The 144179-nt window shown below is 37.4% G+C and overlaps 1 protein-coding gene across 1 annotated transcript; it reads left to right on the plus strand.

Annotated features, from left to right (window-relative positions):
• The first annotated feature begins 14543 nt into the window (after window positions 1–14543).
• On the plus strand, window positions 14544–75235 carry PRKX (protein kinase cAMP-dependent X-linked catalytic subunit). Its single transcript, XM_038173110.2, has 9 exons — window positions 14544–14870; window positions 45602–45770; window positions 49281–49544; window positions 54454–54573; window positions 60552–60647; window positions 64918–64975; window positions 67391–67468; window positions 70757–70905; window positions 71436–75235. The coding sequence occupies exons 1-8, from the start codon at window positions 14684–14686 to the stop codon at window positions 70880–70882; spliced, it is 1098 nt and encodes a 365-aa protein (XP_038029038.1). The 5' UTR covers window positions 14544–14683; the 3' UTR covers window positions 70883–70905; window positions 71436–75235.
• Window positions 75236–144179: the final 68944 nt, after the last annotated feature.

A 144179-nucleotide genomic window follows, 5' to 3' on the forward strand; every position in this document is an offset into this window, starting at 1 on the left:
GCTGTGAGAGCTGATGTGGAGAGCATTTAGAGAATCAGGACATGTATGATTTGTATGATTTGATATGTGAATCTTCCATTGTTTGAGGCATCAATTAAACAATTATTTCTGAAACCAAAGAACTGTTTTTTTGTTTGTTTGATTGTTTGTTTTTGTTTTTTTTTTTTTTTTGCTTTTTTTTTTGAGAGTCAGCTTGAGAGATCTGGCATGTACAGCTCTTCCCCCTGCAGCACAAAAGACTGGCTTGGTTGCCCCTCTGGAACCATCCAACCTCCTTAAGCCACTACAAAAATATTGAGTAGCCAATTTTCCAGAGCTAGTGATGTAGGGATTAAAACCAGAGGGTTGTTCTCAGACTCATAAAGATTAGGAAGCCTGAGGCTATTTCTTTGATTTTGTACTGATATTTTACACCTTTTTCGTGGAGCTTTTCTCCAGGGCCTTTTGCCGGAGAAAGCTTAGCCTTGAAATGACTTCAGTATTTCTGTGAAGAGCACAGCAAGGCTAGAGGTGGAAACAGATACCCTGGACTGCAAGAAACAATTAAAACAGCAGACTCTATAATGACTTATATGGCTTACATGATTCTCAGCACAGTTTTCCTCTTCAGCTGAATTTTTATTTCCACTTAGTCCTTGCTGTTATTCTCTTAAAAACGTTCCCACATTAAGGTTGCCACTGCACAGCCTACCAGAGTTAATATATTCACCTGGTACAACCTAGAAGCAGCATTGCTGCATTAGCCATCTGTGCACCTGAGTTAAAAAGCCATGTGATCAGGGTACTTGCTTGAATTCAGTGTCTCCAAAATCCATAGTGAATATAACTACTGACTGTAATCTACTTTCCCTCCACCATGAAAACAAATTCTAAGTTTTTCCTGATTTGCTATCCTTTTTTTTTTTTAAAAGGAAATCCAACTGCTATATTTACCATATTCCTTTTTATCAACAATTTTAATTAATCACTCACACAGAAGTTTTGCCAAACAGATTTTGGAAAATCAAACAAAAAAAGAAAAAACATATATATAATAATAATGAGGGGTTCAGGTGGTAAAATAAATATATGTGAAATAATGACAAGGAAAGAGAAGAATAATGGCATTAAAAATCTGCTAAATATTTATGTTCCTGCAAAATAACTAAAAAAAAAATGAATCATTAGGGATCAATAGTTTTAACGACACATACACAAGATTGAACTGCTGCTACAAGAGCTGAAATAAATCTAAAACAGCAGAAGGCAAGACAGTAGTGAGGCAGAATGAGCAAAATAGGCCAAAACCAGTCATATTTTCTACAGAAATTAAAAGTAGATAGGACATAGGGTAAGTTCGTAGTCAACTGAAATACAAATAGTGGAGAGAGATCTGAAGACTGTTTGTATTCTAGAAGTATGAAGCAGATGAAATATAGGGAGAAATACAAATGCACTAGGAAGAACAAAACCTAATACAGGCAAATTCAGATGTGTTTTATAGTAGTGCAGGGTCTAGTCTTCAAATTAACAATCATGTCAGATTTAACATATTTTACATTACAAATACTGAGGTGCAATTACAGAAGGAAAGAGATTATTAAAGGAAAGGAAAAACCAACATGTGAAACAATGGAAAAAGAATGAAAAAAATCACAAACCAAAAAAGATAATATCTCTATGATAATAACTGTTGAGAAAATCATACAGAGACCTGTCTAATATTTGTGGGAATATGTTTCAGAAGAAGATGGTAAAGAACCATGAATGATAAAAGGAAGTCAACATTGGCAAGATCTTGGGTCTCTTTTAAACTGCATGAAGATTGGTTCTTTTTGTGAGGTTAAGGCCAAAAGAAGAATAGGGAAAAAAATACACGTATATATATATAATCTGTGTTGTAAAAGGAAGATATCTCACTGCAGGAATACAAAAGAAATCACTTGGAATCAAGTCATGGACTGTATTGTCATGGACTACGGTTTGAGTCAACTATGAATGCAATCCAAAAAATGTAAAAAGTCACTCAAGACAAGATTTACTGTGTATGTACCTTTTCTGATTATTCTCATCAATTTTGATGAACCAAATTACATCTAGGTAAAATATTCAATTTCATAAGTAAAGGTATATAAGTAAAGGTATTTTTTTTCTTGTGAATGCATTCTGTAGTGAGCCAATAGCAAGAAATAATTTAACAAAAACATATCTATGAGTTCATCATTTTTTGTGGGTTTCTTCAGCTACAGCAGCCTCATATATGGGCCACGCGCATTCTCTCTTCCTGACTTGACCACCTCTTCCACTTTTCTGGGAGATCTATTTTTGCAGCTGTTTGTGACTCAAACCAAGGAAACAATTCGGCAGAAAAAAAAAAAAAAAAAAAAAAAACTTTTTTTTTTTTTACTTTTTTTTTTTATGTCAGTTTGCAGCCTGATGACTTTGCTAGGACAGTTTACTGGGTAGTTTTACAACTAAGGTAGCAAATTGAAGAGGCTGAAGGAAAAAGAAACAACCAGCTGAGGGTTGTTTAAGTTGGTCTGAATCCCATTTTAATCCAGTTGCTGTGGATAATGTACCTGTATTTCCATCTTGATGTTGAATATTCCTAATCTGCTCATCAAAGGTAAAGTTGTGGCTTTGCCCACACCCCGCTTCCTCTCCACTCACCCACAGGTGTTCCTCACAGTGGCCTCTACAACTCTAGTTTTGGTATTGCACTTGGTTCTTATTTCTCTATCACGGAAATAATCTAGACTTCAAGGGAAAAAAAAAAAAAAAAAAAAGGAAAAATTTGCAGTGTGAAAATAAAACAAGTAAGTTTCCTGATATGACAGAGATGAAATTCTGTCCAAAAAGAAATGTGATAAATTGAATAAATATGCTTTGTTTGTTTGTTTGTTTTTTCCAAAATTTAAACAGCGAAAAAACTCTCTTTTAGATAAGATTAAAAGAGAAACATAGATACTGTTCAGCATTTTACACTGTATGTGTTTCAGAAAGTGCAAAGCATAACTTTCATGAAGGCACTCAAACAATTATTAAATGTCTCTAGAAGAAAGATGTTGGACCCTTAAGTGAAACTTGGCTTAAACTTGAAATATCTTGTTTCAAACTGGAATATGGCAATATAAATTCTGATCCTAACACTTATGCAGTTTTAAAGTTCCTCATGTCAGATAAATGAGCCACTCAAAAAATGTCTATCATTAGCTAGATTAAACCCAGATTAAAAAAAAAGAAAAGGGGGGAAAAAAAAAAAAAAAGCTGAAATAGACAGAAATAAGTGCCAGAGTACTTTATGTTCATGTTTACATATTACAGAAGCAAATAATGAAGAATAGTGACTTAAGAAGTTGATTTTGGAAGCAACACATAAAACTTCACTGGGTAAGGACAAAGAGACACCAATAGAAATCCTTTTCTGGTATTGCAGGAGGTCTCAAAGGGCTCTGGAGCTCATAGTTTTTCCCACTTTAAAATAGTTCCCTATTTAAACCTTACCAAGCTCCACTCCAGAAGAGATATTCTCCTATTCTGGAATGATTATCACAGCTTCAGCAGGAACATTTTTCAGAACAGGGACAAATGTTTATGCAAGGAATAGTCTTTTCAGGGTATTTGTATCATTGCAATTTTATTTTCAGATATTAAATGCACAATCATTTCTCATGATAACTTAAAGTATTTTGGCATTACAGGGGACCATTCTTTAGATACTATTAACACGTGTAGATTATTAGATGATATTTTAATTCTTTGGAATGCCTTAGCACAGGGATTTGCATGAGTCAATAACATATCATTTGCTAGTCTTTTATTTGTGCAATATATTGTAGAATTCATTTGGTAAGACATGATTTCATATTTTCAGCAAATGCATAAACATATATGTCTAATATATTTCTTTTGAATAAGTAGTTCCACTTTGATACTTTTACTTCTCCGTGAACCTTGAATTTTAGTGAAATTTAGTGTAACCTTGGAAAAGGAAAAAATAGGGTGCTAAAGACATACCTGAAAGTGAATTTTCCAGCGAATCTACATCATGAGTGCACCTTTTCCCTCTGTCAAATCATTATCTGCCATCAGCAAATATCAGTATAGTACTTCATTTTTATAAGGTATTCTTTTCTGTGTGCTTATTTCATGCTTTTGGATTTAAGAAAACAATTTCACACCCAGTGAAAATGGTGTTACCTGTAATAAGAACATGTAGTTTGAAGCTTCATTCTGCTGAATTGGCCTGATTTGTTACAAATGCTTCTTACAGATCCCAGCCTATAATTTACATGCTTCAGTGAGATCAAAGGTAATTTTTTCTCTTCTTATTTCAGTGTACTCTCACCTCAACTGGATAAAATGTTTAAATTATATGAGTTTCAATCTAGTAAAGCACTTACTGTTTTGTATGTGCTTAGGTTTTTGTTAGTCAACAAAGCACTTACACATTTTTTATTCCTACAGACTTCAAATCTTATATAAGCTTAAACTTAAACACACTCATACTTGCTTTCAAGAGACAAAGCCAAACTGAGAAATATATTTTAATGGACTTATCAAAAAAAATATATATATCAAACTGTCATCTGATTCCATTAAAAATCATTAAAGATTTTATCCTGCTCAGAAAACCTGAGAATAGCTGGGAAGATTAAATTGTTAACCTTAGAAGCCTTCTCTAAAGCTTAAACCTTCACACCAAAAAACTTTAAGTATCAGAGTTGTCATGTTATGTTCAGCCTGTAACTACTGATTTTTAAGAAATAAAAATAATCTATTCTGTAATTAGATTGATATGCAATATTTATAATATCACCATATATATGCTAGCGGTGCTTTTCAAATTAGCTAGTGATAACCACTTCTCGCTGAACTCAGAAATAATGTCACCAATTATTCTTGCATCTCATCTCAAATGTCCGAATTATCCTTGTGCTATTTTTTCCCATCAAATATTAATAATGAAATGATTTAGACAGAACAACAAATTATGCTGTTGAAGTTCTTGAATATTTATAGAGAAAGGGATCTCTATCAATGGTCAGGTAAGTTATTCCACCCCACATAACAGAGTAGAACAGGGTACTGAATTAACCTGAAGAGGCATTTGGTGTCTTCATCTTTCAACTTTGCTGTGCCTTTTAATTCTGTTGTCTGTAACACCATCACAATATGATTTCCATATATTCAACTCTTGATTTCCTAACTCTTGAAAACCTGCCTGCCTTGTCCTTTTGCTAAAATTCTGACTCATCCTATGTGACATCCACCGCAGGCACAGGCTGGCACAGCCAGGTACTACCGCTAACACAAAAAAAAAAAAGAAAAAAAAAAAAGAAAAAAAAAAAAGAGAGATGGTCAGCAAACTGTCCAGATGATTTTGACTCCAACCTAAAGAGCATGTGTTCAGTCAGAAACAAGTGACTAGGGTAATATCTTTTCAGGTATTAATGTCCTCAAAATTTTATTTCTGTATTTTTAGGGAAGCATTTCAGTCTCTTCACCTCTGTTTCTTTGTGAAATTCCCATATCCATTTACCTATACTTCTTTCTCAATGAAGGTAATTTTATTTTTGATATTCCCCAAGTTCTAGCTATTCAGATTCTGATTCTGAAAACAACTGACGAACCCAGTTAATTCATCCCAAAAGAATGTCATAATTCTCCAATTAATTTTAGAATCAGATTTATATTTGAAGTCTAAAGCAACCAAAGCTTAAATAAACTAGGCAGCACAGATGCCTTGATTAAAAAAAGTTGCATGCTACCATGTGTGCATTTATTGCCCACTCCACCTATGAGATTTAAAATGGATGGAGCTGGCTGGGAAAGTTATGCAATTAGCCATGGTATGTTCTGATCCAATTTCTCTCTTCAGCAGTTACCATAGGCTGTGCTTCTAAGTCCCCAGTGACTTTTCAGTCTGTCGTTCCCCATTAGAAGGTCTGAAGGAAGCTGAAAAGGGAGTCCTGCCAACACCCTCCTTGGAGAGGCTGACGCCAGGGCTCAGTAATCCCCTGCAGCCCCTCTCCTCCACAATGCTGCCTGAAAGTGTCGTCCTTATTCCCACCACACTACCAACCTTTCATCTTGCTCCAGGTTTCAAGGAGGAATAGGCCAATTCTTTATTATAGGTGAATAGGCCAATGTTCTATTATACACCAATGTTTTATTATAGGCCAAGGTTCTACTATTTATTATTTACATTTGTCATTTCTCACACAGCACGTTTTCCTGGAATGAATTTAGCTATACTTTTCAGTGGAGTGGGTATTAAAAATAAAAAAATAAAAATAAAAATAAGCCATCTGTCACAGTTTACTATCCATTTTATGTAATAACCTTTTCAGCTGTGCATCTGTCTTTGGGAGATATGAACCTTGTTCCATGCAAGGAGACTGCTTGGCACTCTGATGAAAGGGTGTGTAAAAACAGAAGCAGATAAGAAACCCACAGTATATAAACATGAGGAGAACAGCTTCTTATAACATGAAAGCAGCACCACTGATAAAGTGGTCAAGGCAGTAAAGTATCTGAAGAGTAACGGTCACAAAAAAGGAGTAACCAAAAAAGATTAAAGCCGTATCCCCATACTGCAGGACCTACCAACTAGTTAAATGCAGCCCAGGTTAAAAATAGAGTTTATATAGTTTACATATATATATATATATATATATGTACCTAGGGTTTTAACAAAAAATATATATATGTATTATTTTAAAAATGTGTTTTTTAGTAAAATAGATTATATAAATTTGTGTGGATTCCATGACACATATAACAAAGAGGGAAGAGAAAAAATGGAAAATGCAACTGTTCAAAATGAAAACAATTTAACTACATGCAAAACCACTTATTTCTGAAATCAGAACAGAAAGAATGTTATTATTTTCATTCTTCCCAATCCAAATCCATTTTTTTTTCCTTTCAGTTTCTAACTAATAGGTTGGAGAAACACTCAGGAACATCCAAGAGCAGAATAGCAAAAATGTAAGGGTGCACAGATAAAAGAAATGTCATGCAGCCATCACCTTAATCTCCTGTATGCTTTCATGCATCACAGCTTGAGATCACAAGGAAGTGGTGCTCTGAGGGACTGCTGTGTCTCCTTCCCAAGGAAGGACAGACATGGACAAGCAGCACATTCAGTGGAGGCTCTGAGTACTTGTAAAACTCTGCTGGGGTAGCCACAGGCTGTGAAGAGACAAATCATGGCTGAAAACAAAACCTCATGGTTCATTCCCAATAGAAATTAATGAGAGCTCTCTCTTGCTGTGTGGTGTACTGGTTAGCGGTCAGCTCCACACCCCAAATTGTGAAGCCAGTGAAATCGCTGACAAAACTCCTCTCATTTACAACATGAGCAAGACTGCTCATCACATTTATAAGGGATAACAGCAGCTACAAACAGTTACCTGCAGTCCCAGCACATTCTCCAAGCATTTTTTCTTCCAGCATTTTCCATTACCTACAAATATACCAACACGGGAACAAAGTCAGAGCCAGGCAGAGCCTCCTGCACAAGAGCAATGTCCACATGCATGTAAAGAGACATCTGCATCGTTTCAGACTAACTTAACTTAAAAAGTGTTACAGGAATTGCCTATACTAATGGTGAGGAATAGACTTGGTACATTTAAATAGTAATGTTTCAAATTGGGTTCCAAGTTAACAAAAGCTAAGTAACTTTTAATGCAACATAATGTTGTCATAAATCATATATATACATATCATAGATTAAGCACATAATACCTTTGAAGAAATTTACTAAGAATTGAGAGAGGGGAACATCAGAACTAAAGACCCATTTCCTGTATGGAGAAAGTCACAAAACCAGTTTCTTCTTTTCCAAAATCATATTATCTATTCACTTTGGACATCAGTAAGTGCAAAATCCACATTAATTTCCACTAGATTTGAATCAGTGTCTAAAGATCCATCTTTTAATGCTCAGAGTGTGTCCTTATTAACTAATCCCAGCAAAAGGAAACAAAAACAAATAAAATGTGTCTGTAGGTTATACCTGCTACAAAAACTCTGTCATCACAATACCCCTGTGCCTATGAGGAAGAGGTGAGTGGATAAAGAAAAATATCATCACAAAAGGAGACAAACATGTTGAGAAACTTTCGAGAATACTGGGTATAAGCCTTTACAAACTGAATTTGTTAACGATTATAACATGATGCTTCCCTGCTTAATGTTGGATGTGACATATATTCCTAGACATATAATGCTCAAAGAGTATGCTTCTATTTAGTTTTAGCTGAATAAATGATGTCTTCTTCCTAAATTACTTTTTCCTCTAATTCAAACCACCATGTGCTTCATTCTTTTTGAACATGCAGGGAATTGCACTGAGAGTGCATCAGTTAAATGTAGTTAGCTATGTCCTGAGAGGCTGGTAGCTTCAATTCCAGCTGTCAGATATTACATTTAATTAAGTAATCCTAATTACATCTGTCTAAAGTTTGTAAAATTGCATCAGTCTAAAACCTGGATAGCAGAATGGCTGTGCACAACACCTTGGTTTTCTAAAAGTTTGTTTTTATCAGAGCTATGACTGAATGATCCTCTCCAGCTGTCCAGAAAAATGATCCACTGCTTTCCAACAAACACAAAGACTGGAAACATGATCAGCTCAAATGCCATAAATCATCTGATAAATATAGTAGGAGAGTTACGTAATTAGGTATTTTGCAAGATAAACTTCTTGACAGCTTATATGTTGCTGAACTCTCATCTACATTCATATTTTTTGCTTTGCCCAACATTCATTGTACTATGATTTGTCATGTTGACTATTTTGTAGATTTAATACTATACAAAAGGGGAAATTAAAATGCACCATAAAGCCCTGCATGGTTAATTGTCTTTCTTCAGGGATGAATGTGACCAGCTACACATAGTATGTATAGATTATGCTTGGACATAATCTAGGGTTTACAATTTATTTATTTATTTATTTTTTCTAAAATTCAATGGACAAAATGCCTGAGTAGAATATATTTACATTTTGTATTTGAAAATGGTTTCATTCTCAGTTCCATTGTTTGAACACTTTCATGCTTTTTGTTTATGTTCCCATTCTTAAAAGCACCATAAAATTCCACCATTTCCAATTCCATTGGTTTTAATAGAATTTAGGCACTTGTTTAAAACTAATAGAAATTAGGTAGGCACTGGAATATTTTGCTTAATGAGTCTACAATGACTAATGTAGTGAACAGTTCATAAACTGAACTGTAAACAGAAGGATGAATCACAGTTATATCATTTACATTTGTTTGGCTAAGTATATATTTGACTAGTAGGAAAAAAATTAAAAATAGCACATTTTATTTCATACATAAGATTATAACAATGAATTGTAAGAAATCTAAAATCTATTTCTTCACTTTCGGCAGTGATTAGATGGTAATAGTGTCAGCAGAAATATTTTTGAAGGTTTTTCTATCTGTTTTAGCTCGTTTCTGTAAGGAAATTAACTGGCAGTGTAGATAAATCAGTTCAGTTTGGAATCTTAAAGTGATGCATCATTACAGAATGAATTTACAGAATTTAAAATATTTTAATTAAAATAAAGTAATGAATTACTGAATGCAAAAGAACAGATTAAGAAAATAATATATTATTTCATGGCAGAAGAGATCAGTTATGGATGACAATAAAGCCATAATTTTTGTTGCTGGAGGACTGAGTCCTCTCTTTTCACTGTTCCATCCCATTTTTAAAGACGCAGCTTTCAAGCATTTTGCTTTCAAAACATAAATACATAGACTCCCCTACATTTACCCATGAAAAGAAAAACTTACAGTATGTTTGTATGGCATTTATAAGACTTTAGAGACTGTGGTGTCACCTTCATTTTTCAGACGCTCCACAGATTTGTAGAGATTTGCCTAAGTGATTCACTGAAACTTGCAGAAAGTTAGGGTCAGAGTTTGCTTAGCTGACTTGAATTACTACAGAACTGAGAGATAATGCTAGCCTCTTGCCTGGAGCTAGCCTGACTTTGTATTTCCTGACGGAGATGGGCAGAGACCTCCAGAACACAAGAAATTTTGATAACAGAAATTAGATGCCCAGCTCTATGGCCAGCCTCAATGCCACTGTGATTTATACAATTAATATCTATCTCAAGTCATTCATGAGAAACACTAACCTCAGCTGCAGCTGTGCATATTCAAAGTGCTGATTTCTCTTTAGAGGGGCAAAGGGGGGAGACATGACAAGAAACAGAAGAAAGTGGAGGAAAAAAAGCAAAGCAGCTTGATGGAAATGCAGCCTGTTACAAATTCCCCACCACTCACTGATTGAGGCACTGAGTGCCCTAAAAGCCTGTGCATGACAATGATCTGGCTAAAAAAAATAGTAACTTTATTTCATAAGTAAATCTCTGAACCAATTCCTGAACTGGCTCGCCAGGGAGCTGCCTAAATGTTGAATGCACAAGCAAGGGCGTGGGTGAGACTGCAGAGCTGAGAGAGGGAGGAGGAGAGAATCGTGGCAGCCTGCATTTGGATCAGCTCATTGTGCACCACGCCTTTCCAAGCCTGAAGCCTGTGTAAATTGTGACAGGGGGAGAATCTGACACTAAATCAATGAGGATCTACAATGGATTCCCATACCTGGTATCTTTCTCACTTTGATGCCTGTGAGTAGAGGGAGATTTCAGCTCTGTTTTCCCTCGCACAAGCCCTTAGTCTTGAATATGAAGATACCATCATGAAACTGAACACTATTTCAAAAAAAACGCTGAATTAAAAGATTTACTCTGTTCATGCATTAGATGTATGAGCCTTAGAAAAGACAATTAAAATTTCACTTTAGAAGTCCTTTATCTATTACTTCTCATATAGAGGGGTGGGGGAAAAAAAAAGAAAAAAGAAAAAAAAAAGTTTGGCACAGAAATTTTACATTTATCTGCCTGAAGAGATGGCTTAGTTCCCTGAGGCTGGTACCAACAGGTGTGTTTTATTATTCTGTTTGACACCCCTGAGTGTTACAAAGTTTATGCAATGTTTGTCTTGCTGAACCTCATACTACTTAATCATTTTTGAAATTTATTAATTCTACAGTAATCTTTGTAGGACCTTGATAAAATTTGTAAAAATATACCACATTTATTTACCATAAGTTGTATACATAAATGTCACTTGTACTACATTTAATTTCTAAGACTTCTGCATCCTTCTACAGAGCAGTGAACTGACAGCTTCATCTCATGAGCATAGCAAAGAAATGAATGATTTTGAAGTTGGGATGCACACTATGGGAAAACATATCTTGCAGTTGCCCTCGGTAATTTAAGGGAAGGAGGTTGGAATGAGAACCCTTTTCATACCACCAAGATCAAAAACAGCAGGTATTCCATTTGCTGAGTGACTGCTATAACCAGCATGCTATCCTGAGTATTCAAAATGAGGTGTACTGGTATGAACGTGCATAACTAGTTCTTTGGGGAAACAAACAAACAAAAAGATATCCTGGTGCACTGCTGTCTTATTCTGTCTCCCGTTTGAAGAAAATATCACTGACTGTCTCTGATAGTTTGTCCAGCACACTGGTATTTCTATGTCTCTTATTACATAAAACTGCATTTTTTTAAAAAAAAGGTTCACCCCAACTTCATCTGGAGAAGGGAGCAGTTTTGCATATATGTGAGATATGCATTCAGAATGCTGAACACAACAGGTTCCTCAGCAAACGTAGGCAAAGCAATGTCTTGTTTCCAGATCACAATCTAGTTCTGCCTGGCAGAAACTAGGCACAAACTTGCTCAGACTGGGCAGAAGTCTAGACACCCCGGTAACAGCACTTCCACAAGCGGAAAAGTTGATGCACTTCTGAAGCTAGGCATCAGTTCAGAAAGGTGCTACAAAATCACAGTTTGGGATGTAGACATCTGCATGACTATTTTTATTTTCGGTGCTTAAATTCTCATTTGGACTTAGACACTCTATATAACCATTTTAAACACTTAAAAATAAACATAATCATATTAAAATACTAGTGTGATAGTTGCTTTACAAATCCATAGATATATTCTCATAATGTGTGATTGTTCATTATACAAATGGTCTGATTTTCATACATTGAAGGAACTGCTTCAGATGGGTGGAACAATTTTCCCCTTTCTTTGTCCCAGGTAGGGATTTCTTGTATGAAATCCCTGCTTGTTTACTTCACAGAACTTGCCCGATCATGAGCTTCTTTAGCAAAACAAAACAAATGAAAAACACATAGCAGTACTAATGATCTTTACTAGTTATTCTTCTTCCTCAGATCAGTCCCTGGCTTTCAGGCACTGTACTTAACGTGACAAGAGGAGAAGATACAGGACTATTTATTAATAATAACCATCATTGAAGGACTTATTCACTTCCTCCCTACAGGTTTGGACAGGTTTTCTAACAAACTTGTTGTAGTAGTTTTACTGTGATGGTGATGGTAGAGATATGCTTTTAACAAGATTTGTGAGGAAAATTATATACTTGTGGGGAGGAAAAAAAACACATGCTTTCAGGTAGACAAATGCAGGAGACAGGAGAGACTCTTTTGTCAGCAGTCACAGAGACATTTAAATGACTGCTTCCCTTCATAAACCAAGAGTTGAGTGCCTAAATCATATCCATTTGTTTGATATGCACATCACAATGTTCCCTCTAAACGACAGAGCAATGATCTCTGTTATCAACTCATGGATAGTCAGGTAGGAAGTTTGGAATCCTTTCTATAGTTTAACCAAACGTTTCCTGAAAATGAGAAATAAAATAAAATAAAATAAAATAAAATAAAATAAAATAAAATAAAATAAAATAATGGAAAGTAAGTAGCTTATCACCCAAGGAATCACTGTACTACCATTATGTCTGTATGTGGCGCAAAATGACGTTTGGCAAACATATGTACAAGAAATGAGAACAGGGCTGGAAACCTTCCTATAAAGTCTGGCCACATTGGGCAAGAAAGTATCATATCCACTACTGTAATTCAGCGGGCAGCTCTACTTCCAGGTGTAATTTGCAGTTACGACTTTTGATTCTCAATCTTGTTGTGTTTAGAAGGAACAGCATGTTATTCCCCTGAAATATTGTGAGTAATAATCATCATCAGCAAGATAAATTCTAAGTAGGTTACACAGAGGTGGTAAAGAACATTAATAATATGTTGACGGTCTAAATATAAACATTGCAATTATATTGTTACAACTACAGCCAGCAAATGCTTCGGATACCAGGCTAGCAAGGCAGTAAGCACAAAGCTAACTTCCATCACAAGGAAAGGGACACTGAATTAAATGGAGCTAACCCTATGTTTGCCAACCTAGCTGAATCACAGACTTTTTGAATGTATCCTGCTATACACACCGTGTGACAGGCCACCAACTATTAAAGCTTATCAGTAGAAGATTTTAAAGAAGTTTTAAGGTCTCAAATGCAAGCAATTTAATCACCAAGTAAAGTTCATGGCATATATTGAAATATCATCAGCTGAAAGTAATCAATACCTTATAAAAGGTTTTTGTTTGTCCTCTAACATCTGAGCAGTGAATGATTTTTATTTTATTTTTTAGGAAAAACTGGTTTCAAGAAGATCATGTATTGATCTTGGACAGACTGACTGAAGTTAAGGTACTCCTTTGTGAAAATTATCACAGTTAGCTCACATCTTTTATTAAAAATCATCTCAATTTCCAATTATCTGGCTAAAATAACAAAGTTATATTTGTATATAGCCTCAGCTTGAAAAATAATCATTCATCTGTTGAAGAAACCTGTTTTAGACAAGATGTCTCTGTTGTTGTTAAGAGAGACTTGTTGGCTTGTTCATCTTTTGACCAAACTAAACTTACAGCCTGCCAGAACATTTACAACTCACAATTTAAGGAATCTTTCAAATACGCCATTCAAGGCATGAATCACGGTGATTTTTGTATAAAAAACTTACAGGTCATGATATGAGTTGAAATAATAAAAATGGTAAAGCAAAAGAGAAGTCTGAAGCTTGCATTCTGGAGAGGGCACTACTGAAATCTGAAATTTCAGAGCGAAAACCGTGTCACCCTCCGTGAGCGGCGACCCCTCTCACAGGCTGACAGGAAGCAGAGATGACCTAGCGTTTTTCCAAATTAGCCACCACCCTGCGAGTCAACACGCCAAAAGATAAAAAAAAAAAAAAAAAGACACACACGAGGCGTTCCCCGAGTACCACGACTACAGACGAGGCCGTGGCGTCCCCCACGACCCCAGGTACAGACGATGCAACAGTTACAAGTTTGTGCACACGCCGGGGCTCCGTTCCGTGCTCAGCCCCCACCGGGCTCCCACCGCCCCCAGCCCCGGGCACCGGGGCAGCCCCGGGCACGGCCGCCCCGCCCCGCCGCCTCCCCGCGGGACCGTGCCGCAGCGCCGGGCGGGCAGACCCCGCCCCTGCCGCCCCGCCCGCAGCACGGCTCGGCACGGCTCGGCTCGGCGCGGCACGGCCCGGGCTGTCCCTGCCTCGCCATTGTGTGTGCCCGCCCGGCGGCTCGCCGCGGGGCCGCGATGCTCCAGGGCTCCGCGCCCCCAGCCAGGCGGCAGCGGGCGAGGAGCGGCCGCGCCGCCTGCTGAGGGCTGAAAGTTCGGCTCGCTCCCGCCCAGCCCGGCTCGGCTCGGCTCGGCCCGGCCCGGCTCCCTCCATGCGCTGAGCGAGCCCCATGGACGCCTTCAGCGCCGCCAAGGCCAAAATGGGGGCGAAGAGCGGCGGCGAGGCGGCGGCGGCGGCGGCGGTGGGGCTGGCCGCGCCTCAGCCCGCCGCCCCGGCCCCCGGCCCCGCCGGCCCCGGCTCGCCCTGCGAGCCCGCCGCCTACAAGCTGGAGGACCTGGAGACCCTGGCCACCGTGGGTGAGTGCGGCCGGGCGGGCGGCGCGGCGGCGGCGAACAAAGGAGCTGCCCAGGTGCCTGCCTGCCTGCGGCCGTGCCGCCGGCACCGCTCCCCGCTGCCCCCCCGCGGGGCGCTCCGGGGCGGCGGGGTTCGGGTTGCGGCCGTTGGGTGGCCGGCAGGTGCCTTGGGGACACCCCCTCGCCCTCTGAGCGACGCGGGGAGCCGCGGCTGCAGGCGCCCGTGCCGGGGTGTGCGGCTGCCTGGCGCTGGGTTTGGGGGAAAAGGGAGGCTGCAGCCCGCATCTGCCAGCCTCAGTGAAGCTGCCCGGGGTCGGCAGCAGGGCGGGGTGAATGCGTGCGGGAATACACGGGCGTTCAGGCAGCCGCGGTGGTGCTCGGTGCGCTACCTCCCGCAGCATCTGCCCGGTGTGCCGGGGTTTGTACGGCTCCGCACCTGGTCTGAGGGGCTGCCTGCTCAGGAGGGCGCCTCGCGTAGGGAACTGCGCGGAAGGGCTGTGTTCAGCCATACAGGAGGTCTCTTTCTTTAGAGGACCGTGAAACGGTTTTGAATAGATTTATTCCAGCAAGCGCTCTAAACTTAAACATCGCTTAAGCTCTCAAAAGCCAGAAAGTGCGGTTTAAAGCCTTTCGTAGTGAAGTTGATGGCGTAAAAGGGTCTTTAAAAATGGAGTTGGGAGGGCCTAGGAGCATCACGGTTGGTGACGACCTTGTTATCTTCTCTTGAAGCGTGTTGTTCTGTGAGGTAATAGCTCCAAGTTGGAATGTCAACAGGCATTTTATTGAGAAGTTAATTGAGATTACTAAGAGTCTGCCGGAAAGGTTTGCGATGCTTTTCCTCCACCAGAAGTGGTTAATCTTGTTTGTTACATCACAACCAGTTGCTGTGGATACAAGTTGTCATCACTGAGGATTATGACTTGAAGCGAAGCACAGGCTGCAGGAAAATAATAATTTTTAAGAACGCATAATAGTCATGGAAATGTTCCTGGGGCCAATGAAGACATTTAGAAATAATCCTGGTGTCGATTTTTAACAGCGTATCTTCTTTGAGTGTTCTTTAAAGTGCTCCTTTGAGTTTGAGGAAGCAGAAAGGCATTGTTCCATGGGAAACAAGGAGAAACTGCTTGCTGTAAAGACACAGAGAAGGAAAAAAAATATTAAGTAAAAGGATCAGATAGCTGCTCATCAGGACACTGAAGGAATACCAGAACAACAGCCTTCCTTCCTGCTGTGGCTTCCCCAGCTTGATTTCTTCTTTTCCCCTCCATATTTTTGAAACTCTTTCTCTTCTGAGAAGACAACCATTCCTTGTATCTCCATGAACTGTGGCATTGGTTGCTTGGTAGTGAGACAAACCATACAACTTGAAGGATATAAATGTGTCACGGGTACATGCATAAGGCCTTACCTTAACAAAGAAGCTGAGCTGGTCAGTTTCGAGTTGGTTTTGAAACCAAAAGGCATGCCAGCCCTGCTCATTAGGAGGCTGTGAGGAGTGAAGGGATCTAGCTCCTGACCAGGAAGCAACATAGCAGCCTCAAAGTGATACTGAAAGTGAACACATCTGTGCCTGCCTCTGAGTGGCAGAGTTTATGAATATCAAAGATGAAGTGCCCTCCCCACGTGGCTGTAGTGCCCCTGCGATATGAGCGATATGAGCCATTAACTGCTCCGTGAGGTTGGGCTGCTCTGTCCCTTGCTTATATGTGCTGCAGGCTAAAGCCGTGCAGAGTACTGTCTAGATTGGTATTTTAGCTTGAGAAATTCACTTTTGCTTGGCTTAAACATCTTTCTTGTTAAGCTAGTTAAGTACAGTTTAGGTTTATATCACATGTATGGAAAGAGTACTTTTTTTTGTTGTTTGTTTAGCAATGGTTTAACTTAGTATTACCCTATCCTCCCTTTTCTGATCTCCTTGCACAAGTAGGTGAGATTAATGTACTGTCATCAGTTTCACTGCAGCAGTTCAGAGTCTTGTGTGCAGCTTGACTGCTGTGATAAGAATAGCCGTTGTATTTCTGCTGATGCTCTCAAAAGCAGCGTGCGTGCTGTCCGAGATACTTGGCAGATTTGTGGAAGGGAGGGGGATACCCAGAAATGGCAGGGCAGGAAGTTCTGGTATCTTCTCTACTAGAATCATTGTTGCTTATGGACATATGCAGGGTTAGAGACATGATGGCCTTGGGAACCATCTGTGAGAAAGTAGCAAAAGAGGAAGAGGGAGGTAAGTTCCATGCTCCTACAGCTGTGTGTGGTTAGTGTGTAAGCTAAGTAAAGGATGTTAGTGTCTGTGAGGTTGTGCTCTTCCTTGGGTTTAGGCAGCTTCTCTTGGAGGATGGAATGGATCTCAGAGGATTCTGAGCCAGGAACCAGATTTTGTTTCTCAGAGGGTTCCTGGTTCAGAGGATTAAAATCAGTGTTAGCCTGACCCCTGTAATGCAAGTTAACTTGAAAGTGCTGCTGATTTCTATTGGAAGTTATGACTGATTTAGAAAAGAACTCACTATGAAGGAGGAAATGGAGCAAAATAAGTTTAGCACAATGATTGTGAGGGCATTTTTCTCCCCCGGCTTTGTTTCAGTGTTTGTGGGCTATTTGGCAAGAGGGAGCAGAGACTAGAGGGTGTGTTTTTTTTTTTTTTTTTTTTTTTTTTTTTGTGGCAGCACCCTAATATTGCTCTATAAAGTGAAGTTACAGGTTTGCAGGTTTGGGGTGGGCACAGGGGTGGGGTGTATACTGGTTTCTGGCACTCAGAGGACTTGAACAGGAAGAACATTTGTTTAAGGTTGCTTCCGGAGAGGCTGAAGATGTGGCTTTGAACCTCTGAGGAACATGGTGTGTGTGTGTTTTTTTTTTTTTTTTTAAACGTCTTATCTAAGAGGATAGATGTTCTCACTTTGGAGCTATTGAAGATGCCTTGACCACTTCTGTTTTTTAATTAATTTGCCTTTCAAAGGAGGTCAAACTACGAGTGTTTGCTCAGCATGCTCAGAAACTGCTGCTCAGAAGAGGCTGAGGTATTTGTGAATCTCAGCTGAACTTAAGTAGTAAATACTCATCCGTGCCAAGGCTGTGGTGGCACTGTGCTGCACAGAAGCAAAAATTTAGATGTCATGGCCATGTTCAGTGGAACTTAACTGCTTCAAGTTCATGGCCCAGACATGACTAAATTTTATCTGAGCACATTTCAAACCATTTGTTGGTCTGGGCTTTGAAGGATTGTGAAAACTAGTGAATCATCCTTGGTTTTGACGCACATTTAACAAGGGCATCCTTCCTAATTCAGTAGCCAGTGTCCGCAGCTGGACAGCTTACATGTACCCTGGAGTGGGGATACTACATTTTTAGTTATGTCGTAGTGAAGAAATAATTAAGGTAAACCAGAATAATAAGTACAAGTAGAATAAATCTAGAAGATATTTGGGTAAGTGAAAGTGGGAGGAGAAATCCTATGTTTCCTAATAAAATGCAGGGTAAGGGGGCACCTCTGGGGTGGAGAAAGGTGACAAACTTATACTTGTCCTTTCTCCTGTGAGGTAGTTTCCTGCCTGTTTTTTTGAAGCGCAGTGAATTCCATAGCGTACATTACAAATGTAAATCAGTTTCTATAAATCTATTAAATTGATTGAAATATTTTAATAACAACATTTTCATTTGAGAAGATTCTTTTAAACAACTGTTCCCATGAAGTGCTTCAAACTAAACAAATGCGGAATAAAGAATTGGGCAAACCAGTATTTCAGTTTTTCTGAGCATGGGAAAAACTTAAAATGTACATGGGAAAAGTCAGAAGCAACATATTTTTAAATACTTAATTTCAATGTGTTCGCACACAAAATATGCTAGCCAAATGTATTTTAAATGACATTATATCAGAGGGACAACAGGTACAGAACAGCAGTCTAATGCTGGAACCTGCTTGTTTATTTTCCCTCTGTGTAGTCTAAGTAAAATATTCTACACCAGAATAAGTTCTTCTTTTGTAGCTAAGCTAAGAACACTGCTGGCTTTTTTTTTTTTTTTTTTTTTTTTTTTTTTAAATGAGGGGACTTGCACGTCTTTTGTTTCTGGTTCTGACTAAGCCTTAGTTCTGGTTTCACTGCCGAGGGCACCTATTTAAAGTACTGCGCTGTGGGATGTCTGAGCATTTTTTCCTGTTTTGTCACCTTTATTTGATACAGCCGTGATAAACAATGATCGAGGATTTTACTTGGCATGTCCTTAAATACCACAAGTTTTGAAAGAAAACATGGTCTGAATGTTGTGACTGTAATGGTGACCCGAATTCACCATTACATCTGAACGTCTTTGAGACTTTAGTCATCAAGCTAAATGACTTGGATTTTATTTTCGCTCTCCTGTGGAATGTGCTTCATTTTCCCCTGCCACAAGATCATACTTGTCCCAAAATAAATCTTTAGTATTGTTGTAGCTGATGCTCTGCAGGGAGAGCGAGCAGGTGTGACTCAGCTTCCTTCTGTAGCCTGTCCCAGTAGTGTGATGCTTATGTGGAGTGGGCAGCAGTGGGTCCTTCCTTCCTCATAAGGTTCTTGTTCCCTTTTTAGGCGGGGAAAAGTGGATTGAAACAAATATTTTTTGTCTTTCACAAAGAAAGCTCAGAAAAGAGAGAGTATATAAAAAGTCTGAGCATGTGAAATCTGAAAGATAACATTTCTGCTTTTCTGTCTTCTGTGTTTAAAATCAAGGTGGAGGTAAATGGCTTTGTGTTTTCCTGCCTGTCACCTGTTTCTTTTGCTGTTATCTGTGTGTTTTGGTATGTAACTGATTGTAGATAGAAACTCAGAATTCTTTCTCTGATGTTGTGAACGTGGTATGTATTAGAATAAGCTTCGACACTCAAATGAAATTCTTAAAGATAAATAATCTAAGTCCTATAATTAGCCCAGAGGGACCCGAAAGTGCCTGCTGCAATGCAAATAATCTGAAATCAAACTAGTACTAATATTTCAGGAATAAGAAGTATGCAAAACTCCTCTCCTACAAAATCAAGAGCACCTAATGCTCCCTCCCTACAAAAAGTTTATGCTTAAATAAAATTAACATTCCTGGTGAAGGTCCTGTTGAAAAAATCGTTCATTAAAAGTGTTGTGCATCAGTCCAAGCTGGTAAAAGACAAAATGTAAACAGAAATAGAGAGTCAATTCCTCCTACCCTCCCCCTTCTTCAAAGGCAGGAAATGTGAACTTAAAATACTGGAGGTTGGCATCATACGGGCTGTTAGGGCTTGACTCAGCTTTTCTCTGCTTAGGTTCCTGAGTTTGTGTGTCTGGGCTCTTTGTAGTGGACAGAGAGGATAACCATTTGGAGATGGACCTCTTGCTGTTTGGGCTACTACACTGTGAGAAGTTAGGGAAGTGAATCCCAGGCTGAAACACATTTAAGCCTGGTTTGGTCCACTTCAAAGGTGATATGCAATATATAAGTATCTAAAGTAAGGAAAGGGTGTTGGAGTTTATGTAGTGCTTTTGTTTGTTATGAGGGGTGTAGACACGCAGACAAAATGACGAAGGGTGAATTTTCGTGAAGCGAGATGGGAACTTTATGTTTACCTTGCAAGGACTTGTCTGGGCATAAGCTGTATTTAACTAAATTAGTTTAGGTTAAACAATACAGTTCCTTACTGTTGATGCTTATCAACATAAAACATCTTTAGCATTAGCTTTTTCTACTCAGGAGTAATTTCATACAATGTCTTCTCTTGTTAAAACATAATATGCATCCTCCCATGTCTACATGATTTTTGAGGTGTTTTTAGTGGCTTCAGGGATGTTGGTAAGCAAAATTCTGCTGAATGCTATGTGTTAGCATGCAACTGGGATGTTCCAGTGACAGGGCATAGCACAGTTTTTTTTAATTCTCAAAATTGCAATTTATTTCTTTTTTTCCCCCCCAAGGGAAAACTCTTTCAAATGAATGAACAAATGCATTCTTTTTTTAAAAAAAGTTATTTTCACCATTGTTCACTGTTTGCACTTCACATTAGAGCAATAGTTCTATTCTGATTTCAAATGCATACTGATTTATTATTATTCTTTTTTAATACTGAGGGCAAATCAGAAATTTTCCTGGTCTTAATAGAGCTCTTCTTTTCTCTAAAGGCTGTAAGTGTAGGCTGCTAATGAAATTACCTGGACATCAGGTAAATTGTGAAAGTAGTTAATAAAATAAAATATGTTGGAAAGTGAGTGGAATATTTCAGGACAGGAGAAAATTCTCAAAGCAGGTCAGCTCCATTACTGCATTTCTGGGGATGATTGTAGTTTTGCTTTATTAATTCTATTAATACAGATATTCACGTTTTTGCTCATTGTTTACTCTTTCACTTTAGGTAAATAGTGTGTTTCAAGGGTTTTGAATTAATTTCTACTGTGGTCGTAGGATGGTATGTTGGCAAATAGAAGGCTCTGTTCTTGAGGGATTTCAGGGAAGGGTGTTTGAAAGGACCTAATCTCTGCAACAATGAATGCTCCCAACCTTCTTCTTTCCATCTCAACATGGAAAAACTATTAAATATTGAGAAGAATATTGCAAAATATATATGTGTGTGTGTATATATATATATAAAGGAAAGGAAACTTAGAAGCTTATGTACAGAGCAATGCCAGGGCTAGTAAAACAAATACTAGCCCTCGATTACTTGCTGATTTATTTTCCTTTTTTTTTTCTAAAGGAATTAAATGCATAAAAAAAAAAAAAGTTTTATAAACCTAAGGGAAAAAGAATTTTCAGCACAATAAAAATAAAAATTCAGCACTTCTTTTGACTGGGACAGGCAGGGTATAAAATAAAGGCAGTGTTCCTGTGAGCAGTTTTGTCCAGCACCCACTGCTAATCTCAAAAGATAAAATTTTAGAGTCTAATACAGATTTATCATTCTGAATAGCTTATTTGAACAAGAAGAATATGTCTTGTTCTATGCTGAAGAGTGCTCTGAAAATATTAAAATATCAGTCTCATGAGGATTAAGCTCCCTTTTTGTTTTTATGCAGTTTAAGGGCCCCAGTTTTAGTGAACTTTAAGTTATTTGTGTTTACAATTCAATTTAAGCAGTTTAACTGTATCTGTGTAAATACACAAGCTCATTCTCTGAAAGGCCGACAGATGACCTAAGCAGGGAGAACAGTGCTGAACCTCTAAGTCTAGCATGCTGGAATTATTCAAAATACGCTCTTTTGGACATACCTGCATTGTAGAATATGTTATTGCAGTTCTCCTTTTTGGACATACCTAAACTAGGTTTAAGCTGTTTACTTCGTTGTGTTTGTGGTTTTGTATTAATAAAACAAGCTTACCTGAACTTCAGCTCATGCTGAATGATTGGTATTAATAATATCTCTACTTGTTTCACAAGTAGTTTGAAGATGTTTGCAGAGTTGCTTTTCAGATGTGCATAGTCTAAAATTCTCTCTTGCTAAGTTCTGACAGCTGCCCTGCCCAGTCTTAAACTGTAGTGATCTGTGACATTTGTTCCTGAAAACTTTCCTCTAGGTTGCCTTTTTTCTGCACTCCTGACCCAACCTGGAGCAGTTGATAGCTGGGCTATTAATTGAGTGGCAGCAAATCTTGTGTAAATGAGTTGTGATTTTTGCCCCAGGGGATCAATCAGTCTGCTTTGATACACTTCACCAGACAAATGGCTAGTGTGTGTGTTTCAGTAATATATTTATAACTGAAATACATTAAAAATAATGAAGGAAGCATTGTTTCCACGTGACTAAACTATGAACTCGAGCATCTTTCTGTGTATGACCCATGGTAGTGGAACGTTAGGTCGGACTGCGGGGCTGAGTGTTGGTCTGATCCTTGGCACCGTTCCGTGGACTTCTCTGTGCTACCCTACACTTCACTGGTGTGTTGAGGGAGCAGGGAGCATGTTCACTTCCATTTGGCCTACAATACAGTTAAGTAAACCCGAACTGCATCCCTCAAGCAATTCAAATGCTTTGAGAAGTATCCAGTTTTCTAATCTTAAGACTATTTACTGGAGACTCTTTATTTAATGCCAAAATCAAAGTAAATTGGTTATATGGTTTTGTTTGCTTTGCAATGTATATCATAGCCTTTATGACAAAAGGCTGTAGTGTTTAAACAGACTAATTTTTATCTAAAATCATCTTTGCTCTTGTTTCTGGATATTCAGTTTGGGCAACTACAGCTTTCTCCATCAGGTTAGAAATAAACTTCTACATTTATGTGCATAAGTAGTTAAATTTATATAAACCTAATACATTCTATAATCCTACAGGTTGATACAGAAAGAAGGAGTATATGGGAAAGTCTTCTGCTTGTTTTTTTTTGTCACAGTATATACAGGGCTTCCTAATTGGCTACCTATAACAGCAGTTCTTAATTTCTACAAAGTACAAATACAGTATCTGCAGTGTGTAATAAATAGCTGTTCTTATTTAGGATACTTTTAGCTTCCTTAAAGGAGACTGTGAGTGACCTTTTCATGAAAGGTCACATCTACTATCTGTGGTGTTTTATTCTAGTATGCAATTTGCAAGAATTGAGGAGGTGTAGTGATCTATATTTTGTATTGAGTGTACTACTTGGGAAAAGCAATTCAAGAAAGAAGACCTATGTAACTCAAATAGTTGTAGCCTGTGATTTAAACTTGTGCTTGTTTCTCTTGTGTATGCCTGGTGCTGCCTTGTGTATATGTTTAAAAAGCACTAAAGCTTGCAATGTATTTTTACTTGGAAAATGTGAATATATAATCTCTTACATAGTCTAGTAACAGAGGAAAATGTGTGGCTGCTAATTTTATTTATTTACATGATGCTTTCAAAGGAGGTAATGCTCTGTTGAAAAAAATCACCTAAAGTGTCCGTTTAGGGTGCCCATTGTGCAGTATTTAAGTCTTGGAATGGTTCATTAAGAGAAGCCTTCTTACACAGAGTTCTTGGCATTTGCTTAAATGTTGTTCTGATTGTGCTGGGGACTCTGAGGAACCTGAAATATTTGTGGTAATGACACCGCCATTATTCGTAAAGGTTCAGGGAGCTCTGGATTAAAGCAAAATGTCTTGTTTGTGTTGCTTTTTATGCCTCTCAGGTAGTGTCCCAGTCAGTAAATTAAATGCTTCAAAACTGTTTAGGTAGATGTTGAGAGGGCTATGCCTCTGTAGACTCTTCAAAAACAAGCTAAACTGGGTGTAAGATTTTTACCTTGCTGATCCAGTAATTAGGATGAACTGTAATAGTTATATAGATGATGAATATAAAAATAAGAGGCTGGATGCTTGACTGTATTTATGTAAAACTTGGCGGTACTCTAATAGCAGACTCCTCTAGCCACCTGCCCCAAAACTGCTGATGCTTCCAGCCTCGGCCTCTTCTCTTCAGCTTGGTATTGGCTCCTGTAGCTCCGTGAGTGCAAGAGATGATAGCCTGTACAGCTTTAATTCTTCAGGGCCTTCCAGAAATAACTTCAGAGTATGCATTTTAAAATTTAAGCTTGTTTTCAGGAAGATTAATGGGTAACTCCTTCCCGGTTCACAGAGAACTAACAAACAATGAGGACAGGTGCTGGTCATCTGGGATTCTAAACTGGGATCCTTGTTGCCTCTTTCAGCAAAATGTGTCAGGTTGCACTTCAGCGTCCTGATTTTTTTTTTTTTGATGCCACTAAACTCTCCCTGATTTTTGTGAAAAAAAGTTGCACTGAATCAACAGCATCGATCATCCTTCTTTTTTTAGTGACTAGCATATCCTAAGCCACTTAAATTAATGTCAGCAGCCATAACTGTAGCAATTGCTCACTTAATATCTTTTGAAATAATGTAATCTGGTATATAATTTAAAAATACTTCTATGAGTTTCCCAGTATTGCAACTTACTTGAAATAATTATGTTTAAAAGATCCCTGCATCTTTTCTAGTTATTTCACACTGAGCAGCAGTGATGCCTTGGGTCTCTTTCTGGAAAGTTTTCCTTGCTTACTGTTGGATTTTGTTACATTTTTTGTCAGAAGGCATGGCTGAGAGGCAGTGTGTCCCACAAGACAGAACCATTAGAAGGAAAGCAAAGTAATTTAGAATTAGGAAGAAGCTGGAAAAAAAAAATAACACCAAGGTTAATGCAAAATATTTTAAATTTAATTGAAATATATTTCTGCTGGGAAAAAATGTATTTTTTTTAGTTAATTTTGTGGATGTCAGTTATATACGTTCCATCCTTCATTGGTGGGAGAGCAGAAACAAACTGGGGCACATCCATTCTCGATGACTTAAAGCCTGTGAAAGCTTTCCCCATAAGTTTTAAATGTGTCTAAGTGGAGGAAGTTTCTAGAATTATCTCAGCTATTGGTGTCTGCAACACTTCACACAAGCTAAGAGATGATTTTGATGGAGGTGGGTATGATTACTTGCCTTCATTGCTGTTTTCTTTGCTGTTAGGTAGGTGTTGTAAGGCTTTTCCTTAGCTCCTACTGGTGTCAGTTGAGGCTCAGGCAGAGTACAGCACTGTGACTTGTTTGGGGTAATCCTAGGCAAACACTGCTCTGGAAATTCATAATAGGACGATTTTGGCGGGTCATGTGCATTCTGTGGAACAGCAGTATTTAACATCCGAAGTCAAAAAGGCATTTTGAAATGTCATCTTCCCTTGCACCCCCAAGAAGTGCAACATGCCATAATTCTGCAAGCAGGAGTTGAGCATGAGATATGCAAGTGGCTAGGCTGTAATTCTATAAACATTCAACCTGACCGACACTGGAGGCAAATTGCGATGTAGACTTCAAAATCCTGTTTTGAAGTTTTTTTTTTTTTTTTTTTTTAATATTCCTTTAAAATGAAATATGTATGATTTATACTGTAGGTGATGTTACTTATTAGTGAATTCTTTATCTGTTGAGAGGATCTTGCATTAAATGGTAATAATAAGTAGAGAAACAAAATTATGAAATGGGAAGCTTGAAAGACAACTGGCTGAGTTGATAATTAGCCAGGCTCTCAGCAATCTTACATTTTTCCTGACATGTCTCCAGGTAAATGCATCTAATGTTAAAGCAGGAAATGGTTGTGCAGTCCATGATTTAATAGCTTGGAGTGTGCCTGCTTTATCTTGCTTTTAAGAATTTCCTAGGACACGTTCTGTGGTGATAAATCCTGCAATACAAAGAGTTCTGGCTTTGAGTCTTGATCTCAAATGTTTAATTGCAAATGAAATGCTTTGAAATAATACGTTCGGAGACAATGGTTTGCACCTGTATATAATTTTAAATATTCTTTTCAAATGTTATTTTTTTTCTTGGTGACTATTTATATTCTAATAAAAAGGCCACTTAGTGAAAAGGGGACTACCAAAGCAGATGAAAAGTTAGAGAAGGTTGGCAGACAGTAACAGTGATGAATGCATAGGTAAGCCTATATGTACAACTTTGGTTGAAAATGTTGGATTTACTAGTCTTTTTATTTTTTTAAGATGTTGGAACAAGCAAGTAGAATAAGGGGACTTAAGCTGTTCTGAGAAACTCATTTTGTTTAGGCAGGTTCAATACTGTTTCTTTTCAGAGAAAAAGTTCACAGGCTAAAGTTGCACCGGGGTGTTTTAGGTTGGATATTAGGAAGAACTTCTTTACCGAGAGGGTTGTGAGGCATTGGAATGGGCTGCCCAGGGAAGTGGTGGAGTCACCATCCCTGGAAGTCTTTTAAAGACGTTTAGATGTTGAACTTAGCGATATGGTTTAGTGGAGGACTTGTTAGGTCAGAGGTTGGACTTGATAATCTTGAGGTCTCTTCCAACCTAGACAATTCTGTGAAAACAAATAGAACGGCAAAAAAGAACCATGGGCTAGGAGCATGGCTGGTTATTTTAAATGATTACATAGGAAGAAACAGATCTCATAAGTGCTTGCTTTGGAATATCTGAACTTGTATTTGTTGTTAGTTAATAATGAGTGTGCGACATCAGCAACTTCACAGTAGTGCTTCATCTGGAAATAAGCCAGCTGGGGATTCACTGAAAACCTGAAGTTGGTCACTCTTGCCTAAAGTATTGCCAGTTTATCTCCTGTAATGAAATACATTGATAAACCTCTCTCTAATCTTCATGTGTTTGGCATTTAAATTATCTGTAGGAGGGGAAAATGTTCCTGCTTGCAATTGGATATAACAGCTAGGGAAAGATACAGAACTCCAGATACTTCCAGTCTAGTTGTGATTTCTAGCTTAATTGGTTTTCATTTTTGATAGTGATACTGGCAGAAGCATTATCTGAGAACAAACACAACCTTGTTGCATGGCATCCTCTGGTTCTTTGAAATATAGTGCTTGCAATAAGAAAACTAAATGGTGACTGTGGTAATAGTGGAGGGGAAAAAAAAAAAGATGCTTGAACATTTGGCGGGGGAGAAGATCAGAAATTTTAAATTAAAAAAGCAAACTACTATTTGATTGTTAGGCTTTGGAGACCATTCTGTAGCACAGTCATTTAGTTTTATAAGAAAGCCAAGTCCTTTTCTGTGCAAACTTTTGAATAATTTACCATGCAGTATAGTCATCTCTTAGTAGTTATGCACATCGAACACAGCTCTCATTTTAAATGCTAAGGAACCTGGTAAACTTGACTTGACTAAAAACAGCAGTGTAGTTGTTTAGGACTCTTTAAACACTGATACTACTTCATAGGATTGCCACTGGTGGTACACAAATTACCAATAATATTCAATTTTTATGTCAAGATTTTTCTCTAGGTACTTCATGAGTGTATTTTGGATAGTGTAATGCTAGTTTCCTCTTCCATCAGTGATCTAGGAGGACCTTTTGCTCATGAAATAATAATTTCGTCCTGTTTTCTGAGACTGTTTCTTGTTCCTAGGAAACATGCAGGCATCTGAAACAAACTCCAGTTCACTTCGTAGGCCAGTAAATATCTAATATGCCTAATAGTGTTTCTTCTTTGGGGTATCTCATGTCTGTTTAGGGCAGAGGTATGCCATTTTTGGCATATGCCCAATTTTCCATTTGGCCATTTCCATTTGCCATATGCCAAATTGGGCATTTATGCCCAATTTTCAAGAAGGGTAAGAAAGAAGACCCTAGAAATTGCAGACCTGTCAGTCTCATGTCAGTGCCTGGTAAAATTATGGAGAAGATGATTCTTGAAGTTATTGAGGTGCACCTGGGGGACAATGCAGTCATTGGTTCTAGCCAGCATGGGTTCATGAGGGGTAGGTCCCACCTAGCAAATTTGATTTCCTTCTATGATAAGATCACCCATCTAGTTGATCAAGGGAAACCAGCTGATGTGATCTTTTTGGACTTCAGCAAGGCTTTTGACACAGTTTCCCACAGGATCCTACTGGACAAAATGTCCAGCGTACAACTTAACAAAAACATCATACAATGGGTCAGCAATTGTAATTAGGCAGGGCTCAAAGGGTTGTGGTTAATGAGGCCACATCTGGCTGGTGGATGGTCACTAGTGGGGTCCCTCAAGGCTCCATTTTAGGGCCAGTCCCTTTCTATGTCCTTATAAATAATTTGGATGTAGGACTAGAAGGTGTTTTGAGCAACTTTGCCGACAACACTAATCTTGGAGGAGTTGTGGACAAAATAAAGAAGGTGGAAAGGCCTTGCAGAGAGACCTGGACAGATTGAAGAACTGGGCGATCACCGACCACATGAAGTTTAGCAAAGGAAAGTGCTTGGTCCTGCACTTGGGACGCGGCAACCCTGGCTATATGTGCAGACTGGGCGATGAAACGCTGGAGAGCAGCCCCGCAGAGAGAGATCAGAGGGTTGTGATTGACAGCAAGTTGAATATGAGCCAGCAGTGTGCCCTGGCAGCCAGGAGGGCCAACCATATCCTGGGGTGCGTCAAGTACAGCATCGCTAGTCGGTCGAGGGAGGTGATTGTCCCTCTCTGCCCTGGTCCTGCCTCACCTCGAGTACTGTGTGCAGTTCTGGGCACCACAGTACAAAAAGGACATTAAACTGTTGGAGAGTGTCCAGAGGAGGGCGACAAAGATGGTGGAGGGCCTAGGGGGAAGACATATGAGGAGCATCTGAGGGCACTGGGCCTGTTCAGCCTGGAGAAGAGGAGGCTGAGGGGGGGACCTCATCGCGGTCTACAACTTCCTCGTGAGGAGGAGCGGAGAGTCAGGTGACCTATTCTCTGTAAACACCAGTGATAGGACCCGTGGGAACGGGGTTAAGCTGAGGCAGGGGAAGTTTAGGCTGGACATCAGGAAGAGGTTCTTCACCGAGAGGGTGGTTGCACACTGGAACAGGCTCCCCAGGGAAGTGGTCACTGCACCGAGCCTGTCTGAATTTAAGAAGCGATTGGACTGTGCGCTTAGTCACGTGGTCTAAACTTTTGGGCAGACCTGTGTGGTGCCAGGAGTTGGACTTGATGATCCTTATGGGTCCCTTCCAACTCGGGATATTCTATGATTTATCTTTGCTGTTGAAAACTTAACATGCTTCAGCTTCTGTAGGAAGTGTTAATAGATGATAAACTAATTAACGATCAGATACCAGTGACTCAGTTAAAACTGATTTGGGTTGTGTTTGAACCAGTGACCCTTACTACATAGATAGACTTGGTGTTCATTTCTGATCCTAGTATTTTCCAATTTTAGCACACTGTGTACTATTTCTTTATGTCATTCCTGAATAATAAATTTTATTAAAATGCTCATTTTTGTAGAATAACTAACTTATCGCACTTCTCAAAAGAAAATATTTATGTCAACTGTAATAGCAAATGAACCTCTTAGTAAGCAATTATGCTACATTTTTTGAGAAGCAGTCTACAAGGGCATGTTAAGTACTGCCATGTGAACTACAGCTCATGAATTCAATGAGCTGCAATTTCATCCATCCCATGAAGGTGGTTTTGGATTTGCTATTTGTTGTTCTCTACTGCAGACTGATCCTAGTCTATCAAATTAGGTTCAGTTAACTAATTATGAGATTTGATGGGATTAGAATGGGAACAAGAAGTGAGAAGCAGCCCTGGCAATAAGCAACAAAATAAAGTTGAAAAACATTGCCAAGAAATTTGATGTATGAAGATGTTCATAGGATAGCAGAATGAAATAACTGAAAATCTAAATGGAAATACTAATTCTTAATGGAAAAAAAAAAAACAAGTTGGTTTTATTTTCAGCTGTTTGACTATTAATGAATGTAACTGCTCTTAGAGAGTAGAAAGTGAGAGCACTGAAGAAGGGCTGTTTACAGCTGACTAGCTTAACACTGTAACTGATACAACTGGAAATTGTGTTTCTATTAATAAGATATATGTAACAGTCTTCACTATTATTACTGTTAGAAAGTATAGTTGATATTCTTTATGATCATACAGAGTATTGTGAGTTAACTTCTCATGGTCTGGGGCAGAGCCCAGCAGGTAAGTCTCAAGTGCTGATAATTGATTGCCATTAAGTATTCTAAATACATTAAATGTAGATGTTACACTTCTGCATCTAGAGTGGAGATTTGTGAGAAGGGCAACAGTAGTCATGAACTGATCAGTTTTAGGTTTCAGTGCTGGGCCCTGTGTCTGGTCTGATGTTTTTAGCTGTCACAGATAATGGAGAGGGGCTTTTCTGTTCGAGACATACTTTAAGTTAGACACTCCACTTAGGATATAGAGCTATCTGTGTGTACTGAGTCAGTGGAGTCAGTGTATTTGTCCAAACAATTGTCATGAAATGTGGTTTTAACGCTTCAGCTTTTCTTGTGTCCCCATCAGTGATTTGCCTCTGCGTTGCTTTGAGCAACTTTGTGCTTAAGTTACCATTGGGTTGGTGGCTGGATCCAATCTATCGTTAGGCTGAGATTCTGCAAGTTGAGGTGGGTCTTGAACACTGGGTCGTTGCATGTCACTGGGCTGATGAAATTTCATCCTTATATCTTTCAAACTTGCTGTATGTGAAAGGAGATAAATGGTCTTTTCTTCCCAGTGCATTTAAAAGCTGAACCGAATTACTTTGGCAAAGCTCTGAAGTGCTTCATGGTTTATGGCAATTTGTCCATTTTATGGAAAGATCTGTGTCAGGGTACATGCTTATGAATTGTTCCCCAATAATGTGATTTTTCTTTCTTTTGAATTTATGCGGAGTTTTGTTTATGCTGTTCTTTAAAACCTACAACATGAATTTATAGGCTTTTTTTTTTTTTTAACAGAGCCAAGCCTTGAATTGACAGATGATATTTAAGAAAGGCCTACTAGTTAACAATATAGAAATCATTGACAATTTTGTTCAAATTTGTCTTTGTAAATTACACTTGAGATCTGTAGTTTCAAAAATTATATGCAATTTAAAGAAGCATGTACAATGGTGTTAGTGGGATTTAGTAGTGTTCTGTAACAGCTGCAATACAGGTTTTGATTTTCTTAAATGTATGCCTTCTCATACTACTTGTATTGTTATATATGGGGTAGGTTGGTCGTTATATAAAACTAGCTATCAAACGGTATGAAGTGGGTTGGAAATCACTTTTATGATAGAAATATTACAGGAAGTAAAGAGCTTAGATTTACTGAACTTTTACTGAGGTGGTTATAGTAGCTTGAAAATTTTGGAGTGCATGTTGCCACTTAGTAAAGTGTAAATTGTGGTAAACTAAATTGTGTGCATCTGTCCCAAAAAAAAGCTGCGTTTCATGAATCTTGAGAACATTTGCCTAAATGTGATTGAGCTATATGCAACATAAGGTATTTTATTTACATGTATCACTGGTGTTTGATTTTGAACCTTATCCTGTCTCTTATTTCCTTATGTGTCTATCTGAACAATTCTGTTTCATATTGTGACTCATGAATAATTTCAAACCTAACCAATTATATATTATACATAAAATCTTACATGTCAATTTTGCTTTTGGGTGAGGAAAAATTTATTGTTGGGGTAGTTCATAAATGTTCATGACATATTGCATCTTCCCACCGTGTTTTTAAGATGTATGAAACTAGTGAACTGTGTTTAATGCTAATAGTATTAAAATGCATACTGTACCCTTACAGGATCTACATTTGAAGAAACAAGGGGGGGCGGGGAAGCCATACAGAAACAATGTCCAGCACAAAAACACAAACTGACTGGGAAATGAGCCAGAAAGTCTATCCGTAATATTGCAAAATAGATCACGTAATTATTCTTTAGCTTCTAAATGTTACTGAAGTATGGACTGTAGTAGCCCATTAACTTCTTGATTTCTATTTTCTTATACAGTTTTTTTCAGAGTTTTGAAGATCAAGATATTTTCACGAAAGGAGTTGATTTGTGGGTGGTTTGGGTATGTTCTTTAATAAATGCTCAAAGTAAAAATACGTATATAAAACTGAGGACAACAATTGGCTTCTGACTGTGGAAAGTTGGTAGTGGCTTTTCTTCCTATTTAGAAAACGTATAGTAAAAATAGAAGAAAAATAAAAAAGGTTGACTGTTGCAGTCATGGTAGGCTTCAGGGATATCAGAAAACGAGAATTTTTAATAAGGTTAAATTTATGTTTCCACACCAGGGAGGAAAAAAAAGTGCATAGTGGTACATACAGTCCCAAATAGCATGACAAATTTAAGCCAACAGTGCTGTTCAGCCATGGCATTGAAGTGTTTCCACTAAACATATCTGTTACATTAATACTGGCATGTCTTCAGTATCATTAGATATTAATACTAAGAATGTTTTCACTCTTTACTTGCATCAATAATAATGCACTTCTTAGAGGCTTATTGAGATGTTCTTCTGAAATATTTAATTGCTATTTGAGAATGGATTTTGGAGACCGATGTTTTGAAACTTAATATTTGCATTAGTGCATTTGTTCCAGTTGCATATCAGATAGAACTTTATTTGGATATTCTAGGCTTATTTCCTCTTTCTTGCATAATAGCTCTTTATGTGGAGAATATTATGTCCATTCTAGTGCCAAACAACAGTGATTTCATCTCCTTCCCTTGGACAATGTTACATTATTTTCTGTATGGTATGGTATGAGTGAACGTGGAAAGGTAAGCTAATGACTATGTGAAACAAATTCTAGATACGTAATGCATCTTTCTGTAGTCTCTTAGGAATATCGGTTGATACTGTCCTAGGAATATAAACAAAACCTTCCCTTTGAGGAAGGCTTTGTTCCATTTGTGATTTGTCAGTGATCCTGTTAACCCTTACCTAAAATTTAAATCCATTTGCAATGAGTGTTCCAGACTGAAATAGTCTTTCAGGAGATTATTATTGTTGTGTAAAACTTAATGTACAGAAGATAGAATGCAGAGTCTTAGTTGCCTAGCGTGCTGATCATACTTCTGGATGCAAAGAAATTATTTAAGTCATTTTCATAAGGGTATTCATTTTGCTGTAGTTGCAACATTGAGTCCTTTGTACATATTATAATAAAATCTTTCGTACATCCTATTCAAAACAAAGATCAAGCTAAATAAAATTCTCAGAAAAGAGCTTAGTTGCATCAGAAATCCTTTTCTATTTTTGTCTGTGTAACAGCTCAAGAGTAAGGTAAACATAAAAAAAAGTTTAAAGTACATTCTAAGACTCTTCTGTGCTGCATAAACTTTAATAGCTTATGCAAAATTATAGATTATATCAGTGAATGCAAGCTTGCAAATTAGATGTGGTTTCAGCTGTGATTATTTGTAAAAACAGCATTTTTTTCTTGCATGTAATATCTGCTTATTAACAACATTGTTATTAAAAAAAAATTGGTGGGTGAATGAGTTGTCTTTTTTCTTTTTAATAGCACATTCATGAGATTGTACTAGTAAATTTTATTTTCTTGACACTGCTGAAAGTTATGGAGTCATAGGATGGTTTGGGTTGAAAGGGACCTTTAAAGATCATCTGGCCCAAAGCCCAGCCATGAGCAGGGGCATCTTTCACTAGGACAGGTTGCCCAAAGCCTGATCCATGATCCAGCCTGGCATTGAACACTTCTGAATTTCTTACTTAGGTTCGATGTAAATCTACCCTATCTCAGTGTAAAACTGTTGCCCTTTTTCCTGTCACTAGAAATGAAAAGTTTTGCCCTGTCTTTCTTGAAAGTCTCTTTTAGGTATTAGAAGGCCCCCATAAGGTCTCCCTGAAGCCTTCTCTTCTCCAGGCTGAACAACCCCAACTCCCTCAGCCTGTCTTCATAGGAGAGGTGCGCCAGCCCTCTGATCATCTCTGTGGTGCTTCTCTGGACTCACGCTGATAGGTCCATGTTCTTCTTGTGCTGGGGGTCCCAGAGCTGAATGCTGTGCTCCGGGGGGTCTCACAAGAGCAGAGTAGAGGTTGGGAATCACCCCCCTTACCTTGCTGACCACACTACTTTTGATGCAGCCCAGGATACAGTTGGCTTTTTGGGCTGCAGGAGCACATTGCTGGCTTGTGCCCAGTTTTTCATCTACTGATATCCCCAATTTCTTCTCCATGTGACTGAAAAAAAAAGTTGTATAGGTATCATTTGGTGTAGTTTTGGTGACATGTATGAAGAATTTAGTGGGCTAGTAATGGTTTTCTGTTAAACCTTACAGATGTGTACTTTCTTAAACAAAACAGCATATTCTGTGTCAGTAGTTTCCCTGTGATGAAATGCTGTACGTGCATATCAGACTGTTTAACTCTGAAGCTGATAATGAAATGAGTTTGTTTCATCTGAGTGTAACCTATGTATTGTGACTGTCAAACCTACACATGTAGAATCATTTTACAGTTCACAGAGGAAAAATAAGTACTTCTGAGTCTGTGAAGTGCATGTGTAAAACTGCTTGACTCAATACAGAAGTGCTTGTTTTCCCTGCCTGGCTGGTTAAAAGGTAGATTCTGTAATTGGGTGAGGTAGCTCCTGCCTAAGGTGTCTGGGAGACTGTTGATTGCCTAAAAGATCACAGAATTACAGAACATCTCGAGTTGGAAGGGACCCACAAGGATCATCGATTCCAACTCCTGGCACCACACAAGTCTACCCAAAAATTAAGTCCATATGACTAAGAGCACAGTCCAAATGCTTCTTAAACTCCAACAGGCTTGGTGCTGTGACTATGTCCCTGGGAAGCCTGTTCCAGTATGCAACCACCCTCTTGGTGAAGAACCTCTTCCTGATATCCAGCCTGAACCTCCTCTGTCTCAGCTTGACACCACTCCCTCAGGTCCTATCACTGGGCACTAAAGAGAATAGATTGGTGCCTTCCCCTCCACTCTCTCTCACGAGGAAGCTGTAGGCTACAATGAGGTCTCCCCTCAGCCTTTTCTAGGCTGAACAAACTAAGTGACCTCAGCCATTCCTCGTGTATCTTCCCGTTTAGGCCCTTCACCATCCTAGTAGCCCTTCTCTGGACACTCTACAATAGTTTCATGTCCTTTTTGTACTGTGGTGCCCAGAACTGCACGCAGTATTCGAGGTGAGGCTGCAAGATGGAGAAAGTCTCTCTCAATTTGTGTTTGGGCTACAAACAGGCTGGTCAGTTGCTGCTTGTACAAGGATAGCCTGCAACTTTGCTGCTTCTGTCTCTGCGTGTTGTTGAAAGACTTCTACTAAGATCCTACCGTGAGTTGCTACGGGACAAGAACTCTGGCAACCTTTGAGGACACACATCCATTGTATCTTGTGATGTCCAACCATAAAGAGATGATATGGGGCTGCGTGTTCCACTGTGGTGATCTTTGAAAGGAAGAAAAAGTCCAGTTTGTCATTGTTGAAAGCTATCAGTTGTAAGGTGAAGGTCTAGCATGAAGAACAAACTTTCTGATGTTTCAAGGTCTTCAACTACTACTCAGTGGCCAGGCTTTGTCTTCAATTTGTGTGCCTGTACTTCATCTATTTTGTTATCATGAATTAGCTCCAGGTCGGGGAAATTTTACAAATGGAAGTAAAAAGACCAAGAGAAAAAGGTTAAATTTATAAAGTGTGTTTCAGGTTGGTACTGGCTCTCACTAAACTTTACTTTCACTGCTGATTTGATAGGGTTTGCTTTCTGAATATTAGCATATCTGGATTTCAATCTGGCCTTTTTAGTTAAGTCCAAGTTTTGCTGGTACACATGTTTAAATATCAGCAATTGTGTTTCTGGACTAGGACCAGCTATACCTGACTAATGCTAATGCACAAAATAGCAGGGATTGGATAATTGAACATTCCTCGTCTATTTGCTTGTTCAGCTATTTCCTGAAATATACAGGGAGAGAACTAATAACTCAGAAGTACATTTAAATTAGGGCAGAGTCTCTGATCTGTCTACATGAGATGTTCAACATAATTTATTCTCTAATCTTATACTTTAAAAACATTCTAGAAATACTGGATTAAGTAATGAATAGATCATTTGTTTCATAAGTCTTTTAAAATACAATTTTTGCATACTGTGCAAAATTTCCTCCTTGATTTCTTTCTCCTTTAGCACTACTTTAGATGAAGATGGAAGTAAAATGTAGTTGAAGTGACTGTATTGTAAGGGGTGCCAGTCCCTCAAAGGCTTCTGTCCAGTGCTGGTGAAGGAGGAAATCGGTCAAGTACAAACAATGTAGCTTTTATTACACTCAGCCAGCAATAATAAACCTTTGTGCTTCACCAAGATTTTTTCCGTTTGCTTTTTAAAAAGACGCAGACAAGGAATATCCTGATCCTTTCCTTGCATTAATGTGGGGCTGACTTGCATCAAGTAGTTCTTTCGGGGGAAAAAAACAAAACAGAAGAAGAAATCTGGAAGATGAGTTACAGGACAGACCAAAATATGCTGCTAATGTAAAAATAGCCTTGAATGTTTTAAAGGCATATATTTCAGGGTTGAAAAGAAAAGTGGCTGCGCAGGTGTTAGATGCAACACCAGTGTATCTAACACCTGCTTAGCCATTTTATTTTTCAGTGGTTAAGTACCCCTTTTTAGCCTCACATAGTTTGTAGGGGACTGCTGTTAAGTTTGAACATAGGGTGCTTCATGCATCTCTGATATTCGTCAGACTCCATGCAACTTTAACTTCTGTAGGATGAAGTGACTCTTCACATCATTCCAGGATTATTGCATTTGTAAGCATTTTATTTGTTCTTAGTCAATCATTAGTTTTTATGAGGTGAAAACATGTTTTGGGGCACAACCATTTTATGTAGTTTTATGGTTGGTCAGCTTTATTTGTTTTCCTTTTTTTCTGGGGGTACAATTACACTTCTGTTCATACAGTAAGTTGTCAGGAACATACAAGACCTAGTATGTTCAACTGCAGCAATTGAAAGAACAAAAGCTACTGGAACAATCTGTTGTGTACCTGGCCTGTTATCTGTCTTTTACAGAGGTGCTATAGTAAACCTTCAAGCCCTTTTTTAAAGTTCCCGTTAGTCAGAGGTGCTTGGAAAGGTCTAAATCTGCCATTGACCTAGTGACATAGGAAATTGTTAAAACTTTAACTCCTGTGGGAAACTAAACTAAATATCTCTGTGCTGAATTTAAGTGAAGTAATTTGCCTGTAGTGGTTTTACCAGGGCTGGCAACTAAGCACCACACAGCCATTCACTCACCCTCCCCCCTCCCTCCTCCCTCTCTGGAATGGGGGAGGGAATTGGAGAAAAAAAAAAAAAGGCCCATGGGGATAGAGACAGTTTATTAGGATAGAAAATAAAGGAAAATAATAATAGTACTACTACTACTACTAATATGTGCAAAACAAGTGGTGCACAGTGCAATTGCTGACCAATGCCCAGACTATCTCCAAGCAGCTGCCCCCCCACCCCATCCAGCCCCCCATATTAATTGCTCAGCATGACGTCAGATGGTATGGAATACCCCTTTGGCCAGTTGAGGTCAGCTATCCTGGGTCTGTTCCCTCCCCCCCCCCCCCGAGCTCCTACTTCACCTCCAGCCTGCCCGCTGGCAGGACAGAGCGAGAAGCTGAAAAGTCCTTGGCTTGGTGTAAGCACTGCTCTGCAATAATTAAAACATCAGCGTGATATCAACATTATTCTCATCCTAAACCCCAAACACAGCACCATACCATCTACTAGGAAGAAAACTAATTCTATCCCAGCTGAAACCAGGATGTAGCCAAATTGTATATGCTTCCAGTTAAAGGAGAAACAAACAAATGATGAAAGAAAGCTTTAATGTCCTTTTACATGTAGATAAAGATTTGATTATGTGAATTAGACTTAAACACAGCTTTGTAGCTTTGTGGCTTTTTTTTTGCAATTATATTTGTTTGTTCCTGCTTAGTTTTATTCACTACCTTTCCTTTTACCTTCATTGTGAGGGGAAAAAAATCACAGTGAAAAGCACTTTTCATCATCAGAGTAAGTGGAAAACAGTGTATTAATGATTTACCTGAGCTCATTCGTTATGTACTACTAGAGGCAAATTGCAACTTTTTTTTTTCCCCTATAGCAAGTTAGGGGTCAATCCCTTTTGGTTTAGACTGTACCTCAGACATCCAGTTCAAAGTTTTAATTTTAGTACTGATCACGGATCAGGGAGTAGGAGGCATGTATTCACAACAGCAGATAAGAAATGAAGCAATACCTGGAGAGAGATTAGGATTCATTATTTGGGGTTGTAATATAAATATGGCTTTACTCTTCACTGTGATGAAGATTCATAAAATCATAGTGAGCATCCAAAGGAGGGCAATAAAGATGGTGAAGTGTCTAGAGGAGAAGACATGAGGCGCAGCTGAGGCCTGCAGCTCCCTCACGAGGGGAGCGGAGGGGCAGGCGCTGAGCTCTGCTCTCTGGGGACAGCGACAGGACCCGAGGGAACGGCATGGAGCTGGGGCAGGGGAGGGTCAGGCTGGGGGTTAGGGAAAGGGTCTGCACCCAGAGGATGGTCAGGCACTGGGACAGGCTCCCCAGGGCAGTGGTCACAGCACCAAGCCTGCTGGAGTTTAGGAAACGTTTGGACAGCGCTCTCAGACATCATAGGGTCTGATTTTTGTGTGGGCCTTTGTGGAACCAGGGGTTGGGCTTGATGATCCTTGTGGGTCCCTTCCAACTCGGGATATTCTGTGATTCTATTCTGAAATACCAGGGGTCCATAAAGTATGCAGAGAAGCTGATAATTTTGCTTAATGGCACCCTGATATTTATAGTACTTTAATAGAGACCCAAATGATTGGGAGCCAAAAACAATTTATCTGGAATTAGAAAGGAACTCCCGCCATGGGTGTTTTGTTGAATTGCTCTTTTTGGAAATCATGAACCTGTCCCTGAAGTATGTGAAAAACAGGAAGTTTGACTGGCGTGTCTTAATTAGCTAGCGTGGTGATTCTGTGTTTCTAATTCTTAAGGGTTGTAATTCAAAAAGAATTAAGTGGGTGGTTCAACACCAGGACTTAAGTGTTTGGTATTCTCTGGTGTATTAAATCTTAAGGGAAGTTGAACAAGGACTATATTCCAAATTGTTAAATTTTGTTTTAGTGGTGTGTCTCTATTGACTTCCTGTATAATAAGTAATTAAATAAGAAAGAAGTAATGCGTTTTCAGGATCTTTGAAGTCTGGAAACTGCAAAGAGGTGGACATTTCTTACAGAGCAAGTTGGAGATGAATCTTTGAGTCAAGGGCTAGCCTGTACTTAGAACATGCAATGCGAGTTCCTTTATAACTTCAGCTGAGCAATAAAGAATTGGTGATATTGATATTTTAGTTCAAAAAAATAGGTTGACAAGGGGCGAGACCAGAATCCAAAATAGAAGAAAGAAAAGATCACTGTGGCATGCCACTGGCAATAATATTTCTTGTGTAATTAGCCCTATATCCCCGAGAACTGATCATCTCACTTGAAGCGTAGTGGGTATATATATATTTTTTGCTGTCTAGTGTCCTACGTCGTTGCTAAGTAGAAAGATGTTTTCTCTATCCAAGTGATTCCTAGTGTAAACTAGGAAATAGAACAGCAGATGAATGAACAAAGTCATGGAAGCAAGATACTCTGGCAAAGCTGTATATGGTGAACGCTGTAGGAGGCATTTTGGTCCCGTTTTCTATGCGGTTAAGCACTCTTTATCAGGCTGTGTCCTCAGATACATGATCACTGAAGGATATAAAAAGGCTTTGCAAAAGAAATTGCATAATATTTACTTATTGTGTTCCATAATACAAGATACACAATTTTAGAACAATGTGGCATCCCATGAAACCTCTAAATTTATTTGTTTCTGTCTTGTGATTTTTATGTGTAGATCAGAACTCTCTAGGGTGGTGGAGGTATAGAAGCAGTGGTCTAAAGAGTTATGAACAGCAGCCCACAGCTGGCTTGGAACAGTGTGAAGACGCTGGGAAGGTTGAACAGTAGTCCACAAGGCGTTTGGAGCTGATGCTGGTCTGTGGCTTGGAAAAACAAAAAAAAACTGAACAATGCCACTTTGATGTCTAAAACCTTCCTCCTCCTCCTCCTGTGTTGCCTTGCTCATCTGTTGTAGAAGCCCACAGCTGTTTGTGTCATCTGATTTCTCCTTCTCTCTCTCAAATGTTAATCTTCTGGTTACTTGGGCAGGCTCCTTTCCTTTGATGTGTCGCTTCTTCCCTTTTTTCAAGAATTGTTGATGGCCCTCTCCACCTTTTAAGATATGTATTGCTAGTCTGTTCAAGTTCTATCACAAGACAAGCCATAGATTAAAGAGCAGAGAAATCCGACATTCAGCAGCGAGATTGTAATCTGCTACAATTTACCTGAATTATCTCTAACACTCAGCAGAATTGCCTGTCCTATTTGTGGCTACCAACAAAGACCGTCACATGGCCCAGTGGGAAATGCTTCTCCTAACTGTAAATAATAGCAAATACATCTGATGCTTTCTGTAGGCATCTGTGGAAATCACGACCATCCCCTATGGGGCTCAGAAAGCAGCCCTCAGGGTCGTGGATCTCACTTGACCTAGTTTATTCTTTGTTAAAACAGATGGTATCTATCTGAGCAGGGCAAACTTAGTTTTAAGAAAGAACTGGGGATTAAAATGATGGGAAGTTGGAACAGCTGGGCCTAATTAATGGGAGCAAGCAAAGAGGCAAACTGAACATTAAGTTCAGTCACCTACATCAATAGCAAAATAGTCAGTACATGACTAGTCACTAAATTATTTTAGCTGATTATTTTAGTTGCAGGATTGGTTTTCCTAGCATCAAAAGTATCTTAAGTTGCATCAGAAATATTCCCACATTCGTTATTCTTTTCTACCAGGCTTCAAAGAGCGAAATCCTGGAAGCTGGATACGGTATTTTGGCATGGTGTAAGGGAATCCAGCTTGTTTTATATGACTGAGAATGCCCTTCTTGTGTTTGATACCCAGCCTAAGCTGGTCCTCCACAGTATTTGTCCTCCTCCCTGTTGTGTGTTTAACACGAGAAGGTTACCTAATTGAGAAGATTGTTGGCATTCCTTCAAGTTCTGCAACCGCACTGAATTTGCAAAGGGATCCAAAAAAATTATTGTTTCTGTTGTAAACAGATTATACTGGATTAGTGGTTAGCATTTTGCATGCTTGTTCTGTTTGCCCCCTTAGTCCTGAAAATCTTGGAATTGTGTTCATGTTGCAAATGGCACGAGCACTCTTCATTGCTTTTGTTACTGGTAGCAAGAAACCTTCATTTGCTAGATGCATTTGAGGGGAGATGGGGACTCATCCAAAATGGTATGTAATTCCTGAAGTGTCTTGTTTTTAACTTAAAATAAATGTCAGTAGAATATTGTGCAAATCTGCAAACACCATATTTCCTTTGATTACTAGATGTAAGATGTGCAAGGGCAAAATATTTCTATTCTAAGGTAATACTAAGGTTTGTTTACCTATGTCAGTGAGGGGCAAATCTTGCCAGTTTCAAACAGCTGAGCTTTGAGGAGATCGGGGCACAGAAATTGCACAGGGTTTAGCAGAAGTTGTTCCATGACCTTAGTGTCACTTCTGTGGAGGATGAGAGGCAGCGGTGCTTTGACAGAAGACCAGTAACCCTGCCTCTTTCCGCTTCAAAGAGCGGTCTCTCAATTTTATGGGAGCGGTGCCTCTGTCTTACAGCAGCCACTTCACTGCCTCAATTTGTTAGGCTTCTTGCCATGAACGTGGGGGCAGAGTTCCAGCTAGCCCCAGTGGTAAGGCAGGCGTGTGTAAAGCAGCTAGATATTCCTGACTGTGCTACAGAACCGTAACAACTCTTTTGTAGCCTGCCCACCCTTTCCAGATGTCTGCAGAAAGGTGAATGTGAGCAGGAGATCTAGAACAAAGTGAGGTATTTGAATTGTACTTGTTTTTGTGTCCAAACATCATCTGGTTGTCCAAAGACTGGGTAAGCATTAAAACAAACAAACAAATGCCACAGTTAGTCCTGCATGTGGCTGTGCGAAACCATAAATTAAACCACACTTGTGTGCATTTATACAGCTGCTGTTTTTAAGTTTCAGCAAGTTCCCTGCTGTCCAGTTCTTGTTAACAGCCCCACAATATTAAAGAGTTTTTTCTATGTTGGAAAAAAAAACTGGTACTCCTGTGTTTGCTCTTTAGTTCTCTTTGCCATAGGAGGAGTTTAAACGACTTAAACAGTACAAGCAAACCTCTGTGTAAATTGCAGAGCATTCCTATTTTTCTTTGTGACTTTGAGAGTGTGTATTGTTTGTCAAAAGTGCTGGAAGGGTGGTGGTTGTACGTCTGGGTACTGTCACTGCCAACAGATGTAGGCCTAATGGATTTTCTGAGAAGATTTGAAAGGGAGACAATTCATATCGTGAGAAAGAGACATCTGCAAACAAATGTTGGAGGATTTCTTGGTCTGCAGAGTTAGAGGGATTCAGGATTGTCAGCTTGATTTCCGTAGCTGCTTGAAATTAGGCTGGAGATGTTTGAAGAAAGTCTGCGTGCAACCAGGCAAACAATAAAACTGGTTCGGGAGGTTGTAGGTTCTCGTCCGTCTGTGTGGTCTCTGGCTTTTCCCGGAGGCTCCCTGGATGAGGTCTTGCCACCCTTCTGGAACAGCCTGCCAGGCGCTGCAGCTCCCGGCAGGAAGGTTTTTAAAGAGGCCGTGTTTCCAAATTTAGAGCCATTGCTAAAGAAGTCCCTGACGGGTCCTGCTGTGAACGTGGTGGAACGTGGCGTTGCTATTATTATTTCTGAGCACCGCTGCTCGTACTGCTGGAAAAAATAAAACGTTCTAAAACGAGAATTTCTGGGACAAGTGGGACGATTCATGAAACATGAGGGCGTTAAAGACCCAGGAAACAATTAGTTATGTGTTCACCTCCTACTTCCCTCATGAATGTGTCTGTGGGAGTACTTTATTTCATGCAAGTATCAAAATGCATATGAAAACAGCATTTACTTGCGGAGCTGGTACTGTTAATTTCCCTGAGTCAGCATTTGTAAGACTTAGAGTTTTTAAGACGCTTTTTAGTGTTGATGTATGATAAGACTAGTTTTCTGCATTCAAAATGTTTTTCCAGGTACTTGAACTTGCATTTCAGCTCCTAATTCTGAAACGAGCAAAGTTATTTTTTTCATGTATGCATCCAATAAAGTTCTAAATAAATATTTTAGTCTGAACAGGTGGCTCTCCTCGGATGTTCTGTTTTAATGTATTTTTTTTTTTTAAACTTAATAAGCTCTTGTCCATGAAAACAAGATTATTTACAGGTATAGTCATGTATTGTGACTGCATAGCTAAGGGATTTAATTGCATGATAAATTTTCCAGGGTAACGTGGTGGCTTACTTCAATACAACAGCAAGCTTTATCTGAGACCTGTTTACAGTTTTCGTGGTTAAAGAACTGTAATTCAGGACGGGTGGGAATATGTGTTGGTTTTTTATGCTTTGATATAATCTTTGGGATGACTGTAATCCTTGGTGGGTTTGTGTGGTGAGAAATTTTATCTCGAAAGCTGGTTTTGAAAGCTATATTGGTAGCGGAGCTGCAACTTTTATAGAACTGGATTGCTGAAGTTGTTAGTTCCTGGTTTGTAGTGTGAATATCTTGTTCTGTTTTTACTAAATGACATGCTCTTAAACAATATTACAAGTGACTTGAAAGAATAACTGGTAAATAAAATATAAATGTTTAAAGTGTAAATACATATAGTGGGGAGGAAAAAAAAAGAAAACATTTGGACATGGGGTGGGAAAAAAAAAACAAAACACAACAACAAACCTTAAGTTTCCTGAATCTGCTAGAGACAAAATCTCCATTTTGTTTATTTGTTTATTTATTGCCACTCCAATGCAGTTTTGGAACATCTTTTATTTTTTTTTCTCCTTCCACCCTTTCCATGTACTTAGTCATCCCCTTCACCTGCTACACATCTTAGAAAGTTGTCTTGTGGTGTTGGTTGATCATAACCAATCAACCCAACCTGAAATCAGCTAACACGTTTGCTAATAATACTGCATCAGGTTAATGGGCTGCCTTCCGATGGTACGTGCAAGGCAGTAATTGTGAGTGTGAGTATAAAAGTTTGACTTTTTTTTTTTTGGAAAGCACTCCTGCGCAAGAGAGTGACCTCTTCTAAATCAGGCAATTGGTTTAAATGCCACTTTATAGTGGGACATGTTTCTGTCAGAGAATAGGATTAAAAATCTCTTCTGTACTGTTCAGTGGAACCTACATAACATTGTTTAAAGAACAAAAAAAGAAGAATGAGGAACCACCCAGAGAGCTGAAGTAGTTCATCTTGAAATGTGTAATACTGTGCTGCTCACAAATGGAACTGTGGCTAAACATAATAGTTTTAATTTTCCTTTCAAACTCAAAAATAATTCTCGGTTCACTTATGTATAATTGTCTTGAGTGCAAGGCATTTAAAAGGAAATTTAATGATTACTGTATTGAATGAAGATAAATGCATAATGCATTATTCAAAAGACAATACTTTTTTTGACTGTTTTTTATTTGCCTTTTATATTTTTAAGAGTGAATTGAAAAAGGAGTGCATTAACTACAAAAAAAAAAAGTGCCTGAAATGTACTCTTACCATGCAATGTAACAATTCAGCACTACAAGGAGATATTTTTTTGTTTATATACCAGTCAGCACTTTTAAGCATTTTTTTCCAATCACTCCCTTTCCCTGTTGAATCACTTCACTGCTCTGTACACATTTTAAGGGAATAATCTCCTCACCTGAATATTTGCAGACAGCTGTTTTCAGTCGCTGAAGTCTTGGTAGATTATTTTTTTTTGCTGTTGATCTTTTTTTACGTTCCGTGTTCTAGTTATGAGTTCCTATTATTTCAAACACTACTGGATTTAGCTACGTTGTTTTTAATAAATAATATATGAAAAGTTTTTGTTTATAATGAGTAAATATTAACTTAAGTCTATTACAATTGAATGTTAATTTCTTGCTCAGTGATGATTTTTTTCCCTTTATGCCATGTGCTGTGTATATATAGGATAAGTTGAATGCTATTTCTGAATCTCTGTTGAGATTATGCTCCTACCTAAATTGAAAGTGATCTTTGAAATGGTGATCTTTCCCAGCCTTTCTTCTATACTTGAGAACAGTTTTAGGTTTCATTTATTTTGGTTACATTTGAGTCTTCTCTGTTACTGACTTGTGTTTTAGATCTTCCTCTCTTGTCAAGAAATGCTTCCAGTATCTATCCAAAGAATGGTAGTATCACAGTATTGTTATTTTTATTACACCATTATCACTAAAACTTGACAAATTCCAAAGGAAAAAAAGTGTGGGAGCAACTAAAAAAAAAAAATATCGACTAGGAAAATATATGAGGTCCTGTAGGTTTTAAACTAGCAAATTGCTTTTTTAAATAATACATTGATGTTTTCTTCAACTTTTCAGGCACAGGTACATTTGGGCGTGTTCATCTTGTGAAGGAAAAAATGGCCAAACGTTACTTTGCACTGAAAGTAATGAGCATTCCAGATGTCATTCGACTGAAGCAAGAGCAACATGTGCACAATGAAAAGTCAGTCTTGAAAGAGGTCAATCACCCATTTTTGATCAGATTGTAAGTTGCTGTTTTTTTATTAAAGTAGTATATGAAGTGCAGTTAAAACTAAGCATTCCAGACTCTTATTGCAAGTTCTTATGTACGTAACCAACAACAAATGCTTAATTTCTGATAAGTAATCTAGTCTAAATTAGACTTCAAAGTAAAATATTTATTATGGAAGAACTAAAAATATAAATACAAAAATCACAATTTAAGCATTTAAGCAATAATTTATTACAAGCTTTTTATGCTCTCTCTCTAGTTTTTCATTATTTTTTTTCAGACAGCATTATAGATTTTCTTAAGTGAGGGAAAAACAAAGAAATGTTCATATTAGTTTATCAGAATGAGCCCTAGAATAATTCTTGAGGAGGACGCTTTTGCCCTTGCATGCTGTTGCGTTTTCCAGCATGTGGCTTAATATTAGTAAGATGAGGCTTAATATTAGTAAGATGAGTTCTAAGGAATGTGAAGTTTGAGATGCATGCAGGAAAGCAAGATGAGAATACATCTGGTTAGACTGGTTAAAATATGGGCAGAACAGGAGGAACAGGATTTTATTTGTATACTTACGTACGTAAATTCTATTTTAAGAAAAGAGAGAGGGGAAAAAATACATCCATGCATCTAGAGCAGTGCAGCAAGTGTGGGAACTAAGAAACTTATGTGAGAAGTGAGACTGGGTTATGAGGATTGGTGTCCATACAGAAGCAGGGGTCAAAAAATCCAAACTGATTAAGTTTTCTTGTTTTTTCTTTTTTTTTTTTGTTCTTGCCTTGTTTCCAAAATGTCAGATTTTGATGTTGGCAACAGAAAGACACAATTCAAATGCAAGTTCATTTGTGTGCAAAGGAACTGTTCTTGTCTTCTAGCTCTCTTCCTCTTCTGTTGACATGCTCCATGTGATGCTGCATCAGCTGTGCTCTTAAAATTGTCTGTGTCCCTTGGCAAAGGAGACTCAAAGGAACCTAGCTGGAATGAGCTATTTAAAGTTTAAGTCATGTTCATATTTGTGTGCTTTATGTTAAACAAACGTTCATGGACAGTTACCACTGACTTGATGACAAATGAGGGTTTTTCCAGCCTGCTTCTCTCCTACTCAATACATGTGTTTTTATCATTAAATTTTTGTCTGTAGTTGATCAGCAAACAGAAAAAAATGTTTTCCTTCTTCAGTGCCTTTAAACCGTGCTATTTACACTCTGGTTTTTGTGTTCCCATCACCACCTGAAACATGGATAGTATCATCCTCTGGCTGCAAATTCAAGGAATTTGTTTCAGTGCAGCATAATACTGTATTTTGCAGCACTTCATGATGGGAATTTAAGTAGTGCTGTACATCATCTAGTTCAGACCTTCACCATTCCCGTACCTTAACTTTACATTGTTAGTTTGGTTTTTTTTTTTCTTTTCCTGTTACGTTTAAGAAGTATTGTATAGGGAGTTTCTGAATCAGTTTTTCTGTAAACAGAGAAGTTATTTAACTATTTCTCTCTTGAACTGTTTCTTGGAAATGTTTTATGCTCTTGTAACAGATGGTCATTGAAGACTCCTATACAATCTTTACTGACAAGTTTGAATGAAGTATCATAACTCTGTGAGTGTAGCAGTTCACATGGCACTGTAATTTTTAACCTCTATCTGTAATTTTTCAAGAAAATCTGAATTAATAAAAATCATGTTTTATAACTCTGTAAGCTACAACATGTTATTAGACTGAAAGAGTTCACAATAGCTTCCACAGTTCATATAGAGAAGCCAGATTTTAAAATTACATGAAACCATGTATGTTATTCTAATCTCAGCTTCTGTAGTATTTGCCTTTTATATATAAAAATACAATGCAAAGCAATCTGTATTACAAATAAAGCTATTTTTTATCCATTTTTCATACATAATAAATAATACATCAATTTTTGTGTATAGACAATCCTTTAAGAGTCAGTGCTTGAATAAGTGACTTCCAGTACAAATACTGTGATATAATGCCTAGTTTTTTTATGCCTTTTTTTTCTCGTATTCTTTTTCAGATTTTGCCCTTTCTCTCCCTTGTATATCATTTTTTTTATATTCATGGTTTGCTTCATTTTACCTGTTCCTGTCCCTCTTTCTTCATTTCTTGTAGCTGTAACTTTGCCTAACTCCTTAAAAACATCTAAAGAAAGTTTTTTTTTGTAGTTCAGAAACATACTGTGAATGTCATCAGTAGCCAATTAGTGATGTTGAGGACTCTGTAACAGGAAATAGAAAAGCCTGTGCCTCACTCTGTTTCTGTTCAAACCCATGCAGGAGCTGTAGCTGGTGTCTGATAGTCTGTCTTGTTTGGTTGCCCTTAGTTCCAGCATCAAGAAAGAAAATCTTTCTCACTTGGGTTTGGAAGCTGAGTTTGCCCTGCTTATCTTTCTTGAGACTCACTATCTTGTTTAGGAACTAGCTAATGAAGCCAAAAAAAAAAAAAAAAAAAAAAAGATATTTGATCTGTACATTTTTGTGATACTACAGGGACATTTATTAGAAGCTGAAATAACTTCCATTCTTCTATAAATAAAGTAGATGAAGATACTTTTTTTTTTTTTTTTTGACTGACATAGTAATAATTAGATGTTTGTTTTAAAATAGTAAAATATTCTTCCAGGCTTTATCAAATACTGGTTTTCTTCTGAATTGTTAAGTTACATTTGGAAGTGTGGTGTATGGCTTGGTTAATGTGGGTAGAAAGAAGAATAGCTTAGTTCTAAGAATGTGGGAGAGAAGGTTCCCGTATTCTGTAATGAAGCATTTGAAAGCCATGTGGAGTGATTTTTTTTTTCCTTGGCTGTTCTTTACTCCACTTTAGGAAAGAAGGTACCACAGTATTTCTTAAAAGAAAGGCAATACTCTGAGCAACAGAAGGTAACTTTCATTATGTTAGTTCTGAGGTAGAGACCCTGCTTTGTTTTTCTATTGATTTGTTAAAGATATCGTAGAAAAGCAAGCATTGTGATCTGACATTTATCTAGTAAACTACTCACTTCAGTTGGGGTTATATATTACTATGTAGGAAGCGTACAAGAAGGGAAGGAGAGCTCTCTGGTGTCCTCTTTGTGAACATACTGTCATAAACATCTTTACAAATGCAGATTCTGCTCATCCTACCCTTTACTTTGGCAATATTTGATTAAGTAAAATATAATGTATGTGAGAATCATCTGATCCTAGCAGACTAGCAGCAAACAAAGTCAGTTACAAGTTGCCTAGCAGATGCTTGTTTGGTACAAAGCAAAGGAGTCTGTCAGTTATTTTTTTCATTCTAAGCCAGTGCTGTTCACGTTCTTTACTCTGTGTTTTTACTTTTCAAGTTAAGTCAGCTACTTGAACAGCTCTTACATAATCTTGCTATATTCTTGGGTTTTTAATATTTGCACAATAGGAACCATAAACATATTCTGTACATGCTTGGGTAATAGAGATTAGTTTACAGAAATTTACTTCTGAAGCAAATCAGAGATAATTTGTTTATTCAATAAAACAATATTTTTATTACAGATTCTGGACCTACCATGATGAGCGTTTTTTATACATGTTAATGGAATATGTGCCAGGGGGAGAACTTTTTAGTTACCTGCGCAACATGGGGCGTTTCAACAACAGCACAGGACTGTTTTACTCTACGGAAATTATTTGTGCAATAGAATACCTGCACTCCAAAGAAATAGTTTACAGAGACTTAAAACCTGAAAATATATTACTAGACAAAGAAGGACACATCAAGCTTACTGATTTTGGATTTGCTAAAAAACTGGTGGATAGGTAAGTAAATTTTTGTTATGGTTTAATACAGAAAACATAATTATGGTTGGAAGAAAAAAAAATGTATTTCAGAGCTCCGATTTTCCTTTCATTCCCAATGTTGTTGATACATGTCAAATCCTGTAATATAAAGGAGATGGGTTTTATTGAAATAAGTATGACACCTTAGGTATAATTAGGAGCAGTATTTTTGAGAAGCTACTGTAGAAAAATGTTTTTATGTGAGTAGAGTTGTGCGTTTGGGTTTATAGCAGTCCTTTTTTTTTTTAATGTTAAAGTAAAATGAGGAAAAAAATGAGATGTATATATCAATATATTAAATGGGACATAATATTCTATACAAGTTGAATTGCTATATATTTTGTAACTGCTATGTCCTTCAAATTTCCTTTTAGATAAATTTTGGAAATGCAGTAATAACATTTTACAACTGGATACTATTTTTTCACTGACATGTTGCTAAAATGAAATTTCAATAAACAGATTGAAACAAATAAGGTCAGCTTCAGCACCTCCACACACACACACGAGAAAAATGCTGAGCATATTTTAGAAATCAGTTTATGCCTATTTTATTTTATGTAAGCTTTTGGGTAATGCAGAGCTTTTTCTCCTTCATTTCTTTCTCTGTTCTCTCGATTTGAACTACTCTTCTAGGATTGTTGTGTTACTAAAAGGAAGCAAGAAGTTTCCTTACATTGAAAATAAGGGAAAATAAACTAGTCTGTCATGTTAGAAAAGTGCTGTGACAAGGTATGGTGTTATGCCCCAGCACCCTCTAAGGAGAGAGACCAAATCCAATTGTTTTAGTTGAGATAAATAGATGACTATTTGAATCAAATAGATGCTCATCCTCTTTGCTTGCCTACATGTATTTTACCTGTTTGATGCTGCTTTTGCTCAGTTCAGCATATGGGGGAAATTGACAGGCTCAAATTGAAATGAAGGTGGATCTGAGAGACTTATTCTTACTGGATCCCCTATGAAGCAAAAATCAGGTGGGACAGATCAATGCATGGTATGGTGGTCATAAAAATTGCATCGCTGTGTGTTACACGCTCGCAGTACTTACTGCATTGCAACAGCATAGAAGAGTGACAGGCACAAATAAATATGCTGGTTCTGCTTACCATTAAGTCTAACATTCTATTTTAAATTCACGATGTTTTAGTATCTGTACATTTGCTTGAATTCAGTTCCTACTGAGCAAGCAGATTGATTTATAAAAATTGGCTTTTTTTTTTTATAGTTTGCTTTTAAATCAAAATGACTTTTTACAGGAAAGGGTAAGGCAGCTCTGTTGTAAGAAAGTAGGAGGGTCTCTTTATAAGACATTTTTGTACTGATTTTTATAACTTCCTACTTCTGCTAGATGTAGATGCTGCCACTTACTGGTTATTCTTAATTCACATTTCTGTGGATTTAAGCAGGAGTAATTTATACAGGGTGATAGTTTACATAAAAGTGTATTTTTCAATCTGGAAGATAAATCCGTATAAAATTCAATTTGTTCAAACACAATTCAGGACATCAAATCAATGGTAGTTATCACTACCATTTCTTTATTCTTTTGCATCCCATCTTTGTGTGTCTGTGTGTCAGGTAGGCATGCTAGTCATTTTGTGTTGAACTGAAACGTAGAATGCTACAGTAGTTTTATATTTGTAGCTGCTTTACCTGTAAATGTACAACAGGTAACATAAAATGCTGAATACAGGGTTGGAAGCAACAAGGATTTATCAGTCAGAGCATTGATAACTCAAGTAACTCGAGTATAGTATAACTGAAATGATCTTTCAGAGGAAAGCACAAAAGTGAAGTTCATAGAATTTTACATTTTTCATGCACAGATTGCACTCAGAGTGTTTTGAAAGTTTTAAGTAAAGTTATGACTTTCATGTTTTTGTTTTTTTTCTCTCTTTTTTTTTTGGGGGGGGGTGGGTGGGTGGGTAATGTTGTTCACTGTTAATTTTAGATTATTTAAATTCCATCCCCACCAGTCCCCTCCAAAACAAACAAAATAATAATAAAAAAAAAAAAAAAACTATTAACTTGAGACATGCTTAAGCTTAAAGATTTTTGAGACACTTGTTTACTCCTTCTTAAACTGGATGTGCCTCATGACAATTCTGCACAAAAGACTTGAATATGGAAAACAAGACTCAGCAAGTCTTGTTTTTATGTAACTGCCCTGTGTGTCACTGTAGAAGCAAGAATATCTTGCAGAACAAACTTTTGAGGGCTGGAAACAAAGTAATTTCCATTGAGTATAATTACGAAGAAACCTCCAGAAAAGAACACCAGAAAGGACACGGTAACCATCCAGACTTTTAACTTTGTCAGGTAGTGCTATTAACAAGTCCAACAAATGTTATTTGATAGCTTATATTTATGACCAGAATAGATTCTTTTGTTTCATTTCCTTGTTTTAAAATTACATGCTCAACCTTATTAATTATTGCTACCTGGATTTCAGCTCTTAAGCTGAAAACCCAGAGCAGTGAAATTTTTGTAGCAGCTCAAGGAACTGCAAAGGAAACAGTATATTTTTCTGCTTCATGATTTATCTGCAAAAGGATGATCTGCAAAAAGATGAATATGCAACAGTCATGAAATGCTGCTAATAAAAGTAATACTTAAGACAATTTGATCTTTTTTATAGCATTTACTTTGCATTTTTCAAATGCTAAGTAGTTTGTTTCTTAACCAACAAAACAGGAAATAAAAGCTCTGATCAAATGGTACAGATCCAGAGCTTGACAAAGAATGTGGTCTTCCTCCAAGTTTTTGTGCATTTAGTAAACTTTTTTTTTTTTTTTTTGGTTAAATTTAAGGGGAGTAGGTGACCTGCTGGTGGTAATAACTTTGTTTTCCTGGTGCAGCTTCAGGTTATGTTGTCTTTACCTCAATTTATAGTTTTCCTTTAATTAAAAGATCTTGTGTACCTGTAACAGAGGTTCATTTTAGTTATATTGTCACCAGCCAGTTATATGGGTCCTAAGAGTCATAGTCAAGTATTAAGTAAGATTTCTGTATCTAAATGACTGATAAAAGGATTAAAATCACCACACATTTCACTTTTGCTGAATTTATGCCTTCATACTAATTTTGGGGAAGCAAAGGATGACTGTTGTGGGGCATTGTGCTGCCAAGGGCCTGGCTTATTTACTAAAACAAACGTGCCTGCTTTACTTGCTGTATTTGTGCAGCCTTGCTTCCCAAATATAAGAGTAAAGCTGGCAGCTGTTTTGTTTGCAGGGCAGGCTTTGTCAGCATGAATAACAGTTTGTATCATGAATTGTAATAGTGCGTAATGCTGAAACACTGAATACTTGTAATACTGAAAACTGGGGGAAGGAAGCGTTTGTCATAGTTTTGTTTTAAAAGGTACCAAAGCTTTTCTGCTGGTTTTCTTAATTATCTAGTCATGATCTAAGCAACTGCTAGATGGCAGTAGCGTGTAAAGCAGCTCTGTACATAAGAATTTTCTTGAATATGCTCCATTTGGAAAAGGAGTTTGTTTTCTAGCAATATAAATTATGCCACCCTTTCATGACAAAAAATGAAGATTCATTCATTACACCAGTGAGTGTAGTTTAAAGAGCTATGGAGCATTTGAACGCACAGTATGTCAGTAACACAGACAATATAGCTGGAGTAATTTTGTTGTTGCCATGGTAAAACCACACCTAAATAAATTCAACTCCATGAATCATAAGTCTTTAAGATTCGACTGACTATACAGATCCTCTTCCCTAAACTTCTGTGCATGAATAAAGGCTGAGGGGAGAAAAAGGCTCTGATCAAATCTTTAAAAAAAAAAAAAAAAAAAAAAAAAAAATAGTTCATAGTTTGATATGCCATAAATATGGATCTTGAATATGAACATATGGTTGGGAATTAGGTGGTTTAAGTTGAGCAGAACAGTAGAAGGAAAAACTGGAAGATGAAAAGCATGTGTATTTGTGTATTACTTGTTAAAGGTGATTACCATTCATGTTAATGCATTTGTTCAGGACCATGTTACCAGTTTGATGCCTTGGGTATATTTGCATTGCACTCACAAATAAAACAATCAGTTTCTCTTCTTTCTCTGGAGCCTGTATTTAAAAATAAGTCAAGATCATGAAGCCAGACTAATCCCTCACAGGTATTCTTACAAAGACAGGTTCACATTTCTGAAAAAAGTAGTCTCAGAATATTTTATTTCAGATTATAATTTGTTTTTTGTAAGCATTAACTGCTTAGTTTCAATTTGTTTCATTAATGTGTAGGATATGAAATAAACATTTCAATTAAGTAGCAATAAAACTTCTTTTATTATGGTATTTTAATAAGAAACCTATGAGTAAAAACATGACATTAAACAATATCAAAAATAAAAGGTAAAATAACAAATATATCTCACAATTGCTTATCAACACTTTGTAAATTCTTTAAACAATTGAAAATAGAAAACATTTAATTTATAATGGTTATTCTGAAAGTGATAATAGGTTACATCTCCATACTATTTGGAAAACATCTTACTTAATAAAGGACTTTAAAAGGAATCTTACTATTTACTGATTTAAGCTACTACTCTTTTATTCCCCCCTTCTCCCTTTTCTAAACAAAAATCTTTCCTGGTGGCCAATAATCTTGCAGTCTTCTGGGCCTGTCAGAAGTAGTCCCAGGGGTCTGTTGTTTCCAGGGTACAAACTACTGTTTATAATTTCAAAGCAACATATAACCGAATATATAGAGGTTAGAGCAGTCAGGAAACTTCAGCGCACTGATGTCTCCTGCAGCCAAGAAGTTTTTAATTTCCATATTTCACCTTCTCCACCAGGAGAACTGGACAGCATCACAACAGTCTTTTCAGATCTTGTTAGAGATCTTGTTTTGTTTTGTTTTTTTCCTCCCCCAGGACATGGACACTTTGTGGCACTCCTGAGTACCTTGCACCAGAAGTCATCCAAAGCAAAGGTCATGGAAGAGCTGTGGATTGGTGGGCCCTGGGAATTCTTATATTTGAGATGTTGTCAGGGTAAGTGGTAACGATTGCTATATGACAAGAAAACTGTGTAGAAGTGTCTGTGTACTGGTTATGATTCTTTACTAGCTCTATTTGTGATACTCTACAGAGAAAATTTCAGTGAAATTTATTATTAATATTATCAGTTTCATTTCTGTCTCTTATGGAAGGAATCAGGAAGCTGTTAAAAAACAGCTTTTTTGTTTAAAAACAAAAACCAAACCACCACATATCAGCATTACTACTGGGATAACTGATGGGGAGAATGTTATTTCTGTTGTTTTTGAAATTTGTTTCATAGCAGTAATAACAGAAGATACAAAATAAAACTAAAGAGATTTTTCTGTCATTAATATACTTAACTGTTTTGGACTTGTAAGTGCGGGTGAAAGCAAGGTTTTCACAGCTTCCATAGAAAATGTGTATTTTCAATTTGTTACATAGTTTCTAGAACTTCTTGCAGTGTCAGGGTACTGATCCCTGTGTGCTTGGTGCCATCTCACACGCTGGCTGTATGTCATTTTGTCATTATGACCTTTCATTCTGGAACACAAGTCCTATGAGGAGCAGCTGAATGAACGGGGGTTGTTTAGCCTGGAGAAGAAGAGGCTCATGAGAGATCTCATTGCTCTCTACAACTACCTGAAAGGAGGGTGTGGGGGGCTGGGGTTCGGCTTGTTCTCACAGGTAACTACAGATAGGACTAGAGGGAATGGTCTCAAGTTGTGCCAGGGGAGGTTTAGGTTAGAAATTAGGAGAAATTTATTCTTCGAATGAGCAGTCAGGCATTGGAACAGGTTGCCCAGGGAAGTGGTGGAGTCACCGTCCCAGGGGGTGTTCAGTGTGTGATATTGGTGGTAGGGTGATGGTTGGACCAGATGATCTTGAAGGTCTTTTCCAACCTTAGTGATTCTATGGCTCTATATTCTCTAGTCCTATAGAACGAAGTCAGAACGAAAGCATCCCTCCATGGACTTGTTCTTCCTTTTCTATATGCAGTGGTGTCAGTTCAGGGTTGTGGTGGTTGGGCAAGCAAGTCCAGCAGTTTCCAATGAATGATTGCCTCAGAGCTCACAGCATAGATTTGGTGTGAAGGAACCCACCTAACACCATCAAAATTGTATCCCACGGCAGCACTGCTGCCTGCTGCTTGCTTTCTTAAAGTCCTGAAGGTTTGCACTTATGTTTGCTTTGAATCTCAAGGCCACTTCTGATCAGAAAAAGCATAGAAAGCTATTATGGCAGAGATGGCTGACTGATCTAATAAAAAGTTGGTACTTTGTGTAGGCTGATCTGTGCAGTGTCCAGGCTTCACCTTTCTTCCACAGCGACCTGTAAGGGTAGGAGTCTCTTGTTCCCTCCTCTGCGGGATGAAGGGAATGTGAGATTCCCAGCAGCCTTTTTGCCACTAATCTTGGTCCTAGACAGCAGGAAGATAAGTGTCTGAGGCTGTAACATTAGTGCAGGAGTTAATCTGCCACCTGAAGTCAGCGATTTCGCTTCCTGCCACAGGATTTGGTGGGACCCCTGAATATCAGCTTTCTATGCTGTCTGTGCAGACCCAGAGTAAGTGCAAATTGGGCGTTTTTCCTTTATGTGCCTTACTGAGGTTGGTTGGATTCTCTCTACTACAGTAGTAATAGAAACACATTTTCCAAAGTTAACATACTGAATACAGTTGATACTCAAGTTCTTATTTCTGATGAGTCAGTGAGACCTCAAAACTGCACAGCACTGAAGTATGATGGGCATATACTTTACTAAAAAAAATAAATGAAGAAGGGGAGAGCAGCTGCAGTCATTTCCAAGTGTAGGATCTTCTGTGTCCTGACATGGTGTGATGAGATCTAAGTTGCCCCAACTTAATGCGAATACTTTGGCTATTGAGATTCTGAACTGATAGAGGTAAATTATACATTTCTAAAAGACAACTGAGATCTTATATTGGCTGATTGACAGAGCAGCCGTCTGCTGCAAGTAGTTTTGTAACGGCCTGCATACCATTACAGTATTTCTGCTTTAATAAATGTGTGTTGGGTGGAGTCTCTGTCTAAATCTGGTTGTTCTTAAGATATTGGTGTTTCACGGACTGAGGCTGAGAGGAGCAGAGACTGTATTACCCATCTTTTCTTTAAGAGGGCAGGGTATCATACAAGGGTTTTTCTTTTAGCATTTTACAAGCTTTTCACGGCTGTTGTCAGCAGCAATGTTTTAAAGCACTTTTCCTTAACAACTCAAGATGTGGCTTGGTATTTACTATCAAGACTTTTAATGCAAAAACAGTCATAAGTGTTTCTTTATGGCTTTTCTTCTGTTTTTTTTTTTTTTTTTTTTGTTTTGTTTTGTTTTGTTTTTAATCCCTTCAAACTAAGGAAAGATTTAAGAAATGGGTATCTTGGTTTCATCTGGGATAGAGTTAATTTTCTTCCTAGTAGCTGTTACAGTACTGCATTTTGGATTTAGGATGACAATAATGCTGATAACACACCAATGTAGTTGTTGCAGAGCAGTGCTTACACAGAGCCAAGGACTTCTCAGCTTCACATGTTGCCCTGCCAGTGAGGAGACTGGGGTGCACCAGGAGCTGGGAGGGGACACAACTGGGACAGCTGACCCAGACTGGCCAGAGGGGTATCCTATACTCTGTGGCATCATGCTGGACAATAAAACTGGGGGGAGTTGGCTGGGGGTGGCAACTTCTCAGGGACTGCCTGGGCATCAGTCAGTGGGTGGCGAGCAATTGCAGTGGTGCCTCACTTGTTTTGTGTATTCCTTTATCATAATTACTCTTTTCCTTTCCACTTCTGTCTTATTAAGCTCTTCTCAAGCTATGAGTTTGTTTTATTTCCTCAATTCTCTCCCCCATTCCACTGGGTGGGAGCAGGAGGAGTGAGTATATGACTGTGTGGCACTTAGCTGCCTGCCAGGTTAAACCTCAACAACAGGAAAATTATTTGAAGATGAATAAAACCTGACTTCAAGACTAAGTTACTGACTGCAAATAAATAACTTAAAACATTTGGTAGTTATTTCCTTAAGTTACTCTCTGAACCCCAAAAGCAATTGAAAAGAATAGGGAGATATGTGTGTAAGGAAATAGTCTCTTCAAAAATAAACAAACAAAATAAAACCACACTTTCCTGTTCTGCAGTGTAATATTTCTCTAACTTAATCCCTAGAGACCCATGGAATTCAAGTTCTGCACATTCTAGATTTAGGGCAAGCTCTCATTTAGGTTTAAGATAGCAAATATGGGAAGGGGAAAGAACAGGGAAAAATGAGGGTGAGAAGAAATCTTTCCAAAACAGATAATAACATCAATTCTTTATTGAGTTAATCTAAACAAAATAAACAAACTGTCAATAGAAAGAGTTGAAAAATCTATATATCTTGATTGATTTTGTTCTGTTACACTCTGCCGTAGATTAAAATGTACATGTTAACATGCTAAATGTGTTGGATTCTGATTGTACTGTTACCAGAAACATAGCTAACTGAATTTTCTTATTTAGTGAGGACTTTGTTTTGATTTTGCTTCTGTAGTTTTATATAAGAGATATTCTGGTCTATTGTTTATGGGTAGATAATGGTTTGTGCCTATAGTTTCATAGTTTCAGACCTGTATGGTTTTCCCTTGAGGTTTTGCAGCATCTCTTCTTCAGTGCTAAAAGTATCTATTAACTTTGAGACCAATGTCATTGTTATGCATCAGTTAGCAAAAGGAATGGTTTGCAGCTGTTGTCCAATATACAGAGAATTCTTAGCTTCTTTTTAGTTGGTGGAAAAAAGGCAGCTGTTTGTATTTGCCTTGTGGTGTGAAGACAGTCTGAAAATCAAGGGTTTTTTTGTTGATTTATAGGGTAGCTTCCAGCACAACATTTGCACTGTTTTGTCAGAAATCTGTGCAATGTGTTGCAGACTGATCATTTGCACATTATCTAAGTCAAGTTTGTTCGTTTTTGAGTTTGAAAACCACCTAATCTTACTAAGCTAACATCATTTTGCATACAGGTCAAATACACTTTAAGCAGTATTGACATTAAATTTTTGCATGTTTAAGTGTGATTTGCTTTCTTTAAATAATTCATTACACAATAATTTATGATTTTCAATGAGAAAATTTTAATATATAAAAATATATAAAAGCATATTTAAGTTCCTTATTCTTCTTGATTGTATGTATCAATAGTATATAATACATTTGGAGATAGGAGGAAAAAAAAATCTGCATTTCACATCAATCTGCTTACTGAAACTGTCACCTTCATGCTATGTAGTTACAAGATCTTACTCTAATTGACTTATGCAATTAGATTTGCTAATATGCAATACCAGATACAAAATAGGAAATTGAGTCTACTATTTTTCAGTGCTTTGGAGAATGCAAAGGACATAGATGTTGCATGACTAACAGAGAAATTTCACATGATAGTCTCTGGTGTGCAAAAATTTTACCCATTTTAAAAATCTATCATGTTTTCCTTGTTCTGTTCTGTCAAAGCAAGAATTTATAAACACATTTTTCCTGAGACTCTTATATTATCCAGTTTCCTTCCAGCTGAGACTATTCAGTTTTTCTTAATGAAACTCAGCTTTCTGAACAATAATAAAAAACAAAACAAAACAAAAAAAAACCACTTATTCAGCCTTTTCTTAACCAGATAATTTGGTAGTTACAATTTTCTGTGCTTTGAAGTATAACCTTCTCTCTGTGAGTATATAAAAGGAAATGCTAATCCACTTGACCATCAGCTAAACAAAGAAGCACTTGGTACTTCTGAAAACATTTACATGGTAGGAATAAAGTATAGTACTTGTTGAGGAATAAGCTACTTTGAGCAACATAAAATCATGGAAAGAATATGAAATTAAGAAATGTGTTCACCCTTGTTTGTGGTACCAGTGATTCTAAAGCACTGTACTTGTGCATGTGCACACAGTTTAGTTGTCTTAGAAAGTATTTATAAAATGTTTTCACATCTCCCTAACATTTTAAGTGTTGGACAATAGTAGTGTTTGGACCTAATTAATATAGATAATATTCAAAATCCCATTTTCTAGTTCATAAAGGTTTTGAGACAGAAGCATACAAGGGATACTTTGGTCATGTTATGGAAGTCAAGGTGGGACTGAGATTGGTTAGTTATTCCATTCCCCTAAAATATTTTCTATGGTAACTTCTAAAATGGTAATTCTGAAAACCTCTTGGCACTTGGTCTAAGCTGATGTACACTCCGAGACTCTTGCAGGAATCAGAAATTTATCTCAATTCTTACTGTAGGTGTGAGACAAGAAGCAGTGTTATTTGTTACCTCGTAACTTTATGGAAAACTCTTTAGAAAATAAGAAGTGTAGAATTCTAATTGCATCTTGATGTGATAATCATTCTAGAGAGCTTGTGAAATAAGTATTTTATCTGGCCCAACACAAAAAAAACAGCTACACTTTGATAGACTTTCAGGTTCTGGACAGTTTGTCTCCTTTAAACCTTCTCTAACAAAACCTGTACTTGAATTAAAAAAGTACAATAAATAACTGCATTGGACAGTCCATTCATATGTGGGGCCTTTGACACTTTGGATGGAGGCTAGTTAATAAGGGTATGTCTGTGGTTACAGTGCAAGATTAAAAAAAAAAAAAAATGATGATGCTGTTTTGGAAAGTATAGCCTTGAATTTTATAGGTAAACGCAGACATGTTTTTTAATTAAACACTGAAAGTTTCTTTCATTTTTTTTAAAGTTATTAATGTAACAAATAGCTCTCTTGTAATTCTTCATTCTTACTTATATGTTGAACGTGTGCAAAAATGTATATTTTGTTATAGCAGCCTCAGTATGGTTTGATAATTTGTCAAGTTAGTATATGATTGAAGCCTTACAAAACTATGTAATCAATTATTTCTGAGGAAAATTACTCTAACATCATAACGTTTGTAGGATTCTTGCAAATTCTTTTTCTAACTTCTAAAAATTTTTTGTATTAAAATAGGTTTCCTCCATTTTTTGATGATAATCCATTTGGTATATATCAGAAGATTCTTGCTGGCAAAATAGATTTCCCGAGGCATTTGGATTTATATGTAAAGTAAGTCTGAGACTCTCAACACTGTCTTTTATGCTTTGAATACTTCCTGAGCATTATTTCTAAAGGATCTTCATAGATCAGATACCAGATTCTGATTTTCTGGAACACCATGTTAAAAAATGTTTTAGATCATATTTGCTTTTGCAGTTGAAGTAAAATTATGTCTGATAGATTTCAGGTTGGAGATATAATTCACGCTGGTTGTATCTGTCTCATACTTTTCTGTTTGAATATTAAATACTTTTCCACCTTGCATAAAGCTCTTTGATGCTAGGTTTATGCGTGGGAGGAAAAAAGGAGGAGGTAATTTAGCATGAATAAAAATTAAATGGGCAGGAGGAGGACACGAAACTGTTCCTTTGTACGTATAAGTACCAGTTAAATAACTTCTGACACAACTATTTGAAGTCTTTGATACTTCTAAATTTCAAGTGTAAAACTGCTCTTCCAATAGAAGGACCTCGGTTTGATAAGAAGTTTTAAAAATGAATAAAAAACAGACACACATAATATTTTTCAATCATTACAAGTGTGTTGCAGATAAAATGGTTTTTTCCCCTATTTAAAAATCCCCTAATTGAAGGTTTCATAATAGAAGTAATCACTAGTATATAATAGAGGCTCTGAAGTGCAGTGAAGCACTTCATGAAGTTTCTTCTCAGAAGCAGAGATGACTCAAATGAGTGAAGGCTGGAAGCTGTTCTTACATACCCAGCTTAATCTTTTTGAAGTGGCCTATAGAGATGGTGTTTGCTTAATAGGTTGATTTATAAAATGTTGTATGGCAAATCTAATTAAATCTGTCCTATATCCTCTAAACTTTCAGGTATTCTTTTGCAAAACTAACAGTCTGGGGAAGATTATTTAAGCCTCCACTGAATAATCAGGGTCACTGAATCAAGACTATTTGCATCAGATTATGCTGATTAGCATCTGTCATTCGTGTGTGTTCTTAAAAGAGTTTTTTCTTACTATCTCTATCACTTTTCCAATAAGGATAGTCTTGTCTGGTCTTCATAACTCAGTCTGACTTAGGAAAAAGACTGCATCTCCAGTCATACTGTGTCAGTCTTTAATAAGTGTAAGAGCATGACCAGAAGATGAAGAGCTCAAATTAGGGTCTTATCACTACCAGCTTGTGAAAGCATTTAAAAGTAGAGATGTTGTTAGTTTCTGCCTGGACTCAGCATTCACAGACCAACACTTAGCTCTACTATCCAGAGGACACCTTGATGCCATGAAAATTCCTAGTTATGATAGTAGGCATGTATATTCAGGCTTTGCTCTTCAGACTAGACATGACCATCAATGAATTGTAGGATACATTAATCAACGTAATTGTTGATATACCTCTTTGCTAGTTTTTCTTATCCAGATGTTCTTTCAACTTGTGCTTGGCAGTTCATTCCCATTACACTCCTGCCTTTAAGGGGTCTCATGGGATTCTGGCTTGGACTTTCTTCTTTTAACACTTCAGTTTTGGGTGATCTCATCCATTGGCTTCACCTGCTTTCCTGCTGTGAGTTGTGAGCACAATTTATCTCTCTTGTTCCAGCAACCGTTCTTCAACCATTTTTGTGATTTAAAAGTTCTTTTAAATCACAATATGGAGAACTGAATAGTCTAACATCTTTGCATCATTAGCTTAAAGTACTTGCTAAGATTATTTTCTCCTAATAAGGCAGTCTACTTTTTACCTTAAAACCCTTTTCCTTTCATTCTCTTCTTCCTAACGGTTGGTATCTCAGCAAGTATGAGGACTGTCTTGTGTCCCATCTGTCATATCCATGCTATGTTCAAAGTATTAATGCTATACAGTGTTTATAACAATTGAACTTAAACTCTCTGCTTTTAGGCAGCAAAACTATCTGTCTTGTTGCTGAACCCTGGGAAGCTTCCCTACCTCAATATACTACAGAAATTTACTTGTTAACATTTTTCTATCTCCCTTTTCTTCCCCATTGCCCCTCCATGTGCATATTTTACATTTCAAATTTGTACCACTTCTGCTTTCCCTCTTGCTGCGTGATCACTGTCTCTTGCAGTGTTGTAAGATCTGCTGTTTCTTCTGGCCTGAGATAGTCTCTTTTCAAATTGCTTTCTACCATGTCTCTTTTGCTAACCTTCCTGCTATTTGATCAGATGTTTTATGTAAGTCCTTTGCCCCATATATAAGTCCTTAACACACTGGGCCACTAGTGCAGATCTCTGCTGAGAGCAGTTTCTGTTATGAAGATGATGATAAATTAATGAACTAGAAATTCTGAAATTAGCAGAGTTTTGCATTACATCACTTCCGATAAAGCTTAAGTATTAATTATGCTCCACCTAATTCTTTGTCCACTAGTGAGTTTATGAATATTTCTTTATATTTTTCTTTTCTGCTTTTGTAAGCTTCTCTTTGCAAAGACAGATTTTAAAAATGCCAAATGAAACGTCAGTGCTACAGCAGTTTAATGATTGCTAGCCTGGAAGGGCTTTGATGTAGAATCATTCCCCACAAATATACAGCAACATATTTATTCAACTGATTCTAATGTAACAGTTTCAAAATTGTTATGGGGAAACTACAAACTAAAGAAGCACTCAACTATCTCTTTATTCAAGTTAATAGATATTTGTTTTATTGAATGCAGCAGATGTGTTTATCTTTAGTGACGACACACATCACTGAGTTTAGCTTTGCTTTTCCAAGATGAATATCTGAAGTAAGCCAAGAAAGATCCATTGAATGTTTTCTAGTTATGCTGGAAAAGCTCCATGATTAAGCTTTGGTCATATAGGCTGTGAATCTAGTTTTGGGTTTCTGGATTCATTTTCAGTCCTACTTCAGTTGAAAAGACTGTTTATAGCCATTTTTATAGCCTTTCCCCTAAGAAATAGTACTCTTAATGAAGAACTAGAAGGAGGTATTTCCCAGAAGGTTAATATTAAAGAAGTCAGTCACATGATTTAACCTAATCCAAACATTGATTGTCTGAAATGATGGTGAAGGTTTAAAAAATGCTTTCTGTCTTGATTTCTTTATTCTCCTTGTATCTGTCAATTGAATATTTCTCTAGTTGAGTTTTAGAACTATATCGCTGCCAAATACAACAGCTTTTGAAACAGTTCAACACATTTTCTGTGAGCTCATATGTTCGTCATGCATACAACTTGAGCGATATCTAGGATACAAGACATAATACTGTTTTTGTTTGGGGATAGTAGGTATTACAACCAAGGGTGGAGAGGGAGAGGTGTGCCATTAATGCTTGCCTTTTTTTTTTTTTTTTTTCTGCAAATATGCATATTTAACCTTCTGCAGAGTTAAAAACCCGAATTGGACATACTTTCTAGATCTGCAGCATGTCGTGCAGTATTTCATCTTTCAGGTCTATTTGAAGCTGTAGAAACAATAGTAGCAGTTATGTTTTTTTTTATCTCATTGGTAGTTTAAGAAAGCAGAATGATACTGTGCTAAAATATATAGCAAAATAATAATTGATACAGAAAATAAATATCTGAGAAATACAAAAATGCATTTTCTCCCAACTCATAAGTAATCAAGCTCACTCAGAAAATTGTGATGCTCATTTTGATTTGTGTTGGAGTTACTTGGTGCTTAAAGTACTTTGCTCTTAAAATGGAAGTCTTTGTGTTTATAAACTTAATTTCAACTTTTAAAAGGTTGACTTAGGTTTATGTAGAATTGTTCAATGACCTAGAAGCTCAGAGGAAGATTCTTGTTTTCAGTGAAATGAAAACTTACGATCTTACTAATTGAGACAGATGACCAGCTCTTCCATGTTTTCTCTGAATATTTAACTGCTGCAGAATTTAGATTTGAATGTATAAAGTTGAGGGTGTGACTTTATCTATTTTATCTATTTATATATATATATGTATAAAAATGCATGTATGTATTAGAGTTGTGTCTGCCAAATAGATTTGAGATCCATTTTGAGATTTGGAATGCCCAGCAAAATACAAAAATACAAAGAAAGATATGGTACTACTTGGGGAAGAAGAAATAGGAAAACGTTTTTTTTGTTGTTTTTGTTTTTGTTTTAAAAAAAAGCTTGAGATAACGTTGCAAGTTCCTTTTAGAACACTTTACTCCTTTTTATGATTGACTCTTATCTGTTCTGAAATACAAAAGAAATGAATGCATAAATTATACGCGGTATTAACTAGCCAAAGTGAAGCGTGCTTATGTTATGTAACATCCATATGACATTCAAATACATATTACTTTTGTTTAACAGAGGACATGTTTTCTTTACTACAGAGACCTTATTAAGAAGCTGCTTGTGGTTGACAGGACAAGACGGTTAGGAAACATGAAGGTAAGCATAAAATGTTCGATGTAATACACAAGATACACAAGGTTGAAAGAATTCTATAGGAAAGATTTAGAATAGCTTTAGTTTTTATAAGCATGAAGTTGACATACATTTTCCCATACATGACTTCATTTTTGCAATCCTAAATGCAAACGTTAACTCTGCACTTCTGGAATCTGTACTCATAATGTTGGATTAATTCTGTTTTTCGTGATAGTCTTCTCTGCCTTTACTCCCCTTCCCCCCCAACCAACTGTTTTTGTACATTTGAAGACTTGCAGTAGTCTAGAAGCACGGTGCTATGTCCCATTTGTCCCCTGGAGAGCCAGATAACTTCATTCTTTCTTTGGAGTTGTTTAATCCCAGAAAGAACACTAAACAAATTAGAGGCTTGATTATTTTAAGATTATAGAAATTGTTTCTGCACCATGATGTATAGTTATAATAACTCTTATATAATAACTCTTCCTGTTACGATTTGACTTCTGGAAGAAATCGCTTAAAAGGCAAAGCTATGCCCACACGTCTCAGGTAGCATCCCAATGTACCTTAGAAGTACATCTCTACCTGTGATATGCCAAGGTGACACAGAAAGCAATACTGTGAATTCTGTGAGGTGACCTGTTGTAATACTGCTTCTAATGTCAAGAAGACAAAGAGTTTACTTGATTTTGCAGCTATGTGGCAGTGATGGTGGGTTGTGATGTGAGAAATTACCTGTGTGTGAACTACCTTGGGTACATTAACAGACCAGACAAAGCACCTCAAAACTTACTGTAGGTTAATACACCCTTCTAGCAGCATACGTTAGTCCTGTATTTGTTGGTTGCTGTGGTCACAATGTTATGGATACCTAAATTGGCTTTTGTAAACTTCTAGTTGTTTAGAGACAGATAAAATTTCCATTCCTCTGGCCAGGATTGGTCAGAAGTTTGATTTTTATTGCAAAGCATGTTTTATGTTGCACATAACTGAAGAAGGTAAAAGATGCAGTCACCCAGGTTCCTTGAACATGCAAGTGCAGACCCTAGGACCCACTGTCCATAAGTTCCTTTTCAGAACCTTTTTTACAGCACAAACTTAAACTAATAGGAAAAGCTGGAAAATAAGTACTTTCCTTACCTTTCCAAACTTAAACTTTTTGCAGTATTTTTCTATTGGGAGGACGAAGATTAACATCAGACCATCACAAGCTCAAAATTTAGGAAGTTATTGGCTGATGAAAATTCCTATCTTTTGATAGTTTCAAAGGAAAACAAACACAAAAGCAAACCTTGGTTTAATCAAATGTTCTGGGGGGCGGAGGGGGGAGAGGAATGTGGTTGATGGTTTTTGTGTTTTTAGTCTGTGGTTATTTAAGGTATTTTTAGCTTGTTTACTATAAATGGCTAAAATGTCAAAATCAAAACTTCTTTTAATTAGAAGTGGGGTTTTGGGGCTGGGTGGCAGTGGGCCAGTATTAAGCCTGATCCTTTTCTGTAACCAAAGTTGGTTTAGAAAAAATTATATCTGGTTGGACATTTTCTGGTGAAACATTTGATGAGAGAGAAATTACTCTCCTTATTGCCTTTTTGGATAGGTGCATGGGTACCAACCAAAGTAAAACTGAAAAATAAAATAAAAATAATCAACAGCAAGAAAAAGTACAATATTTTTTGTTCCATGGGGCTGGATGTGGTGGTAGCTTGAGTGTTGTGTGATAAAACTGTGACCAGGTCTGATATGGAGAACCTGCTGTTTTTCCCTAGTGCTTAGATCTTTGAGAATGAGTATGTGCTTGAACGATGTTTTATCTTGAAAAATAAATGATGTTTTTGCTCTTTTTGTACAAAATCAAGTCAGCAAAGAGAAAGTAATCGTTACAAGACAATAAGGCCTTTAACTGTTCATCTAAAATGAAAACAAATAGCTTTATATGTGTTCTTTTACAGCAGTATTTAGAACCTCTTGTTTTCAACACTAAACATCAGTAATATTTGACAGAAGTATTTCCTGGTCTTTACGTTTACTTTACACACCATCAACCCACAGTTATTTTCTTAATTAATGTAAAAAATAATTCTTACTCTAGAAAATGTGTCTGAATAAAAGGCATTGTCTAAAACTCAGGAGAAAACAAGTAAATAGAACTGCAGTGAATGGTTTTGTAGGTATTTAAAGGCTAATCTTCATCACCCTTGTGTCAGAAAAATGCTGAAAGAAAAAAAAAAAGACTATATTGCTGGAACTTAGGATCTATTAGGGAAGTAACACTATAAATTTATCCTGTAGAATCTTTTTATTATCACCTGATAAAAAAAGAGATAAGGTTAAATGAACCGTTAGCCTGTTTTGATGCCACTGTTCTTAGGATGAAATGCATGTCTTGGCATACATATATCTTATTAAATGGTTGGGATGTTTGTTTTTTTCTTAAAGAATGGAGCAGATGATGTGAAGAGACATCGATGGTTCAGGTCTATAGACTGGGATGCTGTACCTCAAAGGAGACTAAAGGTACATCCTGCAAAATGCTGCACAGGGCATGATAACCAGAAATTGTTCGTTTAAACTATTCTGTTGAGGACTTGATGCTGTGTGTGTGTGAGCAGTATATGCCTGTATCAATAATAATATGCATTTTTGTTCTTTTACACTACAGAATTAAATTATTTGATTGTTTATTTGCAATCGAATACTCTTACAGATAGCAAGGTAGAAAAGCCGTAGTTTGTTCTGCTCAAGTAAGTTGATTAGCATTACATGCAATGAGTTTTAATTTTCAGTTGTAGGTTTTTGTATGTAATTACTGTTGTAGGGATGAAGGGTTGTTGTTTCTTCAATGTATATATGTGGAAATATTTTACTGAGTTTTATTTTTTTCTGCCAAGTTCAACTCAGGTAAATGCTTTAATAAAATGTAAAGCATATGGGAATAGGATGAAGAGAGAAGGTGAGAGAGAAGGATTTATGAATGTAATTCTAACATACTTTTTAACAGCACTGAGTTCTAGTGTTATATGAGGGCAGATGTTTGCAAAAGCTATCAACGCTGTAAAAATGCTTTTAAAGACCTTTGGAAGTAAAACTGCCTTCCTTCTTTCCTTCCTCAAATTTCTGACTAGTACGGTTTCTTATAGCAGTGATTTTTAGTAATATAGGTTGCCATATACAGTCAGTCCAGTACTGATTACGTTTGGTTTTACTTTTCTTTGCATTAATTTCTTAGAATTAATTTCTGGGTAGCTATCTTAAATTGTGTTTGTGGACAGTAGTTGAGAGGTGAAAATGTTCTTGATGTATTCTTGTAGACAACATCCTAAAGTAACACTGTAGCTGATTTTTCTTTTTTATGTTGGAATTGCTATATCCAGTTAATGTTTTACCTAGTGGCATTGTAATTAAGACACAATTTTCAAATTATTTACTGTAAATTCTGGTCATGAAAAAGTGCAAGGAACACAAATCGTGAGATCATATGATTATAAGTATTTCAACCCTGAAGTTTACAACAATCTACTCTATTACTAAATAGGTAGCAAACAAATAGTATTAAAAAACAGACTGTTAGTCTTGGATCCAAACACCCGTTGTGTAAAATTTTTATTTTTAAAAAGTCACTGTAGCATTTGGATTATGAATTCAAAATGTTGTTTCTTATTCTTAGTGATGATTGAATTAAACTGTTAGAAGTTGAGATGCTGTTGAATTATACTTCAGATCAAAGACATAAATTGGCTCAGAAATTTACTTTGTTATTGTTAGAGGCAGAATCAGTTTTCAAAATCTTAGTCTATTACATACTGATGAAAAGATGTAAAATATGAAATAATGGATACAGTGCTCCATTTTCTTTCTAAAAAGTCTGAATTGACCTATTGTACAGATGAAACATTGATTCACAGTCCTGATAAGATCTCAAATGTCAGTATTAGGCAAATAACATTAAAGGGTAGGAGAGAGGAGAGAAAATAATTCTGTCAGTCTTAATTTCTCTCTCTCTTTTTCTGTATCACTTCACAGAACTTGTTTTCTTGTCAGTATGCTTACTGGGAGGCAGGAATATCACGCATCCTCTGTGGTGAAGCAGATATCTCTGAGTTTTCTTGAAGATCCATTCTCTACAGGCCTTGAGGTTCTTTGGCTTTTTGGAAAGCACGATCAGATTGAAGTGGATTTAGACCAGGCTACATCTTCCCTCAACATTTAGAAACAGCATTTCTGAAGTCTTCTGTCAATTTGGGTAGTTGCCCCAGCGTAGGAACTTTTGAAAATACATTTTCAAGTTGTTTTTGCAGTTGCACATATTAAAAATGTTCAGGTATGCTGGAGGATTGTGGTTATGAAGGATTAGGATCTGGAGCACTGTCTTGAGTACGCCTTGTTCAATACTGGCTCTCTGGTACTCTGCTTAGTCACAATGAGTAGAAGCTGAGCTTTTGGAATAGAACAGATTCTGCCCATTTTAAGTATCTGTGCAGTATGTTGTGACTGCCATATTGCCAAAACAAGGCTTTGCTTTTGGTTGAAGCTTGGTCATTGCTGTCTGTAAGGACCCTTTCTTTCCATTTGGAAACCTGCTAATGGCATTGTTTCAAACTAAGAAGCCCAAAAAAATCGGATTAGATTTCAGAAACGGTGGAAGCCAGGTTTTTGAGAAAATGGAGAGTATTGTTTTGCTTCGTTTTGTAGTTCTTCCTGTCATGTAACTCTCTTTGGCCAGTTTGGTGGTTGACCTTAAGGTTTTCTCAACCTAGAGTTGTTTGTTTGGTTTATGATGATATTTAAGTTCTTCATATCACTGAGAAGGGGACAGAAAGCTGAAGGTCACTTGAAAGAAGAAAAGAGTTTTGTTTTGTTTCGTTTTACCCTAGAGTAAATTCTCTAAGTGTCCTGGAGAGGTGGTTTATCTCCTTCCTGTGGCCAGAGAGTCAGAGTAGTCTTGATGCTAGACAGAAGACAAGACACTACAGGTAGAGTGAAGCTAGTGGGCAATACTATAGCTGAAGTTGAAGTGAGCAATACTAGAAATCCAAAGGATCCTCTGAAGAAAGAGATAGAAACACTTATATCTCTTGACATTTTCGTTTTTCTTAAAAAGATCCATTTGAATTAAGATGCTTTTACAGATATCCTTATGAAATAACGTTTACTTACAGTGCAGCACTTTCTTCACGTACTTCAATTTACTGCTAGGCTAGGAAAAAGCACAGTAGGTAGTGTGAGGCAAGCACGAGTCATTTCAGCCTCTTTCAAAGCAGTCAACCTATTTGAAAGCAATGAAGAGAAGAGACTTTTTCTTGCAATTGCCCTCACTGCTATCATGACCCTTCTTTAGTTGAGAGGGATCTGATGGTGATTATGGTGATTATATTATCTGATGGTGATGGTGATTCTTGCTAACTGACCAAAGAGGTAAGGAGTGAGGAAGGAGAGTGGCAGATTACTCTGTAAAAGAATGTGCCTGGAAGCTTAATTGCAATAATATTTTGAAGTAGTTAATTTCCATTTCCAAAGCAGCTAGAGCTTGAGTGCTAAATAAATAGGTATCTGCATTATAAGTGTCCTTTAACCACAGTATTTAACTGCAGATAAAGCTTTGGAACCTGTCTGTGTTGCTGTAAGCTTTTTTCTTTCACAACAATCAATGTTGGTGAAAGAGAAGAACTTCTATCAATATGTACACCACCCCTACCAGCAGCACCCCCTGTTCTTTTTCTTAGTTCTTTACAGAACGTATGCTTTAATATGATGGAGAGTGGCTGATTGAGAAACTGTACTATTTTTTGTGCTTTTTCTGACTAGCCTCCTATAGTGCCGAAAGTATCTAATGATGGAGATACTTCCAATTTTGAAGCTTATCCTGAAGATGACTGGAATAAAATGCCTCCAGTACCCCCTAAAGATTTAGAAATTTTCAAGAACTTCTGAATGCGACATATGCAATGGAAGAGGTATGTCCAAATGTCAGGAGCTTGCTTCAAAACATTGCAAATCTGTGAGTGAGAGCCTTGTGCAGGAATTACATCTTCTGATTAATAATAGTGATTAATGCTTCCATACAGCTCTTAAAACCAACATGAATTGGCCATAGTAATAGACAATATAAAGTAAACTCTGAATAATATGTTGTAAAGCAAGCCTGCTGAATGATAGAGGTAATTTATATCATAGGCTTTGCTGTTCCTATAGTGATAGTTATCCACTTATAGATATTTTTTAAAGTCCTTTCATCCTTAAAATGTTTTTCAATAGCTTGTTAAAAGCACATATCTAGATTAATTTGACACATAACAGTCACGTTCGTTTCTTGATTGTAAGTTTTTTGTGTTAAGAGTGAAGACTTTTTTTAGAGGAACAAGGTTGTTGAATTAATTTTATACCCTGGATTCTGTTGTACAACAATGAAAGGCTGATAATTTACATTCAATTCACATGCACTGTGTTGTGGTTTATATTTTTTTTTCACTGCTTTTTGTCTTAGTAACTGGAAGGAAACTGAAGCGAAGAGCAAGTCTGAAGAAAAATGGATTTCATGTTTCAATGAAGACCACCTTTGTGAATGAGAATGATACTGCATTCAGATATGAATATGAGAATATCTTATATAAGGAATTGGAGGCAGGCAAGAATAATTTTTAGCTGTAAACATTTGGCATTAGTTTAGTAAACTGTAATATTGATGGTCTACTCTGAAGTAGACTGACTAAAATGGTGTATTAGGATTTTTTTTTAAGTTATGGTTTAGTTAAGTTTCCTGCTATTCCCAGATCCTTTTTGCATAGTTAACTCATAGACTTAATTTTATAAGTTTATAATAAACTTGTGTAATTAAAAGCACAAATTAGTGTATATGTATATAATGAATACAATACAACTAAAGCACAGGAACTGTGCAAAGATGTAAATTTTTGTATTTTGCAGAGTCTATGATTTTTATTTTTCAAATAATGTTTTTCAAGAAGTTCTCTAGGGATAAAAATCTTAAAAGGAAAAATGAGTTTTTCATCATCGTGTATACATTTTATAATTCTTTGTAAAAAATAAAATAAAAATAATTAAGTTTTAAATAAGATTTGTACCTAAAAATTCCAATGCCTCACACTTGCAACCATAGTACTTGAAAGCAGAAAGACAAGGGCATGTTTTATTGTTAAGATGCATCTTAATGGCTAATCAATGAAGTTCTGTTACAGTGATGTCTCTATAAACCAGGATATTGCGTGACAGTAGACTGTCTGAAAAGTAATTTCTCACATGACAACTATCTGTAAACATGCAATTCAGTGCATATTCATAAAAGGGCTCTCACTAGCTTTTAAAGGGGTTGTGTTCTCTCAAGCTTGCTGTCTTCTTCACATGTAAAGCATGAGCCATAACAAACTTTTTCGGTTATTGACATGCCTGTTGAATGCTTGGCACTTACGAATATCAGAGGGAACACTAAATGTAAATTAGAGATTGAATTTTCTGCTTCTGCTTTTGGAAATATCCTAAAGTCTCCACTGCCAGGAATTCCATATGTACAGAGTTCAAGCCTTAGATGTAAGGAATCTTTTTTTATACTTTGCTAACAGCTTTCTAGCAGATTAAATACACTGTGTTTAGGAAGTATTTGCAATACTGCTTCATTTTAAGTAGCACAAAGTAACAGTATATACATCTATATGTATCTATGTATATGAATATACATAAACATGAAGGTAAATTGTATACAATTCAAGGTTCTTTTTCATATTTCATATCATGATTCTTGTTTTAATGCAGGGGAATTGATTTTGAAGTGCTTTGATTCCAAAAAGTAAATACGTAAGTTGTTGTATTTGTATCTGACTTTTAGGAAAGCTACAATGCTTAGATTTTTTTTTTTTTTCCCAAAAAAAACTCATCAGCTCACTGGAGTTTCACAACTGTGACTAAGAGCTCTACATAAAACTACTTAATTAGATGACACTGACAGTTTCTCCTATAAACAGTTTTCTATATTTATCCAAAATGCCATGAGAAATGTAGGCCAAAGATTATTTTTTCTGAGCTAAATTCTGAATGCTTATAAATAAAGCATTTTACTAATAGCTGATAAAACTAACATGTTTGTAATTTTACTACAGATATACAGCTGGGGCCTCCTGATGGAAAAGTTACCTCCATTTTCTTCCGTTTAAGAAAGCCTTTCTCTAAACAATGCAGAGGTGTAGTAAAATAGTATGTGTGCTTTGAAAGCTTGCAACTTCTAGCTTATTAGATCTATTTCTTTATAAAACAAATTTAACATTTAAAGAGACTATATAACTGGCAAAAATGTACAATACGTAGGAGAATCGTGCTACTTCAAAGCAGTAGCTCTGGAACATTAGAGTCATCTTGATGTTACGAAGTGTCACAAGCTGATGGCCCCAGCTGATGATCAGTGAAAACTGTGTAGTCATATATAATAAAATTCAGGAAATCCATAGAAAACCATACTTTTAACACGGTAAAATTACCTTGTTCTCCTGAGAAGTGAATCTGGTCTACTTTATTTGTATCTGTGGAGTTAGTTATTCCAAACCAGTTGGAGGAACTGAAGTATGTAAAAACAGCTTACATTGTCTAAGAGAAGAAAGCACAGTTGTTTTTTTGTTTTGTTTTTTAAAGTGTAAGCTTTCAGTATTTTATGGAATTTGAGTACTACAAAAGCAGTTTTTTATTTAAAAACATATTTAGGACACTTGGTTGTTGCAGTACATATCATTTTTGTTTTGTTTTTCAAAATTTAAAAACTGCACTGAGTTTAGGTCTTCAAAGCTGAGGAAATGAAGTTGCGTTTGATTAATGTGCTACATTGGTGGTAAGAAGTTTTGGGTGTTTGAATAACAGGAAATAGATTTTCTTTCTACAAATCTTATCCATTGCTGGCAGTGGGTGCACTTGCTATGATAGAGACTAAAGAAACAAGTAAAATCTTTGTAATAGTGCTAATCTCTTGACTTCACGTTATTTTCAGAGCCATGTGTACATATGCCTAACTACTGACCTCGTCAACATGCTTTCTAGTACAAAGCTACTTTCAATTTTTTTAATTAAAATAATAAGAAACTTTGTTTTTGAAATGTTATCTTAAATGATCAGTTTTCTGTACAATCTTAAAACTAATGAGCTGTTATTACCTTCCCATTTTATTTATTTGCACAAGTGAGTTGGTTTTATTTCTAAGTCTTTGCTGGGACTTCATGGACCACTAACATAGTTCTATCTGAGTGCTCAAGTAGAAGTTCCCAATACACGCTGCACTAAGGACTCTGGTTTTATTTTTTTAAGCAAGCTAGAACATTTCTTCCCATTCAAGTTTCTTTTCTCTGAGGTTCATTTTATTATGATTGCTTCTGTTAATATGTGTTTTTGCATATAGACTTTTGCATCAGGACTTTTTTTTTTTTTTTTTTTTTGCAAGAGCCCATAGGTCTTTCATATTCTGCTTTGGTGAATGAGAATGTTAAACATTAAAAAAAAAAAAGCAACCTTTATTTTTGAGTTTTTTATATAAATATATTTTTAATTGCCCAATTCAAGGTTTTAAGTGATAAATGTGCATTGTAAACTTAATTGCCTTGTAACCAAATGATGAAAATGCTTCATGATTTAAATGGAGAACATGCTGTAGATTTTCCTGTATATTAGCTTGATCAATGAGTATGTGTGCTACTGAGCTTTAACTAATGTGATCTTCCACTGTAGAAAAGTCATTGTTAATTGATCAAAATATAGGTACCGAACTATGTTTAAATGGATCAACAGGGATTTTGCAGGTTTGATAGCGATTGAGATACGGCTGTTCCTCAGCCCATCTGCTTGCCATTCAGAAGAGGTGTGATTCAGTGCTTCCTATGCTATAGATTTATTTTTCAGCTTTTAATGACTGTAGCATGATTTCTTTTTTGTACTGTACTGTGTACAGACTTCCCATGTTTTGCACTTTTCTATGGCAAACCTGACTGCTTTATAAATACTCTGTTGTGGTAGTAGGTAGTGGTAATGGTAGCAGGCATTTGTGTACTACATAACCAGTTTGAAACGCTAGACTTGCAAGGTTAACTTGGACTAATGTTGTATGTTGCTGATTGCTTGTTGTAGCTCACATGTATACGTACTGTTCAAAGTTATAAAGTCAGCCCTCATTGCACAATGAAAATCACTGTGATCTGTACATAAACCCTAGTAAAATTTTATTGCTGTTTAATTTATGTAATATCTGTCAAATCTGGATTCATTTAATAAACCTTTATAACTTTTTAAATGTTTAAACCTAGTTTGCTTCCATTTATGGTGGGAGGAGGTACAGGTTCTTCATCCAATAATTGATGAGAGGAGTAGAAAAACAACTGTTCCTTCTTCTCAGGAGTTAAGTCTTTCCAGAGCAAGACACAAGTGGTGGAAAATATTTCAGTTGGCATAGTAGTAGTACCAAGAAGTGCATTTTCCAATTCATTTCAGGTAGTGATCTGATACTGAAAAGCGTTGACTTGGACTTCTCATTGAACTTTGATTAAATGACCCTAGTTGCTTTGACATTTTCACAACTTAATGACCTGAGCGCTGTCCAGAACATTCATTTCAATCATTGCAATCATTTCTTAGCACCAAAAATATTCTTATGATGTCAGGCACACTAAACTAAATCTTTTTTTCCATCTTTATCAATAACTTCAAAAGTCTGCTTTTACCAAAAAATATTTAGCTGTTGGTTTTAAATTACTTCTCCTAGTCCAGTTGCATTTTATTTCTTACCCACTAGATAGGTTAATCTTGCAGAGGTAAATATGTAGGTATAGAACTGACTGGATACAGTAGGGACAACTTAAGGGGTTTTTAACAGTTTTGTGCTTTATTTCTTCCTGGCTTAAGTCTATTTTGTGTGCATTGATGTTTTTCTCTCATTAAGCACTGTCATGTGCTTTTAAAAACTGCTAATGGAAAGCGAAGAACACTTCAATAAGCCCTGGCAAGCTTTTAGTCATGTCTTAGACATGAATCAAAAAACGGCTCAGTTAAAATATACCCAGGACACTTGCTAACATTCAAAAATTTGGTATTTGTAAAGAATTTGGTTTGGCATCTATTTCTTTTGTCATGTGGTAGAGGTTTTGTTCATTTACTCTAAGCTGAGTACTGTATGTTTTTTGGTTTTACCTGTGACTCAGAATCTTCTCCAACAAAGGTAATTTTAAATATGTTTTTTCACTAATGAAGGGCAGGTAAGTTCTGCTGGTCTGTACTTGTTTCCCTGGATCACATTCTTGTATTACTCACTGACCCCAAATCTGTCTCATCTGCATGATTCATTAACATTTTTTACTGTAAAAAGAAATTCTGAAACAATCTGACAAGAATTTTCTTCTATTCTGTGACCTGCTGAATAATTCAGTGTTAGTCCCATGTCTTAGCTCTCGATTTCACTGTTAAGTAGTAATGGTATTATAAGAAGCAGTTGAAAGCAGCTGTCACTTTTGCAGCTCTGAATCTTGCCCAGTGGTTTGTGAATCTGTATATATTCAGATATCAAACTCTTCCATCTGTGAACTCTTGCCTTCAGACTTTGAGGCTGCTTTTCACAGGGATAGTAAAAAGCATGTCTCAGTAGAAATCTATAGCTTTCCTTTCTTTTCCACTTCTTTCTGCCTACTCTCCAAAATACACTGCATGTGAATCCATGTCAAGCTTTGTATTTATCCTCTAAACCAGGAATATTGTAAAGTTTCATCAAGCTGAATTTTAAGATCTATTTTTTTCAGCTTATCCAAGTATTTTTCTACTTCTCTCCAGGAAAATTCTAAGCTGTGACAACAGGAAACTTCAGTACTAAGTATGGTGGAAAATCAGCTTGAGGGGCACTTCACTAACAAATGCTTATGTGATTGGACTGGAAAGGGAGGAGTCTATACTGGAAAGTTGCATTCTTAAAAGTACATGGAATCTCTGGTATGAGCAATAGAATCATAGAGTATCCTGAGTTGGAAGGGACCTACAAGGATCATTGGGTCCAACTCCTGGCACCACACAGGTCTACCCAAAAATTCAGACCATATGACTAAGAGCACAGTCCAAACACTTCATAAACTCCAACAGGCTTGGTGCCATGACTGCGTCCCTGGGGAACCTGTTCCAGTGCATGACAACCCTCTCAGTGAAAAACCTCTTCCTGATATCCAGCCTGAACCTCCTCTGTCGCAGCTTGACACCATTCCATCGGGTCCGGGTCCTAGACTTAACACAAATCTTAATCCCGCATTTTAGTGTTGTTTAGCTGGATAGGTCAGGAGTAAAAACAAGTGCTATGATGCCTGAGTTTTTTGTTTTCCCAATTAATAACAATTATGTGGATAGCTCTTTTTCTTACCATCTTTCAGATTTATGAAAAATAAAATCACAAAGACATTACCTACTGTAACAATAGTTTTAGCTGGCCAAGAGTGACGTTTGAGAACCTTGTCCACCACTCCCCCCATCCTCCTTGGAGTACGAAACCTGTTTACTGCAAGTTGCAGTTAGGGTTTGGCGTGCAAAAGAGGTATGCATTATAAGATTAAGCTTCAGTATCTTAGTTCTAGAGAATCTCTCCAGCTTCTTGCAAATTTTCCTTAAAGCAAAGGTGTACTTGCTGAAGAATGCATTTTTAGAAATGTTAATTATATCTAGCAACAAGGTATGGAAAGAAAGTATTGATTTATTTTCTTTGACTCTTGCATCACAGAACCACAGTTTGGTTGAGGTTAGAAGACGTCACTGGAGACTGTCTGGTCCCTCCCCTGCTCAGTCAGGGACTTCTAAAGCTGATGGCCCAGGACTATGTCCAGGTGGCTTTGGAAGATTTTCAAGGAGGCTCTATAACCTCTCTGGGCAACCTGTGCTCGGTCATCTGCACAGTAAAGTGCTTCCCGATCTTTTAGTTTGTGCCCCTTGCCTCTTGTTCTGTCACTGGGCACCACTGAAAGATCCTGTCTCTATCTACTTTGCAACCTCCCTTTGGATATTTATACACATCAATAAGATCTCTCTGGGCCTCCTCTTCTCTAGGCTGTACAGACCCAGCTCTCAGCCTTTCCCTGTCCTTTGATTGTCTGTGGCCCTTAGCTTGACTCTCTGGTATGTCTATATTTCTCTTGTACTGGGGAGTCTAGAGCTGGACGCAGTGCTCCAGGAGTTGCCTCACTGGTGCTGAGGTAAGGGGAAGGATCACCTCCTTTGTTCTCCTGGCAATGCTTTCCTTAATGCAGCCCAGGACAGTGTTAGCATGCTTTGTGTCCACCAGGAATATGCACTTCTCAACAACCTCTATCCTGGAGTCTCCAAGAAACTCACCAGCTCCTTCAGCTGCTCACAAACCTTAGGACTCTTTCCCACCCTGTTCCACTCATTATATTGCATACATCTAACTCATCTGCTTCTTCTCTTTTCCTCAGCAGGAGCCACAAAAGCCCCCAAAGCAACCTTCCTCACACCCTTCAGTAAACCTAGACACCTTGAGAGTCACCCCTCTCACCAAGGGTGCTCTCTTACTGACGAGTCTCAAGCACCACAGAGATCCTCCAAACCTTACTTCCACAGGATCCCAAAGCCTTGCATTCCCCTAGACCACCGCAAGACAGCCCCAGCCCAACTCAAGACATCCTTAGAGTCCCAAGTCTTCCTCATTCCCTCCCCCTACAACTCTCTTGTGGTCCATGAAACTCCCAAATCTTACTTTCCTCCCAAGGGATCCCAAACACATGAAGCCCCAGCTCATTCCCCCACCTTCAGAGCTCCTTAGCTCCGTCACAGGAAAACAGAATCCTTCTGCTCAACACCCTCCAGCACTCCAAGAGACCTCCAAACCTTACTTCAATCCAACAGGCTCCCCTACTCAGCCTAGGCATCCCCCAGCCAGCTACAAATCCCTCTGACCCCCACACATCCCTTGGACATTCCAACACCCCCCAAAACCATACATCTGTGCTACAGCACCTCCCTTGTTCACCCCCCAGACACCTCCGCATCCATCAGGGTCCCACCTTACCCCCATTTCTCCCTCCGCACTCCTCAGCCACTACCGACACTCATGTCAGTGCCCAGCCCTGCCAGCCCTATCCCCAGGCACCCTGCACAGGATGGAGGAGGAGGAAGAGAAGCGCCCTGAGTCCCCTCACTGCTGCTACTATGTTGTGCCAGCGTGGCTTGCCTGCTGTAATGACACTCTTGCTATTGTTAAGTCAAAAGTAAAAAAAAATCCTCTCCCCTATTTATGTCAGCTGCTGTCTTAAAAACATGATGTAGCAATCTCGATGGTTAGAAGTGGTAACTGTAATTTTTAAATTTTAAAACCTGAATTTAATTATATTTTGTGTGAAGTGGGTAATCAAAAAAAAAAAAAGTCTTAGTCTGACATGGAGCAATTATACCAGTTTGGGCTGCTTCTGTGTGATTTGCTGTGTTGTTTTTTTTTCAGTGACAGGGAGTTGTGGCAATTGAGAGCAAGCACCTTTTACTGAACCTATAATTTAGGACCACAGGCCGCTGCAGTTTCCGAGGGAAATCCCAAAACTGCTGTGTAACCTGGTGCTGTAAGCACCAAAAATGCAGAGATCTTTTATTTCTAGTGTGTGGAGCTCTAAGACATTGTAGAAGTGCTCTGTCTCTACTGCACTGATTCACTTAGCTTATCAGGATATATCACAGGAGTTTTTGTAAAGTGTAACGTGTTTCATCTTAAACAACTAACCAAACAAATCTTTGATTTGTACCTTTTTGTATCCAGCACACTGTCCATACTGTGGTTTTTGATACTTAAGAAGAAACAATGGAAAAGAGAGCTATTTTGGAAAAACAAAAAAGCTTGAATTGGATTTACATTCAAGAAATAACTGTGTCTGAACAGTCTTTATTTGTACATCTGCTATTTGCTCTATCATTGAAGGATGTAGAGAAAATAATGCCTGCTCTAGTCTCTTTGCTCTTTGTGGTGACTGCCAAGCTGTAAAATCTGCCCTTCTTCCCAGTACTGTGTAAAATGAGAGAGCTCCAGAAGCCGGAGTTTATTTCAGTTCTAGCCATTAATTAGTCTAGATTAGAAAATACTTGAGACTAAAACCCCTGAGTCAGAAAATGAGAAAAATGCTTTACAGCCATCATCATCTTCACATCTATTCTGTGCAAGTGCAAGCTGTGCATAGGAGAGTGCTGTGCTTCAAATGCTGCTCCTCATGTCAATCACTTGAAGAAAACAGCAGCTTGCTCAAGCATGCAGCGTGTCAGCCTTGAGATCTTTGTCCTGATCAGACTGTTATCATAAGCCTTCTCATTGTGCAGGACTGAGTCTGTTCTCTTTCAGCAGCTCTGAGTATGTGACCAAACAGCATTGAAAATATTAAGATTGGACTTTAGAACGACTCAGCTTTTCCATGGCAGCTTTCTTTAAGTCCACTTTTCTTAGGAATTTAAGCATTAAATTCCTTAGGTTTGATAACCTGGGCCAGGAGCTGGCGGGGCTCATTGATAGGGCTTTAAACTAGGTAAGAAGGGGGATGGGGCTGAAGCAAGGACTGTTGGGGCTGTGCCAGGGGGAGCAATGGCAAGGCCGGAGGATAAGGTAAAGGCCCAGCTGAAGTGCATCTACACCAATGCACGCAGCATGGGTAACAAACAGGAGGAGCTGGAAGCCATACGACTTGGTTGCCATCACGGAAACGTGGTGGGACCAGTCTCATGACTGGAGTGCTGTGATGCCTGGCTATAGGCTCTTCAGAAGGGACAGGCAGCACAGAAGGGGTGGCGGGGTGGCTCTCTATATTAGAGAGTCTTTCGATGTTGTAGAACTCAAGGCTAGGAATGACAAGATCGAGTCCCTTTGGGTTAGGATCGGCAGGGACAACAAGGCTAGTGTCCTGGTCGGGGTCTGCTATAGACCGCCGAACCAGGATGAGGAGACGGATGAGGAGTTCTACAGGCAGCTGACAGAAGTTGCGAAATCGTCGGCGCTTGTACTCGTGGGGGACTTTAACTTCCCTGACATATCCTGGAAGCACAACACAGCCCAGAGGAAGCAGTCTAGGAGGTTTCTGGAGAGCGTGGAAGATAGCTTCCTGACGCAGCTGATTAGTGAACCTACCAGGGGTGGTGCCCTGCTAGACCTTCTCTTCACAAACAGAGAAGGACTGGTGGAGGATGTGATTGTCGGGAACAGTCTTGGCCAGAGTGACCACGAAATGGTGGAGTTCTCTATTCTTGGCGAGGCCAGGAAGGGAACCAGTAAAACCACTGTACTGGACTTTCGGAGGGCTGACTTTGGGCTGCTCAGGACACTAGTTGGTGGAGTCCCATGGGAGGTGGTTCTGAAGGGCAGAGGGGTCCAGAAAGGCTGGGCGCTCTTTAAGAGGCAAATCCTAATGGCGCAGGAGCGGTCTATTCCCATGCGCCCAAAGATGAGCCAGCGGGGAAGAAGACCAGCCTGGCTCAACAGAGAATTGTGGCTTGAGCTTAGGAGAAAAAAGAGGGTTTATAATCTTTGGAAAATTGGGCAGGCCACTAAGGAGGACTATAAGGATGTAGCGAGGCTGTGCAGGGACAAGATTAGGAAGGCCAAAGCTCATCTGGAGCTCAATCTGGCTACTGCTGTTAAAGATAACAAAAAACGCTTTTATAAATACATCAACACAAAAAGGAGGACTAGGGAGAATCTCCATCCTTTACTGGATGCAGGGGGAAACTTAGTTACAAGAGATGAGGAAAAGGCGGAGGTGCTTAATGCCTTCTTTGCCTCAGTCTTTAGCGGCAAAACCGGTTGTTCTCTGGATACCCAGTACCCAGAACTGGTGGAAGGGGATGGGGAGCAGGATGTGGCCCTCACTATCCACGAAGAACTGGTTGGTGACCTGCTACGGCACTTGGATGTCCACAAATCGATGGGGCCGGATGGGATCCACCCAAGGGTACTGAGAGAACTGGCAGAGGAGCTGGCCAAGCCCCTATCCATCATTTATCAGCAGTCCTGGCTATCAGGGGAGGTCCCAGCTGACTGGCGACTAGCAAATGTGACGCCCATCTACAAGAAGGGCCGGAGGGCAGACCCGGGGAACTACAGGCCGGTCAGTTTGACCTCAGTACCAGGGAAGCTCATGGAGCAGATCCTCTTGGGAGTCATCATGCGGCACTTGAAGGGCAAGCAGGCGATCAGGCCCAGCCAGCATGGGTTTATGGAAGGCAGGTCCTGCTTGACGAACCTGATCTCCTTCTACGACAAAGTGACGCGCTGGGTGGATGAGGGAAAGGCTGTGGATGTGGTCTACCTTGACTTCAGCAAGGCTTTTGACACCGTCTCCCACAGCATTCTCCTCAAGAAACTGGCTGCTCTTGGCTTGGACTGGCGCACGCTTCGTTGGGTTAGAAACTGGCTGGATAGCCGGGCCCAAAGAGTTGTGGTAAATGGAGTCAAGTCCAGTTGGAGGCCAGTCACTAGTGGCGTCCCCCAGGGCTCGGTGCTGGGGCCGGTCCTCTTTAACATCTTCATCAATGATCTGGATGACAGCACTGAGTGCACCCTCAGTAAGTTTGCAGATGACACCAAGCTAGGTGCGTGTGTCGATCTGCTCGAGGGTAGGAAAGCTCTGCAGGAGGATCTGGATAGGCTGCACCGATGGGCTGAGGTCAACTGTATGAAATTCAACAAGGCCAAGTGCCGGGTCCTGCACCTGGGGCGCAATAACCCCAAGCAGAACTATAGGCTGGGAGAGGAATGGTTGGAGAGCTGCCAGGCAGAGAAGGACCTGGGAGTGATGGTTGATAGTCGGCTGAATATGAGCCAGCAGTGTGCTCAGGTGGCCAAGAAGGCCAACGGCATCCTGGCTTGTATCAGAAACAGTGTGACCAGCAGGGCTAGGGAGGTGATCGTCCCCCTGTACTCGGCTCTGGTGAGGCCGCACCTCGAGTACTGTGTTCAGTTTTGGGCCCCTCGCTACAAGGACATCGAGGTGCTTGAGCGGGTCCAAAGAAGGGCGACGAACCTGGTGAGGGGCCTGGAGAGCAAGTCCTATGAGGAGCGGCTGAAGGAGCTGGGCTTGTTCAGCCTAGAGAAGAGGAGGCTCAGGGGTGACCTTATTGCTCTGTATAAGTACATTAAAGGAGGCTGTAGTGAGGTGGGGGTTGGCCTGTTCTCCAACGTGCCTGGTGACAGGACGAGGGGGAATGGGCTAAAGTTACGCCAGGGGAGTTTTAGGTTAGATGTTAGGAAGAATTTCTTTACTGAAAGGGTTGTTAGGCACTGGAACGGGCTGCCCAGGGAGGTGGTGGAGTCACCATCCCTGGAAGTCTTCAAAAGACGTTTAGATGTAGAGCTTAGGGATATGGTCTAGTGGGGACTGTTAGTGTTAGGTTAGAGGTTGGACTCGATGATCTTGAGGTCTCTTCCAACCTAGAAATTCTGTGATTCTGTGTGATTCTGTGATAAGACAAGCCATTCAATGCTTCTTAAGTTTGGTGAAGAAATGTTATAAATAAGCATTTCAAATTGTGTGTGTAATACACGATACTTTCTCTGACCTGATTTTAATTTCTCAGTTAAAAAGAAATTTCAATTTTATCTAGGAGCATCTTCTAATTGAGATATTTGTAAAAGTATTTAACTGAAGCAGGGGTGCTAGAGTGAAACCTTCATAAGTGGTACCTTTCATTTCTACTGATTAATAGGGTTTGTATGTTTTTGAGATGTGCTGATTAAATTACTCAATTTTCCATTCTTACTCTTTGGTCAAGCTTTTACCCAACTTAGTCACACAGTTTGGAGGGGAAAAAGACAAAAGATGGTAAATATTTACGAGTAAATAAATTGGAGTGTGTAAATTGTTTCATCCTTTGTACTAATAAAATTTAGCTGGCTGTGTATAGTTAAATGCATTATTGAGGAACCACAATGTTTGTTCCCCATTAATGCATTTGTGGTTTGCTGTATATGTATATATATATATATATGTATGTTGGTTATATATGCGTGTATGTGTGTGCTTTGTTTTGTTTTTTAATTAGCCTCCCTTTTGAAACAGTGCTGCACTCCTGTGCCATGACACTAGCCTCTTCCTGCCAGTCTGTCATCATGCATGTAGTAGTAAGTCAGTCCATTAACACAAGTGATCTATGAGAAATACTTCCCTGCTGTGAGCTGAACAGCGGATGAAAAGCACTAGTTCTGCTTATTTGAGCTGAAAATGAATTACAACAACTGAGAGTAACTGAAGTCCTTTTCTCTGCATTTGCCACTAGAGAGCAAGACTATTGCAAAATGCCATGAAGTAACACAAAAGTCAAATAACACATTTGAATCCATTCTAATATTTTGACATGAAGGATCTGTGACTCATGTAATCCCCAGCAAAACTTTGGTGATGCAAGAAGGAATGTTTGGTGATGGATCACTTGAGTAAGCGTTGTTAGGGTACAGGTCTTTTTAATTTCACTTCCTGGCTGCTGAGGAAGGGAGATTTTTTTTTTTCTTTCAAGGCAGGTCATCTATACATGAGTGGTCATTACACTTTAGTCAAGTTTTCTTGTTGATCCCTGATTTTGAGGTAATGTATTCATGGACTGTGAACATGTGTGTCAAGTCCGGAGAGTGTAGATTGTCCCTGTAATTAACTATTTTATAGTTTATTTATACCGCTGGTGATTATTAACATGCAAAATAAGACAGGTTTGAAATTAATGTGTTAATTTTTTTAAATTTTAGAATTTTACTACACTGACTTGGCAATTGAATAAATAAATTATATGAATTCAGTTTAAGAATAAGATATTTTAAAATAACAAATCTTTTGATATAAAATATTTTAATTTTTAAAATAGGGTAATACTATCAGAATAAATAAATATCAGGAAGGTGGGCTATTTAGAATTCTTCAACTGGGGATTAAAACTGGCAACTACTGAATAAGAAGAATAAAAAGAGAGGAAGTTGCAAACTATTCCCTCTTCCACCCACATGTCAAAACTTATGTAATAGAGAAGAAGTAGCTACAGCACCAGCTGTATGTGTGTCTGACAGTGAAGATGAGATACCTACAGGGCATTTCTCAAAACTTCAGTCCAGGTCATAGTGAGTGATTCTTAGATTTTCCTTCCTCTGTTGCTATACTAGACAGATCTTACTGGTGTACTTTCAGTAAAAAAAAAAAAAAAATAAAATAAAATAAAATAAAGAGAGAGAGAGAGAGACATGTTGGGGTTTTTCCTTTGCCCTAATTTGGGGGTCATTTTTTTCTGAAAAGGATCACAAAATGAATTGTGATTTGTTGTCATTCATCAGTACTCTAAATACCTTTCATATCACATTGAAGTGCAAGTCTTTGACAGAAGAAGTCTAAAAACCTGGTTTATTCCCCCCCAAAAAAGTGTTTAACTGGGCAGAAAAGGAACAGCTGAGTTAATAGTGTATCTTTTTTATCTACATTCAAAATTAGTAAGTATTTTTATGAAATATGTTGACTTGCATGAAGTTTGAAATGTCACATTTTTTAAGCAACAGATGTGTTAATGTTATAAAGTAATGGGCTTTTTTTTGTTTCTTTTGTTCCTGGATGTGTATTAAGCAAGGAAGACATCAAAGAGTAAATCTTCCAGTATAAGCAAATTTTCAGCAGAGTAGATGTCTTTGCATGGGTAACAAGTTCAGCAGCCAAACCTAGGGATGCACAGAGAAAAATGGCTTCACACGAGTGATAACCTCTCAGCCTGGGAAACAAATTTCCATTGGGCTTGTGGTGGTACGCAGTAGTTACAAATTTCTTATTTTATTTCCAGCTATAAAATAAGACGCTTCAGTTATCAAACCATGGAGCAATAATTTTTGTCAGCCATTCAAATATATTAAAAAAAAAAAACTTTTTTTTTATTATTCCAGTGCTAAAATCATGAGCTCTACAGAAACATACTCTCCTTAAAGATATTTAACTTGTCATGAGTCTGTATGTCTATTTTTTTCCGTTTTCAAATTGTCAGCAATAGTAGTAAATACAATAAAAAAGTAAAGGAGGAGAAATTTACCTTGTAATATCTTTAAGCTTCTAGTGTATTCTATACATGGAATGGAGGAGATTTCATGGTACTTGAAATAATTCAGTCCATAAATTCTTTCTCTCATCTCTGGTTGATTTTAGATTGGCATAGGTGCAAGCAGCTAAAAAGAGAAAAGCTGCAAGATTACAGAAGCAGTAATTGACTTTTAGAACATATGTTGACCAAAAGTGTGGATTTGTTTTGTTTTATTTTGTTTTGTTTTTCTCTGTATAGGGCCATAACATATGATGTATTGGAATGAAAAATAAAAGCCACCTTGAAAATCAGGTTGGAGTTACAGCACAGTTTCATTTATTGCCAAAATTTGTTACATATACTGGCTTCTTTTAGCTAGTTCATTTTAAAGACATCTATAGCTGTATTTTCCTGTATTGTTTTGGAAGCGCTTGCTTCATATTCAAGCCTGTTTCCCTGCTGCCCTGAGGGTGACATGCAGTAGAGTTCACTTCTGTTTATTCTATCAGAAAAATCTAAAATCCTGGTTCTTGTCAAGGTGTTATGGGAGATAGCAGCAATAAATTGCAGACTGAAATAATGCACAATGTTTCAGTCTGAAAGACTATAGAAGACTATGAGTGAGAAATAGACCAAAGCATTAAAATAAAATAAAATTAAATTAAATTAAAAAAAAAAAAAAAAAGGAAAGAAAAAGCCTGATCATGCTGGTGTCTTTAAAAGGATTTCCACTAGTATGTTTTAATTAAAACACTTTCAAACAAGGTCTTAGGAAATAATGATTAAGAATAAAGACAAATTTCATATTAATGTAATTTGTTTCATCTAAACAACCTATATTATTTTGCATGTTTGGAATTGGGTTTGAAATATAAATAATGTTTGAAATATAAATAAGTGATTTTGTGTGTAATTGTCTGGAAAAAAAAAAGCGTTTCTAGGTAAGAGGATAAGTGAAAAAATATATAATCTCTAAACTTTTCTAACAGAAATGTAACAGTACATAACAAATGTTTATCTGTTTATTTATAGCAAGAAGGGAAAACAAAGACAAAGCAAAACAAAACAAAAGCTGCATTACGTTTTTTTTTTCATGGTATCACCTTAGCATTTTTTTTAACTTAAAAATGGAGTATACAAAATAAAAGATCTTCAATGCTCCTTTCCTTTGACATTGTCTCTCCTCTTACTTCTATAAATGTAAAACCAAAACTAACTGCAAAACCCTACCACCCATAAAGTAGTTGATTTAAGGCAGTTGCATGCTTCTAGGGGTAGAGAGAGTATTTGAAACTAAAGAAAGAATAGTAGCATCTCAGAAATGGAAGAGGAAACATTTCCTTGGTTTGAAAATTCTCTATTTGAATCTTGTAGCTGGAGTCTTATGTGACACTAGAAAGACTTGTGGTTTCAAGATCAAATTAAGTAAATTGTTTTGTGGAGGAGACCAAAAAGGAAGAAATTGGGGAAAGTTTTGTCTTTTGTTTAAACATTTCAAATTAATGTTTTGCATACATCCCAAATGACATTTTTGGAACTGTTCCCAGAAGTTAAGAAAATAAAATATGCATAACTTACTTTATTTTAAAGAATAAATATTTTTTTTTCTAGATTTAAATTAGTTCAGTTTTAAAGTTTTCCAAACAACCAACAAACTAATAAGTTCATTATTCTCACAGCTTTAACTTCAGAACTTCAGTAGAGTTGAAACAGCGAGCAAAGGAATTTGCTCAGTTCCTTGTCTTAAATATTTTTGAGGGCTGTTTAGCTTCTGTAGACTTAATGGAGGCCTGTAGTCATGAAATTGACTACACTGTAATGTCAACCGTAGCATGCTTGTAGCTCATGACAAGCAAGTTCTTCTGCTAAAGGTGGTGCTAATTTGTCGTCTCTATAGACAGCTTTGGATTTGCAGCTGGAAGAAATCGTATCTGTGTTAAACAGCTCATGGTAGGAAGAGTGTTACTTCATCCAGTTCCATGTGTAGAATGAAGTTTCCAATAGTTCACAAACTGTTTTTTGTTTGTTTGTTTGTTTTTACCTCAGAGTGCTTTAGATAGCCATGCCATTCATCCTTGTTTCGCTCGGGTCTAGAAGGGTAGCACAGCCTTGGGCTTGTGAAGGGGACAGAAATCGGTTTAGGACCCAGCACTGCAAACTCAGTGGCAGAAAATGGGTGTGCTTATATATGGGTGTGCTGTTGCTGGCTATGCTCTGAATCCAAAGAGTACTGGATGCTGCTCAAAATATGCCTCTGTCAGTTAAAGATGTTTCACCAGAAACATTTCCACCCAGTCCTGGCTATGGTGATGCGACAAGCTGTCAGGTAGCAAAGTCATGTTACATTGTGCTTGCATTTCCACCAGCTGTGACTATCTGGATGATTCATAACCGCTAAGGAGCTCCTGTACAGCTAACTGGAGTGTAGACAGAGAGCGCATCACCACCAGAAAGCCCTTCCAGGAACCATGAGTGCAAGGAGGATTGTGGTCAGCTTGCCAGCCAACTCTTTCATCATGGGCAGGCAGGAATGGAGCACAGCGAGACCTCTTGGAAAAGAAAAAGTTACCTCAGGCAGGAAAAATATTCAAGGCAAAGGCTGCAGCAGCCATGCATTTGTTTGTTCCTTGGACTGTGTGACAGACCCTTGCAATCCATCTGAAGATGTATAGCTGTCCGCGCCCACCCCGCTTTGTTCAAGCACCCCAGCTGTATAACTACCGTAATGCTCTTGCAGGGCTCCTTGTGTCAACGGAGTAATTCCCTTTGATACTTTGGCTTTTAGTAATAAAGAGAGTGCATCTTTCCTCCTCAACTGAAAAACATGGGAATTGGCCTGGAATATATTTAATGGAAAACAGAAGATGACTGATGCCCTTTCCAAGTAATGATTTATGAATAAATAATGAATTTAATGAATATATATTATATATATATATATATATATATATATATAATATGTATATATACACACTCCTTGTTTATTTATTATTCTGTTTATGTATATACAGTAATAACACCTTTTTTTTTTATAATACCCCTCTTCTGAAATATCATGTAATGGAACAAAAACAAAAAAGCCAACAACATTACAGACAGAGTCAAGAAGTATTTGGCTACTGTTAATTAACAGAACCGAACTGAATTGTTCTTGGATGTGACTGGAGGATAGAGGAAGAATTGTTCTCTCACCTAAAAAAAAAAAAAAAGCTAAGGAATAAAATAACCACAGAAGTACTATGATATTATATACCAGAATTGTTGTATTTATTTTTAAACAATAGAAAATTGCTCAATTGTTTCAACCAGGCTTAGTTCCAAAACCTACTAAATTTGGAATTAAAGAATTGATCTCGAAACACAGGAGAAGAAAACAGACTTCCTCTCTCATTTCCAGTTTGAATTGATGAAAAGCTGGGCTCTTCTTTAGTTACCTTGGCAAGCATTAATCCCCTATGAACTGTCTTTTACTCATGGATCACAGAATGCCCTCTTCTCATATGAAAAACATGAATTTCTAATCCATTGTGTCTTGTAAAAAAAAAGATTGTTTCTTTAAAAATGAGCTACAGCACTATTAAAAACACTTTAATAGTTTTATACTACCGTACATAAAAGTAATCTCCGCTTTCAGCTTGTGGTGTTTTGTGTTTTGAATACAGTATGCATTCTAATGCTATTAATCAAAATCTTAGTAGTATAATACATAGCAATAAAAGCACAGTAAGGCACAGTGAGATAGCAAGTACATCTATAATGCACAAAGAGCTCTGATTCCTTCTGATGATCCTGATTCTAAAAGAGTGATATAGATGAGTCAGGAGATGGAGACTGCACTGAAAATTTAAGTAAACGGCTAAGAAGCTTCAAAATTTCCTTAGAAGAAAGACATTTGCACTGACATCTGGAGAAGCTGTATCTTTACTTACAAAGCATATCATCCTTTGAAGTGCTTAGTATGGATTTAAGAGCATAAGGAGGCTCAAGAGTTTTGAGACTTTGGTCACAGGACTTTTTTTTTTTTTTTTTCTCTTATCTGTGTGAGTCTGCTGAACTTTACATTTTAAAATTGAAATATATATTCTGTAATGTTTATGTTTGCAGACACTAGTGATTCTGGAAGTAAGTGATAGCATCATTAGCATTAGTGAGTGTGGTACACCTTGCTCACAAAATATAGTCCATGTAACGGGGAGTCATACAGTGGGACCATTTTCCAAAAGCAAGATGAATTTGTTTTTCTGGTATTTTCTAAGAAGGTCTAACCTAGAGTAGCAATCATAGTTTTATTCAGATGAAATCTCTGTAGCTGTTTAACTGAGTAATCATTAAAGACTCACTCTTGTATATTGAGGTCATACAAGTAGCTATGACATCTGATTTAGGAAGACTGTGGTACTGATATGCATTGCTATCCTTTTAGGTTTGTCCTTGCTCATTGAAAAATAGACTTGTCATTAAACTAACAGCACCTATAAGCTTAGCTTGTACCTGAACATGATAATGAGACTGGAAGCATTGTTGTTTGTTTGTTTGTTTGTTTGTTTGTTTTTGTAATACTTCAGGTCTTTCAAAGCACTTCACAAAAACAAGATAATCAATTTCTTCTCAGGTCTGCTGGTCGATCTTCATTAAGCCAGTCATAGTGGGTCAACATCATAATATTTCAATTTTAACTGAATGAAACATTGACTGTTAGCTCTGAGTGTGTAAATCAGTCATTTTGAAGGGAAAAATAGCACCAAAGGGTTGTACTAACACCAAGGTGCAGTGAAGAAAAAGAATAAAAAGCAAAATCCACCCCCCTAAAAAACACCATCACCACCACCAACAACAAGAAAAAAGCAAAATACAGACCTGAATGAAATTTTCTGTTTTTCACTTTCAATAGTCCCCCAGAGAAGTTGCTAGGAGGTTTTAGTGATGAAGGATAAGGTATTTATTGCATTTTTGTATCGGCCTTTATTAGTAAGGCCAATTTTTCTCCGGGTACCTAGACCCCTGGGTGAAGAAGAAGGTGATGACAGGGAGAGATGAAGCCCCTATGGAAAGCCCCCACTGGAAAACTGTAAGTGACCTCCTACATGTTTTGGATGTTCATAAGTCTATGGAACCAGATGAGAGTCACCAAAGAGTACTGAAGGAGCTGGTGCAAATTTTCGACCAGACACTTTCAATTATCAACATTCCTGGCTAACTGGGGAGGTCTTAATTGACTGGAGGCTAGCAAATATGACTCCAATCTACAAGAAGGGCAGGAAAGAACATCTTGGGAATTACAGGCCTGTCAGCCTGACCTCAGTATCAGAGAAGGTTATGGAGCTGATCATCTTGAATGTTGTCCCATAGCACATGTGGGACAATCAAGTGATCAGAAAAAAGCAACATGGGTTTAAGAAGGGCAGGTTCTGCCTGACTAACCTGATCTCCTTCTATGACAAGATGACCTGCTAAGTGGGTAAGGAAAAGGCTGTTTTGTCTGCACTGATTTTAGTAAAGCATTTAACACCATCTCTCACAGTATTCTCCTGGTGAAACTGTCTGCTCTTGGTTTGGACAGGTATACAGTTTGCTGGTGGAGAACTGTCTGGGTGGTTGGGCTGAAATAGAGCAAATAGAGCTCAATCCAGTTGGCAGCTGGTCACCAGTAGTATTCCCCAGGGCTCAGTACTGGGGCCAATTTGTTGAACATTTTTATCAGTGACCTGGGTGAGAGGATTGAGTGCACCTTCAGTAAGTTTGCTGACAACACCAAGTTAGGCACGAGTATCGATCTGTTTGAGGGTGGAAAGACTCTGCAGAGGGCTCTGGTTGGGCTGGACTAATGGGCTGATGCCAACAGTATGAGGTTCAACAAGGCTAAGTGCTGGGTCCTGCACACACGCCATGCAGCTCTACAAGCTGGGGGAAGAGTGGATGAAAAGCTGTCTGGGAGAAAGGAGTATTGGAGTATGGGTCATATGGGAGTATTGGTCAATTACCAGCTGAATAAGAGCCAGCAACATGCTCAGGTGGCCAAGAAGGCCAACAGTTTCCTGTATCAGGAATAGCATGGCCAGCAGGACCAGGAAGGTGATTGTCCACCTGTACTCAGCTCTGGTGAAGCCACACCTCAAGTGCTGTGTTCAGTTTTGGGACCCTCACTACAGGAAGTCTCTTGGGCAGGTGCAGAGAAGAGTAACAAAGCTGGTGAAGAGACAAGAAAACAAGATTTATGAAGAGCGACTAAAGGAATTGGGGCTGATTAGTTTGGAGAAGAGAAGCCTGAGGGGAGACCTTATCAGTCTACAATTACATGAAAGGAGATTGCAGGGTGTTGGTCTCTTTTCTCAGGTGACGAATGATAGGACATGAGGTAAAGGTCTTAAGTTGTGCCAGAGGAGGTTTATATCAGTCATTAGGAAGAACTTCTTTCATGGAGAGGGTAGTCGAGCTGTGGAACAGGCTGCCCAGCTATGTAGACATGGCACTAAGGGGCCTGGTTCAGTGATGTAACTCAGTAGATCGGGTTGATGGTTGGACTTGATGATTTTGAAGGTCTTTTCCAACCTAGAAGGAAAGCACATCTTTTTCTCCTGCAATGCAGTGCCTTAAGGTACAAAAGCATGGGGAAGGCAGAGGGCTGTTAGGCCACTAGATGACACATATCAGCTACCCCGCCAGAAGGACACTGCCAACCACCTGTGCACAGCCTAGGAGGATGTTTTGAAGAGTGCTTCTGTAGTGAAATGCTGCTGCCCAGCACCGCGGGGTAAGAACCCAATACCAGGGTGTCTCTGCTGTCTTTCAACAGAACATTTCTATAACAGTAGCAGAAATATGGGAGCCAAAGTAAGGAGTGGCTTTTTTCCATTTTATTTCTGTAAGATGAGAGTCTGTAAGCATGGTCCAAGGGAAAAAAATAAAAGAAAAGAAAAAGACTTGTGGGGTAGAGTTTGTGGTCTGGGGTTTGCACTGAGATGTTAAATAGCAGCCAGAGAGAGAAAGCAGAGCTCTGACAGCTAGCTGGGGGAAGAGACCAGATCTAAAAGAGCAGCAGGGTAGGAAAGGGAAGTTGTCACAGAGCCAGAATGAATTAAAAAGGAATGAGGCTGAAAGGACTTGAATGGAGAGATTTAGTTTGTCTCTTTTTGGATGGAAAAGCAAACTCCATAAGAAGGAAAAATGTTTTAAAATTGTTTTTTAGCATGTTGCTCCCCAAGAGCAGGCCTTTTGAATGGCACAGATTGGTCTGCAGAGGAGTCCCTGCATCTGGAGGGAGATGGGGCTCGGGGAGAGGTGCTGCTCACCCTGTCCGTGTCTGCAGGCAGCAAAGCTCACTGCTCTGCCAGGAACCCTGCATTTCCCTGGCTCTGGAGGATGCAAGTGCACAGTTGTGTGTGTGTGTTCTCTCCTTGCAGCCCTCTCTCAGTTGGTTGCTTTTAATTGACTTGTGGATAAATTAAATAAACACATGCATTACTGTGTAAAAACTGACTCTGCTTCTTAGCTATCAGTAATCCATTGTGCAGCATCAGAGTTGTAAGTTGGAATTTACTTCCAAACAGAAATAGATAGCTTAATGTCATTAACTGTAGTAACTTTTTATTGTATGAACCTGCATTATTTCTACCTGTGCTGTGTTTCCTCTGGGTAAATGTACCCAGTACCTTTGCGTCTCAGTATGTTCATGTACTTAAAGCTTTGATTGCTGTGTGAGATTTTATGTTTTTCAGTACTCTTAGGATAAAATTATGTAGAAATACTGTATGGGGGAAGAAATAAAAAATTATTAGAGCCTGAAGTATTAAATCTTTTTCCATACCTAGACACAGTGAAAACAACAGAAAAATTATGCAGAGCAAGCAACTGGTTTTGCAGGCTAATAACTAATAACTAGTTTTTGCTGTTAATTGAACAAAACCCTTCTGGGAGCCCTAAGATGGTTTCTGTTCTGTTTCTTACCTGCTCCATCTCTCTTTTCTTCCTGTAGATGAAATGCTGTGCCCACATGTTTGCAGAATGAAAGTCTGTTGACAGCAGTAAAGGTCAGAAGTGAAGCATAGGTCAGCTTAAATTATAGGACAATTATCTGAAAGATTTTGAAATGGGATTTGAATATCCAAAGGGATAAGCTTAGAAAAAAAAGTGTTCTAGATTCTTACTCAGTAACTGAATCTAGGACTTGTACTTGCTTTACATATTTTTTTTTTTTTCCCAAGCATAAAATGTCAGATCTTACCTTGAGATATATCTAGACCCTGTCTATTCCTGGAAAAATAGAAAGATCCATGTTTTCTAGGGACTTACAAAGTGAAGATATGAGTGTGATTCCTGAGAGGAGAACACTGATAAAAGCCTCAGCCTGCAGACAAGCTGTTATGAATTTCCTAGAGATTGCTGCAAATGAAGAATTGATCCTGATTTTCCGAAATGCCACTCTGCCTGCTAACACGGCTAGCATAGTTAGAAGATGGCTTCTTGGCCTGAGGAAAATTGCCAAAAGGAGGTACTCGGTTAGCCACATAGTAATAATTGTTGGATGATTGGCAAACTGTCAAAAATTAGATGTGGATCCATGGAAAAGAAAGTAAGTGCTACTGTTAGAAATAATGGGCATGCTGCTGTTACAGGACTGAATTTCCTCTCCTTCCTGCATTGGCAGATGGACATGCACATTGAAAGTCTCCCTCTGATCGAGAATAAAAGCCTCAAGTCCTCTCTTACAGGTTGGTAGAGTTAACTATGAAAGCACAGTCTCCCAATGAAATTGTGTTATTGTCATTTTTTTTTGTAAGAGAAAGTGACTACTTGCCCAAGAAATGAAAACAGAATTCCAGAGAGCATCATTTTCTTTGTCAGCTTTGATATCACAGTGTGTCTTCTTGAAGCTGGGTGGTATTGTAGGGGCAAGGATCTAGCATGACTGGATGAGAAGGCTAGCAAAAGCTCAGGGGATTAGAGCTTCATAGAGAGACTTGGGCTGCATCCCTGCACTGGAGATTATTTTTATACAATGCAATGGTCTAATTAGGAAACATATACCCTTGCTTTCTCAGAACCCTAACTGCAGCTGTGAGTTTGTACTCTCAGTAATTTACCTTCTTTCTAGTCCAGAGCCTATAGGACAGAAGATTTCAGATGTACTTCAGGTTCCTTTCTTTTTTATTAAATTCCTTTTGTTCCTCTCTTTCTGAGGAAATTTGGAGGACAAGGAATAAACCATTAAAAATAAATCTTCTATAATCATATAACAATCAAGAAAATAAGCAAAACACAAACAGCTTGAATAATTAAAGCTGTGTAGCCAAGCCTTAGCTGCAGGGCTGCCTGAGTCGCCCAGTCCCCCACCCACCCACAATCCCTCAGAGCCTGCCAAGAGCCAATGATCTTGAGCAGGGAGCTTACCTGCCCCTCTGCTCTCACACAGTTACAGATTCCTGGCAGAAAGGCCCCCATGAGTGGGATGTACCAGCACAAGCCTCTCCCCTGCTCCCTGAGTACTTCTAATCCTGTTTCAAACTATAGGCAGACAGCTGTGAGGTTGGTGTGAACCGTTGATTCCAGCTCATATGTTGAATGGTCCCTGTGCCCTTTCACGACAGAGGTGATCTATTAGCATTTACATGCAATTCAGTCATGGCACAGCTGCAGGATATAGCAATGCTGCAAGTGACATAAACAAGGCTGGCCCAAACTCCTTCTATCGTGTTATGTTCTCTAGCCCTGGGGTTTGCACTTGCGTTGTGTTACAAAGTCTTTGGCCAGGCTCCCTTCTTCACCGAGGAAGCTAAAGCGCAACTCCCTTAACAAAGTCCAAATCAGAATCACATTTCTGGACCGTGAGCTGGACTGCTGGCCCCCAGCCCAGCTGCTCTATGGGGAAGCATATCACAGCCTTGGAAACCACCCTGAACATACCATAGAGTAAGAAAGAGAAAAATGGCTTTCGCCTGTCCTGAACGCTCACAGCACTAAGGGGAGAGGGAAGTGCCAGAGCTGGCCTGGGCTCCTGCTGGTGCCTAGATGAAAGGCAACATGGCTCTCCCCGCACTTCTCAAATATCTGCTCCACTGATTTGGGCTGATTTTCCCCTAGAAGGAGAAATTTAGGGGGTGGAAGCTGAGATCATTTTCTGATAAAGCAAAAACATCTGTTAACCTTGAGTGCTGTCATGTCTGCATCCAGCAGCCAAGAAACCTCCATTTCTGCTCCATATTGTCACTGGGCAATACTTCGATCAGCAGGAAAGGTCTAGGGAAAACAGATTTATGGAGAACAGAGCTTTGCTGGTGTGAATAAGAAGGGCGGCTGCTCTCGCTCAGCCCTGAGGTCCCCTGAAAAGCAGGTCCTCCGCTTCGACTGGTTAGTGAATTAGTTGTGCGTGGTGAATCTTGCAGGGAGGACTCAGAGAGGGAGGGTTTTTCTGGGAAGTCACTAGCCAGGAAAAGGACCAGCAGAGGATGCAGATGGAAAACTAATGTCTTCTCACAGTTACTTTGAATGATTATATCTGTGGCTTCTTTTGGTGTGTATTGTGATGCTGTCTGTCACTGCATGGAAGTTCTGCACTGTGAAAGAGGTCTTTTGAGTAAAGAAAAAATGATTATTATTTTTTCACTATAAAATTGTCAATGAAATCCTATATATAGGGATTCAAACTGAGACTTATTTATCTTAAATTAACACTAAAAAGGAAAAATGTTCATTTGGATTGTCTGTAATTGAAATATCAGGTGGCACAATCTCAGATGTAAGTGGTGAACTCTCAGGACTCAGGCAATTGACACCCTGACTTCCCTTTCTTGCTTGTGAGAAGGATGGGCAGCCTTAAAACTTGTTTTGATATTTAATTCTACATACCTCTGTTCCTGAATCTAACCTCTGAATGGCATGAGGTGGTATTCATTTTTCATGGTCTAGGACATTGATACTTCCCTGAATATTGCTTATCAGAAATATTTGTAATTGATATCTGTTTGTATACATATGGTTATTGAGGCCAGAGAGAAAACATTTAATAATTCATTTTTATTAAATCATAGATAATGTGTTCTGAATGGAAAATTGAAACACTTTGCAGTGAGATCTCTACTATCTAACAAACCTACAATGATGTCAGTAGGATTTTCTACTGACTATTGCTGTGATTATATAGTTATTACTCTTTCAAGGACTTTTAAATATATCTCGACAGCAATGCTAACAGCTGTGGTTTCGCAAATGCAGAATGCAGTTATTATTCAAGAGATTTGACCGACTTTGGAAGCTTTCCTTGCAATTTGCTGTAATTATGTGACTGCAAGAGGTGCTGTTAAACATTTTAAGGGTCAATGAGAGAGAATTTAGTTATATTATGCTGACAGTTCTTTGCTTTCCACACATAAAGTATTAAGTGTTTCAATCCTTGAACTGATTAGTAGAAAATCAAGATTAATGTCTTACCATACTGTAAAGAGAAGGAAATGTGGGCACTGTTAGGAAAAAAAAAAAAAAAGAACCCTGATAAACTTGACAACTATAATCCTTTTGTGGGAAGGACTATGGTAACAGAGTATGACATTTTGGCTTTGTTAATGAAAAAAGCCTTATGAAATAAACCAAAACTCAGATGTTTGATCACTCTAGAGTGACATCATACAGGCATTAGCTGACTCCACGTATCCTAGCCTTACATACGCAGGACTTGCTGTGGAGGAGGGTAGCTAAAAACAGCTGCTTTGCCTCAAGTACTCCAGATAACAGCTTCTCAAAACAATCTCCTGGTGAGCAGGGAACTTGTTGTGACTAAGTCATTTTTAGTGGATGTTTCATCTATTTGTCTAATTTTGAAAGCTCTTCTTTCTTTGGGATTTTCTAGTGCAAGAATCGTGAAAGACAAATAATGTTGTTTGCATTATGAATTATTGTTGCTTTGTCTTTAACACATGATTTTACAATTTGTATGTGTGTGTTTATCTGCTTTGTACTGTTCAACACAGATGGGTTGACTTTGTGGCCAGAGCTCTTGTATATGTCACGCAAATAATTAACAATAGTGCCACCCACCAAGAAATTTCAGTGTCCTATATATTCCAAATCACTGTCATGAGGGCAGTGGGATTGGCAGAAGGATAAAATTACTTGATGAGGGTCACTCAATTAAATGTTTAAAAAGTTTAAATTAAGCCTGCAATCCTAGCCTCCTGACCTCCAAACCCTTTTTCTTCTCTAATGGACCTTTTGTTAATACCACATGATTCATGAGCACAGTAGGAAAAAAAAAGAAAAAAAAAGAAAAAAAAAAGAAAAGAAAAAAAAGACACTATGTAGCTTCAATTTCATTATATCTTTGTTAAAAAGAAAAATAAGAAATATGATGGAGCTGAGTCACCAAAGACTTCTGCACATCTGAGAGAATTCTTGATAATCACTTAGGAATGCATTCTATAATGGTTAAGAGTATCCCATTTTGACATCCTTTCATGTATGTGGAAAATATGAAAATGGAAAATAGATGAGATATGTTTCAGATCACATAGTAGTAAAGACAAATTTGTTACACTTACAAACTCACTGAAAACATAACTCAAAATCATGGGATAAAAATAGTGGTCTTCTCTGTCACTTGTAGAAGAGCTAACCAAAACTTGTACTATTTCCTGATTTTCTTTTTCTCTTTCTCTTACGGTCTTTTTCCAAAGCTTTTTAGCGTGCACCTGCCATTGTGTCTTGGATATATTGATTACTAACTACTTTTTCATGTCCCTATGGTATTTTACTTAGAATATCTTCTACAATCACAAAATGAAAATGTATATAATTTGGGGGAAATAATGAAGCTGACCTTCCTTGATTTCCTTATATACTGCTGCCAAAGACCATAAAAATTATGATGATAAATACAAATTCAGAATTTCTTAGCCAAGGTTTTATTATGAAAATGCATCAAATTCCACTGAGATTATATTCAGCTGTGTAATTGCTTTGTTGAAAGTATGAGATAGAGCAGGTGGCTAGGAACAGAAATGGTTCCATTTGCCTCATTTGTATGTGTGTTTACACAGGAAAATACTCTTGATTTGTATACAAAAATTGTACAAAAGGTCAGACACTCCCAGAGTCCATATACAAGGGTAGAAAAATGTAACAGCATAATATATATATATATATATATATATATATATATAAATGTAAATCTCTAGTCCTAAAACCAGAAAACCTTCTAAAAATACAGAATTTCAGCAATAGCTTTAGGCATTTCCATGCTTACCTCCTAAAAAGCATTATTCAGTCATTAAAATCAATATTCCAATTAATATTTTCCCACAAACTTCTGCTTTTTTTTTCTGGTATTTGCCTACCAGGCATTTAAACCTGATTTAGCCACCACATTTGAGACTGCAGAGGAAGAAAACAGGAGTTGTAGGAAGCAACCCACCAGTGACCTATCAGGTTTCACTGAAACTGCTGTGTGGGATTAAGTAGGGAGATTGCAAAAAGGAGAATGGAAAAATCTATGCATCTTTGTGTCGTGAGGCAATGTCTGATAGTTAATTCAAGCCTCTGTAGACTTATATATGGCTTGTCGCACCAACTGAGAATTGAGATTTCTCTGTCTGGCTGAATCACACAGCTTTTGAGGGGATGAGAGGATTTCTGATATTTATAGCTGACTTGATAACAGCCTAAGTGTGTTCTGCTATTGCCTTGGTTTCACAATAAATATGTAGGTGGTGGGTGGGTATTTCCAGTCAGTGGTGTCTATGCTGTGTTTAGCAATAGCCACGTAGCTGTAAAAATAACCAAGCCAGACTTTCCTGACAGTTCTCTTCCCTTTATGCTGAAAGCAAGGCAAAACATATTCATTGTACTTCCTACACCCTAGGCATTATTTTAGTGACTTTCTTTTTTAGTATCACACACCTTGGTTTCCTTTCACACACAATCCCCTATCCAGAAAAGACTAGATGCATAATAAAATCATTAGACAAAGCCACTGGTGATGGCAAGTCTGGAAATAAATATGACACCCCTGGTGAGGTGCTCTTTGGCTTTTGTTACTGCAAAAAAGACAGTCTCATCTCCCCTGTTTTTCTTCATCTTCATGACTTGCAGATCTGCCTTCACTCACAGGGACTCACACCTCCCATAGAGTTCTCTCTTCATCTTTTAGATGATTCTGACGAGTTGTTTTGAATCAGAACCAAATGTCTGTCTCAAGGGAATTACAGATGCTCTTGAATGGGCTTTGACTGTTAATCCCTGGATACACTCCTAGGTTTGGTCTGACTTTGAAATAAACAGAAATACAATAGTACATCCCCTCTCAAAAATTCACCTTTGCTTTGACATTGGCAGTTGGAGTGGAAAGGGCACAAGAAACCAAACCACGTTTATGGAAGTTGCAGCTTCAGTCTGCAACAAGATGTCCAGTAGCAAGTAACATATACTAAAGAGATAAAATTTTTATGCTGATGATATCAAAAATGGAATGAAGTCTCACTATTTGGGGTCTGTGTCTGTTGTGATTCAACCTGTTTTCAAATCGGGGAATGGTAGTTGCAGAGAGAAGAGATTTACTAGATCAGTTGGCACATCTCTTTGCCAGCATAGGCATGCTCCCCACAGCACATTTTCTGGTGTTAAGTCTATTTTTAAATGTGTTTTCTACCAATTCCTTATGCTACCCTTCCTTACTTAGAGTTGATCTTATTGTCAGGAGTTTTTTTCTATATGTTCAAGTGTTTACTTTTTCAATTCCATCCCATTACTCCTAATAAACTCCCTCATACCGTGTTTAATAACCTCTCTTCTTACTACCTCCAAGCACACAGACAGTTATGTTTCCCTGTAGTCAGAACTTAATCAACTTCCACATACTGAAGACATTACTACCTTCCAGGGTCTTTTATGCAGAACAATTGGCCCCGTGTCTATATATATTTTATTTTTTTTTTCTGGAAGAAGCCAGTCCTTGCACACATTTGTGACCTGGCAACATTAGTCAGAGCTGCTAAAAGGTGTTACAGGCAGAAGAGTGGGCCAGAGGACATCCATCCTACTAGAAGGGAGGCATGGAGAAAGAGAAAGAGGGTATTTTTCCCCTTCTAGCATCCAGAGAAGAGTTTGGGTAGGGGTGGCAGGGAAGGGAGACAAAAAGAAAAAAAAAAAAGATAAAAAAAAAAAGATAAAAAAAAAGAAAAAAAAAAAGAGAGACATTGGTTCTCAAGGTTATTCTTCCTTATGACTTCTCATCTAGATACTGAAGCACTGGGCCATTAGATATGGGGGATGCTAACGCGTCCATTTTGCCCATAAAGGGCAAAATCAATTTTAGGCAGATCATACCAAAAAAAAAAAGAGCTCACAGAGATATCTGTGACAGGTTCTCTATTCATCAGAACAAACATTTTGATGTTTTGGGACAAGAGTATGTCCCAGTGACATAGGAAAACTCCTTAGTGTTGGGATTTCCTACTAGACACCTCAAGTAGCTCAGCCTCTAAGGCTATATGTATTTCTTGCTTGGGTGCCTGTGCATTTCACAGGAATGCTTATTGCTGCAGCTGTTTGACTTTGCAAGATTCGACTCTCCAACCTTGATACCAAAAATAACTGCTCTTGTGCCTCCCAGATGAATGTCCTAATCATTATGCTATGAAGTGACACTGTCACTGTGTTTCTTCATGCTTCCTCTTGCAGTGTGCTTTAAGGGATTTTTATGCACGGCTTGAGTGCAGAGCCTGCGCTCTCTCCTTAGGCTTCATGGCCATTTTGGCTCTGAATCCTTCCAGGTTAGGAGACTTTCAGTGCTCTCACACTCAGGGATTATTTCTGTGCAGGAGTGTGCTCAACAGAAACTTTCTGTCTTTATATCCTCCATGGGCTGTGTTTAATGAAAAAAATGCCTTGCGTTTACCTTTAGCAGAGGCTTCTGGTTTTTAGAGAGTTTTTTCTCATAATAAAAGGCACTTAAACACCAGAATGCAGGACTGAAGACAACATTTTCCTGTAAATGCCTCCCTACTCACAGGATTGTATTTTTCATGATAGTGATTGAATTTACCTATTTTTTCCATGAGTTATGGAGGGAGGTCTCAGTGCTCTCTGTTGTCACTTCCACTGGGACACAAAGCATTAAAATCCACCTGAATGTTGGCACAGGACATTTCTGTCAAGTGGCTTGGTTCACTGCAGAGAAAACAGTTTTATTTGATTTTAAATGTATGAAGTCTGCCTTTATATCAGGGTCTATAAATAAGAGCTACATCCCTATTTTTCTTTTGTGAATACAAAAGTGTCAGAAAATGAAAGCAGGTGAAGTAAAATACATTATTATTATTATTATTATTACTACTACTACTACTACAAATTTTGACATATATTTTAGTTCCCCAGTTTAACTGTCCACTTACCCTGTAATTCAGGTTGTCATGTCTCCCAGGTAACAACCATGTCCTCTTTCTGTTTTCTAGCACACTGGAAGATGATAGTATATTTTTAGGCAGTAACTATAACAAAAGGATAAATTAAGAAACATATTCAAGAAATAGGAGAAAAGGTCTAACTAGATGTCATTGTGTTAAAAACACTTCTATTCATGGCATCTTCATGGAGCTGATTGTTTTTCTAGCATAACACTAAGTAAAATGAAAATAAATTGTAACCACTTGCATTGTTTTGTAGCCCAGAATGTAACTTAGGAAAACAATGTGAGATCACATTCAAAATTACTTAATCTTCAAAAGAAGATGAAGTGTCACCAGACCTAATCCATCACCTAGTCATCTAGCAGTAAAATAATGCCTTGTGTGTATTTACTACTCTGTCTTTCAAATCCTTTGTATTAATACAGAATACATTTCTTTTAAATGATTAAAGAAATATTGAGCTGAGTTTCATTGGAGAGGTTTTGTTGTATTGGAGAGAATAATAACAACCATACCCATTTCTATCCTTATGATAGAATTGAAATATTCTGAGGGTGGAGGAAATGTCTGGAAGCTGTTTAATGTAGCCTGGACTTCTTTTTTTCATTTAAACTGAAGGTTGAGCTGTTCAGTCATGAATGAGAACAATTGCGGCTTTAAAAAGAATGCAGTTGGGAAGGTTGGCTTTTACTGGCAGTTTGTGCAAGGTCTGTGCTTCCAGCATGCTGTCAGAAGCAAGTCTGGAGTGACTGAGGAGCTGGACCAGCTCCTTGGTGTTGCGTAAATGCAGATTTGGTATTCCAGTGCACAGACTGTGATAATGGCACCAGCCCAGCAATAATCGAAGACAGACAGGAAAGAAAGAGAAGGGAGTCTCCTCTAAAAAGGGCACTATAAAAATTGAATTATAAACCAGAATGCACAGATTCCACTTGGCTATATGGAAAAGCCCACTGTTTCTCTGTTGTTGTAGTCAGGTTTTAATTAAATGTAGGTTCTGGTTATAAATTTTATGGCAACCGCATCTGGATGGTTTCTTAACACTTAGGTAAAAGACTAAAGGTATGGCTTTCCTAAGGTTGCAGAAGGAAAGTTTTGTATAGCATTTTGGCTGAGTTGAAGCTTCTGTAAAACCAAGAATTAAAAAGAAATCTTCAGCAATTTACTGACTTTTGCTGACCAAAACTAAGGTTAAATCTATTCAATCATTTAATGTCTCTCTCTTAATGGAAAGTCACAAATGTGTAGGAAATAGTTCCCATAATAGGAAAGCAAAAAATATTGGCCCAGTTAAAGCACATTTAGATGCACTACAGCAATATCCTGAAGAAGAAAACACGGCAGGCAGCATTGTTAGCATTTCATTATTATTTACATTACCATCACCTCCCAGTGAGATCCCATTGTGGTAGACTTGCTTAAGCCTGTCCCTGAGTAACGGTGACCTGCTCTCCACCAACCTCTTTTCCAAAATAGGGTTCTGTAAAAAGGGAAACATAATCTTTAACCAAATCTTTACTAGACTCCTCCATGTCTTTTTTTTTTTTTTTTTTTTTTTTTTTTTTTTTCTTTAACAGAAATGACCACCTGTTATGAATATACATGTATATTGTAAGGGAATAAAGGTAGTCATCATGGGCAAATCAAGCCTACACAAAAGGTGTTATTTCTGAACAGAAGGGATGTCTACATAAACATGTTACATTGTTTTGTGAATTTCCTTTCTCATCTTGACCTTTTATTTGGGGTCTTACACTCAGTATTCAGTAAACTATTCTTTCTTGGTGATGCTCTTCTCCCAAAGTATACTTTAATATTATAGAGTTTTTCACATGGAAGTCAGTAGTTATAATATTTCGGGTTGTCATAAGCATGAAGTCATTGTCCAGAGTGTGCAGTGAAAAATCTTTCTCTCCTAACGAGACAGCTTTATCTCAGAACAAGATTCTGAAACTCCCACTTACCTTGTAAATTACTTAAATGCTGTTATATGATGTTTAGATTTCTGTAAAGAACCAGTCATATATTGCAGGCCTTAGAAAACCCTTTTGTCCTGTGGGTTGAACTCATTAAATAACATGAAAAGATCTGAAATACCTTCATTTTATTATGGGATTTCCAGAATCTTAACATATGGAGGAGTATACTTGTCAGAGGAGAAACAACAGAATCTGTGATTATACCACATAAAGTAAACAGAATAGCTTACTCAATCATTTTATTAGTTCTTAAAATGGAAATGTTCAATGAAATTAAATCCTGTTATTAATCATGTTTGTTTTCCTTGCAATGCAGCAACAAAACTGGTTAGACCCTGTTCTGCTATGTTTCATACAAAGATGGACTCACCCTAGAGAGCTCACAGCCTCTATGAATAATGCATAGATGAGCAAGCCACATAAAGAGAATAAATAAATATGGAAAAACTAATGGAGAAAACAAATGAACTACATAGAGAAGGCCAATTCTTTACAGGCATTAACTTTGAATCCTTGCCTGTCATTATCTATTACTGATAGACTCAGTCATGGGTTACAGAGAAGTAATTTGTTTTGACATTTTTGTAATTTGATTCCTGATGTTTGTCTGATCTTGGCAGAATGGTAGACAAGTATGTAATGCATAAAGTTTCTAAAAGCTTGGTCAAGATATTAGGAATGAGTTACACAGGGCACATATGACAAGAAGATTTTTGTAATTGACTTCATTAGATCCCTTGCAGCTCTGGTCCAGTGACCAATTAGGATTATTTAGCTCATTCCATCTTTTCAGCTATGGGACAGAAGCAAGCCATACAGGAGTCCTTGACCTTAGGGCTTCCCTAGGAACTTGCACTCTGTGCAGAAAACGTGGCCTCTGGCCCTGACAGAGGGCTGCCAATTGTAAAGCTGCATATTGAAAAACAGTAATTGTAGCTTAGTCAAATCTATGACATCACGATGCAGATTACCTGGCACTTACAGTGATAGTACTTCACCAGGAGTCTATAAACATGGCCCCTAAATATTCACAAACAGCTGCAATAGTATCTTACAGACTTTCCTTTCTTTATAAAGACTTCTGAATTAAAGAAAACTTAGTATATTTGAATTTTATAGCACACAAAGCACACAAAGACATCTACATCTCACCCACTCCAAAATAGCTGTTAATTAATTGAAGCATTGTATAACGTTTTTCCACAAAATTTGTGCCAAGCTCCCTTTTGATCTATGTAATATTTCTCACGTACATTGCTGACTCTAATTAAAAAAAAAGGGGGGGGGGGAGGGTGAGAGGGTATAAATAACACAGAGGTTGAAGTGGAAAAAGCTTTTTTTTTTAGTTTTAGTTTTTTTTTTTAAGTAAAATTACTGATAATCAAATAACTAGATTTATTGTGCTTCAAATCAAGGACTGACATTAAAGAAAAGAAACATTAGTATTAATACCTTTGGTTTAATTGTCTTCTGAAATACTGTGGAATTCTTTGAAGAAAATTCCCTTGCCTTGCCTTGCCATGCATTGCTGTGCTTCACCTTTGCCATTGCCTTTTATAAAGGAGATATCATTAACATCTGTTAAGTACCAGCTCTAAGTCAATAGAGCAGATGTAAAAAGAAGAAAAATCAGAGGAGGAAAAAAGAATCAGAAAGAAAGTCTGAAGCCTTCCAACATATACTTCCAACATATACTTTTTACAAGAGCTATGCTTGGATTGAGGCTATGACCTCATCAGCATCCTTCATAGGCTGTCTCCTCTCCTGGGGATCTCTTGGAAGTTTTGAAGTACCTGTCTGTACAAATCAGGCTCCTGGGAAATGGTACATACCAATATTTTTTCCAGGAGCTAATGTCTATATCCAGGAACTGAAGAGGACTGTCAAATACCTATGAACTAATTAAGAAATTTAAAATGTTTGTGTTATTAAATAAACATTTTCGCTCTTTATTGATCCCCAAAGATGAGGACAATTCAACAGTTTTGCTATTTTTTTTATAAAAACCAAAGAGAAACTCTCTTTTCATTTGAAAAATACAAATAAATTCAAATAATGTAAACTGCAACCTCTACCACTAAATTTAGGAATGTTATGCAATGCATTAAAAACAAAAATCTTTTTCCAACAGAGATCGATTATTTTATATGAACATTAAAATTGGTGTGGTTTTACTGCTTTCCTCTGCTTTAACAGTACAATAGACCCTCAAGCATAACAGAGAAGGGTAACTCAGAGTGATGTCTGCTTTATGTTCCTGAAATAGTTACCAAGAACAGTAATGAATGTGATCTCAGTGGATTCATTATAAAGGATATTCTAACGAATTTTCTTTCTTAAATAGCTGGCTGGCAGATGAGCATGGATACATAAAGAGGAAAGCTAGTGGAATGAACATACAACAGTATCCATTGTTTGGATATTGTTGCTAACAATATGTTCATGCCTGTTTTGTATGAAGCCTCCCAGAATGCAGTATTTCAGTAAAATGCAATGTATTTCTTTACCCTGTGATGTTCCTTCCTTGAAAGTTGGGAAATGGGTAAGAAAAAAACCAAGACCTTAAAATAATAACAAATGGAGTGAGAACCTTTATAATCTTCAATATACAGGTATACTCATACAGTTACCTTTGAGGTTTATTTTTTTTAATTATTTTTTATTTTTATTTTATTTTCTGAGAGGGTTCCTTGGAAAGTTCCTAAGCCCTTCCACTCAAAATTTCTGAACTGCTATGCTGCAGTAATTCTCTTCTTTTACTTATGACCATCTTACTGGAAAAGGAATCTTCATTTTCTATCTGTCTCAACTTTCTTAGTTTTAAACAACAACAACAAAAAAAAATAATAGCTCTCTTTCTTTTAAATTCAGTTAATAAAGCAAGTAAAATTTCTCAGAAATCATGTAGGCAAGCTACATGAATAAGAGAAGGAGAAAGCTGCTGCTTTAAATAAAATTTATATATTAGTGAAGACTGTTTTCCATTTGCACAAGAGTTTTTTATCTGTGTTCACTGACCAAGTTCCCTGCTATTGTAAATGTTCTGCACCTCACTGAAGACAGTGAAGTGCTCCCAGTTGAGTTCACTCAAAATTAACACTTCCTGAAACCTTAATTTTTACGGATGGAATTAAGAGAACTGTCAAGGCTGTTTGTACTTCAGAGCTTTCTTAGGCCTTCTTGACATAGTTGAAAAGAAATTCATCACTAAGCTCATGGCAGAGGAGCTGGCCAAGCCCCTATCCATCATTTATCAGCAGTCCTGGCTATCGGGGGAGGTCCCAACTGACTGGCGGCTAGCAAATGTGACGCCCATCTACAAGAAGGGCCGGAGGGCAGACCCGGGGAACTACAGGCCGGTCAGTTTGACCTCAGTACCAGGGAAGCTCATGGAGCAGATCCTCTTGGGAGTCATCATGCGGCACTTGAAGGGCAAGCAGGCGATCAGGCCCAGTCAGCATGGGTTTATGGAAGGCAGGTCCTGCTTGACGAACCTGATCTCCTTCTACGACAAAGTGACGCGCTGGGTGGATGAGGGAAAGGCTGTGGATGTGGTCTACCTTGACTTCAGCAAGGCTTTTGACACCGTCTCCCACAGCATTCTCCTCAAGAAACTGGCTGCTCTTGGCTTGGACTGGCGCACGCTTCGTTGGGTTAGAAACTGGCTGGATAGCCGGGCCAAAGAGTTGTGGTAAATGGAGTCAAGTCCAGTTGGAGGCCAGTCTCTAGTGGCGTCCCCCAGGGCTCGGTGCTGGGGCCGGTCCTCTTTAACATCTTCATCAATGATCTGGATGACGGCATTGAGTGCACCCTCAGTAAGTTTGCAGATGACACCAAGCTATGCGCATGTGTCGATCTGCTCGAGGGTAGGAAGGCTCTGCAGGAGAATCTGGATAGGCTGCACCGATGGGCTGAGGTCAACTGCATGAAGTTCAACAAGGCCAAGTGCCGGGTCCTGCACCTGGGGCGCAATAACCCCAAGCAGAGCTACAGGCTGGGAGACGAGTGGTTGGAGAGCTGCCAGGCAGAGAAGGACCTGGGAGTGATGGTGGACAGTCGGCTGAATATGAGCCAGCAGTGTGCTCAGGTGGCCAAGAAGGCCAACGGCATCCTGGCTTGTATCAGAAACAGTGTGACCAGCAGGGCTAGGGAGGTGATCTAGGGAGGCCCTGTACTCGGCTCTGGTGAGGCTGCACCTCGAGTACTGTGTTCAGTTTTGGGCCCCTCGCTACAAGAAGGACATCGAGGTGCTAGAGCGGGTCCAAAGAAGGGCGACGAAGCTGGTGAGGGGCCTGGAGAACATGTCCTATGAGGAGCGGCTGAAGGAGCTGGGCTTGTTCAGCCTAGAGAAGAGGAGGCTCAGGGGCGACCTTATCGCACTCTACAGATACCTTAAAGGAGGCTGTAGTGAGGTGGGGGTTGGCCTGTTCTCCAACGTGCCTGGTGACAGGACGAGGGGGAATGGGCTAAAGTTACGCCAGGGGAGTTTTAGGTTAGATGTTAGGAAGAATTTCTTTACTGAAAGGGTTGTTAGGCACTGGAACGGGCTGCCCAGGGAGGTGGTGGAGTCACCATCCCTGGAAGTCTTCAAAAGACGTTTAGATGTAGAGCTTAGGGATTTGGTTTAGTGGGGACTGTTAGTGTTAGGTTAGAGGTTGGACTCGATGATCTTGAGGTCTCTTCCAACCTAGAGATTCTGTGATTCTGTGATTCTGTGATTGGCAAGATCATAGTCAAGTCTTCATTACTTAGAGTTGGTTAATATGGGTTTTGAATTATACATGCAAACGCCCTTCATATGTCTACACAAAGCAACACAGCTTCCAAAGTGCTCCTGTGACATGTATATTCCCAGGCTCAGACCAGATTCAACTTAGAGCTTCATGCCACCACTGATGCAAACACTTACTCCCTATCTCTTTCCCTGTTCTTCTAGACCAGTTTACATTTGTTTTATGTTACTTTTTCTTTTTTTTTTTTTTTTTTGTATTATTCGGGTTGCTTGTGGCAATTGGATATTAGGATATTTAAGAAGATAGGATGTAGCAATCCCATGTCTACCTTAGTTTCTCCTGAAAGCACACCGTATTCCTATAGTACAGGCAGAACAATTTTTCTCCCGAACTTATTTGTCCATGTCCAGACCTGTAGGCCTACCTCAGGGCAGATGTTCATAGAAACACACAAAAACACTAGTGTTTTTCTATGTAAAGCTGTATAACAGTTTCAGCTGCTCTTATGTGTGTGGTTAAGGATCAACAGCATTTATGCTGAAATCAGATTAAATAAAATTTTGCTGATTTTTTATTCTTCAGGAAAAACTAAAGTTTTGTTTATTCCAGGTTAAAAAGGGTTGTGGGTAGACAGACTTTACAACAGTTTTGCTATTTGGAACTTACTTAGTTTAAAATTATTTTTATGCTTTGCTTTACAGACCATTTCTTGAAATTTTTGCATATTGGCTTTCTTCAGCAACACATTTTATAACCTGAAGAAGTTTTAGCATTCAAATAATTTATTACAATGGACTGGAGATGGTTTGTTGATCCTCAAAATTTTAAACCAATATTTTTCTTTTCTCTCTCTCTGTTTTTAGAAGGATCAATATCTCAGAAAGTATATGAGGAAAGGATAAAGGATACAGATGTTGGAGTTTTTGCCTAACTCATTGCTAAGAGCAGGGAAGCAGGCCAAAATAAAATGAGAACATAACTTATCATTTTTCTGTTCCAGCCTAGGACCACCATGGCAGTGTGAGAAACCAGGTATGATTCAGAGGCAGTGTTTTTGAGGGAAAATAAATGGTAGACTAGACTAAAGCATACAACTGATATCACTTGGTTTCCTACTAACCTTTCACAGACCAAATTCAAAGCCCTAGAAGTCAAAGGAGAAGATAAGAGACAGAGCCTCTGGTTGGCATTCATCCCAGGGACACAGCCATACATAACTGGATTTCAGTAGTCTTCCTTTTTTTGAAAGTTGAGGAAAAACAAAAAACCTTTTTTCATCCTAGAACCTTTGTTGAACATTTTAGAAGTCTAAAGTTATCTGTTTTCATCTCTTCTAAGCATAGCTATGTGAAGTATTAGATATATAGCAGCTAAAATCTTGAAGACACAATTAAACCCTAAGTGAGGTATTTTATTAAAAAGACCTTTGGACACAATAATTTCATTAAGGTTGCATAAGCAAAGTTCCTACAGATGCACATGTCTAAATATTGTTGATTTCAATGCAATTCCATTGCTCTTTTTTTTAACCCTTCAAACGCTTAACTCTTCCATTGCCAAATTAAAAAAAAAAAAGAAAGAAAAAACAACAAACGAACAACAACAAAAAAAACACTCTTTTAGTATGGCATTACCTTCTCCTGACAGATACCTGGCCTGTCTTTTGTTATATCCTGTAAATACATGACTATTATTAATTGTTTATATAACCATTTTTCAGTGTTTCGTTTGTTTGTTTTTTGGTTAGTGGGATTATCTGTCTGAATTCACATTAAAAATAACTGAATGATGATATTCAAATCATTCAGAATGATAACTGAAGGCTGATTATATTTATTGTTAACTCACTGACACCTGTTAAAGTTTAAAAGACAAACTTTATAAACTCAGTGCAGAAGTTACTAGATTATCATATGGGTTTTGCCTTTTTTTTAGTGTAGGAAACCACATTATCAGTTTCCAGTGTATGTCTGTGCTTTAGTGCTCTGCTATTTCTTTTATGAAGAAATTATAAATTCAGGCAGAAAAGAAAATAAAGAGGAAAAAGGAATGTTCATACACAGATGTTGAAAAATAGCCCTAGATACTGCAGGACAGTTTATGGGCTGTCATTGTGGGTTAAGTTTTCTATGACAGTGTTAGTGGTTTCCAGGCCTATTGCAAAGATGAGAACTACAACAGGAAACCTTTGACACACAAAAGCATCCAAACGTGCTATCCACCAAGCAATCCTCTTTCTGTAGTCTTTTGAAAAGAAGTCTCACAACTTTTTTTCACTGGGATATGTCTCAGTTGATTATCAATGCAGCTGAAATGTAAATACATCAGAATTCTCTTTGTAAAAAGCATGCCTTTTCAGGATTACGAATTCATGAAGAATTATATTTTGTAATAGATTAATTAAAGAGATATCACAGAAGCATCCCCAGACTACTAAAAGGTATCAAACTTTTAATTTTTTTTTTTTATCAAAATAGATGTTATTTATCAGAAATCATAATAACAGAAAACATTTTTTTTTTTAGAGATTATTTCTAATTAATTTGCTACATAGGAGGAAACTTAAAAAGAAAGCTTATAAATTTATGAAAGAACATAGGAAAACCAAGTACCAAAAAAAAATAAAAAAATAAAAAAAGATTTGAAGGACTAAATGGGTGAAGAGGGCAGCTGTGACAAACTTCTGTATTATTTAGCAAGTGGTCATGGGCTCTGTGGTCAGATAATTGACAGAGCAAGATTGATGCAGCCAACAAAAGAACAAAACATCAAAGAACTTAGTTAATCAAAGGACTTAGTTAAATTCAGGTACATACACCACAGATTTTTCTACATTTGTTGAAATTTGTTCAGTTTCTATAAAAATGCAATGAATGTAGTGAAAGTAGATGATGTAGATGATGAGTAGACACTCTCTTGAAAAGGTATTACAAAAAAAAAAAAAAAAAAAAAAAAAAAAAGCTTCTGGAAAAACAGAAAGCATCTGGTTTGATCTTAAACTGGACAGTTTAAATTTTCCCGGAAAGTTTAGGCATGTTGATGAATTATCTGTCTGGAAAAGATATCACCAATGATTCTTATAAATAATCAGTCTTTGCTTTTACAGTTTTGGATGTTTTCACATGAAAAGGTTTATTATATATGGAGAAATGGCAACACCCAAATAGCCAGTGATTTGCCAAGTGGATTGAGCCTTCAAACTGTGGGAACCATATTCATATAGCTGACAAATGAAAATCATGTGTCTATACTGAATCCTCTTACAAACATGGGGAGAACTAATATGGACCATTTTTCTTAGTGATTTTGTGTTGTTCCAGCCGTTCTATGTGTTGAGTCAGTGACACTCTACTACATCTTAAGAGATCTGGAATCTGTCTGTGAGGAGAAAGCTGCTTAGTAAGAAACTGATTGCCTTGTTGAGCCATGAGTACTGAGGACAAAGTATTATTTCTAGCATCATGTCTTTCTAGCAATTTTTTACATACAAATTCTAAACCATCAAAAAGATTATTCTCTGTTACTTGCTTGCATTTTTTTTTCCCTATTAAATCCTACTTCTTCTCTTTCTAATTAATAGTGGTACTGAGTGTTTTTTATTTTTACTGAAAAAATATGAAAGGGAAAAGTTTTTAATTTCCAAATTTATATGTCTATATCTGCAGATGTAAAAATGTGATCTGCAAGTGTAAGATGGTATATTAAAGTGACATTTGCATCTTTTTACTTGACTAAGATTTGAGCATAGGACTCTTGAGTTCACCTATAGTAAATGAAGACCACTAACACCCAAAACACAGCAAGTAACTGAATAACTTAGCTTGGCATCTAGAGATGTTAACCTCTGGAAAGGTTTCCATATGGATTTGGTATCTATATGAAAACAAAATGAATAAAACAAATCAACTAAAAATACACTTTTATATATTTTGGATCTGTAATTCTATAATTATGTTTGCAGCTCAGACTTAATTCTATGACAAGGTGATATAATGAACTTGACTTGTAAAAAAAAAAAAAAAAGCAAACTATTTTTAGGACAGTAAACATATTTCAGGTTTTACTTAGAAAAAAAAAAAAAAGCAGTAAGATTACAGAATCACGAGACGATATTTTTTTCTCTAATAAATTACTGCTGACAGAAACAATCTTTTGATTTCTGTATTAAGAAAAAAAAAAGACATACCAGAAAATGGATTTTTCAGGCAAATCTTGTCCTGTTACTAAATTTCTGAATTGAACAATCCTAGACATAAACAGGAGAAATACGGAAACTCAGAAAATCTTCAACACATTGCAAAAGAAAGAAACAGAAGAAAAGAAACAGAAAACACCAGAAGCCAGTAGTCAGACTTTCAGCCTCAGAACTGAATACAAATCTGCTAAAGAAATCATTCAGTAAACGGCCTTTGCAGAATTGGTTTGTGAAGATCACCAGCAAACAACAGAGTTACTTTCACTGTCTTGTTCAGACTATATATTTTATGATCATGAAACAGTTAAAGTAAATTTCTAATGAACAACATGAATTTAAGGTATCTCCCTTCTCTTTTAATGACTAGTTGGCTTACTGATTTCTTTTCCAATCTGGATTCAGGTTTGGACTCAGTGCCTGGACTGAGGAAAATTGCTGCAGCAGCAGTTGCTCATTTATTTATGCTGTATTTCTTGTTTCTCCTTTTTATTTGTGATCATGCTTGTCACTTTTTCTTCCAACTTTGGCTGCAAGTGCACAGTTAACTAGTTCAAAGGAGAGAATATATTACCTGACTTAATCGATCCATTTGTTGTTCTAAGTCTTGCTTCATTTATGAGCATTCTACTTTTTGTTTTTACTTTTTATGTCAGAAACCTCAAGCTATTTTCACCTCAGCCTCAGGAATTTCATTAAAATTAATTAATTAACATTCAGGAATAATTTTTTGCTTGTGAACTTCATCTTTCTCTGAAACCTGTTACATGGTGATGACATGGAACAAGAAAACCTAGCAGAGGTCTGCCTTTCTGGCAGAGGTCTGACAGATCACTATTTTGTAAGATGATCTGCACAAAATTGCAAGATGTTCCAGCTGGCTTTTCTTGTGTCTATACAAAAAAAGGCAAAGGAGAGGGTCTGAGAACAGGCATGCAATTTCCAAGCCTTACTCATATTAATGGCAAACATTTGGCTGTGCCTGCGTGTCAGTTTCCCTGTTACCTTTCATACCTGCCAATAATTATTTTAGATCATTCCCATGTCTTTACAAGCCTCGTGAATATTACATAGAGCTTTTAGAGCACTGGGGTAGATCACCAAGGAAGGCTGAGGAGTTTCTAGGTTTAAGAAGTTATGCAGAAACAATGAAGGTGTAGGAAGTTGATAATGTTGCTGAAGGAAGCAGAGAGTTCTCAGGATGACCTGAAGCTCTCTCCAGCACAACTTGCTATTATTTCATGATATGTCTGGCTATCTGGCGGCATGCTAAATGTATTGGAGTCTGTATTCTGGAAAGAGGACAAAGCGTTCTTTTAGTGCAGTCTGTGAATTCACAAAATAGATCTTGATGAACCTGGATTAAACTTAACACAAAACTGTAAACAGACATTAGGTATTTCAATTCCCTACAGATAGGGGGATCTGTAAGGAAAGCCAGAGATGCACATTGTGCAAATTAATGAGTTAGGCTAGAGTAAGCCTAAGCAGTGCTCGGATGAGAATTAACCTAGAAAGGTGATTTCACTTCTTCATCACAGGCTTCTGCTTTCAACAGTCTTCTGGGCAGCTATAAGGTTGTCTGACATATCTGGCACTTTACAGCATATAGACTGTGCAATAAAAATTGACTAAGTAGGAATAATAAAAAAAAAAAAGAAAAAAAAAGGAAAAAAAGGATGTTGAATTGTAGTTTGTTTTTGAAGTATATTTTTTATATTTTTTCAGAAATATTTTGTGTTTTACTTTGTGAAGAATAAAGTGATCTTCATTGTTCTTCATCCTCTCAGACAGTGATAGAATGAGGTTGTCACTACTGTGTGGAGGTGTTGTATACCACCAGTTGTGGCGTATCAATGCTCAAGGCTCATAAAATCTTTTGCAGCTTTCAAATGGCAATATGTCAGGAGGGATTTGGTTTTCCTTTTGAACTGATTTAAAAAAAAAAAAAAAAGAAAAGAAAAGAAAAGAAAAGAAAAGAAAAGAAAAGAAAAGAAAAGAAAAGAAAAGAAAAAAAAGAAAAGAAAAGAAAAGAAAAGAAAAGAAAAGAAAAGAAAAGAAAAGAAAAGAAAAGAAAAGAAAAGAAAAGAAAAGAAAAGAAAAGAAAAGAAAAGAAAAGAAAAGAAAAGAAAAGAAAAGAAAAGAAAAAAGAAAAGAGGGACCTATGCCTCCTAAATGTCATTAAAAAAATAAGAGAGAGAGAGAGAAGAAATCAGCATGTTGTCAATACCAACACTCAAAAATGTCTTACATAAAGGAAGCATACTGTTGTTTAGGTTGCATAACACTGAACACAGTGTAAAAAAGAGTTGTATTTTGAACAATCGAACTACACAGTATAATAGGTTTGCCTTATCTGTCAGCATATTTGAAACCCCAGCTGCATTCCTTATAGCAGAGGTAGAGTCTAGATTAATGTAATTATATATGTATACAAATATAAACACATGCACATACATGTATATATATCCTATCTAAATATGGAACCTATGTTCTTTCTTCCCAAAGTGAATCCCGTCAAACTTAAATTAAATAATAATAAATCAAAGGTTTTCCTTAAGTTAAATTCTAAAATTACATTTCCTTTCTAAGCTTGCTGAATTGCAAGTGTCAGCAACACAACTCTCACAAGACTGCACCAGCAACTCTGCAAAAGTATTTTCCCTAAAATATAATAATCATGAAGTTCACAGTTTATGAATTTTGGTCTTTATCTGACAAGTATGGTAATATACAAGAATTGCTTGGCACAAGCTGTTGCTTCCCTGTGTCAGCTTCTACTGTGATAGTGTGATAGCTACTACAACAACCATGTGATTTTCAGAACCAGTGAAAGTGACAATGTGCAACAGGAGTACATTCTGTTGTTTCAAAGTGATATATCTAGCACAGGTACGAGTGGGCTTGATGGGATTTTCCTTGCACTCCAGCTTGTGGTGGATGATAGAGATATAACTGTTTCTTCCCAGCTTCATTTGTATTATAAACTATTTAACACAGGCTGTGATATGGTGCTAGCTGGGTGGGCCATAGTACACAGATACCTGAGGCAACATTCTTCTGTTAAAAGTTGTGGAAATGACATTGTCTTAGAAATGTACCTGGCACCAATTCTCTTAAAATGCCTGGTAAAGATTTATATATATATTCTGCTCTGTAATACAGCACAGGTGTTAAAGTTACTTTGTGAAAATGAGAAAGAAATAGCTAATAGAAAATCCATCCAGAGATAATTCAAATAAACATGTTGGACTGCTATTCATTTGATTCTCCATTAATATACACCTGGAACAGGCATTACCCTGCCCAGCAGGAAGTTCTCTGTGCTCCTATCATGATTAAGTGATGTCTGACACCTCCTGCTTGTTTGTGTCACGTTACAGTTCCATAAGGTGAAAAGCAATGAAGAAACAGGTTTTGTGTTTTTATCTGCTAATATTGAAGACTTAACAACATTTTCAAGGGAAAAGAAAACACAAAAGAACAGCCTTCAATAGAATGTATGTGAACTACCACAACCTCAACAGAGATATTTATTTAAATATCTCCCCCTACCTTTTAAGCTCTTTTTTTTTTTTTTTTAAATTTTATTTTTAGATTTTTAGATGTGGCAAAAACGATAATTACACAGGGCATGTTGTAGAAGATATGAAGCATTGTTATGGATTTCTCCACAGAAATTGGATCAACTGTTCTAAGAAGACCAATTTAGACTTTCTAAAGTCTACACTTTTAAAACATAAAATAACAGTGGAATATCGATTTTCATGGAAGTCTTCCGTGTCTCTGGATTCATAGGTCTGTGTGATAGCAGACACTTACTTGTGGACACTTGCAAGTACAGAGTTCATGTACAAACAGCCACACCCAGACACTTTGGAGCAAGCTATTATTTCTGAGTAAGCTCACTAGAAATAATTGAATTTCCAGTGAGGGATGCCAGAAACGCTTTCCATGTCTCCTAACTACTATAAGAGAGCAGTTCTGAGTTACGTGCCTCAATATGCAGAAGAAATCAATTTAGCCACTACCAGGGACTCTGATGATATGTTTTTGAACATGTTCTGATTAGCTTTTCAAAATAATTTTATAATTTACTGACTTTCCCCAATTACATGGTGCAGGATAACATAAATGGGTGTGTAAATCTGAAATATATTTATATCCAGGAAAACATATATTTCCAAATAACTAGAGAATTCCTTTACCATGACAGCCAATAGCACACCAATTTCTTTAATGGTCAACACAGAGTGCTCAGGGTTTAGGAGCCTGACTTTTAGTTTGTCTGGGAAGATGTTTTTATAGAAAAACTGATTCAGAATATGTACATGTGTTTGGAACGATTTTAGAAGAATATTCAACTATCATGATAATTGAATATATACATACCAAGCAAACCTCAGATGGAAAAAGCCTTAATTTTTTGAGTGATATAACTGAGCAGCAGACACATGCCCTGCCCACCTTACAGAACTGGGACTTCTCTTCGGCTCTCAGACTGTGACACTACCATGGCCACCAACAGGCTTCCAGAGACACAGTCAGGGCACTCTTGAAGTAAAGTACTCTGACAGATGCATATCCATTATGAAAGACATAGTACCCACACACTTACCGGGAGCTGTTTCTGGACCCCTTGGCAAGGTCTGTTGAAATTCCAAGTTGTACAAGTTCCTGTTTATTTTTATATTTTGGATTCTGTAGGCTAAGTTTCAAATATTTACCACTGAAGATCATAGTTAATCTTCTTATTCTGTTTTCTATTTGCATTTAGTGATACAAGCAAAATTAAGTGTAATGATACAGCACACAAAAAAATGGTAAATCACGTCTTAGATCCATGGTATATTTAACTTCTGGGCAATATTTTATTTTATTTTATTTTAATTTAATTTAATTTAATTTAATTTAATTTTATTTTATTTTATTTTATTTTATTTTATTTTATTTTATTTTATTTTAAACAAGGGAAGGGAAGGGAAGGGAAGGGAAGGGAAGGGAAGGGAAGGGAAGGGAAGGGAAGGGAAGGGAAGGGAAGGGAAGGGAAGGGAAGGGAAGGGAAGGGAAGGGAAGGGAAGGGAAGGGAAGGGAAGGGAAGGGAAGGGAAGGGAAGGGAAGGGAAGGGAAGGGAAGGGAAGGGAACCAGGGAGGTCTGCTTGTCCAGGTATAAAAGAAACATAAGTTTTAAGCTAAAATCCAGAATGGGGCAGTCTGTAGTTCACAATGATATGAAACATGGAAGGAGAAATTGCTGAGGGCCAGTTTGCAGCTTTCTGAGGTTATTCTGAAATGCAATATTCTAGAACTTCATATGCCCTTGCCATTAGCAGCTGTATCCTGATAACACCATCTTTCAGAAATATTTGGGATAGCCCAATCCCAGAATATCAAACTTCAGAAAACAAAGCAAACAAACAAACAAACAAACAAAACAACAACAACAACAACAAAAACCAGTAAAAATATTTGCCACTTAGCAAGCACTGATAATAACATTCCATCAGCCTCTCTGCAGGAGAATTTCCCAGTTGAATCAACTCATTTCCTTGTTTGTTGCTGCACAGTTATTTGTAATATATTAAATATTATTGAAGCAATTCTACTGTGAAATTAAAATTTTAGTAATTTCCATACTGACACTTTGAACTGGTGTTAATTGTTATTAGAACTATCAAATATGATTTTACTAGCTGAATATTCAGTAAGAAAATATTTCTGACATCACAAACCCCTTTTAGATTTAGTCAGTTGCACAAATGTTGGTATTTTAGACAAATCACAGATTTTTTTCTAACATAGCAAATGCCTAGTTATTTGTAAAGCACTGCAACTGTCAGTTCAGGATATATTGCAGCATTTTCAAAGCACTAATTGGTTTTCTTCAAATTACAGGAAACAGTAAGGAATCTCTTTTAAAGCCTAGGAAGCAGAACAAATACTTTCAATTGCAATAATAATTTTCAACAAAAGGGTTAACTTTGGAACAAAATGTTCCCATAGTTTGGCTAGTCTTATTTGTTTCACTGTTCTGCTGTCGAGCATTCTAATGATCATAGAGTTCAATTTTGTGTTTATTTTCTTGTTGGGAAACTCTCTAGAACTCATAAAACAAAAACATTTTTCTGTCATCGTAAAAATAAATAAATAAATAATGAGATCCTGTAATGTAATATGCCTGTATGTGTTCCTTCTAGGGGGATACTTGATACAGTAAATACTCGGCATTAGCAGAGTAAGACAGATGACTGCAGGAGAGAATGTATGCTGAAATTTTCATCAATTTATAGTGCTGGGCACTGAAACAGCTACAGGATGAGAATGATAGTTTCAGTTACCTTTGCCTTTGAGACAGAAACCTCCATCTGAGGTGATGTACTATAACAAGTTCAGAATTGCTCATCCACAAAGGACAGTGTAAAATCCTCTTTATACTGCCAGAGGAGGTTAGGGAAAACTTTACATGATTCGGTGTTATTATTATTACTATTAATAATAATAATAATCTACGCACAGAGAAATAGAACTGAATGCCTTTATTTCGGGTGAATTACTTGTTTTTCATTAGCCAAAGTAAGATTCCACAGTAATGCATCAATAAAATATCAATACTTACTTTCAAGCCTGCCAAGGTGTCAACTACACAGAAGTTAAGAGGTTTGTGGGAATTTATTAATATGTCCATAGCCTAACTGTCTCTGTAGTCTGTTCCTGTAGGCCTCATATGCTGTTTGATCATGAAAAATTAAAATTGCTGAATAATAGTTAAATTAACTGAACACTTGCACTGATATACTGTTTGTCTTATCCTTAGGAAGATGTCTCTAGCTGGTCAGATGAACCCTTCCCTAAGATCGCCTGTTTTCCTCTGTTGGTCACTGTGGTTTCCCAGAGTGACTGGCTCCACTATAAATGACTGTTTTGAAGCTGTCTTAAACTGGTCCAGGTAAAGGTCACTTTAGCACTGTAAGGTTTCCTCCCAGTTTGAGGTGAACTACCATCAACACTAAAAATGTTAGTAGTGCTGTAATTTGGGCACTTTGACGTATTCATGTTACAGTGCTTTAGAAATACATGAATGTCATCGTGTCCTAAGTCCACAATGGACCATAGGAGCTATGACAGTCAGTGTTACTTTCTGACAGACTGCAGACTGCCTTTCTGACACCAGTTCTGGCATCCAGGGTGAACTTCAGTTACAGATCTGTCGGAAAAGACAGGGAACACATCACAACAGAAGATAGTCTGGGCTTTTGGTCACTTGTGGAAGCTGAGTGATAGTATTCGGAATACTTGCAGGCAAAGGGAGAAGGTGATGCATGTTTTTCTTCTCCCTTCTTTGACTTCTCACAATTGCCAAAAAGGTCACCTTGTGTTCAATTGCAGTAAGAGGTAAAAGGAGGAAACTATAAGTTCCCCCTACATTTTACATAAAGTTCATTTTGGAAAATGCACTCAGTGAACTTCTTTTCTTTCAGGTAAGCAAGGTAAAAGAACACCTAGTTTATATATCCTTACACAATCGGTAATACTCTTCTACTGCTCAACACCACAGGAGTCAGGTGACTGTAGGCCTGCCCACCAATCCTAAAGAACTGTATTATAGAGCTTACAGATCCCACAAATCTTATGCACCTCTAGGGTTGGATGAGGCCTCAGGGAAATTTTCCTTTTTAAACTTTGGACTTGGGAGCATAGCACCAGCATTTTTTTTTTCTATTCAACTCTTATTTTCTACATTGCAATGAGATAAAATGAATTAATGTCACATAGCCATTTGGAATGCAGATGTTTTGGAACTAAAAACTTTGGATCTGAACCCAATCTTCTTATCTTTTTATAAGAATTGTTAAATTAAGTGGTTGGACTCAAGCCTATCTCTGATTTATGTGTATCTTGGATAGCTAAATCTGTATATATTTAATCATATTTCTCTTATATTGGAAGCTTTCTTTCCAGAATATTAATGGTGTCTGGCACTTAAGTGCTGTTACTTATATAAAGAGCTAATAAATATGTCATTTAGCCTCACACAATGTGTTTGAAATAAACCAACACAACAAATATATATATTTTAAATATGGCTGCTGTTATATTTTTGTCTGAAGACAGGAACCACTAGAGGACACCATACACCTCAGAAAAAGGAGAGCTCTTTCCCAGGGGAAAAGCTTGAAACTCATTCCACTTGTACCTGACTGACTTCATCTTTCTCAGGAAATTTATTTGCAAAGTTTGCAATGAAAGTATTTGCTTGCAATTAGCTTTTCATTTTTATCTCATTAATCTCCTATGACACAGTTCATGGACCAGATGATCTTGGAGGTCTTTTTCATCCTTAATGATTCTATGGTTCTAAGGCAACAGAATGAAGGCTGGAAAACACTGACTGTGGACCTCATTTCAGCAAAGGTTCATTCTCCATGAGTTATGCCTGGATAAAGTGAACTGTGTTCAACATTACTTTAAAAAAATATGACAGCAGCAAAGTAGTCTGCTTTGTGTTTTCAAATAGCTGCCTTCTGGGACACCATACAATTTTAAAAACATTTCATTTATGCCAAAGCTATAATTGAAGTTGTGATGCTTTGCAATTACTTTCATTGGAGCTAGGTCTTCACTTTAGATCTTTAGGATTTTCAAGGAAAATGTTCTGTTTAGTCACTCAGCTAACTATATATAATACATATAATTTCTGTAGGAATTGTGGTAAAAATAACATTTAGGAAAGTTCTTCTTTATTTTTCAGGGGTTGCATATACATATATCTCCACCTACACCACTTTTCCTTATCCACACATCAATCCCAGTTGAATAGTAATTGAAAATACAGAGCATCCTGTAAAACTGAGCCCTTTGTTCATGTTAGAAACAATGAAGCCTTGTAATCCTGGGTGGAAAGGGTTTGTTCTAACCAGTAGACCATTTAGTGTTATAAAATATATAAATACAGCTAGTTGGATACTTGGGCAGATGTTCAATTCTTAAGTGTATTGATAATATGGCTTCAGTGAACTCAGCAAAAATCTTTGTATTGATTCAAACAACCTAGTCGGTAAGAGTAACGGTTATTTTTGCATTAGTTTATGGCTTCATGTGAGAAAATAAAATAATGTATAGTATCAGATACTAGAATTCAGATCCCAACCTTTCTTTTATTTTTCTTGTTTCCATTATTGATGGAAATAATATTGGAATACTGGGGTTTTCCTCCACGAAATATTTATAGTTAGGGCAAATTCTTAGCCACACTGGCAGGATTAAAAATACAAATCTAAACCAATTTATATTTCTAGATTATTGTGTGGCATTTATTGGGGGCATAATGAGACCTATTAAAATGAGGTTGAATCATGTACCTTTTTATTTCTTCCCTTTTTGTGTCATATATATATATATATATATATATATATATATATATATATATATAAAGCTAATCTATATATTAACTTTCCTTTCTTTTTTTTTTTTTTTTTTTTTTTTTTTTCTTATTTGTTTGTTTGTTAGTTTGTTTTAATCTCTTTGTTTAACCAGCTGAACCATCTCTCCTGCTTTTTAGAACTGAATGGCTTTCAGATACCTTTGCTTTTCTGGAGCGTCCTGGACACAAAGAAGAGCTTATTGAACACACTAATAATTGTGGTTCTGCTAAGATTCACACATGCATTATATATCTGTTTCAAACTGGGGGCTGCTCTTTTGACAGTGCGACACTGTCAAAAAAAAAAAAAAAAAAAAAAGAGTCAGAGATGATATTCAATTCTGTTTAATTTTTATCATTTCATCCTCATTTGAAAACAATTTTTATCATGAAGCTACTGAAAAATTTAAACTCAGACTGAAAACTGAAGCTCTAGCCACTCAGGCTTTGTTGAGCCACTTTTGGTCTTCTCTGTAATGCAGTGCCCTCATGTGCATAACCAGGGCTCTCGCAGGCAAAATTCAGTGGCCAAATATAATGAAAAAAGATTGTTTTTAGGAAGAGTGGGTGAGTTAGGAGAGGGAGAGATCAAATGTTGTTCTTGCACTTTATTTTCTGAAAAGTCAGAACTCCAGTGTAAGACAATAACATAAGACTGAGAACTATTAAATTGTTGCCAAGTGTAATACTCCAGGACAATTGCAGGCTGGTGAACTCTGGCATAAGATATTGACCACGACATAGATCTTAAAGGGGGTATCAGAAGCATATGTGATTTATTATAGAGTAAAGCCTGCTTTTCACAAGGATAGTACCATTTATCAGAAATGGTGTCCTGGATTTTCACAGGATCCAAAAAAAATTTCAAAAGGAAATTTGGTATCAAATTCTTGAGAGCATTCATCAGGATTTAGTGATTGACAGAGCTAAAGATTGCTTACATGTTGGAAATTGAATGAGGAAATTGAATGAGAGAGGGGAAAGATAGTGGGAAAGAGCTCAATATGTTATTCCATTCACATACCGGTAACTGTGTTCTTCCTTACCCTCAGACACACTGCTTACTAGAAATGCTGCTGCCTTGAGAGTCTTCTCCAATTACTAAACCATAAAAGATAAGTAGCCACACATAACTGACAAGCTGGTGCCAAGTTTCAAGCTATTCAGTATCACATTGTTCTTTGGGGATGCTGCCTTGAGCAACAATTACGACTCTTGTTGTATGCCTTCCACTGAAGAAAGATGCTGTTAATTTATTGGCCCACTGGGAAGGGAATGTTAGTGACATTAGTGACACCAAGACACAGTGCCCACTTCTAAAGTTTTTTTTTTTTTTTTTTTCCTGGTATTTTTTTTTCAGTGCAAATAACTTTGGTTATAAATCCATGTCTAACTTTTTCTTCATGAATAATATAATGTGTGTCAGAGTTCATTTCTTAAATTGTAGGGATGAAAAATGTTTTGTGTTCTCATAGTAAATATATGTTTCATTCTGGCTTCAGAGAACTGCTTGCTCACATGAAGATGACATTCTCTGAGGCTTAAAATTATTACAGATTTTGGTGAAATTCCAGTAATAACTTCTCTTCTGGGTAAGAAGAAGTAAATTTCTGGGTAAGACAGTAATTTTTTTTTTTTTTTTCTCACATCATATTTACAGCTTTTGGACCTCTTATGGTGTTTCTATACTTTATTCATAGTATTTTTCTTTAAAAATACTGAATCTACTTTCAGGTACTTTTTGAATCAGTTTAAAAATCAAACTTGAATCTGAGGTTAAGCCAACATTTTTGTTTGTTTTTCATTGTTCAAAGAAAAAGCAACATGGATTTCAAAGGATTTTAAAGTAAGAAATCATTTTTCACATGATTTTTTATTTCATTTAGACAAATAACTGAAAGTTTTCTGCCTTCTATAGCTGTATTTAGAACTTCTCAAATGCTGCCATCCATCTCTAGGATTTTTTGTTTTGTTTTCTTTTGACTCAGCTACCTGCAGACTGCTTTTTGAGAAGACCTTTCCACTGGAAGTCATTTTTCAATGTATCTTTTTATTTCTTCCTCACATGAATGTATAGCTTCTGCTAAATTCATCAGGGCTTCTATTTATTTATCTATCTATTTATTTATTTATTTATTTATTTATTTTCAATTCTAGAAACTGCTGAGCTCATTTACTTCTCTGTTTTGCTTCTTTTCTCTAGACTGTCCCCTTAATGCTCTTTTTCTGCTTGTACATCTTTCAGTTTTTCTGGGCCACTCTTATATATTTATTCTGGTTTTGCTCTTCCTTATTCAAAAAATTTGTGTGGATTTGTTGCAATGATGGATGCATTATTTTACATCTGTGCCCTCAGAAACTAGTGCTAATAACAGTATATTGTTACACCATGCACTGAATTCCCTCCCTCCCTCTCCTTCCCACTGTCAGGGCTGTTCCTGATGGGCAAGATGACCCTCTGACCCACATACAGCAAGCTGTCACTCCCTTTTTTACAATTGTAGCAAAGCATTCCATTTTTGTTATTTCCAGAGGAAGTGAATGAGTAATAATAATGGAGGGAAGGGAGTAAAAGCTCACAGTTGTTTCCACCACTGGATGTTTTGGTTGCAAGGAGGGTTGTCATTGTATTATGAGGAAAGGATGATGTGCTATTCTAAGATCTCAAAACAGGAGAAAGCTAAAGAGTTTAAATTTTTTGTTTCCGTGTTTACAGATACAGGAGACTATCTGTCTCATTGGTCCTCTGGACTCAAGAACTGATTAACAAAATCTACCTTTGATTGGGGATTTAAACTTTGGATTGGAATAAAAGGCAGACTGGTCTTTTCTGAAGTTTAGTTACCTGTATCACTTGGAATCACATCTCAAAGGGCCTCACAGCCTGGTGGCTGCCCAGACCTCCCAGCTTCTATGGAGGTGATGTGAAGGTCTTCTGCAGAGACCTGTACTCCTAAGCCCCTTGGGCGACCTCTGTATTTCACTGTTAATGAGTACAGAGGACCATTAAAGATCTTGTAATGCAGTTTCTCAGCCCATGGGGTTGTACTTTAACTGCACTGAAAGCAAAAGAAAGCTGAGTAGTAGAAGCAGCTACATTACACATACTACAAGTAAGTGCCAATGTGAAGTTTCATGGTCACAATTAGACATGATAGTGTCATCTCTGGTGCACAAACATGTATGAACAACATTCAGCACAGTTTAAGATTAGATGAGGCCCAGAAAGGTAATGACTTTTCTTTATATTTCATAGAGCAGAAGAATCTGAAATGTAGATCAGATCTTTCCTACCATTTTGTAAGGTAAAAAGTTCAGCACTTTTCTCCCTTTTTCCATCCTGCCCTGCATAAATCAGAATTTCATTTATCAGTTACTTATCATTAATGACATCCTTAAAACCAGGTTTATTCAACTGCTGTCAGAGAGGCATGTTGTTACTTAATCCTACTGTACTGCTAATAGCTTACCCAACGTGAAGAAATCTGCTGACAAAGAATCAGCAGCTGGGAACAATCAGATATCACTGTCACATCCAAGCAGTCAGTAACATTACCTCTCCCATGAGAAATAGGTACTATAGTGTTACTTGATTCAGGAGGCCAAAACTACTTTAGCTTCTTCTGTATTAAAAAGAAATAAATTGTAGGGTTCTTTCAAATGTTTGCAGGTCCCTGAGAAAGAAGTTATCAGATAGACAAAGAAAAGATAAAATATCCTAATACAAAAAGAATGAAGTGAGACACAGTTACAAAGAAATGATCTTTTAATCTTTTCCTATTATTCTCATCTGCGTGTTTTTTTCTCAGTTCTACACTCTTCTAGAAAATAGACACCTTCATGGACATCTGACCAGAGGAATTTATAGTCATTGCCTACAACATCTACTTTATGCAGTTATGTCAGCTCATGTTGGAAAAAAGTATTTAAAATTAGTACTAAGATTTTATATTTGAATACATCATTGACTAAATAAAAATAAAAAGGGTGGAAGAAAAGAAATAGCACACAGAAAAAAAGAGAAAGAAACAAAAGAAACAAACAAACACCAACAACAGTTCGCCCATGTTCTCGACTTCCCAAATTGAAATGAATGTTGTTGCTTTTAAGCATGCTAAACTAATGAAATTCTTCTATTGAACACCATGTTCACAATAAGTTGTTGAGATGGCATAATTTTGTTATCTTTTTTGGGAAATAACTGTGGCTCCTACATGTGTTAACTGGCAAATAGGTGGATTTTATCAATCCATTTACATTTCTCAGTGCTAAAGGTATTCACTTATACAAGATTGTTTCTACCAGGCTATTTTTAACACAATAGAGTGATGTGAAGCTTTTCTGTTTAATTAAGTTTTATGTGTGGTTGAGCTGAACTGCTTAGAGGTTAAATTAAAGGGTGTCCTCATTGTTATTTTTGGTCTGGAGATGAATTTATGCTAATAAATTTAACACATTATATGTTGTACCTGATTAATATTTATTTTCCTTGGGTTATCTTATCATTTTCTAGTAACATATTTAACAGCACCAGTGACTAGTGTTAAGCAGAGAGTGTGCATATCAGCTTAAGATATATGAATACAAACTACTGAGATGAGACAACAATCTGCCTTAAACTGTACTGAAGCAGAAAAATGCAGGTAGTGCATGGACAAAAGAATTAGACCCTGAGATTCTTCATTCTATCCATGCACGTAAAACATGGTACATTTGCGTGATTGGTAAGGGCTGCAGTAAAACTTGTTGCCCTGGTTCTGACACTTCCATGGTTATGAACTTACCATGTGTTATGTGCTTCATAAAACAGTGCTCCCATTGTTAAGCTTCTTTGCACAGACAGTAAACAAATTTATTGGACTATGCACAGTGTGCATGAAAATTCAGTCTCTAAGGATTACATTGTTTGCCAGAAACTGAGCTATTTCCAGTACATTTGAGGACTTTCCACATTTGAAAGAGTAACTGGGTGTGGGATAAACAGTGAGAGAAAGAAAGCCTATAAGTCTTAAAATTTCCACTAATACAATGGAATGCTGAGAGTAAATGTGCCTGCAATGGCAAGGAACATTTCACAGATTACATATCCAGAATTAGATATTCCTTATTTACATGTAGCAGATTTGTGGCACGTATTGGGCAACATCCCTTTGTATACATGACAGATATAAAACAACTTATCATAACTGGAGGAACACTTCAAAGGCTCCGTGATACCTCAAGTCACCAGGAAAAATGAGCCGTGAGAAAATAAGTGATACAGAAAACAAAGGAATGAATTGAGATCTTCTGTTTTCAGTGTACACTTCTGGAGTCATAAGCTGCCACTCTTAATCCATTTGGTGTGGGAAACATCTCTGCGGCTGAACACATCTAAACCAATGCAACTTCCTTGCTACTAGTTTATTATTTGGCTTCCCTAATTGGCCTCATATAAGCAATGCTGTTAATCTCTCAAACCTGCAATTTTTCATTACGAAAAGGGTCATTATTCTAGTTTTACATTTGGACCAAGAAGCACAAGGAAGTCCAAATGCCGGGGCAGTAGCATAACTTCTGTTTCAGTTCTGCAACTCCACTGATTTGATAAGATCAAATGACACCAGAAATTGAACCCCACAGTACATAATGTACATATGAATCGCTGCATAACAGACTTTCAAAGAAAACTGAGTAAAATTATAAGTCAAGATTTAATGTGATTGTGCTGTTGTCTGTGGGTTCAAATTCTCAAGAGGACTTTTATAGGTCCCATGTAGTTAGACTTTTGGCACTACAAGCTGAAACAGAAATAAAAAAGAAAACAATCTTCAGCCACCTAGTACAAAAGTCACGTGAAATCAGTAAGTGCTTTCCTCTTTGACCTAAAAATTCCCTTGTAGCTGTGTTCTTGCTGCTGCAGTTGTTCAGGATTCTCCCAGCATAAGCACTCAAGTGCCTGCCTGCTTTTCCTCTGCTCCTTGCTGAGAGCAGGGGTGCTGGCACAGCAGCCCCTGACCTTCTGTGTAGTGCCTGGCAGTTCAAGCACTGAGACAAGAAAGGCAAGACATGGGTCCCGTCCATAACCCCAGAACTATTTCTATTCACTTTCTTGTTTCCATCTCATGTCTGGTTTCTGTCTCCATTCCCAGAATCACTCACACATTTTTATATTGAGTAGACACTGGAATTAAACAAAAAAAAAAAATAAATATATATATATATATATATATTTTTTTTTTTTTCCATTTTATGACCCCCAGGCTTAAATCTCATTGGTTGTCTCCTTTCCTAGAAGAAGGAAAATGTGAATTTGTCACTTCTTTGGCTGAGGAGGAGATTAAATCCTGGCCCACCACTTTCTAAATAAGTGCACTCACTAAGGGGATGTCGTTAAGGGTGAAGGGCGACATTTCTTATTACTTTACCAGCGTTATCTTAGAAAAAGAGCTCATGAACTCTTTCAAATAACATTTTACATGTGTCTACACTTGAAGTTACTAAATCCTGAATAAGAATCACAGAATGGCCGAGATTGAAAGGGACCTCTGAAGATCATCTAGTCCAAACTTCCTGCCAAGCAGGATCACTTAGAGCACATTGAGCAGGATGGCATCCAGGTGGGTTTTGAATATCTCCAGAGGAGACCCCACAACCTCTCCGGGCAACCTGTTCCAGTGCTTTGTCACCCTCACAGTAAAGAAGTGCCCCCTCATATTCAGCTGGAACCTCCTGTGCTTCAATTTGTGCCTGTTGCCTCTTGTCCTGTCGCTGGGCACATCTGAAAAGAGACCATCTCCATCCTCTTGACACCCTCCCCTCAGATATTTATATACACTGATGAGGTCTTTCCTCAGTCTTCTCTTTTCCAGGCTATACAGGCCCAGTTCTCTCAGCCTGTTCTCATACGACAGGTGCTCCAGTCCTTTCATCATCTTCGTAGCCCTCCTCTGGACAAACTCTAGGAGCTCCACATCCCTCTTGTACTGGGGAGCCCAGAACTGGACATAATACTCCAGGTAATTTCTCAAGAGGTGTAGGTAGTTCTGTCTTCACTCTTATTGTGCAGAACCACTACTGTGATTCTTGTCCCATATGAATCCTCAAAGTTTAATTCTGGGTTTTCAGTTCAGATTGGCCTTAAGCTACCTAAGAGACAGTGTCAGGCTGGCAGCAATGGTTAAACCTCTACGGTTACCATAACTAGGAAAAAGGTAGACAGCCTGGTCTGGTTGGGTAGAGAGTGACTCAGGCAAGAACAGAACTACCGAGTTGATGCTCTCAAGTATTGCTGCCAAGTGTTCAAAAAAGATTCTGGCAAGAATTAAAACATGTATGTAAACACTTGGATTTAATGAGATGAAAGAGAGCCACAAAAAAAGTGACTGTTTGATCTTGACTATTATTCCAGCATTATATAAAAACAGAGTTGGACAAGATTTCCAGAGGTTGTATACAAATTCTAATTTATCCCTCTTATCCTTCAGAAGATTCAGTACACATGCTTGTCTAGTCTATTTTTAAAGAAATCCAGTAATTGAAACAACACAACCTCCTCACACGTTTTATTTTTTTCATCCTTCCTTATTTCTAGGAAATTCTTCCTATCAGTTAACCTTAATCTCTTTGTAGCTGAAATCCATGTCATCTTGCTTTTGTCCATGAACCCTGAAAACAGATTTTTCTTTGCTTCTTTACAGAGTAATGTGAAACAGTTCTTACTTTCTTGGAGACTATAATGATGTCTTCCCTCAATTTTCTGTTCTCTAGTCAAAACAATGCAAACATTTTCAGTCTTTTTTGTTGTAAATCAGTTTTTCTGACTCTCAGTTCAGTCTCTTTGGTCTTCCTTAAGTGTCGTGTCTAAAACTGACAAGTTTTTGTAGCTAAGGTTGTGCCAATTCTGAATTGAGTGGAGAATTACTTAAGATTTCTTAGTTTTGTTTATATAGCTCATTGTATTGTGTGCCCTTCCTTCAACAGCATGACACTGTTGACTCACATTAGCTCCAAATTTGTATCAAGATTCTTTCATAAAGAACTACTAACAGCTTGTTTTACAGCTTGTGTTTCTGCTCTTGATTATTCTCTCATGAGCATAAAAACTTTTTTTTTTTTTTTTCCTGTTTCTTTGTAAATTTTCTGTTCTTATTATGCTCTATTTTTTCAGAGTCTGATAAAATCAAGTCCTAATCCTGTCCTCTGGTAAATTGGTTATCCGACTCTCTCAGAATTGTCTGTAAATTTTACAAATCCATCCCATCTTTTCCATTATCTAGTTTCCCATAAAAATATCAAGTAATACTGGAACAAGAAGCAAACAATTATATACTATGTATCCCTCCATTTTGCTAGACCTAAAGTTTTTGATAAATATCAATCATAAATGACAAATTGGAATTATAACTTGAACTCTAGAAGTTAAGAGACTTGAGGAATGTTGTATTCCCAGGAAAAATGAAATCTCTAGAAGGTCAGACTTCATACAAAATTGCAGAATTTGGAGGGTTCTCTGATGAATTCCTGTCTGACCTTATATTAATAAGAACCATGTCAACTCTGGCAATTTGCCATATTTAATTATCACAGATAGGATAGTAATTGAAATTAAAGATACAAAACTACAGAAAGAGTTTTGGAAGATGCAGACTTAATCACATGCAAAGCTTGTGTCAGTCTGCATTGGTCTGCAGAAATCACTTAAAAGAGGCTGAAAGTACTGGAAGGAAAGCAAGATGTGGGTACACAAGGCAGATTGAATGCTGGTGCAGGAATCTGGAGAGCAGATTCTATAAGGCAGAAATACTCAGATCAAAAAGCAAAAAGTTTCAAAACCATGGTGCACAAGAATTATGAACGTGCAGGCTCCAATGATGTCCAGAATTTGGAAAATGCTGCAAGAACAGTGAGAAATGTAACCACTTGAGAAAAGTTTGCAAGAGAAGCTGAAGCAGGAAAGCACAGAATATATACATGACCAGAATGTTCAGGGGAGAGTAGAGGTGATAGAATGTAGCATAGAAAAACTGCATAGAAACCTTGAATGGCACCTTCTCATCTTTCTTCAATGTCCTAAAAAGTTAATAATACCTTCTAAGCTAGATGCCTAGTCTCCCTCCCCAGTGGTAGGAAAAAAAATATTTGCATTAAAAAATAAATAAATAAATTACATAATCCTACAGAATGTGAAATACACATGTGCAGGACATGGTACAGTGGAGTCCAGTATATTATATATAGAATGGAGAAGGTGAATAAAGAACAATTATTCTTGTTAACTACTGACAAATAATGACAGAAGTTGGAATTCATTGCAGAAAGGAATGAGAAATGTAACTATTTTCCAAGCACTTATATGCATGAGCAGTAGAGGTGGAAAACATTTCCTAAATCTGCTGTTGTGGTGTCCAGAGGAAGTTGCAAATCATGGTCAGAGAGGTCTAGGTCTGTCTATAGCCCAGAGAAAAATATAACTGCAAGCTAGGAGGATAAATGTTGCACAGTAAGTAGCTCAACATGCTTGTCAACTCTTCTTGAATCATTTAACATTTGTCCCAGTTGGAAATGTTGTACAGTACAAGATGGATCTTTGATTAAATCCACTGTGGTTGTGCTGGTGTCTGGGGATTATAGAAAGCAACAGTAAGCAAAATAAACCTACATGTGGTTTGGGAGATCAATAGAGAGTTATGCAGCTCCCCAGAAGCTTATGCAAATCGCATTCCATAATTACAGGATTGTCAGTTATGGAGGAAGTTATATACATAACCCTTAACACTTCCACGAGCAGAAGGTAGATTACCTGAGGTGGATGGATAGAAAGCAGGTCCAAGAAGTGAAATAGAGAAGACTGGCCTCATTGTAATATACTGTTCCTATTTGAAGTCATGTTTAAACCTTCCTTCTTTTAGGAACTCATATGTCACACTGGGAGTTTACATAAATAAATGATACTCTGTTTTGGATCCTTAAATATTCAGCTGACAGACACCTTGGGCTAGCTGAAAGTTAAATTAAGCTAATGACTTCATAACCTTAATCAAGACCTTATGTTTGTACAAATTAAAGATATTGTCAGTATTGTACTGCATAAAATCAGACTAAATTGTCAGCTAAGGTGACATTCCTGTAAAGCTGTGGGTCCAAGACTGTTCATGATGTTAACGAAATTATCACATTTCATTCTATGAATTACCTTTCCACTTGATAGCAATACAAATCTGTTTTTATCATACATGGAGGGTTCTGTCTCTGTGTAGGTGAAGTTAGGCTGCTTATTTTTAAAAGCAGGAAATATTTGTTCAGTTCTAATGTACTATTCTGGTCATTTCCTTTCTAAAATAGCAAATGAGTCAAAACAAATACAAGAAAATGATAGGCTAATAAAAACCAATTCACTTGGAAACAGTTGACATGCTGTTCAGTGGGTAAAGCCAGTCTATTATACATAGTATCTTCACAAACAAGAAGGTAGTAGTCATTTTTGTATCATACATGAAAACTTGGAAGACTTTGAGACAGTTATGGTTCATATATACATATATGTATGTATATGTATATACATACAGGATTTAGATGTATGTGTTTATACATGGTCTGGAATCTGACTTTTAACAATGAGATTTTGAGCCCCCACAGTGTGATCAGTGGAATTCATAATGCTGCTGAGTCTAAAAATGTTTTTGTTATCTTTTTTTTTTTTTTGGTTATCTAGCAACAGAAATGCATCCAAGATATTCTGTATTATTGGAAAATGAAAGGTAATTTAGCTTTATGTTTATTTAATATATGTATATCAATAGGAGGTACTTTTGGACTCTGCTGACAAGCTTAGGGAAAATATGTTAAATTGCATGAAATTTGACCAAGCAGGAACTATAAATAAAGATTGAAAATTGGATGCAAATTAATTATACCATAAAAAATGCTGTGAATATGAGAATGGACAGTTTGCTCAAGAAGGATTTCAGAGCTTTCTGTCATAAATCTCTGCATAAACTTGAAGCAGACTTGCCATTGCACAGGTCACACAGCCCAAATGTGTTAATTATTGCATGTTGGGTCTTCTTTATCTCTGCAAACACTTATCCAATGGGAATGAATACATGGAACACTCTTGTTTTCTACTGTTTCTACTCTTATCCAGATCAGCTTAACCTCTTGGAAAAAAATCACAAGCTAAATTGCAAACTACAAAGGAGTAAAACCTACTGCTTTGTTCATGGTTTGGCACTGTGTTGTCATTTTATCAGTTTTGGCTAACATTGCACATCAGGACCAAAACACTTACCAGTGAAACATGTTTAATTATGTGTTCCATGGTAACATTAATACCCAACTTCACTGGACATTCCTTGTCTGCCAGTGAATTACTTCATGCAGTAGCCATGTCTTAAATGTTAATGAGTATTATATAATTTGCTCATCTGGATTATTATAGCTTTTGCTCAGCTGCAATGGAAAAAGAAGAATTTTGCTTGTTCTTTTGTTTTGTTTGTTTGTTTTACTTGTGGGGGCAGGGCTTGCAAAATGTGTTGTGCAAAAAAAAGAACAATTTTGTTTGTTTGTTTTTTCTTGTGGGTGCAGGGCTTGTAAAATGTGTTATGCATTTGTGGTATTATGCTAGAGACGGAAACAGAAAATATTCATGCCTTTGGGTGCCTTTACTTGCTTAAGCAGTTCTATGGTTATAGTACTGTGATAGAAAAGGCCATGAAACGCTTAAGTAAACTACTATGCAACTGCTGTGTTTTGTTTGTTTGTTTGTTTGTTTGTTTTCCAGAGTAATGCACAGACTTCAGAAACAATCTTCTTTGTAGGATAGCTGAGGAGAGTCTGTAACTTGGTCACTAAATGTGTTCTAAAATGAAAAGATAGTTTAAAAACTATGTTGGACCCATGGGACTTGAAGGCACATGCGTTTATCGAAGAGCTGTGACATTACAAAGGGTTATTACAACTAATCATGATAGCTGGTTTGTCAGAAAACATAACTAATTTTAAAATGAGTACCTATATTTCAATTGTATAGATGAAAAGCTGATTTGATCTCCAAAACCAAATGAAGGGAAGTGAGCTTGTATCCTTGGAAACTGGAATAAAGCAACTAAACTTTATAAAACTTCAATGGAAAAGATTGCATAATAAATAGAAATCTGTTTGCTATAATTTATCTCTGAAAACATCTGGTATTTCTTGTTAAATGTGATTAGTAATGCTTGAAAATATACAGAACATTTTCATTAAATTATCGTTGTTTTAGTTGTTGGCTATAATGCTAAGTATATTAATGAACTAAGACCAATGTCCCTTATCAATATTTATCCCCCGCATATAGTGTTTGTCATCCTGATGATCAAAGATGACAGCAGTGCTTCAGGATAGCTAACGCCTGGCATGGGTTCATCCCCCAGGTAAACCACACAGGAGCTTTTTGGAGACATAGGATTCATTCCATTGGACCCTGAACCATCCATAACCTTTGTTACTGAACCCCCCAAGGCTGTTACACCACATACTGACGGTCAGAGGTTTGATGGGCCACAGGAATATCTTGGAAGCTGCTGAGGAGTCACTGCCTTGTGGACAAATGTTTGAAATAGTGTTCAGCCTCATGATGTTCCAGTCTACAATATCAGGGTAAAAACTTTAATGTGGGGGACAATGAGATCATGTGGGGACTGCACTCGTTTTGCTCTCTTGCCTTTGTAGAAATGAGAGATGATTTCTCCATCCACAGTTTCTCCAAGTTGAGTGGGAGGTCATTTCCACTCCTATCTCCCTTCCAGATGCTGTTTCGTGAATAACAATGCATTTCCTCAAATGTAAATGTAATCCAAAGCTTATTGTAAAAGTAGTAAAACTGCTGCTCAGTGTAGCTCCGCAGCAGCCTGTAAGTCTTTTTTTACAAGATTTTTTTCCTTTCGACAATCTTTAACCCAACTGAACAGAAATTTGTGGAGTTTAACCAACTCATCTGAAGCTTGAAAGTGACTACTAATAGAAGTTACAGCTACCAGCTGATTTTCTGCATAATATCTTGGAAAAGGGATATGCACATCGGCCTTACAAAGAAGTGAAATAGGGTTCTCTCAAACTGTTCTGGCATCCCAGCCTGCATCTATCCCCAAACCATTGGAAACTGCATGGTAAAAGCCTCACAGAGCTCCGCAGGCTTTGTGCACACTTGACTTTTATTAGATTAGTGAGAGGTACACAGAATGATGAAGTAGAGTTGTCGTGTGCCCAAAGGATGTTGACACGTGATCAGCAGTCAGACTTTTGCCTTTCAAAAATCTCATCTACATTTGCAGACTCAGAAATGACTCCTCAAGAAAGCTACAGGTCAGCAAACATACCTTTTTTCCTGAAAAGATATTAACAATTTTAACACTACCTTATGCCTTCAAGATCAGTGAATGGCATATATTTATCTTTGGATTTGACTAGACCAAGTTTGGTCCATGTCACAAATTGAATCAATACCAGTACATTTCATATAGAGTTTATCAGCTTAAGCCTGAAAATGAGTGCTGATCTTCCTTTTAACATTGCCCAGTCATCCGAGACCTGAAGTGCCATTATTTAGCATAATATTTAAACAATTCAATAGATAAGAATGTGCAAGTAGGGACAAAGAGATTATAAGAATGCTCTGATACACAGGTGTTTTTTTTAAATATAAAAATGAAGAAAAAAGGCAAATTGTTAATAATCACAGTGACCAAAAATAAGTAATAAGTTTTGAATGTTGTCAAAAGAAAATGAACTTATATGTTTCTAGTATTTTTTTCTTTTTCAGATTAATATCATGGCTTATTATTATTATTATTATTATTATTATTATTATTATTATTATTATTATTATTATAAAAGTTCTTATGCAGTTAGTCAGCTCTTCTAGCAGCTGACTGCCAAATGGCTAGATGATCTCTCAATCCAACTAAATCAAACTAAACCAAATCAACCCCACCCAACCCAACCCAACCCAACCCAACCAACAAACAAACAAAAAACCATACCTAATTAGCCACACATGTATTCTACTTTCCACCGTAATAAGGACATCGTAGATATCATATGGTATTGCTCAGACTTTATCTTAATTTATATTGTTGAAACGTGTAGTGAAAGGGCTGGGTTGTATTTCATTTTATCTTTGCCACTTTCTATTTAGGTTTTCAACATAATTCTATATTTATTTATTTATTTATTTTAAATCTGGTAAAGGAATTAATTTTGTCATTTCAGGAGGAGTTTATCCCCTGATTTATTTTTTACACAAGTCAAGTAATGTTATATTTACTGTTATGCAAGATTAAATTATTTAGATAGCAACATCCTAAAATTATAAACTAATTGAAAATACACTGCTAGGTCAAAATGAATGGTTATTCTGTCTGAGAATATTGAAATTGTATTTATACAATTTTAAGACAAAGTTATATGTCGCAATATGTTCAAAGATAGTATTGAATGATAGTAGTTTGTACTTGTGTTCTGTTTTTATCCTTTCAAATTCACAGTGTTACCTTTTTATTTTTATTTTTTTAAAAAAAGGAAAAATACTTTCAAGGAACACTTTTCCATTAATTACATGTTGGATTAGATACTTTGGCAATATTTTTATCCTGTGGAATGTTCAGGACTTAAAGAGCAAAACCAGACAGCAGTTCCTGAATATTCATAGAATGATAGACTTCAAGGGTAAAAAATTGCTGGGTAAAAAATTGTGGCCACTAAATATGATGTCTGCATTACTGAAACTAAGTCTAATCACATCTTTTGGGAGTAATGAATATTGTAAATTAAAAAAAAAAAAAAAAAAAAAAAAAAAAAAAAAAGCATTAATGAAGAAAATATTAAGTATTTCACAGAAGAAAATTCAAAGATTAGAACATCAATTTTTGATTATATTTTTTTTTTTTTCTGGAGGGTGAAACAAGAAAAGGAAAAAAAAACATAGTTCACACACATTCATATTTTGCATAATTTTATTTAATTTATTAATAAGTATCAGAGATCCAGTGTAAAAGATTTTCAATTGAATTCTTGAGACTTTACATCATGTTATCAGACAATGGAGGTATTTAATTTCTTAGTCATTTACTAAACTATTTCTTGAGAGTCTTCACCTAGAAATCTTCACAGCCTGCCGAGCTGTGGCCTGGTACATGCTATGATATCACAAAGATCTGTGTCAAAGAAACCACACTGTTTGCTGATTTCCAGGCACTGTATTTCAATGTTGACTTGGTTACAGTGTGTTGACTCGTCTTAATTCCTCAAAACCTTATATGGTCAAATAATACTGCATGGAAACCATTAAAAAATAAGCATTGACATACTTTGCTGAAGACACTGAAAAAATGAAAAAAATAATTCATCTCTCATTCTTCCCTCATCTCCCATTAGGTGTTAAGGAACAATACTACAGAGTGTGCATCTTTTTGCTGAAAGAGAGAAAAAGTTTCCTTTGGTGGAACTACACTGGAAAAATACAGAAGAGACTATAAGCTATCTGTACTTAAGAAAGAGAAAACTTCAGTTCCAGTCCAGGACCAGCAGGGCTTATTCAATCCTGGCTGATGAGCTGTTTAAAAGGAGGATCTCAAAATTAAACTAGGATTCTGAGAACTGAGATGCAACTTGCTCACAGTGTTATGAAAGCACATGGAGGATATATGAACAACTTATTGTGTCAGTAACAGTTTTGTTGTGGACAGTTGGTAGAGAAGAGAGGAAAAAAAAAAAAATCAACATTTCATAAATGTGTCAAATTTCTTTTCTCTTTTTCCACACATCTCTAAAGGTTTCATCTCATCATGCAGTTAAAATTTTAAAAATAAGGTGGTGTAATTTTTTTTTTAATTTATTTTTAAACAGATCCCAAACAAAGAGGCAAATTGTGATCTGTAAATACATTTACACTATGAGAGATCTCAGAAATGAGTCCTGGTCTGCTAAGTCTGTACCTGAAATACCACATATTCTTTCATGTTCTGCATCCTGAGGCACTGCCACTTCTGGACAAGTAAGTGGTTAGAATGGAAGGAGAAAGAGAGAAAAGTATTTCAGTTCTGATTCACAGAAGTGTTTCCAAATCCAGCTGAGATTTAGGCATCCTTCTGTAGTGAATGAAACATCATGGTGCCTAAATAATGTCAGCTCTCCGCTGTCTATGGGCAGTGTATTTGGTCCCAGATAATCTATGCCTTATGTCCATGATAGCTGCTAGCCAAACTCTATCAGGATTGATCATATCAGACATAATGACTTTTTCGTGTGGCTATATGGCTACTGAGTCCCAAAAGCAGTGTAGCCAGGGCAGCGCAACACTGAAACAAATCTAATGAGTCTTGCTGAACCTCTGCCAGCCCACACAGAAACAGATTTCACCGTAGCATGGGCACAGTACAGAAAGAGCCAAACCTAGTTCTGGTGGAGCCAGCTCAGATCCAGATACTCAGCCTGTCCCACTTCATCTTAGTTTATGGAGATCAGACAATACGAATAGGAGACCTAACAGCCATTGGCTTTGGTGTGCACTGTGAGGCTCTGTGCTCCATTGACATCTTGGTTGCCCCAGCTCCTGACTTCCATTTTTGAATGTTTGGTGATGACTGTGTGTCTGGAGAAGACCATGGTGTGCACTCTCCCTCCATGTTTCTGTGTTGCCTCTGTAAAGACATCCAATTCTGCATAAAAAGACCTCTGCTGCCCAGATCCCTACTTGAGGTGCCCAGGGACACAAACAGAGGATCTGCAAGGCAAACCCTGTGTGAATCTGGAAATAGACAACTTGACTGCACGGTCTGCAATGTGCCACATGTATCGGATCCATGGAAATAAGGAAATTAAATTTAAATTTGTATCAGGGAGAGGAGACATCCTATGGGCAAAGGGACATACTGGAAAATAACGATCAATTAAAATTATTTTGAGAGGGATGTGGTAATGCTGTAGTCCTGGACTTTCCCTACCTCTTCCATAGGATTTCTGCATATTAGAATAATTTATCAAACTCTTTGGAGAAAGAAGTTTGAGCCTGTTTTTCTTCATTTGGCTTGTGAGTGTTTTTCAGATGGTGATCAAAATAAACCATATCCTGCCCCCGTGGAAAATACATTTATACTTAAGATATGCAAAACAGGATATGACAAAATTGTGGAGAAAAAGTGCAGCACTGCTGATACAAGAGGTTCTGGTATAAATCATTCCTCAGCTCTGGGATTTGTGTTGGAAACTGCTCAGATAGATGATTTGATGCTTCTAAAGTCTAAAGGAATAAAGAGAAAGGAGAATAAAAAGACACTGATTTACAGTGAAAATGAAGTCATGTATTTACAATGAAGGAGTCATGTCCTCATCAGGATCTAAAATTGTAATGTATAATCTACTTTCAGGTTATATCCAGCAAGTGAAAGAATTATAATATGAAGTTAGTTAATCAGAGCCTTCTCATTTGAACGTGTATTAAAATTTCTGAATTAATAAGCTACACTAACAGTTCGCTTTTTATTTTATGTAATTTTAGCTTCAGCTGCTGTTTGCTAACTTCTGCTTTGTCTTTAACTTGAAGCTCATTTATGCATGGCCTTTTTATTAAGGTAACTTACAAGAGCAGCATTTCTATCAAGTCCAAATGTAAATAAGTGGCATAGGTGTAGTATAAAAATAAAACATTATCCAAATGGGACATAAACAGTTTCTGAAAAGTTTTACGTGGATGCTCCATAGTTCATTACATGCTTTTTCATATAGCCTTCTGTTGTATTATATAAAACAATAATAAAATCAGGTTTTCACCTTCTTTGAAATAAGGCTTTTCACACTAGACAAGACTTGAAGGATGCACTTGTTCCTAAGTGTAAAAAGCTAATCCCTTCACCGTTATTGTCAAAAGAATTTCCCATTGATGAATTAATGATGTCCATAATCAGTGGAAGACATATATATATCTTACACATCTTTTGTACTTTATAACATCACTGCAGTTTCCACAACTTCAATCCGTGCCTTTTCAGTGCAGTATGCACCTTTTCAAAGTTTATTCTAATGAGGAAAACCTAATGTCTTGCAGCAGAGAGGGCCTAACACCAATGAAAGAACATAGGTCCTAAGAGCTTCACACTTTCATGACTAATGTGTTTTAACTTCTTAGCCCTTAACTATACCTGAAAATTAATTACATGTTTAGATTCCATGAACAACACATGAGATGTGATTAGGGCAACATGAAGAGGTTGGTACGTGGCACTGTTGAATGATGAATAATATTCTTGACTTTTTTTACTGTAGGCACCTCTCCTGACTTGTGGTGCAGGTTGGAACCACCTACTGAGAACAGATGCCTCTGATTGTTATACTTTGGTCATTAAATAAGGCCATTAAATAAGGTCATTAGGTTATTTTTAAATTCTGTTGTCACTATATAAAATAGATAATTCTGCACTAATAGTCTGCAGGTAGCTTGGTATTCAGTATCATTGCCCTTTTTTTACTGCAGCCATTCCAACCTCAAACTTTGACCTCTCAGAAAATTACTACTAAGTAAAATGTAGATGAAGATTCAGGCCTCTGTATTTATCATACCGTAGCAACTTATTTTCTGGATTCCAGAAAATAAGATTAAGTTTTAAGGTGAAACTTGGCTGCCAAAATTCTCAGAACAATTCTGACTTTGTTCAGAAAGAAAACTTCAACTAAAGTGCCTGTAGTCTGTTTTAGGCTCCAGCACTCTTAGTCAAATCAATCATTTAGTACAAGGTCTTAGCAAGAGTCAAATTTCCTTAATTCCAGCAGAATACAGAATAGTGATGATTAAGCATAGAAAATGATATATTAAAATAAATTTTAAAACTTATAAAGCATAAGGAATAAGAAGCAAATGAAATCTATTAATCAAATAAAGTTAGAAATGCTTGCCTAGCCATACAAACATTTTATGAAGTTCTAAAATCCACAGTGTCTAATGATTTCAAGTACTGCAAAACAAGCATGAGAACTTGAGTACAGATTTTAACAAAGAAACTATGTCAGCATCGAGAATTGCCAAAGGCAGGCTGTTCCAGATGTTCAGCTTGTAGGACAGAAGATTTGGTTTTACAGATGCCTCAGTGTTTCCTTCTGTCTTCATATGGATGTGTGTTGGGTGGCAAAGGAAAGCTGCCTCTGATCTTTTTTTTTTCTTCTTCACAAAACAGTAGATACATTTTCTTCCATGATCTTTGCATCTTTTGTTGACAAAAACATCTCAGAATGTGCTGAGAGAGCAGCAAGCAGCAACAGAGTTAATGTACTCATTGAAATGACTTCGTTTTTGACACAGACTCCTCCATATGCCCTTCTTTAACATATGAAATCCTATCAAAACCAGCTTAGAGCAGCAGTGGCGATGAGAGTACTAAATCCATGTTGGACCAAGACAGAGGAAAACTTGTACATGAAAGATGACCTTTCAAACATGAAGAAGGATACCACACAGTACATTGTGGGACCACATGACTTTATTATCCCTTCATCTCAAGTACGCAATGACAACTGACAGCTGTAAGCACCTTGCACCTGAGAAAGTGAAGGTTCTCAAAACTTTTTCTGCCAGCTTCATCACTTTACATTTAGGAAAACTGAGCTGAAGATCACGCTTTTGAAGTATATATTCCCATCCTTCTCCACAGAATATGCTCATATCCAGCGTATTTTCTTTTATTGGGTTTGCATACTCACATACAAAAACAAAGTCCATTTTATTTTCAGTTTATTTTTCAAACTTGGTGGCTGTTATATTCTTAATTTATATAAACTCCCCTTGTACTAAACAGAGGTGGCCACACACTTTCAGAATCTGTTAAACATGAGGAGAAGCCAAATCATCCATCCTGACTGTCGTGGTTCAACCCGGCTGGCAGCTAAGCACCACACAGCTGTTCGCTCACCCTCCCCGCTACCCTCAGTGGGATGGGGGAGAGAATGAGAAAAGAAGTGAAAGCTTGTGGGTTGAATTAAAGACAGTTTTTTAGAACAGAAAAAAAAGGAAATGAATAATAATTATTATTATTACTAGAAGTAGTACTACTACTACTACTACTAATAATGTGTACAAAAGAAGTGATGTACAACAGAGGAGAGGAGAGGAGAGGAGAGGAGAGGAGAGGAGAGGAGAGGAGAGGAGAGGAGAGGAGAGGAGAGGAGAGGAGAGGAGAGGAGAGGAGAGGAGAGGAGAGGAGAGGAGAGGAGAGGAGAGGAGAGGAGAGGAGAGGAGAGGAGAGGAGAGGAGAGGAGAGGAGAGGAGAGGAGAGGAGAGGAGAGGAGAGGAGAGGAGAGGAGAGGAGAGGAGAGGAGAGGAGAGGAGAGGAGAGGAGTCAATAATAGAATAAAAGTATGCTTCAGAAAGCTTGTAGACACTGGACTGTATTTCTTACTTTCTAGAGGTACATTTAATCTTTATGTCATGGAGGAAAATATGGAGTGTTACTTCAGTCTTTGTTTTTAAACTTCCTTGCTTTTAGAAGAGTAAAAGAAAATCACTGTCTTCTATTCATATTCCAGTGTTAAAAGACAGAGTAAAACCAGGTGATCCATTACTGTGACATTTAAAGTGAATTAGGCTCAATTTAGGATTGCTAATTTGGGCTTGTAACCATGATTCCACAATACAATTGTGAAACAAAACAAAACAAAACAAAACAAAAAAAAAAGGAAAGAAAAAAAAAGAAAAAAAAAAGCTGTTGTTTTGAAACTTTAGTTCCTTCTCTGTTTAGCACATTTATCTGTACACCTTTCCGCACCTGACTCAATTCCAGGTTTGTTCTTAGGGAAGGACATCCTGGCACTCTGCTACCCTCCTGTTCCAGTTCTCTCTGCTCTTTCCCTCCAGCTGTCCCGTTCTCACTAGCTCAGCTTCATTATTCACATGCACCTCCATGGGATTTCCCATGAATGCTCAGTAGTTATTGAGTGGAATCAGACAAGCACGTCCTGTGTAGAAGAAAATGAAAAAAAGCCTCAGTGCAGAAAGCACATCACAATTGGACAATGGCTTCCATTACAGGATGAGAGCTCTCTTGCCACAGCTTTTTTAAAATCCTCAAAGACATGATCCTTAAATTAAAAAAAAAAATGAAAAAAGAAAAAAAAAAGGTTCTAACTTTTTAATTTTAAATTGGCAGGTAGAAAATGAGCAACTGTAAAAAGCCCTATTGCAAATCACAACTGGATTTCTCAGAATCGCTTTTTTTTTTTTTTTTTTTTTTTTTTTTGTGCATATGCTTTCTTACAGATCTGATCGGAAGTGGAAAACATCAGTAAAATTCACCACAATTTTTGTTAAGTTGAAGATGCAACTTCCTCTGAATTTATTAACATTAGTTCAGTTTTCTGTGACTACGTGAATGTTTTTTGGTTTGTTTGTTTTTTAAGATCTTAAAGCTGGTATGACCAAGGTGTTTCTATTAAATTGTGATATGTTGACAGCCTTCATCCTTTTGCCTCTTACTTCTGTTTGA

Source organism: Anas platyrhynchos, chromosome 1, assembly GCF_047663525.1.
Source record: "Anas platyrhynchos isolate ZD024472 breed Pekin duck chromosome 1, IASCAAS_PekinDuck_T2T, whole genome shotgun sequence".
NCBI lineage: Eukaryota > Metazoa > Chordata > Aves > Anseriformes > Anatidae > Anas > Anas platyrhynchos.

Excerpts from the sequence above, each read along its gene's own strand:
- PRKX (XM_038173110.2), top strand. The coding sequence starts at position 14,684 with ATGGACGCCTTCAGCGCCGCCAAGGCCAAAATGGGGGCGAAGAGCGGC. Across the intron at positions 45,771-49,280 it reads CACCCATTTTTGATCAGATT|ATTCTGGACCTACCATGATG; the intron begins GTAAGTTGCTGT and ends TTTTTATTACAG. Across the intron at positions 54,574-60,551 it reads ATATTTGAGATGTTGTCAGG|GTTTCCTCCATTTTTTGATG; the intron begins GTAAGTGGTAAC and ends GTATTAAAATAG.